This window comes from Euprymna scolopes, chromosome 9 (assembly GCF_053919585.1).
Source record: "Euprymna scolopes isolate OS-2025 chromosome 9, ASM5391958v1, whole genome shotgun sequence".
NCBI classification, from domain to species: Eukaryota; Metazoa; Mollusca; class Cephalopoda; order Sepiida; family Sepiolidae; genus Euprymna; species Euprymna scolopes.
The window spans coordinates 22241664-22371663 of NC_136490.1; the positions used below are offsets into that span (position 1 = coordinate 22241664).

General features: G+C 33.6%; 1 long non-coding RNA gene across 1 annotated transcript; it reads right to left on the reverse strand.

Moving 5' to 3' along the window:
* Positions 1 to 20907: 20907 nt before the first annotated feature.
* On the reverse strand, positions 20908 to 79082 carry LOC145284984 (uncharacterized). Its single transcript, XR_013868919.1, has 3 exons — positions 78945 to 79082; positions 25193 to 25238; positions 20908 to 21133 (listed from the first exon to the last, which is right to left on the reverse strand). It is a non-coding gene; the product is annotated as an uncharacterized LOC145284984 (long non-coding RNA).
* Positions 79083 to 130000: the final 50918 nt, after the last annotated feature.

Below are 130000 nucleotides of genomic sequence, written 5' to 3' on the forward strand. Positions count from 1 at the left end.
GTCTGTGTTTTTTTTTTTTTTTTTTTTTTTTTTTTACAAAGTGATCACCACTTATCAAGGGCCGGAAGCCATTCAGGGATAAGGGTTATTGTAAGTACATCACGTTAGTGAGGAGATTTTATGAAGTGTTTAATTAGGGGGGCGGCTCATTAGGAATTTGTTAACATTGGACTTGAAGACATCCAAGTTGTAGTCCGGAGGGAAGCAGGCAGACGGAACAGAGTTCCACAGGCGTGCAGTTCTAAGAAAGAAGCTTTGCTCATGAAATCCGCGTTTTGATTTAGGCACAGATATAGAGTGGGGGAAATTTTTCACAGTGGATTCAGCTAGACGGGTGTTTTTCGTGAAAGATTGGCGAGGGGGGACCAGAGATTGGAGTTCAGACGAGCATCTGCCATGGAAATAACGATAAAACAAGGATAGGCTCGCAACGTCTCTTCTGTGGGAGAGAGGTTGCAGGGTAGAGAAAAGGGCATCCCCCACTAAACCACGAAGTCTATTTTGTACTCTGTCAAGGCATGATAGGCTGTTTTTGGCAGCTCCTGCCCAGATATGACAACAGTATTCCATCCTTGGCCATACTTGGCTTTTATATAGATAGAGAATTGCATCAGTAGTGAGATATCTTCTGGGGCGGTAGAAGGATCCCACCATCTTTCCTGCGACCTTGGCAACAGACTTGATGTACGTGTTCCATTTCAGATCAGGAGTAAAGGTCAAACCCAGAAGCTTGTCAAAACACGGGGCCTCACCCAGACGAGAGCCATCCATCACAATTGATGCCAGCTGGGGATCAGAGCGTTGATGATGTAAGGATAGGAGTGTGTATGTGTGCTTGTGTGTGTATGTGTGCTTGTGTGTGTGTGTGTGTGTTTGTGGGTGTGTGTACTTGGGTGTGTGTGCACCTGTCTTAACATAAAATTATCTATCCATACAACTGTATTTTCTTTTTTCGCTTTTTCATTACTTTTGCCAAACTCGGTGGATGTCCGTCCATTAATCCATGTCTCTTACTCCACACAAATTTTTCGCACTTGATTTCATATCAATTAAACTTATTTTCACGTCAAGGCCATCAACTCCCCATATTTCCTCCTATAACACAGAACACGCTAGGTAACATACAAATATTCGTGCATGAGGTCGCCAAGCTAATAAAGAACCTAGATTCCAGTAAAGCAACTGGCCCTGATGGCATCCTAATTATAGTGTTAAAAAAGCTTCAACCAGAACTTGCTCCCATACTTACGGAACTATTTAAGCGCTGCCTTAAGGAGAAGTGCTTTCCGACTCCCTGGAAGACCTCATCAGTTTGCCCTGTATTTAAGAATTCAAGTGATAAGTCATCTCCCTCTCAGTACAGACCTATAAGTCTCCTGTGTGTTATGAGTAAGTTGCTGGAATCCATATTAAATAGAGAAATAGTCAACCACCTCAGCAGGAATAACCTTCTTAGTGACACACAATATGGTTTCCGCTCTGCAAGATCTATCGCAGATATGCTGACGGTTATATCCCACAGGATTAGTGAATCTCTTGACAAAGGCTTCCTTTCTAGGGCAATTGCTCTTGACATATCAAAGGCCTTCGACAATGTATGGCATAAGGGTCTACTTCACAAGATTTCCAGCTACGGTATAACTGGAAATGTTTTCTTAATCATTAAGTCATTTCTCTCCGATAGGCTCATAAGAGTAGTGGTAGATGGACAAAAATTGGAGGCCTGCAATATAAATGCTGGAGTCCCTCAGGGGTCAATCCTGGGCCCAACTCTCTTCCTGATCTACATCAATGACCTCCCTAAACACTGATGACACAACCATCTACGGCAACACATCAAAGGCTGTAAATGACAAAGTTCTCTCTGATTCTCTCTCCTCTGATCTCGAGCGCGTGGTTCAGTGGGGGAAGATGTGGCTGGTTTCCTTTAATGCATCCAAAACCAAACTCCTATCCTTGCATCATCAACGCTCTGATCCCCAGCTGGCATCAATTGTAATGGATGGCTCTCGTCTGGGTGAGGCTCAGTGTTTTGACAAGCTTCTGGGTTTGACCTTTACTCCTGATCTGAAATGGAACACGTACATTAAGTCTTTTGCCAAGGTCGCTGGAAAGATGGTGGGATCCTTCTACCGCCCCAGAATATATCTCACTACTGATGCAATTCTCTATCTATATAAAAGCTAAGTACGTCCAAGGATGGAATACTGTTGCCATATCTGGGCAGGAGCTGCTAAAAACAGCCTATCCTGCCTTGACAGAGTACAAAATAGACTTCGTGGTTTAGTGGGGGATGCCCTTTTCTCTACCCTGCAACCTCTCTCCCACAGAAGAGACGTTGCGAGCCTGTCCTTGTTTTGTCGTTATTTCCATGGCAGATGCTCGTATGAACTCCAATCTCTGGTCCCCCCTCGCCAATCTTTCACGAAAAACACCCGTCTAGCTGAATCCACTGTGAAAAATTTCCCCCACTCTATATCTTTGCCTAAATCAAAATGCGGATTCCATGAACAAAGCTTCTTTCTTAGAACTGCACGCCTGTGGAACTCTGTTCCGTCTGCCTGCTTCCCTCCGGACTACAACTTGGATGTCTTCAAGTCCAATGTTAACAAATTTCTAATGAACCGACCCCTTGGGTAAACACTTCAGCAAATCTCCACACTAACGTAATGTACTTGCAATAACCCTTATCCCTGAGTGGCTTCCGGGCCTTGATAAGTGGTGATCACTGTGTAAAAAAAAAAAAATGTCAATATCTTTCAGTGACGCTTTGAAATATTATTTGCATACAAACCCTAATGAATTATTACCTCAATTGTTCTCTAATTGATGCCAATAAATTTTCCCCATCGAATTTCTTTCGTTGTAGGGATTTGTTCACACAAGACAAAAAAAAAACAGGAAAAGAAAACACGTACAGTTATTATATTTTCAATTCTCATAGTTTTTTTTTATTGTTTGTTCATCTAAGTAACACACTAACAATAATCAATTTGTCGTTTCTTTTCGGTGATGCACATTTAATCAGAATTTTCCAAAGTCTTGTGTATATATTTTTAAGTGCGTGTCTTTTCATTTTGTCTTTCAGGATTTCCCATTAACACGTCTCATCTGTCAGTCCGTTATTTCTTTTTCAATTTATCTATTTCGATTACTCTTGCCCGCCTAAAGATTTATGTCAACAGATATTCGGCTAAAATATTTGACTAGAATCTGGTATACCTTTGACTCATAACACATACTTCCCTGGCCCTCGCCCTTCGGGGCCTGGACAACAAGTTTCAAGCAAAGACCAGCAAGACCTTGGTCAATGTAGGGGCAACCTTTCATACCAATTGTCACTATTAAGCTCCCCTACTCCCCGGGGAGTTGGTCCCCATTTCCCCTTCAATTCTCACTTTAAAAATCGGCCTTGTGCCTAATTTGCTCAGTGGGGGAGAAAATAAATACCTCATAACACATACTTCCCTGGCCCTGGTCCTGGTCCTTCGGGGCCTGGGCAACAAGTGTCAAGCAAAGACCATATGTGGGGGCAACCCCACATAGAAGACCTTGGTCAATGTAGGGGCAACCCTTCATACCAATTGTCACTATTCAGCTCCCCTACTCCCCGGGGAGTTGGTCCCCATTTCCCCTTCACTCCTCACTTTAAAAATCGGTCTTGTGCCTAATTTGCTCGGTGGGGGGGGGCAAATAAATAGCCCACCCCTTTGACTCATAACACTTGGCAATTGAAACAAACTTTGCTTGAGGGTTATGACTAGGGTTATGACTACAGATATTCGTAGTATTGTTTTGACTCTCGAGTATATATCCGACACAGTTAGACACATTTAATCAACCGAGAACTAAATCACTTTATATAAAAGCACATAAGATATCGACGGAAACATACCTGCGAGTCAAAACAATGAAAAGAATATGCTGTTGTCCTAGCCCTAGTTATGACGATGAAATTCGTGTGTGGGGGGACACATTATTTATAAACAAGTTTGCCGTACAAGATGGTATGTGTGTGAATTTTCCAAAATTTTCGAGGATATATCACTTCATCAGCGGGGAAAGAGAAGCATGTACAGTTAACCGGACAAGGCTTTCATTTTGCATACGTAGGTTGCTGGTCAAGCTGTCTTACCGATTTGTTAATTCAATTACTGAAATATTGATTGTAACAAGTCTTGGGTATTGTTCTAACTTATTACATATTTTTGAATTAATTATTGTTGCTGCGTGTTTCACTTTTAGTAATTATTTGTCTTCATAAAATCCTAATAAACTATTAGGCCCATCATTTGTTTTTTTTTATAAACAATGTGGTATGACTGTTCTATTATGGAATCTAGTTTGGTGATCATATTCCCCAAATTCAGACAGGATGACCAAAGTTAGCAATACGAGAATATTAAATGACAATAGTCAAAAGAATAATAAAATACAAATATTCGAACACAAATATAGTAGGGATGATAAGAACAATGACGCTACTAACATTATTATTACACAAATAGATGATTGAACGATAAAAGTGCCGCCCTAAAGAAAACAACACTACAGCTTTTATTTGTAAACTTTTATTGAAAAATCAATTCAGGTAACTTGGTTATATAGTACAGCTGACATCTATTCGATAGAGCCGCCTTCAGTATCAATCACCGCCTTGATACGGGTCTGGAATTGGATGTATTCAACCGTTGATTGCGACAGCTTCAAATCCATGACGATCCTTTCGATGCTGAGGTCATCTTCCCGCTTCTTTCGTGTCAAACAAACGATGTCTTTTGAATGCATTTTACCACATTAAACTTAATTGTTTTGCCAGTAGAAAAGAACAGATAATTAATTCTAATGATGACAGCTACATATACATGAACATATCTCGTAATAAAATAGGATTTTTTGTCATGTCCGAAAAATAGTGTCGAGTTAGGGTTAATTTAATTACAAAAAATTAAAATTATCAAAGCCAAACTAAAAAAAAAATGATTACACTAGTAGTGGATTTTCACTCCTCAACTACGTACTTACAATCTCAAATGTTTTGGGGATTAGTAACCACCTTGAAGTACTTTTTAAAAAGTTTCCGAAAAATATTGTCGGACCCCTGTAGTATTATTAAAGGCATCCACATAAAAAATTATAAGGCGATATATTTTATGTATTGGTTTTGAGTATTTATTTCAATAGTGTTCATTATATGAGTAGAGCTACGTAGCAAGTTATGAACATATATACGGTAATTAAGCTACACAAAATTTCCCACCTCGTTAGGCTACTTTATAGAATTGATGCTAGCGCGCATTTTTACGTGAGATTAAGGTTGCTTTCACCGGGGATTTTAATAAGACAAAGATTAACTAATACCTGCTTCAGTTTTCACTGTTCATATTTGGAGATGGCGACTCATCTTTCTATGTCTATTAAACACACTGTGTGGGTGTATGTGTATGTGATTTCGTTTCTGATGTTCTCCGAAAGGGCTGGGCCGATTTTTTGACATATCGTATTGTTAATATAATATACATTTTAGTAGTGTTCTTAGATAGATGTTGTATCGAAAAAAATCTGATTAAAGAGGGAGCACTCCAATATTGATTAAAGTTACATTTGCGAAGTTTTTCACGCAACAACCAGAAATATCTGACGCATAAAACCAACAGTAGGTTCTTTGATAGAACAAGGGCCCGCTTGAAATTCATATTTCTGTTTAGAGCACAATTAAACCATGATACTTGATTTTTTGTATATTAAACTTTAATTCAATCTATTATATGAAAATAAATTAATAAAATCAACAGTAGGTTCTAAGCAGTTCAATGTAAAATACGATAAAGCATTGGCCTCGTCACTGCGGAAAGTCATCTTAAGCTTCCCCGGTGCACTAAGGTGTATATGTACGACTGGAGAATGACCTCCCTCCTCCCACTGATCAAGAAATCAATCCATATAATAAAAAAATTGGCAATTTCATGGATTTCGATGACAATAAAAGTCAGTGTGAGGCATTCGTTTATCCGCCTTCAATCTCGGGTCACCCGTCTTGTGTGTGTATACACACACATATATATATATATATATATATATATATATATATATATATATATATATATATATATATTACCATCATAATTACTTTTAATACCTACAGACACTAGTGTTTCATCCTTTCGGGAATCATATGTGCAGGGTGTCGGTGTCACAATCAGGAAATCCGAACCCGGCCACGAATCTTTTAACAAGCAACAAACCGCTCGGCCAACGTTTACAGCGAAAAATATAGTTTAAATTATTATTTATAAAAAGCGTAAATGTGATTCAAAACGGCCGAGAGTAATCTTATGATGTTTATATAATGATCTACGCACGTGAGCTTGTTACTGATTTTGTTCATTTCAACGAATTGCTCGATAATTAGAACTAAGCTCTTAAAGGGACTTTAATAATTAGTATACTTATATATATATATATATATATATATATATATATATATATATATATATATATATATATACTAGCAAAAGTACCCGTCGTTGACTGGGTTCAAAAGCAGCCTACATAAAATGGACTCTGATTTATGAAAGTATGATAGGTTATGAAAAGGAAGGGTTGTAAAGAGATAGCTTCGAATTTGGGGGTATCAAAACCAAAGCAAAATATGATGAAAGTAAAAATAAAATAAATAACCCCCCATAATTTATTATACCATACCTGTTCACACTGAAACACTTATCACAATATTCTGTGGATCTATATTAAAAAACCTTGTTAAACTTTGTGACATATTTCCATCCTATGGAGGTTAAGCGCGAACGAACACCCCATAATTTTATTATACCATATTTCTTCAAACTGAAATATAATTATCAAAGTATACTCACGCAGGTAGATATGAAAAGTCTTTATTAAAGTTTGTGCCTATTTCAATTCTATGGAGGCCAGGCGCGAACGCAGACGCCACAATTTTAATATACCATCCCCATTTAAGTTAAAACACACTTATCAAAGTATTCTTATGGACATCTATATCAAAAACATTAGTAAACGTTCTGTTTTTACTTTTAAAATTTTTTATTTCCATACTTTGTGGACCAGGCGCGAACGCAGACACCACAATTTTAATGAACCACCGTTCTGCCGGATCAAACATACCCATTCCCGTGTCTCGATACATCTTCTATCATTATATGTAATCAGTTTTTAAAAAATAGTCAACCATATAGAAGCCTATTCGTGACCACACACACACACACACACACACACACACACACACACACACACACACACACACACACATTCAGCTTTATATTATAGATATGTATATATATATATATTGTTTCAATATTTAATATCTATATCTAAATACAAATACTTATGTGTATTTAGCATCATCAGTCATTGCATTAGATACCTAAACTCCAATACATATTTTTTTTTATTACATTTTCACCCCAAACAAGGCACATTGCCACTTTGGTGTAGGGGGCTACTATCAGGGGAAACAACTACTGGGTACTATGTAGGGATTTGGGCAGCAAGATGTTGGTTCACGTTGCACTTGAACTTCTGCATATCAGTACAGTTGGGGAAGCAGTGACCTGGAATGGAATTCCAAAGTCTAGCGATTCTGGGGAAGAAACTACCGGAGTAGAAAGATCTTTTACATCTAGGGATCTCTACAGTGTGGGGGTGGGGTTTTGAAGCTTGTCGGGTCTGCCGAGGGTGTTCACGTTGTGGGGACACAGGTGCTTGCAGTTCATCAGAGCATTCACCATTAAAATACTTGTAGAACAGGCAGAGGGATGAAACGTTTCGTCGATGGGACAGAGGCTGAAGCTTAGATGCCAGTTTAGGGCCTATCAGATTTGCGACTCTCTTTATATATATATATATATATATATATATATATATATATATATATGTGTGTGTGTGTGTGTGTGTGTGTGTGTGTGTGTGTGTGTGTGTGTGTATCTATTCACATATATTTGCATATATTTAATTTTCTAATTTCTTTTTATATATAAGAGAATTATAAAACTGAATTCTTTTTATTGTGATTGTCCGGACATTTTTCCCATGGCGAGACTCGATTACCAACATGATTTATGCGTTTGTTTATAGAATAAAAAATGCGATTGATGAATAAAAAGCATAAATAAGGCCATCATTAAACAATAAGATAAACAAGTAAATAAAGAAATATAAAAAAAAACAGATAAACGTATTATTATTGGCCTGGATCGGTGGGGATTCTCTTCTCTTTTTTACTATCTCGCATTCCCTCGTATTCATTTCTCTTTCTCTTATTCTCTTCTTTTTTTTCTATCGCTCATCTCCCTCTCTCTTTTTTTTTCTTTTTTTCTTTCTTTCTGGATCCGCAAATTTGTGACGCTGGCGCGAAGGTTGGCCTGAATTTAAGACAGAAAACAAAATTAGGTCAGGCGAGTCCGCCAATAAGCCTTTGCCTCAGTTACAGCTATTAAACTAATATGATTCACTTACTCATGCATATATATATATATATATATATATATATATATATATATATATATATATATAGAGAGAGAGAGAGAGAGAGAGAGAGAGAGAGAGAAAGAGAGAGAGATATTAAACTTTGCTATTTTAATGATATCCTTGTTAAGCGGAGACAGCTTTCGTATTGTATGGACAAACATTATTTATCTATCTGCGTATTTAGACGTAAAAAAAAAAAGAAGTCGTAGATGTCATTCAAAGCTACGTCTAAGAATATAAACCTCGTTAGACAGAACTATTTTGCTAACGTTTTACTAACAATTACAGCCTTGCTTTTTTCAAGTCTAAGGTCAATTGGCATCTCCTGTCTTTGCAATAATTGACTTTTGTTTTTGTTAGCTCCTTCATGCCTTTTCTCGAGCGATTTCCATAAAAGTCCTTTCATTAGCGAAGGCCTTAATAATGCCGACGTATTCAACTCACCCATCATACAATTGTCTTCATCTTTTACTTTGTGGCCTCGATATTTACAACTCGGCGTCCAAAAAATGAAATTATTAAACTAGTTTACTGGACTTCACTTATTTACTGAAAAACAAAACAAAAAAAAACAAAAAAACTCCAGTCTGTTTAAAGATTGAGGTGGCTCACAGAAAAAGCTATTTAGAAGTCAGTCATAAATTCTTCTGGTTGGTCCAAAATATAATTATTTCTTTTTATTAATTCAGGCTGATGCATGGTGTTTAGTCATTTCATTTTGGACGCCGAGGTGTAAACATCCACGATCAAATCTTCTATTGTGTCTGCTAATAACATCTCAGCAGGAGACCAGACTACAGTTGTCGACCATACGACTGGAGAATGACCTCCCTCCTCCCACTGACAGGGTAATCTCCTCCTGAGGGTTTCATATCTGGTTTAAAAGTATTCATTTACTATTGGAAACATTCAATCGACAGAGGGATATGGCGATGAAAAATGGCTATGATCAGATGGGGCTACAAAATTGATCCAACCATTTGCGTATGTGAGAGGAGCAGCATATGATGTAACACTGCATTTTCTACCCTCTGCTGCCCAACTAGTGCAGCTTGAAGATCTATAATACAGCAATAGTTCAAAGGACAGCATAAAAAAGGTGGGCAAACCATATTTTTCAAAAACATGCAAAATAAGATCATATGAATATATTAAGTAGTGACAGGACGATTCCAATATTTTTCCCGATTCCAATACAATTACCGATTCTGATTCCGATTCTTTGTGAATCTCTAACTATTTAACTAAAAAGTTATTATTTTGTCTCGATTACTGTAAAAACACATCTTAAATGTGCATCTATTTTCTCAAGCGTAAAAACATTCTTGTTAGGATGTGCTCTAGAGATTTTAGTCTTACTGGAAGTTTAAATCAATAAATATTTATTATTTTATTATTACTACAAGCAATGAAAGACGTTTTATAAATATAAAATAAAATAAACTAGACAATTAAATCAATCGGTTTTGGCATCGGTTTCCCGATTCCGATACTGATTCCGATACCGATTCCGATACCCCAAAATACTCCGATTTTTCCGATTATCGATTCCGATTAATCGTCCCAACACTAATATTACGTTTTGAAATCTCCCCAATCACTCAAGATACTACTACACATATGTACTGCGTTCACTGTGAATAAATGGGACAAAAATATGCTTCTAACGATTAGACCTATCATTAAACTCTAGTAAAGTCTTTCAATAAAAACATTTTGATTATTATTGTCATAAATGTTTGCATACAATATATAGGTTTCTTTGTGTGCACAAGACAATCTGACTTAGTAGTTTGATTTTGTTCGATTAAGAAAGATACCGGGCTACATCTGTGGACCAGACGGCTAAAGAGTGCCCCACCCCACACTAACCTATAAACATAAGAACTCCTCCCATCTGAGACCATATTGTTGGGTTCATAAGCACCCTGGTTCCATTGAGAAACATTCAACATGAATGGAGAATTCAAAAGTTGTTATAACCAGATAGGTGCTACAAAACGGAACCAAGCACCTGTTGCCCAACTGATGAAGATGGAAAAACTTACAGAATACATCAATCATGACTACGTAAAAAAGAGGGAGAATTTTGTATGACTACATGCTTATAAGATACGCAAACAAGACAGATGCATTTTACTCAACGTATATACGATAAATGAAATAAAGAGGTTTCAAAGCCAACGTTATTTATTTTTATATTCCAGTTAAAAAAAAAGAATAGCCAGTTCGAAATGCGCACATTAGTGGAATTTATATATATATATATATATATATATATATATATATATATATATATATATATATATATATTTAGAATCCGAAAGTAAATGGTTGTTAGTTGATAAAACGGTAAATGGAACACTGTAAGGAACATAATTCCACAGACACCTGCATAGTTATACACCCATAAGCAAATCAGGAATCTACAAAGTTATACATCCCCAAACAAGAGAGGCCAGACTTATTAGAGTATCAATTAAATATAACTTTGGACTTTAAGAAATAGAAACACAGAAAAAGTGTTTTATAAAGAAATAAACAATATGATAATATAAAAAAGCAAATCATAATTCACATTTGGAATCTAGAAAACTAAAAAGATTGCTTAACAATTATGGAAAACTCTACGCATCAAATTGGAACGTATTTCTGCAACTACGCGTCGAATGTTTCCTTCCAAATGGTCTATTGTCTCTGGTTTATCAGTGTAGACATGTTACTTTATATATCCCCACCCAAGACCCATTTGTGATTAAAGTGCAAGAACGAGGTGGCCAGTTGACAGGTCCATTTCAAGAAATTATTCGTTTATCAAATGTTTCTCCCAGTAAATTGATCGTATCATTTGCAATCTGCAAACGCTGCTCGGACGTCAGAATCCTCATGATGAATTGCCAAGCGAAGCTGAATTCAAAATAACCGATAGTTGCCAAATCTGCAATTAAAGACTCAGGACTTACCAATTTAAATTTCGTAGCCTATAAAAAAACACCCTAAAAGTTCATAAATAGTATAAACAACTTGCATGTAGTCAAATAATTTAATAGAAAGTTTGGATAACTCATATTTTCCCCAAATCTCTGGCCTTGGTGGAAGAGAGACTAAAACTTTGTGCTATGGTTTCAAATGATCTGAAATAACAGCCAGGGGAGACTTGATTCCAAATATTTCTCCCCTCGTTTGGAAATAGGGTAAGATTAATCTTTATACATTTATTTATGTATGAAAACCAAATAAGAAATAGTTGGAATCAAGTCTCCGTTTGCAGTTATTTCAGAATCATTTGAAACCATAACAAGAGGTTTTAGTCTCTCCTCTATCAAGGTCAGAGGTTTCGATGAAACAGAAGATATTTTGTAATTCATAGGCAAAACTATGGAAAAATTACTATAATTGACACATTTTTTGGTTGTAAAATGTGACAAAAATAGGCTGGATGATTGGTGATTCGCATAAGGTGCGATTTAAAGGGTAAATGCAACATAGTCCACCACACAATCCAGGTCATTAGCTTTCCAACGAGTCTTCATTTGTTAAATTCTGATCAATAGTTGCTGAGATTTAGAACTAATAAAATGGCCCAAAAAAGGTAGTATATCAATATACGATGATTGCTGCATCTTTCATATTGAGTTTTCCCCCATCTCGTCATCCATGCCATCTTAGATGACTCGGCAGTCCCGCCGTATATTTGCACATCTTGTAGCAGAAGTGACATATAAATTGAGCAATTTCCTCTGGAGGTTGAAGTGTATTTCTGTGAACAATCATACGTCTTCTCAAACCAGCAATAGACTTACACACTTTGCTGCATATTAATCAGATTGCTTGGTTCGGACTAATATGCTTGGTTCGGACTAATAGGTACAAAGTTGACCTTAAGAGTTTGTGTGACTTAAGGTGGTTGATGTAGCCAGCGTTTGACAGAAGCACTCATTTACAAGTGTCGCATTTCCAGCTTTGCGTGTCATGGTACGACCGTCAAGTAAATATTTGCGAACCTCTCGAATGTTTTCTTTTCTCTAGAGCATCACAACTTTCATGTAAAATCTTTCACCACTTCGGCCTTGGCAAAGCAAGTTCTTTATCAGGGTCAATGTTGATTTGCAGGACTTTCAAATTGTTCTTTTTACAGTCCCTGGACCTCTTCCTAGGCTTATGTTGTTGGCGCCTGCCATTTTCCAGCTCCCTATAAAAATTTGTTTCGGCAGCCTACGATCTTTCATTCAAACCACGTGACCCATTCAACGCTTCTGATATCTGATTATAAGGCTCTCAACATTAGAGCAACATGCTCTCACATGGACCTCAGTATCGAATACTTGTGTGTTACACTTGATGTTTAAGATACGTTTGAAGCATTTTAAGTGAAATCGTTCAGCCATTTATATGTGCCTTTGATGCAATGTCTATGTATCCAATGAATACAAGAGTGTGGCTAGCACACAGATATTGTAAACACAGATCCTTGTCTGGTCTGTGATGCCACGGTCAGATCATATGATATTCTCTATGTTTGCAAAAGCTACAGCAGCTTTCTGAATTCGTCTATAGATTTCAGTGCCAAGAGTGCCATTCATTGACAGAGAACTACGAAGGTAAACAAACGAATTGATTACTCCTAGCCTAGCACCACAGATCATAATGTCTAGCTCCATTCATGACTGGCCCGGTGTAGGAGTGAACATCACCTTTGTTTGAGAGAGACTGATCTTCAGACCAAATGAATGCAGGAATTATATGCTGCATATCAGCCTCAGGGTACGACAAAAAAAGCATCGTCTGCATACAATAGCTCCTTAACTAAGACATGATGCAGCTCGGTTCTGGCATTGAACCTTCTAAAATTAAAAACGCGACCTGTGATTTGAAACCTTAACATGAAACGCATGAACAAGTACAGCAGCAAAAATATAGAGGACGGAGTAGGGGCAGGAATATTACCTTGTTTAACACCATTGTTAACTGGGATTTCATCAGACAATTTTCCGTTAAAGGAGACTCATGTCCCTGTGCAGTTCCTTTAATGTTCTAACAAAGGTTGGAGGACACCCTACTTTCTCTAAGATTAACCAGAGAGCATCGCCGTCGACGGTGTCAAATGATTTGGTTAGGTCCACAAACACTTGATACAGCGGCATCTGCATCTCAATGCATTTCTTCTGGACTTGCAGGGCCAAAAAATCATACCGATAGTCCCTCTCTCAGACTTAAAGCCACTTTGTTACTCTGAAATAGCATTAGGACAAACATCCTCTAGTAACTTGTAAAAAGAATTCGAACAGCGTGATCCCACGGTAGTTATCGCAAACATTCCTCTGCCTCTTTTCTTTTAAACAGAGTTACCAAAACAAATATTCACACCTCCAATTCTAAGAAGTTCCAGTGGAAAACCATCCAAACAAGGTGCCTTTTTGACTTGTGCGATAGTCAACTTCACCTTATCCAAACTAGACAAATGATCCTTTATGAATACAACATCGCATTGTGGTAGGCTATCAATTGCATCAGCATTCACAGCTGAGGGATTGTGAAACGCATCAGCAAAGTGCTCCTGCATTCTTTTCAAAATATTTTCTGGATCCTTAATGACAATGGACCCATCTTTCAACATCAGGAGAGATATTGAAGAGATAGGCGGATCAAATACTTGACGCAAGAGCCCATGGAATTCCTTCGAATTTTTTGTATCAAACGCCTTTTGGATCTGCTCTGTTATATTCATCCATATTGGTTTTTCATTTTTCTTAGCTCACGTTGCAATGTGGCTTTTGTTTTTGCAAATTAGTTGTATGATCAGAATGATTTTCACGAAGTTAGGATTCATAAATTTCCTATTTATTCATCAGCAATAGATTAATTTCAAGATTGTTGTTGTCGAACCAGTCTCTGTTCTCTTTTCAAGCCAAGAGCTTCAACACCAGCAGAATAATAAAATCTTCAAATTCACGCATGTGTCATCAAATGTATGATTATCAAGCTTTTCCACCATACTCTCTTAATCTTCAGGCAACTTTAACTTGGAGATATCAAGCACTTTAACGTCACTATGACGAACTTTCTTACGGATTCGTAGATTAAACTTTCCTCTCACCAACTTGTGATCGATGTAACATTCAGCACTGACCAACAGTATATGCATCTCGATGATCGCGTTCTCTTGTTATGATAATAACATGTCAATAAGGTGACCATGCTTTGAGCGATGATGTGCCCAAGTAGCTTTGTTTTTTTACGGTTAAAATAAGTATTATAGATAGTAAGATTACATTCCAAACACATCTTTAGTAGCTTAAGGCCATTAGAATGGAACCGATAAGATAGCACCCTTGATCTCAGAGGAAAGGACACCTCTATATCTATCTATCTATCTATCTATCTATCTATCTATCTATCTATCTTTTTATACTTCTCTTTCTGTCTCTCTCTGTCTGTCTGTCTGTCTGTCTCTCTCTCTCTCTCTATATATATATATATATATATATATGTACATTGATATATATTAATATATTTATATTCGTAGCCAAATCGAATAATGAAATTCCCATATCTTAGGTTCTATGGGACGAAACTACATGGAAATCTCTAGACTTTTTGAAGATTATAATACTATTCCATGGTTAAAATATTTTGACAATTGGTATGAAAATAATCTATCTTTCAAACAAATAAATATGCCATGATTTGCCTACATTTTATATATAGTGTCATAGCAAGCCAGCTTTAGGTTTGCTGCTTTGAGATTACTTTTGTTTCGTCTGTTTTTCCTTGGTTGTCTCCCCTGTGCCCATGCTAGACCACTAATATATATATATATATATATATATATATATATATGCACATATAAACAAAGGTTCAAAACTGCTCATATGCCGCTAAAAATAACAAGACAACGCACCTTATATACATGATACACACACACCCACACACCCACACACACAGATATATATATATATATATATATATATATATATATATATATATATATATATATATATATATATATATATATATATATATATAACCAGTTTTCAACCGTTGCTTATTTTTAATTTTCGCTTCCAAAGCGGCGAAGAAGAGAAAAGATACCACCCTTTTATTTGAGAGTACGTATTTTTTTAAAATTAATTTTACGAATTTTTATTTGATAATATTTAAATATTTCATTTAAATATTTTAAAATATTCTTACGTGCAAAATATATATCCAACGATACTTGTTTTCTGGGTATAACTGTCATCAACGTGGATTACTCATCAACAAAGATCGAACCCATTACTACACTATCAGTAGTCTACTCTTTTGCCAATGAGCCACAACGCCTTCCACAGACGGTTTATTTATCGCTTTAAATGTAATATCTGTTGTTGTTATTTTTAGCGTTATGCAAGTAGTTTTGAACGATTGCTTGTTTTTGTATATTAATTTTCACTTAAGAAGTGAAGAGGAGAGAGATTACTCCCCCTTTATTTTTGCGTCGTTTCCTTTTTTTTTTTGTCGGGACGTACTTTTTATGCATTTTATTTATTAAATATTTAAGTATTTTATTTTTACGTACATAAAATGTATCCATGGGCACATGTATATATATATATATATATATATATATATATATATATATATATATATATATATGTGTGTGTGTGTGTGTGTGTGTGTGTGTGTGGTGTAATTAGTCGATTATGCATATATACATATGGATGCGCGTGCGCGTGTGTTCATAATTTTTTTAAATAGTAAAAATTATGTTCATACTTACATTATACACATACCTAGCTTGGAAATTGCCAGTGTAGAAATAACTGCGAACCGATAGAGTAGAACTCAATCACAAAGCTACCTTTGACTAGTAGTTTACATCATGGCAACAAGCAATTAACACAAAAATTGAAAGAAAATTAAATGCCATGTTGGCGAGCATAAATAGTAAACAGTAAGAGCGTATTCAACGACCACAAATCGGAATGCTGCACCCGTGTAATAGTCATTTTTTCTTAATACTCAAAATTATTTTAATTTCTTAAAGGTGGTTATAACTTAAAGATGTTTACACAAACACGCACCTATTATATATATATATATATATATATATATATATATATATATATATACTAGCAAAAGTACCCGTCGTTGACTGGGTTCGAAAACAGCCTATAGAAAATGGACTGTGATTGATGAAAGTATGATAGGTTATGAAAAGGAGGGGTTTGTAAAGAGATAGGTTTTGATACTCAAAAATTTTACCCTAAGCAAAATATGATGAAAGTAAGGAGAATTTTCGCTAAAATATATTTTTTATATCAATTCTGTTTCCCTTCGTAGCCAAGAGTGACCAACAAAACGATGTTTCCTTACAAAGAGAAATTGTTATATATATAATAATATAGATATAAAAGAAATAAATAAAATCATAGTCAATAAAAGTTACTTTTATGGTAGAAAAGTCCATTGGTTTGTATTTTTAAGTAGTTTGTAAAAAAAAAAAAGTTTAATTCACAAACCGGTTTAAAAAAATTAAAATGGCAGCGACTTTTAAATGGAGAGTCCCGTTTTCAATTTGAAGGAGGGGCACCTGAGCATTCTGTGTTAACAATTTAAGAGAGTTCCGTCAACGCAAGGAATATTTATAAACAAATGTTAATGTTTGCCGTTATTTTGTGCTTGAGGAATATTGAGGAATGTGTAGTTTATATAAAACTTCATTTAAGTAGTTATCGCCTCAAATTTCGTTTTAATTTCGGTTCGATGAAATTATTTCAAGTAAAGAGCATTAAAAACTATTTCAAAACAAAAAAAGAACATGAACTGAACTTTTATTGACTATGGTAACATTTATTTCTTGTATATTTATTTTTTCGGGTAGTCGTTGGTTGACTTTTCTGCTAAACACTCCTACTAAATAATATCGACGAAATATCGAAAAACAAAGAAACAAAAACAGTTTTGAAAAATAATAAAGCTTTAGTAAAATAATCCGAAACAGCAAAATGGGACATTAAAAAAGTAAACACGTAATTACTTTAGTTTTTTTTTAAGCAAAGAATCGCTTTAAATATGAATAAGAAGAAAATGGCGCCCTTTTCAAGCAGAACAGCTTCGTTTCAGCTCTACAGTATTGAACGGTGTAGTATTGCGTCGTCGGAATCAGGGTTGTGCTATTGTAATCTAAAGAACAAGCAGTAAGAGTTGTAATCAACTGAATTCCTTCTAGTACACTGGCAAAAAAGCTTAAACAGATATATGAATAAAAATAAGGTTATGTAAATGTTTTTAAAAAGACACGCAATCACGTGATCAGGATTTTTCCTTTTTTTGACACGATAACAAGTAACGCTCTTATTTTTTATTATTTATCTATTTTCGAAAGAGTGCTACGTGCAAGTGGAGAAAGTAAAAAAAAAACAGAGTTATGCAAAATTTGTATCGACTTTTTTTGGCTTTCACTTTAATAAGAACGTGAATTTATGAGGTGAATTTATTCGACAGAATATGATTCCACTAAAAAATAAATAAATAAAAGCTAACGTGAATTAAGATTAAAGTTAAGGTGTTAATGTGGACCCTCACCTCTTTTAAAAAACCTTGTTAAACTTTGCGACATATTTACATTCTTTGGAGGTCAGGCGCGAACGAACATCCAATAATTTTATCATACAATATTTCTTCAAACTGAAACATAATTATCAAAGTATACTTGCGCAAATAGATATGAAAAGTCTTTGTTAAAGTTTGTGCCATATTTCCATGGAGTACAGGCGCGAACGCAGACGCCACAATTTTATTATACCATCCCTATTTAAGTTGAAACATAATTTTCAAAGTATTCTTATGAACATCTATATCAAAAATCTTTCTAAACGTTTTTTTTTTCATTTTTTATTTTAATACTTTGGGGACCAGGCGGGAACGCAGACCCTACAATTTTAATGAACCACCGTTCTGCCAGATCAAACATACCCATTCCTTACCATCGATACACTCATCATTATATGCAGTCAGTTTGTTAAAATAGTCAACCCTATAGGAGCCTATTTGTGACCAGACACACACACACACACACACACACACCCACACACACACAGATGTTCAGCTTTATATTATAATATATATATATATATATATATATAAGAAATACTGATTTATTTATATAACTGTAATATAATTCTTGTGTGTATATATATATATATATATATATATATATATATATATATATATATATATATATATATAGCCTGCGTTCAATATAAACAGATCCTTGCTGAGCTGTCTCTTTAAATAGTCATTTGCTTTCAAATTTCCATCGCCGTATTAGCTCAGGTGATCTCCGGGCTTTGATAAATGGTGATACCCTGAAAATATAGTTTAGAAATTTTATGAATTTCCCCTTTACCTGATGACTTTTAGATGGACAGCATAAACAAAAAGAGTTCAAACTTAACTTAAAAGACCACTCTTTTCTGGAGTGCGAAAGCTGAAATCATACAAAACTGTTCGCTTCCTGACGATTCCTGAAAAAGAATCAAACATATATAACATGTGGATAATAATAATAATAATAATAATAATAATAATAATAATAATAATAATAATAATAAATCCCTGTGTACTGTCCTTACCAAGTGGGAAGGGCAATACACTGGGAATTATGGAAACAGCTGCATATCGAACGCACTGACATGTGGTACAAACATAAGCCGGCAACAGTACTTGGAAACTAGAATCAAAACATCCTATAGGACATGGACATACAAACGTATAACCTTAACCAAGCAAGAAGACCGGATGTCGTAATAATTAACAAGAAAGAAATATCCTGTCAAATAGTAGACTTTGCTGTTCCAGCCAGCGCAGGTTGAATATCAAAAAAAAAAAAAAAAGGAGAACCGGAGCAAATAAACAGAGCTAACCATAGAGCTGAAAGGGATATGGAAGATGAAGAAAAGCAAAATAATACCTATAATATTAAGAGCACTAGGAACAATCTCGAAAAACTTTGTAAAAATAATGAGAGAAATTGGAATCAAAGGAATGACTGGAAAAATACAGCGAACAATAATAATGAAAACAGCTGAAATATTAAGGGAAATCCTTGAATGCGGAAACTAACACACATGAGCAACAATCGTGGGTCAGACAAACTGCTGCAGCGGCAAAACACGAAACGACGCGAAGGCCAGAGGAATATTTGGCCGAAACGTCGTAAACAACAACTAAGTAAAAATGAGGATAATAGTTCGCAATAAATGAAATTAATAAATAATACTCATCTCAATAATGAATTGCAATTAAATAATATATATACCATTCAGTACGGACTCGACCATGGACGATCAGATAATAGATAAGCATCAATTTATAAGACCAAAAAAATTCAACCTAGATCGCCCTTCGGGGCCCGTGGCTAAGTGAAAAGAGATGTTGAATCGTCACGATTCCAGTTGAGAATTGTCTGAAGCTTGCGGTTTCAATCCTAACCAAAGCCGGCCAGAGGCTTACTTGGCCTAAAACGTGGTGAGAACTACGGAAGGCAGTAATTGATGAAAAGCACTGAGATATTATTTATTTTATTCTAAAAAAGAATAAAACTGAACATCATGAATAAACACGTTTTCGTTTTGAAAAGCCTCAGAAGTAATCGATGTCAGTTAAGTTGATATCGTCGAATCTTCTCGCTTTATTCAATCTTAAACCCCACTAATATTCGTATTTATTATGTAGTTTAATTACGTGCATTTTTCTAATTTACTATAAATGAAAACCAGTCATATTTTAACTATGTTGACATTCATTTTGTTCCATTGTTATTTAAACTTGCATTCAGTTTCATATCAATTTGTTTAATTTATTTTACTTTATTATATTCAAATTAGTGTCAACAAATAGCAAAGGCAGTCATAAACAATCTAGCAAATAAATTATAAGAACAAATAAACAACAAAAAAATAATGAATTCAATTTTTAATGCGAATTACGATAAGGCATACGCATTTGCATGGTGGCATCAAATGGCTGAAGATACTGGCTTCCTGGACAATATGCAACAAACATTAATGTTATTGTTTTTCCCTTTCTCTTTTAAAAACTCAAACAAATTCTGCAAAATAAAAAAAAATAACAACAATTTTTCTCTACAAAACAGCGAAACCAAACCACAGCAAACGCCATGATTAAATAATTTGAAAATATAAAGAAAATTGTAAACATAACACATTTTTTTCCAAAATTACTAGGTTTGGCATTAAATAATCTGAAGAGTTAATATCGCGTAGAACAACTCAATGATTATGGGCAAATATTTGAATACACAAAGATCTTGCACTGTAGAACTTTTTTTTCAAAAAAATGAATACTTAAATAAATAAAAATACGAAAAGAAATGATATGCTGTAAAATAACAACGAGCCAAAACATTTGAAAGTTACCGGAAGTAAATTTCTCTTAAAAGATATGTGAAATCATTAAAAAAAAAAAGTTATTTCATTGCTCGCTTGTGGACGAAGGAAATAAATTAGCATAATTCATTGCATATAACTCCTCTTTCTCTCCTTACGGACCACACAAAAAAGTTACGAACACGTTTAGGGTGAATTTCGTCGATTGCCACACCTCCAAACCATTATTCCTGCAAAAAAAAAAATGAATAATGGCTGTCATAAATCAGTTCCAAACAATGAAAAGTATATATTTATGGGAAAAAAGTCTGATTTTTCTTCTGAAATAATCACATTACATACGGTAAAAGTATTGCTTCGTTCACGAAAAGACGGACATATAGAGAATAATACTTCTCATATATTAGAACAGAAATAGACTAGTCTTCCCCATTTTATTAAATGGGAAACAGAAATAAACAACAGATAATACATAATTTTCGTTGGAACCAGACCGGAATACCCCCAAAAATCAAGTTTTAAAACGTGTTTGTTGGTCAACATCGACACATTGACAAGTGAGCGCTGACCTCCGCTATATAAGTGCAAAGAGAACTAGGATCTTGAGGAGGGTTATGCCACTCAAATATCAGTGAAGACCAAGGGCCGTTGTCAGCGAGAAATCAATGGCAAACAGCTGTTTCGATAATGCAAATTTATTTGCAAATGTTATCAAAAGAGGTGGAGAGTACTAGAAATCTAGGGAGACTTGTTATCACTCAGCTTCCAGGGAACATCACAGGCTGTTTACAAGGAGATCTTTGATGACCTGTGTGAAAGCTCCTTATGAGACAATAATAATAATAATAATAATAATAATAATAATGATAATGATAATAATAATAATGATAATAATAATAATAATAATGATAATGATAATAATAATAATAAGAAGAAGAATATTAGTAATAATGATAATAATAATAGTAATAAAGGTAATGATATCATAGTAATAATAATAGCAATAATAATACCTGTAATAGTACCAATAATAATTTATAGTGATGAATGCCATTTTCGGTTCCTTACAACCTTTATCCACAGAAGAGACGTCTCCGAGCGTCAATCTATGGTCCAGTCCCCGTAAAACTTCCACAAAAGCAACCGGCTACTTACATCTACTATAAACAATTTCTGCCTAGATCTAACAACAAATTCCATGAATTAAAAATTTAAAATTTTCGGACTGTAAAGTTCTGTTCATATATTTATCTCTCTCTCTCTATATATATATATATATATATAATATATTTTAGTCATCGACATACAGACCTGTTTCGTTGTTTCACAACTCATCAGTGCCGCTAGACTAACACCTCTCCCAAGCCGAGGATCGAACCTAGAACCGTCGTGATGACAGTCGGCAGTCCTACCCCTTGACTACGGAATCGGTGGCCGAAATTAACCTGTCCGAACGATTATTTAAATAAACATTCGTCCGCTACTCGTAGAGGGCTCAAACGTTTGTTTGTAAACAAATCGTGAGCTTCGCATTATTTCAGCTAAATTAAGTAGCGAGTAAGATAATTTACGAGAGTGCTCTACCAAAGAGGGGAGCTTTATAAAAATATATATATATATATTGTAAATCAACCAAGGGCTACTTTAAGTATAGACTTCTGTTGTGTAATGAACTAAAATTGACTTAATATGTAATGGGGTTGTTTAGTACTATCTAAAGATGATGCTATGAATCTGAGACACGATTAGGTGTCATTTTATCCCGTTATCTGCTTTGCCACTACAAAGCTAATCCTCTTAGCTGGAAGACACTTGGCCTTTAGTTAGTCCTATCCTGACTTGACAGAGTTCAAAACAGACTTCGTAATCTAGTAAGCGATGCCTACTAGATATTTAGGTATTTGTTTTCTCTTCTCTGCGACCTCTTTCACGCAGGAAAGACGTTGCCAACCTGTCTTTGCTCTATCGCTATTTTCTTGGCAAGTGTTCGGTTGAACTCCAATATATGGCCCCCTCCTCGCCAATCTTTCAATCACAAAATAACTTGTTTAGCCCAAATCCCCATCAATAAATTTCTCCCTCTCGATCGGTACCTGAACTCAAACATGGGTTTTATCAACAAAGCTGTTTTCCAGGAATAGCCTGCCTGTGGAACTCTGTTCCGCGGATCTGCTTTCTTGCTGACTACAGTATCGTCGTTTTCACGTTCAACGTAAACAAGGTCTTATTGAACCGTCCTTGTAAATAATCTAATTATACCAAGTTTCGACCAGAAACGATTACTACGCTACCGTCCTAAGGCCTACAATATACTCAAGTGGCCTGCGTGCCTTGATATGTGGTAAGCCCTTTGTAAAAAAAAAAGCTCTTTTACCTAGCTGGCCGGTTTTTTTCATTGAAACAAATCGCAATATATCAATTACACACTTCCAGATAGATTTCCTGTTTGGTCTATATATTCCTGACCAACTCGACAAAGAGCAAAATTACCAATCCTTCCTTGTTGAGGTCCCTAGCTGCCGGAACGCCTTCTATTTTAGAGTTTAGTTTCTTCCATCAGAGTGCTAGATTTTGGAATCCCCTTTCTGTTTCCTGTTTACCTTACTTTACTGACATACAGATGTTCAAACGTAATGTGAACTGACATTTTAATTCCTCACTGTATCCTGTAAAAACGATCTGAAATAGTTTCAAATGCCTTGTTTGGAGTGAATATATATATATGGAACGCTGTCAGTGTTAAGACAGATAAACATATTTTCTGCGTACTAGGTGACGGTGGTTAAGTGTTTCGTGACATGGCGTGACGAGCTGGGTGTTTTAGGTCCTAATCCAGTTCTACAAAAATCACTTCCACTTAGGATGTTGGCAACCTTTACACGATCCCTGTCATAGGTATCCACTGTCTTTCTAGAAAGAATGTTGACTATAAAATATCGGGGACACCAATGCTAACAATAAAATCTTTGGATTCAGATGATGATGATGATGATGATGATGATGACGATGATCTGCTGGGTCTACGTAATAACCAGTTCTTGATATAATACTAACTGAATTTTATAAAGCTTAATACATTTCCGGTACTTGTACAGTTTAATCAAGGCATTACAAAATTAAAGTATCAGAAAAAGATTATATTGTACGTATCCGTTTTGGACTGAAGATCTCCGAAAAAAATTTACTTAATTTGATCGAGTAGTTTTTTTTTTTTTTTTTTTTACAGCAGAAAAAAAACACGTTTTTATGGGAGCGCGTTGAAGTCAGCTATCTTTGAATTTTTGAATAAGCCTCGAGGAGATAACTCAATTTAAAGCGCTGACACTATTTTCCTATCTTTAATACTAGCTTATCTTCCTAAATATTGACCCTTTCGCTCGGTATCATAACAGATTGTTTTTTTCGCTGTAAAAAAATACTTGATGAAATTAAGTGAAATTTTTTTTCGGAGAACTTCGTTCCATAATGGATACGCACAATATAACCTTTTTTTTTTTTCGATATTTTCATTTTTTAATGTCTTGATTAAAATGTACAAATACCAAGTTTCATTTTCATTATCATTAACCCGAACAGGACAAACAGATCAACTATGAAATACTGGCCTCTAATTGACATTAGTTCGTTGGAAAAGAATTAAAATAGAAACTTTCGTGGTGCGAATTGCTCTCAGCACGGCAAAAATAATGTTTTACCGAATTTTATGATGACTAATACGTAATCCTAGTCCTACGAATCATCGCTTTATTAGGAAATCTAAGAAAACGTTAACTCCAAAACGTGTCAACGATGCGTCTTTAAATTTTTTTCCCGCCATTCGTACCTACGACATAAAACGATCAGAAAAACAGAATTAGACAACAAGAAGAAAAAACTTGGACAGGTATTTACGAAGTTATATGAAATGGGCGGGAATCTCGTCCCATTTCTTAAATAAATACAGAAATTTGTTTGAACAATGCAAAAATATACGGATTGTTTTTTAGCCCTTTTATTCCAGATCGCTTCACGTTTTTATGTTCTTAACTGGTTTGGGGAGGGTATTCTATTCATAGGCATTCGAATGGCGAAAACTATTGGCCATAAATTAACCTTTAAAAGTAAAAAGAAACCCTCGATTGATGTATGCTTTTTGAAGTGTATCGTTCAATGATCGTTTTGGTTCAAAATCGTTTCTTTGATCGACATAGACAAGTCAGTCGTGTTGAATACACAGGAATATAAAGATGAACATAGCTGACAGGGACAAAAACGTATTAAAAGTGTAATTTTAAATACGTTTTACTTACCATTAGTGTTTATAACCTTGGGCCCTTTGAAAATGTTCCGACATGACTGAGGGTAAAATAAAAAAATAAAAACATTTTATAGGCTTTAATTGCTTTAGAAACATAAAAGGACATGATATAAGTATAAACATTACAAGCGTTTATTAACATTACGTTGGTCTAGTGTGAAGCTTCACTTCAAAGGAAGAAGTTTATGAGATTCGTCCTAGTGTCTAGAAGGTTCGGCTCGTCTGTTAGTCGCGCGTTGGCTTGAAATAACATTTTTATCACTAAGTGTCCGCCAACCAAAGAAACACCAATACAATTGTTGTTTTTTATAAGTTGTACTAATAGCAAGCTTATTTATTTATTTCATTTTTCTATTAACAGATATTTTTCCACAAAAACTTGCTATCTTTTATAACATGTTGCCACGTGACTGCGTCTTTGCAAATTACAACCTGGTGGTCTTTAAGATCAGTAACAAGAGGTTATCAAGACTCGAAGGCTAGCCAAGGATAAGGGCTTATAAGTATCAGGTTCTCGTTAGTGGTGATAATTTTGTAGGCATTTAACAACTTTATACAAGGCGGTCACCACATTATCAAGGCTCAACAGCCACTCGACGATAAGGGTTAACGGCTAATCATCAGGACAACCGTGTAGTAATCATTAGCAGTGGGAATTTTGTATAAACGATTGGAGTTGAAGACAGCCATATTGTAGTCAGTTGGAAAGCAGGCCAGTGGAACAGAGCTCCCCGGTCGGGCAGTTCTAGGAACGAAGCTTAGTTCATGAAATACACGTTTAGATTTAGGCACACATAGAGAGTGGGGGAAATAATTGGTAGTAGTTGCAAAAAGACGAGTGTTTTTGTGAAAGTTTGACAGGAAAATACCATTGATTGTACCCAGGTGAGCAATTGCAATGAAAATAACTATAGGAAAGCAATGAAAGACGAGCAATGTCTCTTCTGTGGAGAAGATGCAGCAGAGAAGAGATTGGAATTGAAAACTCCTTTCTCTATTGGCTCCTTGAAACCTTTAACTTTTGTACTAACCTATTTAGAGACTAAATAGTTTGAGAGCTGGCGGTAACGTCTCTTTCAGAATCAATACTTGTCGAACTCTCCTTTTTAAGTAATTCTGGTTATTATCTTTATCTATTTTTTCATCGTTTTCAAGCCTCTCATAATATTGTTCATAATCTAACTAACAATTTTTTTAAACCTTGGCCTCTAATGACTTTTGACCTTGATAATGGTCCATTCATTAGATGTAATTCGTACATGATTGCTGGGAATGTACGCTGTCCACGCTATAAATCTCCAGTTCTTTCAACGGTTTTCTTTTTCTTTTTCATTTCGATACTGTTTTGTGACCAAGAGCGGAGGTCCGCTTGAAATATGAAAAATAACAATAAAAATATTAAATACAAAAAGTAACATCGTTTTTCAAGCTTCTAAAAACCCTCATAACCTTTAAATCACTATATATATATATATATATATATATATATATATATATATATATATATATATATATATATATATATATATATATAATTATGTTATCAATGAGTAAATGTTCAACCAAGCTAAGAAAAGCTCAACACTTTTAAGGGGAGAAAACAATGAATTAAAATGAAAAAATGAGGAATAAAAGTTATATACAACTTTATTATATCATCAGGACAATAAAAAAAAGTTAAGGGGAAAATTAAGAAAATCTTTTTAGGCCATGGCATTTCGACGCTTCTTTTTTAATTCTGGTCCTTTTCCTCCTCATCAGATTCATACAAAATGCAAATATAGAAAGAAAGAAAAACTGGCTGAATGACATTTTTATGAAATAAGAATGAAGGAACAAAATAGAATGGCGAATGATAATCAAAAGTAGGTACAACATATATGGATAAACTGGGTGTTAGTTGGTTGTTTTTGTTTTACGGCATATCAACCTTTTCAGGTTATTTAATGCCAAATCCAGTGATTTTGAAGAACAATTTTTAATAGAGTATATTTGTTGTTTTTTTTAAGTCGGTTTCTATTCAACCCATAGTTGGGACCCTAACAGGTACTACCACTCTTGGTCAGAGTGAACCTGGGAGCAATGGCAATTAAAGGGTGGCTCCACACTCTCCAAAGCCCGCAAGCTGGGGCCTCACCATCGGATATAGTTTAAGGTCATATCCAGGACCAGAATAAAGTGGCGGAGTAATATATATGTAGGTAATGGTGGAAAAGAATGTTTCTATTTTTTTCAATCCATTTTTATCTATTTATATATGTATTTCCGGATCCACTGTTAGCTATTTCTCCTTCGTTTCCTTTTTTTCTTAATTTTCTCTTTAATCTTATTTTTCCTTTCTTCTATTGTTGGCTTTTTTATTTTTCATATTTGCCTATAATCTTTTTTTTACCATTATATATTACCTTCCCATTTACCCTTACCTGTTGCATCTATGTTTAATTTAAATTTACCATATTATGCTATTGTTTTATTCTCATGTCATATCTAAATGTCATTAAGCCAGATGTTTCTAAATTTGAATTTTGTATAATTCTAGCCCTTCTCTTCTTCTGATGAGAAGCATTTACCTTCTAAATGCCATGGTCTAGAGAAGTCCTTTCTTAAAAAATATATCCTCTTAACTTTTCCTTATTGTTCTGATTATATAATAAAGTTGTATATAACTTTTATTTCTCATCTTTCATTTTGATATATATATATATAATTACCGTTTCTGTCCATTTGTATGCAAAACGGTCTCTACTAAACTCCTCTGTCAATTTCTCGTCTACAGACTTAAAATTTGATATTTAGGGAAGGTATACATGTACAACAAATTCAATTTGGTGTTTAGCTGGTAAAAATAGCTGCTAATGGAGTGACATTGAAAAGATAAACACTTGCCCGGTCGTAAAATGCGCTTAAATATGATATTTTAATTTATGCAGATTTCGTATTTAATATCATAGCTCCAATATTTCATTGCTTATTATATTGGTTTATATAAAATATATTGTAGTGATTTTTAAAAGTTAAATAAAAACATAATTTGATTGCGACCAGATAAAATCGGAATCAAACATATAGCGCTCTCACTTCAGTCGTTACTGTTTAAGCTATTTAATATTTGACGTATGATCACTGGGGCAATAGAATATTCTTTTCCTTCTTTTGACTCTCGGGGATATATCCGCCACGGACACACTTAATCAACCGAGAATCACATCCGTCTATATAAGAACATATGAGATATTAACCGATATATAATCAAGGGTCAAAACAATGAAAAGAATATGCTGTTGTCACAGCCATAATGATTGTTATTTCTCTGCTAATTTCGGTGTAACATGACAAGTAGCTTAAGGATTTATCGGATAATATGTTAGGCAGGAACACACATACATTTACTGTTTATTTTAAATCATCATCACCATCATCATCATCTATATATTATTACGCTTGCAGCTTCGACCGTTATTATGCTGACCATCCCTTAGATTGAAAATGGAATGCTCCAATATTCAATGATCAAATAAAAAAGAAAACTGATGTCGCTAATAAGTCAAACTCTGGCCAAATTCTGATTGGGAGAGAAAAACGCATGCCACATTCTCATTGGATAAAAACAATCTCGCTAACCAACCAAAAAATTAAAACAATGTAGCGGTTTTAGCCTTCAGCTCAAACGTTCCTTTTCATAAAAAATAATCACCACACACTCGTCAAATTTACAGATAAAATATGGGGTTACAATTTTTATGCGTGTGCTAACGTTTATTTACATAAACTTTATTTTAAGCTTTACATTTTTATGTAAAATTAAACGAATAAATTCCTTTATACACCCTCGGGATACAAATGGACTATTCTCGCTGATTAAGAATTATCTTTTTTGTTTATGTATTTTATTTTATATATTAAAACAAAACAAAGAAAAACAAATTGCTTTTTAAGCTAATAGGTTTTGGGGGCGCTTTTAGATAATTTGTTATTCGCGTGATGGAGATAACTCTATTTTACGTTTGTTATACGAGAATTGGGGACACTAAAACAAATACAAAGCATTTAACATTACAAAAACATTTGTAACAGGAAAGAAACTTATAAATAAGAAGGTCCGTAAACTGATTAAAAAAAAATGTTTTGGTACTTGTTCAGATACTCGATTTTTTTTTCAAATATGTCGTTTTAAGCAGAAACAATATTACGTAGTTAATTGTCATGTCGAAAATAGTAATATATCCAAAACTACGAAAATAGAGTAGAAAGTTATTTATAGTTAAAAGTATTTTTTATGGAAACTAGGTTAAATTGCATTTTCTTAGACGGTATAACGTAGATAGTGAAGAGTTCACACACAGAGGCTATAACTCTAAACGAATATTTTACATTACTTGTTCATGGCGTGCAATATTTGTTGTCTATAGCAATGGACTTTTTTTTTACTAAAAAAACAATAGCAGTTGTTTTACCCCATGGATTTTCGTAATTTTTGGATATATTACTAATTTCGACATGGCAATTAAGTATGTAATATTGTCAAGATAAAATTGACAGATTGAGATGTTTTTAAAAATATGTTAATATTACTCATTAAATTGTGTCGAAAATAGTAATATAGCAAAATGTTACGAAATTTCCCCAAGTAGAAAAAAAAAACAGCTATTGTCTTTTTAGTTAAAAAAAAAAAATTCTCACCATAGGCTGAAATGTTGACCATCATTCACAGTTGGTCAACATTTTCCTTTTGGCTAGGAACAAGGTGTAGTATTTTTTCTGATATTTCACCCCCCTTTCTGACTTCAATCAGTGAAGGAGAAATCCTTTTAGACTAAGACAATTTTAATTTTTGTTCCTATCCAGATTACCCCTTTGTGGTAAGCTAGATTTTCTCCACATTAAAAACGGACCTGTGTCTATCTCTACCCTCTGCCCTCGTGGGGAGGCACGTAAATAGGAACATTTTAGCCTCTGGGTTATGTTCTTTGTGTTTGAAATCTTACCGTCTATGTACAAAAAAACTACGAAAAATACAGCTTTCCCCAATTTTTCGTAAATACTACTTTTAACAAAAAATTACCTTCTACCTGATGAATTGTCGTAATATTTGTATATATTACTATTTTTGACATGACAAGTAAGTACGTAATATTGTTTTTGGTTACAAAAACATATTATGAAAAACGATCTCTTGATTCTCTTTTTTAAATATGTTTTTATAGACACATTTTTACAGAAATAATGAATATTAAATTAAAAAAAACGTAAATGGATTGAGTAAGTTTATATGTGTGAACACTAAATGGTGCTTATTCATGAAAAGATCTTTATACAAACACGAGTGTTTCCTTTGCAATTTTGGGAACAGACCAGCAACTGCTAAAACAGTTTACGATTAAAACAGCTGCAAAAAATGGCAGGCGACACTAAGCATGTAAATGGTTATGTTTGGATTAGGTTAAGGTTGGAATAAAATAAAATAAATAAATAAAATAGCCCTCTAAAAATTATAAAGTTGAAAAACTTTACTCGAATAAACAAATAAATCTGGAAACTTGGGAAGACTTATTTTCAGACAAATTATGGTGAAGACCAAAGGTAATTGTCAGCGAGAAGTCAATAGCAAATGGCTACTGCGATAATGCAAATTCATTTGCAAATGTAATTTAACGTAATTAGGTGAAATAAACATATTTATTTGAAAAAAAAAACAACAGTTTACATGTATTCTTAGTTTTTTATTTAAAGACATTATTGATATATATATATATATATATATATATATATATATATATATATATATATATATATATTGAGAGATAGAGGGAGAGAAAGACAAGTGGGAAGAAAAAGGCCCTCGAAAGAAGAACTGGGAAAGGAAATTGCCAGAGAGAAAGTGAATTGAAAAAAAATAACTCTACTATTTAGTTAATAATGTCCCAGTCAACGCCGGATAACCCTATTGGTCTCCTGTAAATAAAGATAAACTTTTAAGTTTTTATTATTATTATTAATATTATTATTATTATTAACAACACCACCACCAACAACAACAACAACAATAATAATAATAATAATAATAATAATAATAACAATAATAATAATAATAATAATAATAATAATAATAATAATACAAACATCCTACGCCAGGTGCTTTCTATCTAATTGACCATATGAATATTCTCACTAGCTTTGATGTAAAACCCCGCTCTTCAGTGAAAAACTAACCGGTGTAAAGTATTATAAATAAACGAACACAGCAACAACAACATCAATTATAATAATAATAAGAAGATGAAGAACAACAATAATATCAACACAACAACAACAACAAACACACTATCAGGTCGACTAAACCAATACAGGTAGAGGGATAACATCTTGTGTCATATTGTACTCTCCTTTCCTCTTGTCTACTTGCATAACAAAAGGCATGAGAGTGCAGTCTTCCCTACTATTCAATTAGTAGTCGGAGAAAAAGTATATTGATTCGTTGACGCGATTTTTTATTTTTGTGTCAATCCTGAGTTCCATTTTTGTGAAACTGGATTTACTCGACATAAGAAATTGATCTTGTGTTTAACATTGCCCTAGTGGGGAGTCCTATGAATAGAAACATTGCGTTTTCATGAATTCCCATGAGTTCATCAAATTTGATACTAAACATGCAAAAAAATTGCGCAGTCTCATTAAATCGAATTTTACCCTTTTTTTTGCGTCACGTATAAAATAAAATAGAGTACATTTTTAAACGGATTAATTGCTTAGCAAACGTAAAACAAATTAAACAGATTATAAAAATGTCTATAAAAGTTCTATTATCCTGGCGAACGCCTTATTAAAAAATAATAGAAAATATGTTGTCTATATCATATTTCTCTTTGTATGTCTGTCCACTTTTTATCGGACACTACTCGACCAATTCTTGACCTTTTGGCCAAGATTAATGTGTAGTATCTGTTCTTCAGATGCGGCACTTCCATTTCTCCTTCACGACTGAGACTCTTTTTTTATTTTTGTACCTTTTCTTCACGTTAAAAAACGACCCTGCTGTCTAACTCTGTCCCGTGGGGAGGCATTGTAAATAGGTACCCGGCCGATCTGGCTGCAATTTTATATGTAGATTTTTATGATAAGGTATAGCGGAGTAATTATTATGGTATCCGTTTCATGCACACTTATTGATTAGTATCGATTAATAGAGATTAGTCACAACAACACTGTTTAATCTCGAATTGTCTCAAAAATTATTGGGCCGATCTGACTGAATTTTGTGTTGACCTTTTCTTACGATACCGTGCAGCGAACTAAAGATTAGGGTATCCGTTCCATGCAGAGTTATAAATTAATAGAGATTAACACAGATTGGTATTTAATGCAAAAACGATAAGAAATTTAACCATATTCATCCATCAACTTGACATAAATCACTCATTGAAAAACAACGGGATATAATTCTTGCCCGTTTTGAACGGGCCAAATATCAAGTATGTTATATTAACAAAGATAATATCTCTACATAGAAACGAGTTATAATAATGATTTTAAAAATAATATCTTCTTCAATTTTGATATCTCCACTAAATCACATATGAAACATTAAAATCACATCTAATGCTTTTTACGAAGGTTATGATCAAGAAATAGTGCGTTACTATGACTAGAATCCTTATTTCAGTTTTGGTAAAATAAAATATTATAAAAATATCTAAAACTAAAGGCTTAAGCTTAAGATGTCTTAAGAAGAAATATAAACTATCCTACTTAATTAATGTTTAATGAATATGAAAGAATATAATGCAAATGTGATATATTTGAATTTTAAACATAAACCTTTAGTCAGATTGAGTCTTTGAAAACCTTTTATAAACTATCCGAAATAAACTGAAATTCAGTGCATATTTATTAAGTAATAGCTAATACGATTCTAAAATTTCACAAATTTCGAAGATTTGACTAATTTCACAAAAGGGCATCAGCATCATTAAGAATCTCTCCACATTGACGAAAAAACGACCTAGTCAACTAGGGAGCAACCGCGTTCTATTGCATTGCACAGAATCATAGTTCTTGGTAAGAAACTATGTTCATGGAATTTCAAAGTAGTTTTAGGTACGGAGAGGTATAAAAGACACGTATTTTCAGTGATAGTGATTAGACGTATTTTTATAGTGAATATAAGTACAATCAGAGATTTGAGCTCAGTCGAGCACCTAGCATGTAAAAAACGATGTAGTAAAAAAAGACTATCGAAGTTTTTTCTCTGAGACAAAGACTACAAAGAAATAGGAGTGGAGTTCCCTCACTAGATTTCGAAGTCGATTCTGCTGAAGCAGGAGAGAGTGCTCCTAGAGACACCTCACCATATTATGCAGCAGTACTCTTAGACCGTATTTTGGCTCTTGTAAAAGTAAGAAATTGCATCAGAATTAAGATAGTCTCTGGTGGGATGGAGTGATTTAACGTTTTTGTCAGACTTTAGCAAAAGATCTTATGTAAGTCTTCCAATTCGAATCTGGGTGAACGTCACTCACAAAAGCTTATCAAAATAGAGATCCTCCGCAAAGGATGCTCCACCCATTTAAACTGGGGCAAAATGAAGGTTCGAACGTTTGTAAGTAGTAGGGAGTAGAGAGAAGATTAATTTTAAATGCATTAAAAGAAATCAGTCACGTGTTTTGCCCATTAAAAAATGCTTTAGGTCAAAAGAAAAAGAACCATCGATTTTTTGTTTTATTTTACTTCAATCGAAGTTCTCAGAAATCAAGGGACCCACAACCTGGGGTTAACAATTGAACTCTATATAAGATACATAGATATTCCAATGTTCCATTTAAGTTCTTTATTTCTCAAACACTGAGTTAGTAAAGAAATTAAGAACATAATTTTCCTCTTCCCAATTAACCATTTTCATATGTTGTTGTATATCTTTCATTTTGGTTTCTTGGTCTTACTGGATTCCAGGACAAGAATTTATCTAGTCTGGTGGAGTATCCATATTTGTGCTCTTACTTGAGGTAACATCACTTGGAGAAGGTGCACCATTCCTTGTAAAAGCTAATGTGAGTTAGCCATAGTGGGGAAATCTTATTTGGGCAGCGAATACTCTGTGATTTGGGATATTTAGTAAGGGTTTATTCTAGGGAAAAGCATCCTCATGCCAGTTTTATCTGGCAAACCACTGTACAGAGAGAATTTAGACACCCAAGCATAGTGTCTAGTAGGCATTCAAGTTCTCTCCTGTCTATGCGTTTCTAAGTGTTCCCCTAGACGATCGTCTAATCTCCACAAATGTCAACAAATAGCCCAGAAGCACTGAAAAGCTACATGGCTTACTCTTATCATGCTGTATGTGTAAAAAAGGTGTTTACTACTACTACTATTACTACTACTACTACTACGAAGACGACGACGACGACGACGACGACGACGATGACGATGACGATGTGCAGTTCGTACAAGTATCGGTTGGTATCACAGACATTGTCTCTTGAAATTTCAGTGAGGATAACTAAAAGCGGAGAATTATAGTATCGTCCAGATATAAAATTGAATGCTATGGTAAATACTGGAATTGTGAAGATAATTAATGTCAAGTTAGCCAACGGCCATAAACGCGAACAGAAAAAGAAACCGCTGATGAGAGGACATCAAATAATTAATAGATCGCATCATACACTCCAAGAAATTCCAGAAAAAAACCCCAACAGTCAGCAGTGATTCTCCCCAGAATGTGCTCCTGCCATTGCGCCCAGAAACCACTATTTCCACAGTTTCAGCAATAGATATTTTCAGAAATAGATGTACTGAGATTAAACCAGCCTTTAGATCTGCCAGCAATCACTGTAAAATAGTAATAAAGAATTAGAGTTCTATGATCAGTCCGTCAAGGCAAAAATAGGTGAACAGAGGTTTGCCTCTCGGGAGCTTTGGCGAATCTTAACCATCATCAATGGACCTGAAGTAACCTCATCAGCATCAGACACGCAAAACTATTTGCCAAGAACGTTGCAATAAATTACATGCAATCAGGGTCGCCCCCTCCCCATATTTACTTCTGTATCTGAAAACACACTATGCGACATACAAATCCCCATGCGTGATGCTGCCAAGCTTATCAAAAGTCTCGATCCCAGTAAAGCAACTGGCCCGTTGGCATTCCAATTATAGTGCTCAAAAAGCTTCAACCAGAATTAGCCCCGATGCATGCAAAGTACTTAACGTTGTCTTAAGGAGAAATGGTTCCCACACTCTTTTTTTACAGAGGTATCACCACTTATCAAGGCCAAGGGGCCACTCAAGGATAAGGGTTAAAGAGTGTACAGTAGACATTGGACAATATAGTAATAATTAGTAATGAAAATTTGGTAAATTTGAAAACTTATATGGAACGGCTCATCAAGAATTTATTTACGTTAGACTTGAAAACAACCATATTGTAGTCAGCCGGAAAGCAGGAAAACGGAAGACAATTCCACAGGCGTGCAGTTCTAAGAAAGAAGCTTTGTTCATGTAATTTACGTTTAGGTTTAGGCACAGATAAAGAGTGGGGGGAATTATTGATAGTGTGTACAGCTAGACGAGTGTTTCTTGTGAAAGTTTGGCGAGGGGGGACCATAGATTGAAGCTCAGTTGAACACCTTCCATGAAAATAACGATACATCAGAGACAAACTCGCAACATCTCTTCTGTGAGATAGAGGTTGCAAGGAAGAGAAAAGGACATCTCCTACGAGGCTACGAAGTCTATTTTGAACTCTATCAAGGCAGGACAAGTCCTTTCTAGCAGCTCCTGCCCAGATGTGGCAACAATATTCCATCCTTGGACGTACCTGGCTCTTATATAGATAGAGAATAGCATCAGCAGTAAGATATTTACCGGATCGATGGAAAGATCCCACCATTTTTCCAGCGGCCTTGGCAACAGATTTGATGTACGTGTTCCATTTAAGATCAGGAGTAAAGATCAAGCCCAGAAGCTTGTCAAAACTTTAGGCCTCCTGAAGACGAGAGCCATTTATTTCAATTGATGCCAGATGTGGATCAGAATGTGGATGATGTAAAGAGATAAGCTTGGTTTTAGATGCATTAAAAGTAACCAGCCACTCCTTTCTCCATTGTACTACGTGCTCAAGATCAGAGGAGAGAGAATTGGAGAGAACTTGGTCGTTTACTGTCTTAGATGTGCTACCATAAATGGTAGTGTCGTCAGCATAAATGTCTACAAATTATGTAAGGATGTGATTTGGAAGATCATTAATGTAGATCAGGAAAAGAGTTGGGCCCAGGATGGACCCCTGAGGGACACCGGCATTAATACTGTGAGCTTCTGATTTTTGCCCCTCAACTACTACTCTTATGAACCTATCAGAAAGAAATGATTTAATAATTGAGAAGACATTTCGAGCTATACCATAGCTAAAGATCTTGTGAAGTAAACCTTTATGCCATACCCTATCAACTCTGGAAAACCTCCTCACTTTCCTGTTTCTAAAAAAGCTAGCGATCGATCATCTCCCGTCAGTACAGACCAACTAGTCTCTTGTATGTCTTCAGTAAGTTACTGGATCTGTGGGAAACAGAGAAGCGATCAACCACCTCAACAGAAACAACCTCCTCAGTGACATGCAATATGGTTTCCGCTCTGCTAGATCTACAGCTGGTGTGCTAACTGTAATATCTCATGGGATTAGTGAATCTCTCGACGCGGGCTTTGTGTCAAGGGCAGTTGCTCCTGACATATCAAAGACTTTCGATAACGCGTGACGTAAAGGCTTGCCACACAAGATTTTCAGTTATAGAATCGCCGAAAATGTCTTCTCAATTATTAAATCATTCTCTCTCTGATGATTTTATAAGACTAGTGGTTGCTGGGCAGAAATCAGAAGCTAACATTATTGATGCCGGCGTCCCTCAGGTTCCATCCGAAGCCCTACTCTTCTTGATCTTCATCAAAAGTCTCACAAATAACATTCGTAGACATTTATATGCAGGCTGCACTTACATTTATGACAACACTTCAAAGATCGAAAATGGCCAAGATCTCTCTGAGTTTTTATCTTCTGACGTTGAGCACGTGATACAATGAGGTAAAAGGTGGCTGGTTAATTTTAATGCATCGAAATCCAATCTTCTCTCTTTCCAGCATCAACGCTCTGGCTCACATCTACCCCTATTGAAATGGACGGCCCTCGCCTTGAATACACTCCATATATAGACAAGTTTCTTGGTCTAACGTCCACTCCCGATCTAGAATTAAGTGCATACATCAAATCTGTTGCCAACGTCGCTGGGAAAATGATTGGATCATTCTACCGCTCCAGTAGGTATCTCACTACTGATGCAGTTCTCTTCCCGTATAAGAGCCAAGTAAGTTCTAGGATGAAATACTGTTGTCACATCTGGGCTGGGCATATCCTGCTTTGATAGAATTCCAAAAAGACCTCGTAATCTAGTAGGCGATGCTCTTTTCTCTTCTCTGCAACGTCTTTCTCACGGAAGAGACGTCAGGAGCCTGTCTCTGCTCTATTACTATTTTTATGTAATTTGTTCGGTTGAGCTCCATTCTATTGTCACCCCCTCGCCACTCTTTAAAAAATAACATTTATCTAGCCAAAATCATTATCAATAAATTTCCCCCTTCTATAGCGATATTTAAACCTAAACGTGGATTCCATAAACAAAACTTCTTTCATAGAATTGTGGTACTCTGTTCTGCTGGTCTGTTTTCCAGCTGACTACAATATCGTCGTCTTCCTGTCTAATGTAAACAAGTTCTTATTGAACTGACATCGTAAATAATGTAATTATACCAAATTCAATCACAAACGATTATTACCCGACTCTCCCAATGACAACAATACACATTAACTTTTATCGTCAAGTGGCCTTTGAGCCTTGATATGTGATAACCCTTTGTAAAACAAGTACGTTGCAATAGTGATGAAAAGGCGTAGAAATTGCCGAAAGTTAGGGAAGATTTTTAGTCGGTCGGACTGCAACTTGTTCTGCACCAGTGAGATGTCATCACTGGAAATGACACCTGTGAGAACTTCTAAAGTGTCAATCCAAGAGATCTGAGAGAGTGCGTCATCTGAATTTCTCATGAGTTTACTTAATCGAACATTAAACAAACAAGAATATTATTTTTCCGGAGATTTGACATTTTCTCATGAAGATAGAAGGAAAGATAAACTTGTCACCTTCGCTGAATCACCCCCAGTTCTTGGAATTGTAGAAGTAGATCACTTTGAATTAAATTTTACGCAGTATATTATCCGCTAGGCCACGGGTACATGAGGACAACTCTAGTATTCTTTGTATCGCTCTTACTAAGAATTTAATTCTTAATATGATAATGAACCCGTGGTGCAACGTATTATTGGACACATCTTTCGACTTGTCCATTGATTTGTGGTAAAACGGCAATATCTCTTCTGTTCTTAAGTGTGCCAATCGTCTATGAAATACAATCCCGCAGAACTTATTCCCAGCCGACTATAAACATCGTATTTTTCAAGTCTAACTTAAACACGTTCTTGATACGCTGTCTTCTAAAGTAAATAAATTTATCCAATTCCCTCCATCACCGATCATCACGGTACCAATTAACCATTATCCTTGAGTGGCTTTCGCGTCTTGATACGCGGTGACTACATGGTAAAAAACAAACATGATTAAATGCAAACTAAATTTGGAACGTTTTTTTTTTACAAAGGCATCACCACTTATCAAGGGCAAGGGGCCACTCGAGGATAAGGGTTAAAGAGTGTACAGTAGACAATTGAACAATAAAATAATCGTTAGTAATGGAAATTCGGTAAATTTGTTAACTAAACGTTAACGTGTTTCATTTTTAGAATCAATAATATACTGTCTTATCTACTTATGCTTCTATTTTCATTTTAATAAACAAATTCTCCAGTAAAGCTGTCACGTTCTCTAAAAAAAGGATATTTTAAAAATGGTAGAATTCAGTCACCAAAATATTTCGATGCCCCTCAATGTGCACAGTTTGGGCGAAAATAGTGATTAAATAAAGGAATGATCTAAAAGTTTTGACCTTCTGGAGTTAAGTCACTATTTAAAATATATTTAAAATAAGACTATATGGTGATGACAGTTACCGTGTGCGTTTCTGAATTTTTAAGATGAAGATAGTTAATTCGATTCATTTGGATTCTTCAAAATACTGCTTGAACAATACGTGCAAGTTATACAAAATATTCGTCGATGAAATTTCAAAGTCCCATGATGTGGGGAATGAAGTACTTGGAAAAATTCTGGAGATTGAAGGTTCAATCCTTAGTACGAGTGACAATACAGTTTTGAATTATTTGGAATTTCTACCTTGTTATGGCTTCAAGCACCAGAGTTCGCTACTCTTCGTGGACTAAATTAAGGGTTCCGTTCGAAATTCCTTGCAAATCCCAGAGTTCGATAAAAAGATTCCCGAGTTCGAAAAGATAAACTTGAAGACAGTCAGAGGTTATATCGATCCAGACCTTGTAAAACTAATACACATTCAATGCAAACAATACGGATATACATGTTGTATGTGTATAAGCAACCCCGATATACATACATTTTTCTTTTCATATATATGCATATATATATGCATGTACACACACACACATACACATATACATATATATATACATACATATATATATATATATATATATATATATATATATATATAATGAATTTGACAACCAATGTGTCTGGGTCATCATGTTTCTCAAGAGGGTACAATTACTTGAAACGAGACAAAGGTATGACCCACCTCTATCTGCCGCCACAACGTGAGTTCAAATCATAAATTCTCTACAAAAAAAAAAAAACATACAAAAAATAAACGGACACGTCTTACGAACACGGACGACTAATTGAAGCGTAACGATTTGAAATTCATTCGAATAAAAAATATCGTGAAAAGCATCGGACTAAGGGTAGAAAGGTCGAAGTTTTTAACTTGGTGAAAGGAAGTTCTTTGTTGGCGAATTAAGAACAGACGAAGTTAGAGTTACCGCAGTCAACTGGAATTTTATTTTGTTCAGTATGCACACTAACAGTCAGAAATATTTATCTGACTCATCTGACAGGCGGAGAATGTTCTAAATGTTACTAGATTTCTTATTTTTCATAATGTCCATCTAGGGTACAACTTATCCTAAAAAAATTGAGAACATGGAATTCAAGCAACAATATTTCTGGAAGATTTGACATGGAATTATCCACATAATGCAAAGGACAGGTGCACTTCTCCCAATAATAATAAATGCATCTCACTTGGCTCCCACTTCCATTTAGAGACCGACACGCTTATTTTTCGATTACCCGATAAACAGTCGGCAATCTATAATAAACAAAGTCGGTGTGAAGTTTATTAACCAATAATTTTCTTTTTGTAAATATTACAAACGTTTTCCTACCCCCAACGATGACTTTTTCTTAACTTTTTCACAAATACTTTTTTTAAGTAAAATATTTTTAAAACTAATTGGGAATTATATAAGTAAGATACACCCACAGTATTTGTAAACACTATATACTCACAGTATATGTAAAGATCAATAGTTTGCCCCCTCCTTCAACGAATCAGGTAACAAACGGACTTTTATAATTTATGTGATTAGCAGATTATTTGCCGACCTCAGCACATTTTTCTTATTCTAAATATGTTGTCTTGAATGACACAAGTTAAAGAGCGCAATATTTGTAATTATTATCTAAAATATAAATCTCTTCTGTCTATTTAAATGTATGTGTGTTTGTATGTCTTCCTTAAACTTTCGGCGGAAGCAACGGATTTTCACGAGATCGATATCGTTTTGGAGCACGATCCTTCGGACGACAAATATCGAAATATTGGCTAAAACATTAATTCCTTCACCCTCAACTGGGCACTTTTCTACATGGAGGGGGCGCTTTTTTTCGTCGATATTTCGAAAGTCATCCCTCTTTTTCGATTGACTAGCCTTAATTTCAACCTACGTCACTTCCGGTTTGGCGATGAGCGCATCAGCAAAAACATCACGTTTTTTTCACGTTCTTTTCCTCCTTCGCGGTACGAGTTCGAGCCTGCCTGCATACAAGCAGTTTTTTTAACATACACCTCCAAACATCCGGGCAACACAAAGATATCAGGGAAACCAATGCCGCAATTAAAATCTTCGGATTTATACGATATGATGATGATTGTACAATATAATTCAGTAATTCTGCAAAATACGAAACGTGTTGAAAGAATAACTTTATAATTTATAAGCCCATTTTAATACGAAAAAAGGAAGCCATTTTGTAGCTATTCTGTTCTTTCACCTAACAGTATAATAAATAAATCATACAGTAAAAATTGATTTCTCAATACAACTGTTACATCTGTTTCTCAATATAGCTGTTATATATATATGTATATGTGTATCTATGCAATTGGATATCTATTTCGCAATAAAACTGTTATATCTGTTTCTCAATACAACTGTAATATCTATATTTCAATATAACTGTTATATCTGTTTCCCAATTTAAATGTTGTATCTGTTTCTCTATACAACGTTTATATCTGTTTCTTAAATGTGTTGAACTAATAACGTTATTATTTTAAAAGCCATTCTTAACATGGTTAGGGTAGGGTGGTTTGTACCTATTCTGTACTTTAACCTTACAATTGAATAAAAAACATATCATAAAACTTTAATTAAACGCGGAAATACGATTTAAAAAATAGCGCGGATCTCTCTCTGCATTAGAACCGTTTTTTTTTTTAAGAAAACCTTTTTTAACAAAATTGTAAGTACACTTTTTTTTTTTTACAGAAGTTGTTTTTACATAAGAAAATATGAATGCTTTTTCTTTATTAAAGATTTGGGTACTCATGCACTTATTGATCCGTGCTGAAATAACGTTATTATTTAAAAAGCCATTCTGAACATGGGGAGGGGAGGGTGTTTTGTACCTAATCTGTACTTTAGCCTTACAATTGAATAGAAACATATATCATAAACTTTAATTAAACGTGGAAATACGATTTAAAAAATAGCGCGTATCACTCTCTGCATTAGCACCAAATATTATTTAAGCACGTTACCAATCCGTAAATTTTCTTCGAAAAAACCTATACTTTCACCTAACAAGTTATAGTTTTAATAATAAAAGTGTTCATATTTTCTTATATCGAAACAACTGTTTAAAAAAAGCAAGAACAAAAGCAAAAAAACAAAAACAAAAAACAAAAAAAAACAAAAAAAAAACAAAAAAAGCAAAAAACAAAAAAAAAAACAACTTCGACTTAAATTTTTATGCTTCAACTCAAACGCAAGCGAGCGACTTTTTTTGCCTGATATAATTAAGAAAAACATTTTTAAATTACAAAATTTGGAAGATAAAAAATGAATTAAAAATTTTCAAATAGGGAATGTTTTTTTTACTTATCGCGTAAACAGAAAATGAAATCTTTTTTTTTTATTATATTTTCACCCCAAACAAGGCACATTGCCACTTTGGTGTAGGGGGCTACTATCAGGGTAAACATCTACTGGGGTACTAGGTAGGGGTTTGGGCAGCAAGATGTTGGTTCACGTTGCACTTGAACTTATGCATGTCAGTACAGTTGGGGAAGCAGTGATCTGGAATGGAATGGGGGCACAAGTGCTTGCAGTTCATCAGAGCATTCACCATTAAAATACTTGTAGAACAGGCAGAGGGATGCAACGTTTCGTCGATGGGACAGAGGCTGAAGCTTAGATGCCAGTTTAGGGCCTATCAGATTTGCGACTCTCTTTTGAACCCTGTCAAGGAGCGAGAGACTAGTAGCCGATGCACCAGCCCAAATATGACAGCAATACTCCATACATGGGCGAATGGTGGCCTTATAGAGGTACAGAATACTTTCGGGTGTTAGTAGTTTTCTAGCACGGTAGAGAGAGCCCACTTTCCTCGCAGCGGCCCTGGCAATGCCCTCGATGTAATTGTTCCAACTCATGTTTCCTGTGAACGTTAGGCCAAGGAGCTTGAAAGAGTACTCTCAGATAAAGATAAAGAGTCGTTGGCCATTGCTATTGGTAGTAGAGAAGGTTTCTTGTAATTATTGAATGAAACCAGTTTAGTCTTGGCGGCATTGAACGTGACCATCCATTTTTGTCTCCATTCCACTACTGATTGGAGGTCATCGTCTAGTGTTTCTGCCATTACTTTAATTCGCCTCATCAAATCGTTGTGTATGAAATGAATTGAAACGGAAGTTCAGTTCTACCAACAAAAACAGGTCCGAAAAATATTTTTATTTTATTTAATATTTTTATAATTGGCGATGTTTATATATTTTGATAACATAGAAACATCCCTCGACTTTAAAGATGGATTTTCTGAAAATTTCAAATAAATTGGTAATGTAGAAATATGGTTTTATCGAATTTGAATGAATCAAGAATTACACATATATATATATATATATATATATATATATATATATATATATATATATATATATATATATATAGAGAGAGAGAGAGAGAGAGAGAGAGAGAGAGAGAGAAAGATTAGTGAAGATAGATCGTCGATTTATAAGTCCTAAAGTGAATTCCTATTCTACGTATCATTGTTTTTCTGATTGACTCGTATAAAAATTAAGGAAGTTCAAATAATACACGAAAAAAATACGTAGAATTGAAGTATTAATTTTAATTTACTAATAGAAAACAATTCATTTCTATACTGAATAATTCGTGCGCAACCACAGCCTACAATAGAAGCAGCAGGAGGTTTTCATTCGGCACCAAACCCAATAGACTATTCGCCATTGCTGTAATCATTTTTCTATGTTGAATGAGGTATAGCTTTGGTTCTTGATAGTTCTAGGCCTACCATCACATACTCTGTCTTCTCCCTTTAAAATGGAGATAAATTAAAGCTAATAGCTCGGGCCGTCCCTACAGAAGAATGCCGATGGGCCTGTTCATGCATTTTCTTTTGCAAGTCAGAGTGATTTTCCTCTAGGGCAAGGGTTTTTCTAATTCACTTTTTCCGACCCTTGTCGCATCGTCTCGCCAAGGGTGTGAGATGAATATAAGCTAGTTACACTTTATCGTGAAAATTCATAGAGACGATGGAAAAGTAGAGTGGAAAAGGAAAAAAAGGGAGGAGAAGAGGAAAGTGAAGGGGATAAAATAAAAGAAATGAAAAGAGGAAAAGTAGAAGAATTAGTAGAAAATATTGGAAAGAATACACAAGAAACAGACAAAGAAATAGAAGAAAAGAAGAAATAGAAAAAAGAGAAAATGGGATAAAACGAACAAGAAAAAAAGAAAGAATGACACACGAAGAAGAGAAAATAAGAAAAGAAAACTATAAAAATTAAAAAAGAAAGTAAAAATAAAGAATCACAATAACAATAAAGAAGATAAAATGTATAATAGAAAAAAAAAAACGAAAACGAAAAAGAAAAAAACTTAAATAATGAATGACAAAGTGATGTTTGTAGTTATGCAAAAATCACTATCTTACATTTATATTATAATGATTTTGATGGTTAAAAAATGACATAAAAGTACGATGAATATGATTAGATTGCAGATTCATTCAAGTGTAATAAAGACGTGTCGTCGACTTGAATGTCGTCCTTTTTATTATCAACTATTCATTTTTACTATCTATTCATTTTTATTATGTATTCAATCGTCTTCGCCGTTTTTATTCGTGGGAAAAGATTTCATAAAAATAGCGCCTTCTACGTTTTATTTATTTCATTTTCTTAAATAGGAAAATGAATGACAACAAAAAGAACAAAAACTGTAGCATTTTACAAAATGTTTGCGTAATTTCGAAAAAGGTTTGATAAAATTTTTTTTTTTCATTTTTATATAGATATCTCACAGATGGGCACGGGTAAAGTAAATGGTTATATACACAGCTGTTCGCTTTGTATTAGTATGGGGGGAAGTACTGGTAGGTTATCTCGCTTGTCAGTTCCCAACAGAATTCGTGTGGCGGCGTGCATCACGTTTAGGTGTAAGTAGGCCCAGCTGCAGCGTGATTCGATCCTGGACCTCAAGATGACGGATGGCGGCAATATCGTGAGTAAAAAGTGTGAATATAAACGCACATACACACGCGCGCGCGTCCACGCACATACACACACATACACACACATATATATATACTTATAAAGCTGTGTTTTTCCTTGCCCTGATGTTGATATTAAAAGCTTATTTTTCCTTTATAAAATTATTAAAACGAACTTCGTAATATACCCAGTTAGGGATATGCAAGCGACTTTTTTTTACACAGTGATCACCACTTATCAAGGCCCGGAAACCACTCAGGGATTAGGGTTATTGCAAGTACATTACGTTAGTGTGGAGATTTGATGAAGTGTTTACTTAAGGCGCGGTTCATTAGAATTTGTTAACGTTGGACTTGAAGACATCCAAGTTGTAGTCCGGTGAGAAGCAGACAAACGGAACATGAAGGTTACGTAATTTCCAGATCTATTTAAAAAAAAAGCGTTCATTAATGAATTATTCAATTTTAAGATTGCTATCAGATGATTGGTTTAATTTAACTATTACACACAGTTCTACTTATGCATAGTTTCTACATTGTGCATTGTGCAGGTGGAAAAGTCTTATATCCCCTTACGAGCGAATATAGATGCCAACTTGTTTCATGAAAAGCGTATAGTAGCAGAAGTGAGAAAAATGTGGCAATAAGAATTGGGGCAATAACACAGCCCTGCTCCACACCACTAAGGATGGGAAAAGATTCCTAAAGTTATCCATTGAATTTGACGGAGACTTTCATGTCTTCATAGAAAGAGGTTATCATCTTAGGAGTTTGGGGGGACATCCTATCTTTTTTTCGTAGTAACGCGAAGAGGCCACTCCTCCTAACCAGGTCAAATGCGTTTGTGAGAACAATAAACGCGAGTTACAGTGTTTTCCTCTGCTTTCGGTACTTCTACTGTAGTTGTCGTAAGGAGAATACCAGTTGATCTTTCTGCTCTAAGACCACATTGCAGCTCTGGGTAAACTCTTTCTGCAAATGACTGGAGTCTGTTCAATACTACACGAGCGAAGACTTTCTCGACAACACTGAGCAGAGAGATGCCATGGCAATTATTACAATCACCGCGATCACCTTTATTTTTGTAAAGCGTTGTAATGTTGGCGTTGCGCATGTCTTTCAGAACCGAACCCTCTTCTGAGCACTGGAGCAAAAGTTAATAAATAAGATTAAGGAGAGCTGTATTTTACCGGCCTTGATGATTTCAGATGGAATGCCATCACCACCTGGGCCACTAGCAAGGGTGTCAATGGCTTCAGTGAGTTCCTCAGGGGAGGGGAAATTATTGGTTGGCGGGGGTGGGATGCCTTCAATTGCTGCGTAAGTGACCATATTCTCGCGTGAGTATATCTGCTGATAATATTCAGTCAATCTCTCCATTTGCTCTGCGTAGTTTGTGATGATGTTGTCTGATTCTGACCTCAGTGATGTAGTCTTAACTATACTTGGGCCGAAGGCCACCTTCAGTCCCGCATACATCCCATGAACGTTTCAGCAAAAAGTTGGATGCTGCTATAATCGTTCAGCCAATATTCCTTGGCAGTCTTCTGTGCTTCACTTTAGGCTTTCCTGAGTGCAGCGAGTGTCTTCTCGGAAGGGTCTCTTTTATACTCAAGCAGCGCAACGCGTTTACCTAAAATAACTAGCTCTTCAAACCAGTTTGGATTCTTCTCCTATTTACCAAAGGTGTCCATAGGAGAGTTGTAGATGGCCTCACGAATGTGTCCCCATTTCCCTTCCACCGTATTTGTTGGACAACATTTTAAGACTTCCTGGAGTGAGTCGTCCTTTTTCCTTGGCGTTGTGGATTCTCTTAGGTTTGATTCAGACTTTAGCTGCAACTAGCGTGTGGTCAGTATTGCAGTCTGAACCGTGATAGCTGTGAGTATTCCGGACGCAATCTAGCGAGTTTCTTCTGGTGATGACGAGATTCAGTTTGTGCTAATGGTGGGACCGGGGGTGCTGCCAGGACGTTCTCTGATATGGCTTTGTTTAGAAGAATGTGCAAAAGTCATTGAATGTACACAGCTCGAGGAGTCTCTGTCCATTTTCGTTCATCTCGTTGATGCTAAAATGACCAATACAACGAGGCCAGGAGTCATAGTCGGCTCCGATTAAAATCAATGAAAAGGCATAGTTTATATGAAGCAGGAATTATTTTTATGGTGCTCTCTGGCTCCTCGTAGAACTCGTTCTTTACCTCAGCAGTAGAGTTGAGAATGGGAGCGTCGAGACTTAGGATATTCACTGGGCCTGATTTGCTGGAGAGACGTATAGGGTGGATTCTTGGCAAGCTGTTTTTCATTGCCAGAGAAATGTGTCTGCCGGTATTGTCTCCTAAAGAGCTGCAATATCAATATTGAGCTTCTTTACCTCGCGGTTAATGATGGCTGTCTTTCTTGCATCATCAATTTGCTGGAGACTATTTGAGACTCCAGGGCACGTAGTCCTAATATTCCAAGTTGTCAGTTTCAGCGCAAGCGGCTTTTCAGATTTTGCGTTTTGACACACTTAATACGCTTAGAATATTAAGCCAGCTTTGCCCGAGAATCTCTTGTTTCTTTTTTGTCCTCCGTCCTTTTTAAATTATAAAACTGTTTTCTTTTCTTTTTTGTTTGAGGGGGTATAATTTGAAACTTTAATTGGTAAGCTTTTAGATTAGGTGAACTTGAATATTGAGGTTGGATAAAAACTCATAATAAGTTGAGTTTTCGACGAAATGAAATGTTTTTTCACGCCTTCAGCCATATAATCGATTTAAACACGTAACAGTATACACTGTAAATATTATATTTTGAATTTTCGGTAAACTATCCTGTAGTGCAGAAATTTATGAATATTTATATTTTAGTCCTGAAAACAAAGGTATTTTTGTACAATGTATAGAATTTGTTTTTTTTTGCGATGAAACTTTCTATAACTTTGTGTGTTAATATTTTCATTGTTAAAGTAAAAATAAATTATTTTAAACTGAAAGCGAAATCCACTTAGCTCTAAAAATGATCTGACTGAAATTCCAATTGCTGATGTTTCTAAAGTCAAGTTTAAAACATTCAATGTTGATCAGCACAGTTTCGGAATAAAGGTCGTATCTTTTTTATTTTCTTTGTCGATTATAACACACACACACATCACTTACTCTCTCCCTCGCGCGCGCTCTCTCTCTCTCTTTTCCATCTTTCTCTCTATATATAGACATTACATTCAAATTACTGCATCTCAGTGCAGGCGGGAGAGCAGGTAGCAGAAAAGATATTCCAATTTCTAACTGTCCGAGGGAAGAAATTATTAGAGTAGAAATCTTTCTGGCATTTATGGACCTCAATTGTTAAGGGGTGTGATTTTGTTGCTAAGCGGGTTTGTAAAGGATATTGTCGTTGAGGGGACAAAAGGGCAACGACTTCACCAGAGCACATTCTATCAAGTATTTGTAAAACAGGCACAGAGATGCAATATTGCGGCGATGGGACAGGGGTTGGAGCTTAGTTTACAAAGTAGGGCCTATTAGATTGAAGACTCTTTTTGGACCCTATCTCAGAGGGAGAGACTAGTGGTAGACACACCAGCTCAGATGTGGCAACAATACTCGATTCATGATGGTGGCCTAATAGAGGTACAGGATACTCTCAAGTGTGAATAGTCTTCTAGCACGATGAAGGGAAACCACATTCTTTACTACAGCTTTCACAATCTCCCCAATGTAATTGTTCCTGTCCATATTGCTCGCGAATGTTAAGACGAGGAGTTTATAGCAGGAATTCTCCAATAGGCTGTTATTTGTCATGGATATCGGTGATTGGAGATCTGTCTTGTAATTGATAAAGGAGAGCAGCTTAGTCTTACTAGCGTTAAAATTACATTCCATTCCATTACGGTCTGGAGGTCATTTTCTAACGATTCTGCCATTGTCTTATATTTGTGTACATCTGTTCTCCCCCTCGTGCATGTTATAGTTGGGAAAAATTTTCCTTCATAAATGCAATACCACTCGATAGAGAGCGACATAAATATTTTTCAAAATTTAATCATGAACGGACACGGTTTTCGTTGTTTAAGTTCTTTCACCGTTGTTGTACATAACAAAATTCGAACCCACTACCCCGAAGTCTGGCCGTAAAATTCATAATCTTAATTAGTTTGCGCTTGTACTCGAAAGTGTCGCGTTTTTATAGATTTATTTGTTTGATTTACTTGTTATCATTTTAATACCATTGAACGAAAGCAGTTGTTTTAACGAATAAGTATTTTTACCTTAATACTAGCTATGAATAAGTATGTATATGTCGAGGACGGCATTGAAACTATATCCAAATGAACCCTGATTGCACTAATTTGCCCATACAATGAAATTTTTCCACCGAGCGTTACTCCTTCCAACACAACATTATTCGATATAGTCTCCATGAGCTATCATGCCTCCTTTCACAAAATAACCCAGATAAATCCCTTTAAACGCATACAAGGTAAAATAGTAGCAATTAATTAAAAAAAAATGTTTTTAACAAATCAGTCTCACTATAGTATTATTTATAAGGTAAATGAATATAATGCATTATTTTAGTAATAACTAATAGAAACGTTTAAAATAACCAAAACGAAATTGTTTAAAAATATCAAATGCATAAATTTTCAAACGATACATACCGCTTGGTAATCATATGAAAAAAATCAATATTTTTTCTAATGAATAGAGTTCGTCTAGTTTTCTTTTTAGCGTAAAAAATTGTGGAAGGAATGTAAATACATTAACACTTTAATTCTATATCAGTAGTAAATCAGTCGATGTAAGGTTAAAACATAAGGCATCGCTGATTATAATTGGAATTGGTCTGGCGTTCATATATATACATTTGCCATTGATTCATATACTACCTTAAATAACACTAAATATTCGTGATACAGCGAAACATCTGTCTATTAATGGTTACACACACGACTACACACACACACACACACACACACACACACACACACACCCATATATATATATATGTGTATATACATATATTCATTTGTTTTCTTTCCATGCATGATGGAGCTTCATCTCAACAATAAAAGGCTGTATACAATTTTTACGTGAAAGAAATTTATAACACGATTGACCCAAATTCTATTTAAAATTAAAAGAAAATTAACAAAGAATATATATATATATATATATATACATATATATATATATATATATATATATATATATATATATATATATATATATATATATTGGTAGTGTATTAGATGATTCAGCAGACGTTTAACTTCAAGTTTCGTGGCTGGTTCTAAAGTGTGTATTTATTTTTAAATTTGCAATATTTGCTTGCAAACGTACGTGCTCCAGACGCCATTTTCTTAAACCTGTAGATTGGACCAATTATTTCTTTGCTTATTAATGCAGGACACTCAATATATCGATTTTCTTACATTCATAAATTGGACCAATTATTCATCGGCGTATAAATGTACGGTATTCCAAATGATATTTTTATTACATCGATAAATTGGTCTAAATATTCCTCTGTCATATACTCCGACTTATTGATTCTTACTTTTACATTTGCCCAAATATTCTGTCGCTAATAAATGTACGGTAATCGCAACATCCCTTTTCGTATACGAATGCGTTGGTCTCAAATGTCCCTAATTAGAAATGGAACACATACATCAAATCCGTTGCCAAGATCACCAGAAAAATGGTTGAGTTATTTTACTACTCCAGTAGATATCTCACTGCCTATGCTACGCTTTACCTGTATAAAAGCCAAGTACGCTCTAAAACGTGTTCTACTGATGCCAGATCTGGGCATGAACTGCTCGGAGCACCCTATTAATAATCCGCTTCGAAAGATTTCCTGCCACCTCTTTTCTCACAGAAGAAACGTTGCGAGTCCGTCTCTGCTGAGTCGTTATTTTCATGGCAAGTGCTCGTCCGAGCTCCAATCTATAGCCTTTTTTTAACAGAACCAATCATTTAACTTCAACCATTATCAACAATTTCCCACACTCTCTATCTCTGTATAAATATAAACGCAGATTCCATGAACAAAGGTTCTTTCTGAGAACTGCTAGCCATAGGAACTCTGTCTTGATGGCGTGTTTTTCAGCTAACAACTATATGGTCGTCTTCAAGTCTAATTGTTGAGCCGTCACTATAAATAGTAAAATTCTACCCAATTTCCACAATTGACGATCACTATGTTACAGCCGTATACTCATTAACAATTATCTTTGAGTAGCCTTCGAGCTTTGACAAGGGATGACTACATTGTAATAGAATACCTTTCCTATCAACGTACAGTAATTGAAACGATCGTTCTTCTTACAATTGTACATTGAAAATATTTATTTTTTGATATATGATACTCCTAATATCTCTTTTTGTTACACCGGTACATTGACCTGCATAACCATTTCTTTATAAATGTACGATCCTCGGTATCTCCTGTTTCTGGCATTTGTACATTCGTCAAAATATTCCTTTACTACACGTTTACACAAGCGATAACATGTAGACACTGGGAACCCAACACGTTGTAGCAGAGTACGTCGCAAGAAACAAAAGAAAAGTAATAACTCGACTCATTTTTTCGGTGTAACAACGATATTTCCGGGTACTTTCCAGAATAAAACGTGATTGTCCTCCTTCTTTCTGACCCCTGTCTTCTCGAACGTCATCTATGCACATATTCTTTATATAGTCTTTTTCTTTTTCTTTGATACGACGTCACTTTGCCAATGGTTCGGCATTTGCATACAGCTGCGATATCATGTTACATAAGTGCATGGTACTCCGAATTTCTTTTTCTTTATATATGTGAATTTGTTGAATTAATAATTTGCTTATAAATGTACGATTGTCCAAAATCCCCATTCCTTAGATCTGTCCATCCATCCATCCATCCATCCAACGCGGCTGCAACCGAGATTGAATTCATTACACGAGTTTGTAGTGTAATTCCAGTCTTATCGGTAGCTGAATACTTCATACTTCGCCAGGGCTATTAAGGGTACTTTTTATCGTGACGCTATCACTAGATGGGGTGCCTACCACGGCTTAAGAGAGTCCCATATACCGTGGAGAGAAGGATAGGCAGCGTCAGTTTCTCAACCTGGTATTTTTTTTTTACCTCGCGGTACATACAGCGCTTCACTTGCCCAAATGGTCACCCATATGGTACTGGCCATGCTCAACGTTGCTTAACTTCGGTGATTTGGTGAGAACCGATGTGTCAACGTGATTGTGCCGTAGTAATTTTTCCACCGAGCGTTATTCCTTCCAGCACAACATTCGGTATAGTCTATTTCACAAAAAATAACCCAGACAAATCCCTTTAAACTCGTACAAGGTAAAATCAGTTGCAATTAAATTAAAAAAAAAAGTTTAACAAATCTGTCTTACTGTAATCTTATTTCTATTTGAATATAAACGCATCATCATAGTAATATTTAATATAGGAGTTTAAAATAACCAAAATATCTGAACATTCGTGCAAAAATCCCCCTGTTAATATATGCAACTGTTTATTTCCCTACGTTTGTACACTGGTCCAAATATTTGTTTGCTTCTGAATTTACAATAATTCAAATGTCTCTATCCTTAATATTAGTTAACAAATTCACTTTCTTATAAATCTACGATACTCGAGCTGTTAAAAGTCTTACATTGCGTGTAATACCGATCTTCGTACGTATATTACGCAAAATGTTTCTGTCTTTACAAGTGTGTTGTGTTAAAAATTTCTCTTTTCTCAAACCAGTAATTTGTTGACAATTTGCTTTTTTCTCACCAATTTCACATGTCTGTCGTCCGTAAGGAGTTTCAATCGCAAAATTCTCACATCTGTTCCTAATTCACAATTTCATTTTTCTCACTATTCCATTGTTTCTTAAATACGCTTTTTATCACACCTGTATGTTGTTTTACTTTTCTGGTTTCTCAGTGTTATACGTTGGACTCAGTTCCCGTTTCTCTACATCTCTACGTCGTTCTCGGTCATGGATATGACCTTAAACTATATCCAGTGGTGAGGCCCAAACTTGCGGGCTTTGGGGAGTGTGGAGCCACCCTTTAATTACCGTTGCTCCCAGGTTCACTCTGACCCGGAGTGGTAGTACCAGTTAGGGTTCCAACTATGGGTTAAATAGAAATCGACTTGAAAACAACAAACATTCTATTAAAATTTTTCTTCAAAATCTTTGGATTTGGCATTAAATAACTGAAAAGGGTTGATATGCCGTAAAACAAAAACAACCAACCAACTACGTCGTTCTCAATGCTATATTTTTCGTATCTGTACTTTGTTCCTGATTTACCATTTTCTAAGTACTGTGCGTTATTCGTATTTTTTTCTTTTACCAATACAATTTTCTCACAGTAAAGATTAAATAACTGTTTATAAGATTTTAGACGAGGAGTGAGAACGTGTATTATTTGCCGTCTTCTGAATACTGTTTTCATTTCAAAAGTTTTCGTTCGATGTAACCCCGACTTTCTTCAGATGTATCCTGGTGAAGTCGGAAATCTTCAAGAAATTTTTAACAGTATATTTATTTAATACACAGGGGTAGTATACCAGATATGCCCACAAGGACGCTTGGCGTAACGGATAAAGTACTGAGTATATTTAGTTCTAGTTTACACTCTCATACAATTTATGAAATACTTTAAAGTTCTAACCGGTCATTTGTCATTTGTATTAAAGACCATTATAACCATTCTGACGATGCCTTGTACCAGACTTCAAATGCTATTGTTCTTAGACCTGTACATTCGCAATTCTTTTGCTAAGACATTCATTCTTTTAAGAGGTGTCCTTCCTCGTTCAGGCACTGACGGCTATGACTCTCCATCTATTTTGCTCCCTCGAAGCTTTCATGAATTCATTGTTGCTCATCATTTTTTATGTTGCCCACGTGTTAAGACTGTCACCGTATGTTTCTCACTGTCATTCTTTGCTTCAACTCACGATCTCTTCCGTTATTCTTCGCTGGTTGTCAGAGAGGAGTTTGATAACGATCAGGTGCCACCTGTCTGTCATTGTAATACTGACAGGGCCAGGCGTTCTAGTTCAGAACTTTATTTACACTGTTTCTTCTAATAAAGAGTTTGATGTATTTCCATGGCTTCCTTTGCAATTGTACAGACAGTAGGTTGCAGTTTCTTTCTGTCCTAGCAGTGTCCATACTTGCCTATTGTCCTGACTATTATACACAGAGTTATCTTCTGCTCAGCACAACGAATACGAAACTACGAACGGTATTATTTGTTTGCTGCAGTGTTACATCAGTCACCTGCTTTCCATGACTTCATCTTATCGTGTGACGAAGTAGGTTCTCAACCATGACCAAAGGTCTCCAACAGACTAACAGAGAAAAGAAGGCATCTTAATTTTCCTTTGACAAGAGTGCTGTTCTGCTCTTCTGGCTAATAAATATACGAAACGCTAAATGTTCTTTTTTTTTTACATCCGTAGATTCGTTTGAATACCGATTTCCTTATAGATGTACGATACTCTAATTTTCCCTTTCTAACAACTGCACATAAGTTCAGCTAGTATATATAGGATATTGTAAATCAGAGGTTAGCAAACCCCAGCCCTTTGGGCCAAATACGGCCACGGGCAAATTTAGTTTAGCCCGCCAACTTACTTTTTTTTTTTTTTACATAGGTGGCACCACTTATCAAGGCCGATAGGCCACTGAAGGATAAGGGTTAAAGAGTGTACAGTAGTCAAAAGGACAATATAGTAATCGATAGTAATGGAAGTTCGGTAAATTTGTTAACTTAAGTGGAACGGCTCATCAGAAACTTGTTCACGTTGGACTTGAAGACAACCATATTATAGACAGCTGGAAAGCAGGAAAACGGAAGACAATTCCACAGGCGTGCAGTTCTGAGAAAGACGTTTTAGCAAAAGTCTTTGTATTTTTTTTTTTATATTTCTTTAGTAAAATGTTAAAAACGTGTTTTCTTAAAGCATACAGAAAATTGAGACACATATTAAATAACATTGTTTTCCTTCAGTGCAATGTATCCTCCTCATATGTTCAGTATCGCCTTTTAGCCCTTACGATCCAAATGGTTACCGATCCAACTTACTCTAAACGTTTCCTTTTATTGCAATTGTACATCTGTCAAATATTCTTCTGCGCATAAATGTACTACATTCAAATATTTTCACACATGTGTGAATTAGTCAAAATATTTCTTTATGAATGTACAATATTTTTACATTTTCTTCTGTTACTTACGTAAGTTGATTTTACTATTCGTTTGCTCATCTATATATTAATAGTGTGCGTTATTTATTTTGTGTGTCACGCTTACATCCGAGTGACTGTCGTTTAATTGTTATGGACTTCCATTTTTTGTAATAAATACTTGTATCAAGAATTCTTTATAAGTTGTGGTTTCTATTTCGATTATAACTGATGAACTCAAGTCACTTATTTTTTTATAAATAATTTTACAAAGAATTCTGCATAAGTTTTGGTTTCGGTTTTGATTATAGCTAATGAACTCAAGTTATTTATTTTCTTTAGAAATAATTTTACCAAGAATTCTGCGACACTTCACTAAGTTTTGGTTTCTGTTTTGATTATAGCTGATGCACCCAAATCATATGGATATATAGTTTTAATTTTGAAATTGCAACTTTATAATATATAAAAGTCGATCAAAACATTAACAAGATTTAAAATATCATATTTAAGCGTAATTTACAATCGGGCTACGCCGGGCGTCCTTGGTAGCTTAGATAAACACTTTTGAAGTTTTAACAAAAAAGCTACAATATTATCAGAGCGTCTCCATTTACACTGAACATCTACAGAATGCCAACATCAATACATTACATATGAATGAGTCCCTTGTGGAATTTCCACAGGTCCTGCTAGTAAATCAATAATACTCCAAACGTCTATTTTTTACACCTTTGCTTTGATCCAAATATTCTTTTGTTTATTAATCTACAGTATTATAAATGTCCATTTTCTTATATCTATACATTGTTTCACATAGTTCTCTGTTCATACATATACAATACTACAAACGCGGCATACCTTTATTCGAAAGATGGGTACCACTAAAAGGTGTATTCATAATCTACAGAGTTTTCAAGGAAACGGGCTTCAAATTGGCAACTCTATTTTCTTTAATTGCAGATTTGGTAACTATCCGATATTTTGAGTTAACTTTGATAACTCGGCAAATGGCTTCTTTCGAGTTTTGCCACATCATATCAACGCTACCAGCAACCATACCTTGCTTTTATCAAAAACAATTTCAGACGTTCATTGCAAGTTAATACGCAAGGAAATAACTTGTCATCATAAAGAGACTGCAGAACGAAGCAGCATTCTACACAGTGCGCGATGCGATCCGTGTACTGAGAGCCATATTTGATGAAAAATCGTTTTACGAAATGGAGCTAACGATTGGCAACCAGTTTTGCGCGATTTAACTTCATTTGATTATTTTCTTTTTGTTTAGGAAAAGTCCATATCAAGGCTGATAAACCAGACACAATAGACCACTTGAATGCCTATATTTGATGCGTTGTTTCCGAAATACAGTCTAATATAATACGTAGAGTTTGTGAAAATTTGACCTTTAGATTACGCCATACTCGCTCGAATTGCCAGGTAATATGGTCGAAATTGTATTAAATTATAAATGCCAAGAATTAATCTTTGGAATAAACTGTATATTCATATCGTATAAATATGTTTCTGTGATTTAATTTAATTTAAATATGGCCGCCTCTAAAATCACACATCATAAATCGGTTGAATAGAACCTGGGATGCTAAATCATTTGCCTCGTTTTACATTATTCTCTTCTGTAAACTCTTGCTCAATAGACATCAAATTTTTTCCCTGGTTGTCAGTTTGATTATTTAAAGATCAGTTTTAATTTCAAAACATTGGATTATAAAATTTATGTTGAAAATACTTATAGGTTTGCTCTCGTAGATATACTCGGCAAATGGCTTCTTTCGAGTTTTGCCACATCATATCAACGCTACCAGCAACCATACCTTGTTTTTATCAAAAACAATTTCAGACGTTCATTGCAAGTTAATACGCAAGGAAATAACTTGTCATTTAATAAATAACACGTTTATAAAAATATTACAAAAACTATGGTTTTCCATCCTTGTGGCAGGAAACGTTTATTTGAAAGAAAAAAAGCCGACGCCGCAACTTTTGCTTAATGTGATTTCCAGTCCTCGTATTAAATGAACTATGTTTCTAACTAAGGTAGAAGAATTGTTCTTTTCTGGATTAACTGTTGTTTTAAATAGATGCGATGTAGAAATTTTCAATCATTTCACATATTCAGCATTATTTAATTTTCAATCTATCCATTTCACGAACATTTATCGTACGTTTTTTTTTTATCTGGATAATTGCTGACACATTAGTAAAGAAAAGAATGAAGTGTTTATTAAATCAGCTGTGGTCGTTCTTGAGAATTGGTGGCGAATACTGACACCAGGATTAAATTTTTAATTAAGAATTATGCTATACACTTTTTTTTATTACTTGTTTCTTTTAATAATTATATATATTATAATTCGTTTAAACAGTTTGTATGTTTCTTATTTTTCTCGGAAAATACTGAGTAAACCTGGCTGTGATTTTGTATGGATCTATGTTACCATAAGGTGCACCGAACTAAGTACTATGATATCCGTCCAATGCATAGTTAGGTATGAATAAAGATTAAGTTTGATTAGTATTAAGTTCCACTTTTTTTCGGAAACCACACGGCGATCTGACTGAGATTTTGTATGGATCTCTGTTGCCATAAGGTGCATCGAACTAAATATTTTGGTATCTATCCGATATGAAATCAGCTTATGCGGTTTCCAAGTGTCCTCGTATACAATGAACGACGTTTCTGACAAAGGTGGAAGAATTATTGTTTTCTGGGTTGATTGTTGTTTTGATTCGATGTGGACATTTTAAATCATTTCACATATTCAGCATCATTTAATTTTCAATCTATCCATTTCATGAACCTTTATAGTACAGGTTTGTTTACATTGAAACATGCTGACACATTAGTAAAGAAAAGGATGGGGATTACATGTGGAATCCCTTGGTGCTATCTCCAGGTGCTTAAAGAAGCTGGTGGCGAATGCTGGCGTTATTATTGGATTCTTAATGAAACCTTATGCTCTTTCTTATCACAATCATTTCTTGTAAGAATTATATTTTACTAAAAGTTACGCGCACTTAATGATGTCGAGTACTTTTTATTCACTGCATATTTTAATATTTTAGATTTTTTACAAAAATTAATATAATTAATATTATACTAGCGGGACCTGTGGAAATTCCACAGAGAACTCATTCATATGTAATATATTGATGTAGACGTTCAGCGTATATAGAGACGCTTTGATATTATTGTAGCGCTTTTGTTACAACTGGAAAAGTTTTTATGCAAGCTAGCAGGGACGCCCGGGTCGTAAAGTACGCTTAAATATGATATTTCAATTTTTGCAGATTATATATTATTATAGAGTTAATGTTATATCGATTTTATATATTATTATAGAGTTAATGTTATATCGATTTTATATATTATTATAGAGTTAATGCTATATCGATTTTATATATTACAAAGTTGCGATTTCTAAAACCTATATATATTCATATGACTTGGTTGCATCAGCTGTAATTGAAAGCAAAACAAAAACTTGAATGTACTTGAATGTCTGACGAATCCAAGAGTGGATGAAACGCGGAATATTCAGTGTAGCTTAATCGCCATATATATTTTATTACTTACTAACTAGCTCTACCTACGTATTGAGCACTTTTGAAGTAAATACTTAGTTTACGCATAATTTTATACTTTCGTATATTAATTATATGTGAGTAAATGAAGTAGTTATATATATATATATATATATATATATATATATATATATATATATATAACTTTAGTGCTATCAGCTATTATCGAAACTGGAACAAAATATTATGAAGAATTATTGATAAAATTATTTTTAAAAAGTATAGATAACTGGAGTGTCATCAGCTATAATCGAAACCGAAACCAAAACTTTTGAAGAATTCTTTCTAAAATTACTTATTACAAGAGATGGAAGTCATTGACAATGAAACGACGCGGATTTAAGCGTGAAACAGAAAATAACACACACGCTATCGTATTGATATATAGATATTTGCTTTCTCGTTACTGACGTATTAATGATCCAGTAGAAGATATGCTAGGTCTATTAATGCGACCGAAGGCTACTTCTGAATTAAATACTTGATACTTCCGCCTTTCGTTCACTCTGCCTGGGCTGACGGCTACTGGCAAACTGGTATACAAATTCTATTCAATAAAGTGTTCAGTCTTTGAAAATTGTAAGGCAGATCCACTATAGGTACGAAAACATCATGATAATAAATGTCATTATGCATGTAGTTAGTTATTAAGAGGTTTTTATGAGGTAAAAGTGCTCGATGCCCTTTTCTCGTCCTTGCAACTTCTTTTTCTACAGAAGAGAAGTTGCGAACCTGTTTCTGTTCTATCGTTATTTTAATGGCAAATGCTCGACTGAACTCTAATTCACGGTTCTCCCCTTGCCAAACTTTCACAAAAAGCACTCAACTAGCTATAATCACTATATACGATTTCCCCTATTCTCTATCTCTCGCCTAAACCTTAACGCAAATTCTATCAACATTTTTTTTCTCAGAGCTGTCTGCCTGTAGAATACTGATCTGCTAGCCTGCTTCCAAATTAAATACAATATGGCATGCTTCAAATCTAATGTAAACAGGTTCTTGTTGAGCTGTTTCTATAAAAAAATCAAATTCTACTCAATTTACATCATTAACGATTACTACACTACCACTTTATATTCAGTAATCCTTATCCTTGAGTGACCTGCGGGTCTTGATAAGTAGTGACAAAAAATAGGTCATGGCTGCCAGAACGGGAGCATGCTAGCCTTATGGATTCAATAAAGCCAAAATGATTCTTTTAAAAATATTGATATTTAATACATTTTACACTGCTTCAGTTGTGACGTTTATATGATGTTGCATACTTCTTATTAGAAGAGGACGTATATCTTTGTTGTTTGTTCGTGTTAGAGTGTGCATGTTGGTGCAGATATATCGCGTATATATAAAGAGACAGGGTACATGTTAATACAGGAGAGCCGACAATATATATAAAATGAGAGTAGATTTGATATATAGATAGATAGACCGAGATATAGAGCGATTGACATTTATACTGTTGACAGTTCTGTGAATGGGAGTGTTTCTATAACATTGGCACATACATTTCTTCACCTATTTTTGAGATGATGATTTTCACAAAGTCCTTATAATATAAATTCACAATACCTTTGTCTGTTGAATAACATAACACGAAGACACAGATACAAAATTATGATGATGTTCGTTTATTCCATTCTTACCGGTCAATGGCTTTGCATCAAGGAATTCAAGTCTTTACATGATTTCTTTCTTCTCTCCTTCGCTAGCAAGGTTTCATGTCAGCTCTGTCTCTGACCCCTCTCTTCTCCCCTGACTGACTGACTTCTGACTCGCTTTGCGAAACTCCAACTATATTGAAAACTCATGACGCCATTGCATGAGCAACACGTGCATATCAGACACGTGGCCTGACACGCCTCACGTTTTCACAAAGCCGACTCTCTAACTTAATTTTTGAGTAACCCATTTGACAAACATTTTCCATTGTCCGTTTTTAAATTCCTTATTTTAATTTCATTTCTTTAACAGACACAAAATTACATCATTACATTCCTTTTTCAATAAACAGATATCTAACTATTTCATGTGAATTAAACATTCCATTTTCAATAACATTCTGTATGAATTATTTTAACTTATGATCGCAATTCTCAATTCCAAACCTAGCTTCGCAAGTTCAAATCCTCGGCTATCTCATCTCATATTTACTCACTTACAAGAACAGGCGGTTGTTCTTTAACAATGATATCAAATACGTGTCGAGCTAAATACGTCCCTTTCATGTAATTTGACTGAGATATTTCATACGGTTTATTTTCTATTCGAAGGTATTATTTATCTCTCCCGCAGCGATTTGTGGGATTTGAAGAGACGGCGCCCTAGTGGTATAGCACTCTAGTCTGCAAAACTACCTATACAATTACGTCAGTATTCCTCGGTAGGCGATTAGCAATAAACCCCTTCTCAAATGAAGAAAGGAAAACTGAACAGGACCAAAGCCATACTTTTGCTAATAGGTAACACGTCTTATCAATAATGGCATAGATTAGCTTTGGTGCCGAGGGAAATATCATGGTTGATGGCAGCGTACGTATTTTACGGTGCTTGTGCAGTATATTGGATTTCAACCAAATGCATTTCAACTAAAATCACTATTACGCACTTACATGTCATGTAGAAATTAGAATTAATAAAAAAAATAGAAAAATGATCCAGTAGAAGATATGGTAGCTCTAGTTTTCACACACACACACACACACACACACACACACACACACACACACACACACACACGCGCGCGCGCGCACACACAAAATCACAGACAATAGGATCGGGCATTTTCTTTTTTTTTGGGAGGGGGTAGAAATTTCAAGGGAAGCAAAGAAGATAAGTCAGTTTGTCTTATCTTAGGCCAACAAAATTAACAGAGATTAGACGATTCCTGTAATGATCCGGTTCCTGCTGATTTTGTGGTGGGAGTAAAGTTCTGTGCATTCTAGGAGTTCTCTCTCTGAGGCGCCTGAAGCGAGGAATGCCGACGGGGCTGCCAAGACACGTATTGCAGCTCAGAGTTCCCCTCCACTGGGGAGCTCACTTCTCAATCCCACTTTCTGACTCTGGCCCCTAAATTCTTGCGGCGGGAGAAAACTAAATATCAACTTTTTCACATTCAAACACACGATAAACTCGATAATTCAATGAATTCTATTTTTACTTGTAATTAGTTTTCTAATCAATCAATTTTCGTAATGTTTGGAGTTTATAGTAATTTTGACAAGCAAGTAAGTACGTAATAGTTTTTTTTTTCCTAAGGTGCATTTTTTTAATTTGTTTAAAATTATGTTGTAACAAGCACTTATTTGAAATTATGTCACTAGGAGAAGCCATCGCACGAGGCATTGTTTAATATATGGGGTTACGTTTTATACACTTAAAGCTGACACAAAAGAAAACTTTTCATACATGTGTATTGTATTGAGTATTTCTCGAATCAGGATACGAAATATAGTATTGCTTTAAATATGTTCACTTGCTTGAGATAAAGCTAGCGTAGTTGTATAGAATTCTTAAGTTTGACTGAAAAGTATTACGCACTTTAATGCTCCGCTGTGCTGTTTATTTTAATTCGCTGGAAATTAGGATATCGCATAGGGAATTGTTTCATATGTGGATATCGGCGTTTATAATAAGTTATAAAATATATATGGCGAAAGCATCCTAGAGTGGATGAAACGTGGAATATTCAGTGTAGCTTAATCGCCATATATATTTTATAACTTACTAACTAGCTCTACCTACGTATTGAGCACTGTTGAAGTAAATACTTAAAGTTACGCATAACTTTATACTTCCGTATATTATTTTATGTGAGTAAATGAAGTAGTTATATATATATATATATATATATATATATATATATATATATATATGACTACTTCAGTTAATGATATAAATAATATACGAATATATATTTTTATGCGTAAATTTTCAGTATTTACTTCAACATTGTTCAATATATACGTAGAGCTAGGAAGCAAATTATGAAAACATTTGGTAATTAATCTACAAAGAATATTCTGTGTTTCATTCTCGTGATAATTCGTCAGGCTTATGCCTGACGAATTCTCATGAAAATAAAACGTGGAATATTCTGTCTAACTTAATTGCTATATATGATTTTATTTTAGTCGCTCCCCACGTTGAAATTCGTTTCCCTATAACAATAAAATAAATAATAAAAAAAAACTCGATTTGGCCTTTGAAAAGTGAGGGCGAAACCTGGTCGGCCGACTCTGTCCCACTATTTTTTTTTCTTAACCTTCATTAAATGTATTCCCTCCGTCCTTCTTTTTATCATGGATACAAAAAAATCGGTCTTCCCTTTTTCATAGCTATATATATATATATATATATATATATATATATATATATATATATATATATATATATATATATATATAAGCTGAATGTGTGTGTGTGTGTGTGTGTGTGTGTGTCTGGTCACGAATAGGCTCCTATATGGTTGACTATTTAAAAGAACTGATTACATATAATGATAGAAAATGTATCAAGACACAGGAATGGTTCTTTGATCTGGCAGAACGGTGGTTCATTAAATTTGTGGGGTCTGCGTTCAAATAGTTTAACAAGGTGTTTTAATATAGATCCACAGAATATTGTGATAAGTGTTTCAGTGTGAACAGGTATGGTATAATAAATTATGGGGTTTATCTGTTTTATTTTTACTTTCATCATATTTTGCTTTGGTTTTGCTACTCCCAAATTCAACCAAAATTTACAACTCTTCCTTTCCATAACCTATCATACTTTCATAAATCAGAGTCCATTTTCTGTAGGCTGTTTTTGAACCCAGTCAACAACGGGTACTTTTGCTAGTAGAATATAAAGCTGGACGTCTGTGTGTGTGTCTGGTCACGAATAGGCTCCTATATGGTTGACTATTATAGAAAACTGATCACATATAATGATAGAAGATGTATCAAGACACAGGAATGGGTATGTTTGATCTGGCATAATGAATATTCATTAAAATTGTGGGGTCTGCGTACGCGCCTGGTCCACAAAGTATGGAAATAAAAAAATGTAAAAATTTAAAAAAATGCGTTTACTAGGGTCTTTGATATAGATGCACATAATAATACTTTGATAAGTATGTTTTAACTTGATTATGGATGGTATAATAAAATTGTGGGGTCTGCGTTCGCGACTGGCCCCTGAAGAATGGAAATAGATAGAAACTTTAAAAAAGACTTTTCATATCTATCTGCGTAAGTATACTTTGATAATTTGTTTCAGTTTGAAGAAATATGGTATAATAAAATTATGGGGTGTTCGTTCGCGCCCGACCTCCATAGAATGGAAATATGTCACAAAGGTTAACAAGGTTTTTTAATATAGATCCACAGAATATTGTGATAAGTGTTTCAGTGTAAACAGGTATGGTATAATAAATTATGGGTTTATCTATTTTATCTTTACTTTCATCATATTTTGCTTTGGTTTTGATAACCCGAAATTCGAAGCTATCTCTTTACAACCCTTCCTTTTCATAATCTATCATACTTTCATAAATCAGAGTCCATTTTTTGTAGGCTGTTTTTTAACCCAGTCAACGACGGGTACTTTTGCTAGTATATATATATATATACATATATATATATATATTATTTATACATATATATATATATATAATCTGAGGTTATTGTAACCAATGAAGTTTAACTCGATTAATACAAGAGTGCTCAATATTGAAGTAGAGCAGAAGCTGTATTACTGGTAACTAGCCAACTGAAACATACTCAAAACTGTATATCGACAGATAACTGCTTATGTGAAAACAAATAAAGATCGTATATATATGTGTGTGTGTGTATGTATATATATATATGTATATATATATATATATTGCGTAAGGAAATGTACACACACAGACACACAGATACACAGATCAGACACTTTCACTTTAATAGATACATACATACACACACACACACACACACATATATATGTATATATATATAAGAACAAATATTTAATAAAATATGTTAAAATTACTTTGAAAAAGAGTTAAAAACATATTTAATCTGAAAAGGAAACACTTAATAAGTGGATAGTCCTTAATTCGCAGAGTTTCGAAAAATACTTTCCTTCTCATCAGAGGGTAGAAATTAGCAAAATGCGGGATCGGATTTTACATACAAAAGTATTTGATGAAACTGCAAGTAAGTCAAAGATTTTACTTGATAACAAAAAGTGAAGCAGAGCGAATATGGTGAAGAAAAAGGTGACGGGTGTCTATGTAACTGATTCTCTTTAACGCTGTGATATATACAGTGTGTCGTCAAGTGATTAAATATTCTTCTATTATTGGTTTTATATAACATCTTCATTGTATAAGTACTCGCTTCTTCACAAATACACTTCCATCCATCCATGCTTCCGTTTAGTCTTGAACGACAAAGGATACTCCTTAGGGGCAGTAGCGCGTGTAATTGTGAGGCAAGGGTTGCGCAATCTACATCCACACTTCTTCTGAATTGGCACTGTTTGAGTCCAGTGGCAACGAGAAGACCAAGACGACTGGAAACAATGCTGAGATAAGCGGAGAGAACATACAGCACCTGAAAATCCTAAATGGTTACCCATTTAGTACTGACCAGGTTCAACGTTGCTTAACTTCGGTGATCCAGCGGGAACCGGTGTGTCAACGTTATTATGACGTAATACACTTAGTCAACAAACGTGATACAGAAACTTTTACTAACAGCTTTTTTACAATATAACGTTAACAATACGTTTTCTTGTCTAAGACCAAAAGAACTACATACCTTCTTATTTGTCAAAACCGTGAAAGAACGTCATAGCAACGAGTTATATTTAACATCGGTATTATTCATCCTGTGGATTTCGTTGTTGGAGGTTGGCACGTTGAGTCTCTTTCTACATTTTCAGTCATTCTTCTTTCTGCTTCCAACACGGTCGTACACATGTCTGTTCGCTAAGGCGTTTCTCGCCAGTTTATTAGTTTGGTCTCTGCCTACTACTTCAGCAAAGCAGACCATATCACGTGTCGTCAAATTAAGCTAAAACCTTGCTTACTTAACTTAACCAAATTCCAATCTACTTTAATATTTCTAAATCGACTTTGTTTATTTTATTTTTTAGTTAATACCTGGATAAACATTCAAGATGTAAATACATATTCTACAAAATCTAAATGTTATATTTTTCTAATAATAATTATCGACCAGCTTACAGTGTGTTGTCCGGTCAATATCAAACAGGGGTAGTGATGACGGATTTCCTGACAAAGCGTACCAAACTAACGAGACATATGGAAATTCTACAGGAGACTCATCATATGCAATACATTGATGTTGGCATTCTGTAGATGTTCAGTATAACTGGGGACGCTTTATTAAAACTGCAAAAGTATTTTGTTAGCTAGTCCGATCGTAAAGTACGCTTAAATATGATATTTGAATTCTTGCAGATTTCGTATATATAGAGTTAATGTTCTATCGATTTTTATATATTATAAAGTTACGATTTCAAAAATGAAAAAAATATATGCATATAACTTAGGTGCATTAGCTTGAATCGAATATATATATATATATATATATATATATATATATATATATATATATACTGAGTTCCGTCAGTATATAAATATACATACATACACACACATATATATATATATATATATATATATATACTGAGTTCCTTCAGTATATAAATATACATATATATATATACATATATATATATATATATATATATATATATATATATATATATATATATATATATATATATGTATATATATATTGAGTTCCTTCAGCCATAATAGAAACCGAAACCGAAACTTATGGAGAATTCTTGATAAAATTATTTACAAAAATAATAGATGACTTAAATGCCATCAGCCATAATCGAAACCGAATCCAGAACTTATGAAGAATTCTTGGTAAAATTATCTATGCCAAGAAATGGAAGTATATAACAATTAAACAACCCGGATATAAGCGTGACACAGAAAATAACACATGCTATCGTATTAATATATAGATAATACGAATCAAGAGGGGAGGCAACATCAGCAAGAGTATACTCTTCATGCAACTCGCATGTCACCAGATAAGAAACACGAGCAAGTGGTTAAAAAATCTCTCGTTAGTCTTTTACTCCCCTAACCTTGAACTATCTGACTTTCATCCTTTCACAACCCTGAATTTGTTTTTAAATAAAAGAGATTTACAGATGATGCAGTGTTGGTTTCCTAAGTCACATGGTGGTTGGAGGATTAACATTGTGTTGTACAAAAATCGGTTCCCACGACAACGAGATGAATACGTAACTTTGCGTGAATCTTTTGCACAGAAAAACTAATAACTGTGCCACGAGAAGTACGCAAAGGCAAAATGTCTCGCTTAATACATGCGTGACGGACAGACCCAATGATGTTATAAAGAGTGACGAACGAACGACGAACTCTTTTTTTTTTATAGAAATCCTTGGATTTATCTAGCATACGTCTATTCAATCTGTGCGTTTAGCGATAGAATCTAAGGGATGACAGACGGAACTATCGACCCCTCCTTTATAGAGTAACAATGACGTATCAAAAAAAGCAATGTAAGCCATCTCTTGCTTACATTACATGCGTTTGCCACAGTTAAGACACGTTTTTATTCTGAAACGATACCAATATAAAAGAACTAACGTTGAACTGACGTGTCTTTTTAAAATTTCTTTTCTCTCGTATCCAGTCGATATTGTGGTGGTTTGTTTGCCCACTGGTCCGTGTGAATAGTCACGTTTGCTAGCGAAATAGACCGATGGAGAGAAAGCTGTGATGTCAAGATGCAAGTCTAGACTCATCGTCAAGTGTTCGATACGCTCAGCTTGTTAAACGGTATAAAGTGTGCTTGTAATCGGCCCTCTTATACAATGGTTGACAAGGACACACACAAAAAAAAAATGGCTGATTCTTGGTGAGTGTGAACTTACGGTTGGACGCATGCGTAGTGGAGGATGACGCTTTGAGAGTTCAAAAATGGCGGCCCGTTCATGTCGAAAACGAGAACTTCTATCAAATATTTGTTACATAGCTACTTTTTCCGTAAGAAGAAGAAAGCTAAACATAAACAAAGTTTTGACAAAACATGTAGGACTTATTAGATTAGCCTTTTTGGCACGTTTAGATTTTTCGCTTGTTTCATTTTTCTTCAATCGAACTTTTCAGATTTCAAGGGAACCCTTCCTGGGGCTAACTTTTACTCTCTGTATAAGATGCGTAGATATTAGAATATTCCGTTACTATCTCTTTTATCTCTCAAACGTTGAGTGAGTAAAGACGTTAGGAATATTAAATTTCCTCTTGCTTACTGACCAAGTAATTATGATATAGTACATATTTTTTAAAAATCTTTGACTTTACTGGATTCTAACACAAGAATTCATCTAGTCTGGTGGAGTATCCGGTTTGTGTTGTTACTATAGGCAACGTCACTTAGGGTAGATGCACCAATCCCCGCATAAGCCAATATATTAATACAGAGTCGTGATATCAAAAATAAAAACATAAAAGTATTTAGGTGCCATTAGATTGAATCGAAACCGAAACTATAGCATCCAAAGCTGGTGACGTTTCCACTGTACCAAGGTGACAGGAATATTAACTGGTTAAAAATTAAAAATAAATTAAGATGAATGTACAAAATGTATAACGATTTTTAAAAAAATTTGATCATTTTTTTTATCTATTAACAACTATTTTTACCGGCCAATTCTCGAATAAACCAATGTAGGGTACCCTAACCGATACCATTTTATTTGGGTTTCGAATACTATGTTAATTTGAATATTTGGTAACGGTGTACTTGTAGGGTGAAGTATCATCATGCCAGGTTGTTCAGACAAACATTTGTACAGAGACATTATGCACTAAGCAATTTTAGTATACTAACGGCGGGGGGGGGGGGGTCCGGGCGTAAAATACGCTTAAATATGATATTTTAATTTGTCCAGATTTCGTATGTATTATTATAGAGTCGTGATTTCAAAAGTTTAAAAAAATGTATGTGGGTGCCATCAGCTAGAATCGGAATCGAAATGTAGCATTCGAAGCTGGTGATGATATCACTGTATGAACATGACTTGCATATAAATTAATTAAAAAATAAAAATAAAAAAATAAACTAAGATGAATGTACAAAATGCATTACGATTTTTATAATTTTGACACATTTTTGACCCCTTAAAACAGTTTCAACCAGCTTAAGACTCATAAAAGAAATGTTCGTAAAAAAATCCAATCATTTGAGGCTCCTAGCGCCGTTCTATGACTTTTAATTTTGGTGGAGAGTTTGAAAATATGGAGACAGACGGACTGACAGAGAGATAGAGAGACAGACAGAGAGACATATAGCGTTTAATGTATTAGATTTTTAAAAAGTTTGATGCCCTTACAGATTAACTGTTTGCAAGTTTGTCTTGCTGCATCTCCTCTGCAGATTCAGTGCCGGTCATGACCTCGCACTCAATAACGTATGAAAAACAAATCCTCAATTCTCCTTGTTTGCATCAATTTTCGCGCCAATCGCCCCCACAAATGTACAAGACGCTGACTCGACGGCATGACGCTATTTCTTTTTATCTATCTATTTTTAAGCTATCAGATCGATTCAAGTGTTTTTGCCGATTTATATTCTTAATCCAAAGTGAAAACTTTGTTTTTGAACATTTTTTCTTTTACAAATGAATTACCACTTATCAAGGCCAAGAGTTCACTCGAGGAGAAGGATTAAAGAGTGTACAGTGGTCAAAAGGACAATATAATAGCAAGCGTTAGAAATGTAAATTTAATAAAATTGGATTATTTAACGACTCATCAAGAACTTGTTTACGTTGGACTTGAAGACGACTATATTATAGTCAGCTGGAAAGCAGGCAAACGGAAGAGAGTTCCACAGTTGTGCAGTTCTAAGAAAGAAGATTTGTTCATGGAATCTACGTTTAGGTTTAGGCACAGATAAAGAGTTGGGGAAAATATTGATAGTTTTCAACTAGACGTGTGTTTCTCACGACTGTTTGGTGAGGGTGGGACCATAAATTGGTGCTCAGACGAACACTTGCCACAAAAATAACGATAATGCAGAGATAGGCTCACAACATCTCTTCTGTTAGAAAGCGATTGCAGGAAAGAGAAAAGGACATCCCCCACTAAGCTACGAAGTCTATTTTGAACACTGTCAAGACAGGATAAGATCTTTCTATCAGCTTATGCCCAGATGTGGCAACAGTACTCCATCTTGGGGTGTACCTGGCTCTTATATAGGTAGAGAATTACATCAGCAGGTAGATATCTACTGGATCGATACAACGATCACATAATTTTTCCAGCGACCTTCATAAGCATAACGACCTTACTTCCATCTGTCAACAAGCTTATAAATGTCTCGCTTGTACAATTATTTGTGTTTTGATGTAAAATATGAACCTGATTTATGTTCAATCTCCTCTCGTGACGTTGACCTAAAGACCAACTAAATGTTTGTAACCTTAGAAATTAGTAATAAGTAGGGCTATGACAAAATAATAGTCTTTTCATTATTTTGACTCTCTAGTATATATCAGTTCATATTTTATATTTTTAGAAAAAGTGATGTGGTTCTCGATTGGTCCCACTATATGTGATATATACTCGAGAGTCCAAACAATGATAAGAATGTTCTCTTGTCATATCCCTACTGATAATCCGATTAAGATAGGTGAGGATAATATGACGGATGTCGCAAGGTTTAGCAACCAAATTCTCTAACAAGAATTTAAATCAGTAATGCGGTGGGGGACAAGAATAATCATGATAGAAGATGGCTTCCTTTTTTGTGTTAACTAAAGAAGGTCGTTTTCAGATAAAAATAGGTAAGACTATTACGTGAAAATATTAATAATGCTTTAGTAATATGAATGAATACGTTACAAATTAATCATGTGATGTTTAATTAATAACAATATGCATAAATTAATTACAATGCTTTTATATGTCCCCTCAACGAACCGACAAAAAAAAACTTTTGCACCGACCTAACAATTATATAGTATACAACTTCCCCTTTTCTTGCTGTGAGGGATTGCAGGATCTTTTTTTTTTTTTTACATAGGCATCACCACATTATCAAGGCCCAGAGGCCACTCAATGATAAGGGTTAAAGAGTGTACAGTAGAAATTGGACAATATAGTAATCATTAGTAATGAAAATTTGGTAAATTTGATAACTTATATGGAACGGCTCATCAAGAACTTATTTACTTTAGACTTTAACACAACCATATTGTAGTCAGCCGGAAAGCAGGAAAACGGAAGACAATTCCACAGGCGTGCAGTTCTAAGAAAGAAGCTTTGTTCATGGAATCTACGATTAGGTTTAGGCACAGATAAAGAGTGGGAGGAATTATTGATAGTGTTTACAGCTAGACGAGTGTTTCTTGTGAAAGTTTGGCGAGGGGGGACCATAGATTGAAGCTCAGTCGAACACTTTCCATGAAAATAACGATACATCAGAGACGAACTCGCAACATCTCTTCTGTGAGATAGAGGTTGCAAGGAGGAGAAAAGGACATCTCCTACAAGGCTACGAAGTCTATTTTGAACTCTTTCAAGGCAGGACAAGTCCTTTCTAGCAGCTCCTTCTCAGATGTGGCAACAGTATTCCATCCTTGGACGTACCTGGCTCTTATATAGATAGAGAATAGCATCAGCAATGAGATATTTACCGGATCGATAGAAAGATCCGACCATTTTTCAAGCGGCCTTGGCAACAGATTTGATGTACGTGTTCCATTTAAGATCAGGAGTAATGGTCAAGCCCAGAAGCTTGTCAAAACTTGAGGCCTCCTGAAGACGAGAGCCATTCATTACAATTGATGCCAAATGTGGATTAGAATGTTGATGATGTAAAGAGAGAAGCTTGGTTTTAGATGCATTACCGGTTGTTTTATATTTTAACATGTTACAGTCAGAACGTCAGGTGTTTTTGGTCTGGATACTTTGTGATCAACACGAGAGAATAGATGAATTATAGCTAATTTCATGAACGGACATAAGAGACCGTTCCAACACATTTCCCTAATTATTAGCCGAGACAAAGCCATTTCATTTGTGACGTTAACTCGCAACATCTAAGTCTTCGTAAAGAAAACCAACATTTTTTGTACGTTTATATTGTGTTTCCAAATATTAAATGCTTGTTCATATGCATTGGTGTGTGAGGGAAACTTGCAGGAACGACTCTACATGAACGTTTCACCTTACTTCCCTATTTATCAGTCGAGACACCTCCATATCTAATGACGTCATCCAGCAAATGTCTGTATATTGGTAAATAAAACAAGAAAAATCATTTATTTGTATTTTTTTATATACATTGTGATTAAATATATTAATGTTTCTTCATAGCACCGTTTTAATATTGTTATTCTTGTTTCTTTTCGTAATAACATCTCATGGCCACGTAGCGAGATTTTAATGTGTAAAAGTGTTGGAACGAGTAATCTGATATTAATTTATTTTTTTTATTTCGGACTATTATTCTCATCTTTATTAGTTGTTGTTTTCATCTTTATTGGTTGTTGTTTTTTTTCACGACGTTTCGGCCAACTATTCCCCTGGCCTTCGTCAGGTGGTAACCGCGACGGATAGGAACTTGGAATCTCCTAACTGTATTCCCAGCAATCACTGCCATCCGTAGTTGTTGTCGTCTTACCACGTTTTGGCCAAGTAAACCGCTGGCACGTTTTGGGTAGGATTGAAACCGCTATCCTCAGACAATGTCCATCGAAAGCCGTAGAGATTCAACGTCTCTATCAACTGCGCCACGAAGGCCAGAGGAATAGTTGGCGGAAACGTTGTGAAAAACAACAACTAATAAAGATGAAAACAACAACTAATAAAGATGAGAATAATAGTCCGAAATAAAAATAAATTAATATATATTATGCTCATCTCAAAAATGAATTCCAATTAAGGAATAATATATATACGAGTAATCTGAATTAGGAATTCGGAACTTCTGTAGAATTATAATCGGTATGAGAATCTGTTCCGATTTTTCCGATTCTCGATTCCGATTAAAGTTGGTGCTAAAACAGATTCTTTTAATTTTTTTTTTTTTGCAAACGTAATTTTCGATCTTTCGTATTAATGATAAAATTATAAATATCTATTTATTTTAAATTATCAGTAACACTTATTTTTCTAGATCAACCACGTATTTTTACGTCTGCCAAAACATCTGCACATATTAACAGTGATTCTACGATAACCCGATAAGAACAACAACTTCCTCAGTAAATATTTAGAAAATGAGAAAGAATCGGAATCGGTAACTGTATCGGAAATGAGAATTTAAAACAGACTCGGTAATTGTATCGGAATCAGGAAAAATATTGAAATCGGCCCATCACTGATAAAACTAAGAGGAAAATGGAAAATTCCACAGAAGGTTAAATGTGGCGGAAAAGCTAGAAAGTTCCTTCTTACTATAAAACAGGCCTCGGAATGAAACCCAACGGTTTTCAAGCCTTCCACTAGATTTTAATGATGGATCGACAGTATGCAGTTTCAAATTAATGTGAAACGTGAATTAGTCAAATCCCAGAGCATTTAATAGGTTATTGTTCTTTTTAATTGTTTCTTCTACTGCAGTTGAACAGAGAAAGAATAAAATTTCAACATCTTCATCACCTCTGTTGAGACAACTACAGCGAATAAAGGCGTGAGACAAACTGCCATTTCTGTGTGAAGATCGAGGAAATCATCCACGTAAGGCTACAGCAGAATATTTTCAATTTAAGACGGACGAAGGTGATGAGAAAGCCAGCGCCACAGGCTGGGCAGATTAGTCTTTCTAGCTTTTAATTGTTGTGTTTCCTCGCGTATATTAAAAGAAACAAGGCATTTTTTTTCAGGCATAATACGCACCTGAAACGAGTTATGATATTTTCTCCTCAGGTGTCCTTAAAATCAGCTGCATTTACCTAAACACACTTCACTTCTAAGACATCGACAGTCCACTGAGATCGCACTATTTCATTTCTGTCACCGACACTGTGGTGTGTATGGGTATGACATAATCTACGGGCCAGGCTGAAGTGCATAGTTCGCCAGGTACAATTGTTAATCACAATAAATTGGCAGTGACACTTGATCCCGAAAGTCTCAAATATCAAGTTGATTAGTTAGCATACCCAACCGTCGTGCATCAAATTTATGATTTTTTATTCAATTTTCTAACTGCTAGAGCCAATCTACACGTTCTATAATGCCGAAATCTATTCCTGAATTTATAATTATCACATTAGATCCATATTTCATTAAGTAACTCTCTTCCAGATATACATCAATGATCTCCCAAAACACATATTCAAATAATTCGTTGGCAGCTATGTTGATGACACGACCATCTGTGGCAACACATCTAGGGGCATAAATGACAAAGTTCTCTCTGATTCTCTCTCCTCTGATCTTGAGCGCACGGTACAATGGGGGAACATGTGGCTGGTTACTTTTAATGAAATTTAAAACGAAGCTCCTATCTTTACATCATCAACGCTCGTATCCCTATCTGGCATCAATTGAAATGGATGGCTCTCGTCTAGGGGAGGCTCATTGTTTTGATAAGCTTCTGGCCTTTACTCCTGACCTGAAATGGAACACGTACATAAAGTCTGTTGCCAAGGTCACTGGAAAAATGGTAGGATCCTACTAGCGCTCCAGAGGATATCTCACTGCTGATGCAATTCTCTATCTATATAAAAGCCAAGTACGTCCAATGATGGAGTATTGCTGCCACATCTGGGCAGGAGCTGCTAATAACAGCCTATCCTGCCTTGACAGAGTACAAAATAGACTTCGTGGTTTAGTGGGGGATGCCTTTTCTCTTCCCAGCAACCTGTCTCCTACAGGAGAGACGTTGCGAGCCTGCCTTGTTTTATCGTTACTTCCATGGAAAATGCTCGTCTGAGCTCCAATCTCTGGCCCCCTTCACTAATCTTTCACGATAAATACCCGTCTAGCTGAAACCACTGTACAAAATTTCCCCCACTCTTTAACTGTGCGAAAACTAAAACGTAGATCCCATGAACAAAGCCTTTTTCTTTGAAGTGCACGCCAGTGGAACTCTCTTCCGTCTGCGTGTTTCCAACCTGACTACATCTTAGATGTCTTCAAGTCCAACATAAACAAATTCCTAATGAACCGCCCCCTTAAGTAATCCACTTTATCAGATCTCCAATACTAACGATTACTACGATACTATCCCATTGATTACTGTACACGCAATAACCTTTATCCACGAGTGGCTTCCGGGCCTTAATAAGTCGTGAGCCCATGTAAAAAAAGTAAATAAGTTTGAATTTATATATATATATATCGTTAATAATAATTCTAAAACAAGAAAGTGTATTTATTTTATAACCATAGTATTTTATTTATATGTTACCATATTACTCTTTTCGTGTTTCGTTAAATAGCGCAAATTCATCAAACAACTCATCAGAGATAGATATGCATTCTTTAGCAATAAAAACAGTTGGATGTATTTTTTCTTTGGAATAAAAAGTGTGTGTCGAGAGAATTCATTATCTCTCTCTATATATATATTAATTCGTATTCCTGTTTGTTTGTTTGTTTGTTCACAATTTGATTTATATATACAAAAGGTTCTTTACTTTACTCATTCATTTATTTCTATATATAGTAGTATATATAGTATGATTCTTGCAGATTAGATACAATAAAAAGATCATCTCACTTGCATATTACATTAAGAAAAATCGATTTTATTAAATAGCTGTATCTTAGTTAATGTTTCTAGCGAGAGAATTGTTATAAGTGTTCTATTTAAAATCATTATTTAATAAATTTGAAACAATAATTATATTGATAACATATTTTATTAAATTTATTTGGAATCATTATTCCAACATCGATTTTTTAAAAAATCTTTGTTTTAGAGTTATTTGCACCTTCGGAACATAAACAGAAAAAAAGACTATCACTAAATAAAATAATTTAAAATAATAATTAAAATAATAGAGACGTCATTATCCAATAAGCTAATGCATTACGTTGTAAAAGAGATACGGCTGTTTTCGGTCAACCAGACGACGGGTGTTTTGTTGGATATCGGAGAATTCACACACTCTTACAGTTGGGCAGTTTTTTTTCTGGTAGAAACCGAATGATGTGACTGGACAAGGAAATTTTTCTGCTGATAACTAGGCTATATAGTAGCGTACGAATAACTTGGCTCAGTAATATTTTCAAATGGGAATCTATCGAGCCATTTAGTTAAAGCCCATATTTGTCATATGCACAGATCAGTTTAAATGAAGGAAAAAATAACGTGGACTTTTATTTTACTTTGCAAATAAAACTGTTATGATGAAATATCTATTAAGATAAGTGAAAGTAAAAACTTAAGGCAACCAAAATATTTCTAGCTTAAAAATAATTCTGAGTAGATAAAAAATGTTTGGCTTTTATTGCTTTTTAAATATTAAAAAAAAACAGTTACGAAAAACTGAAGAAAAGATTTCATGCATTTGTGTTCATTATTCTATAAACAGCTCTCCAGAAATTTTTACGATATGACCAACTTCAAAAAATAAAGATCTACTTATTTTGGCCTAATACGTTTAAATAGCCTTTATAAATAATTTGAAAGAACTTTTGAAAAGAAGGGAAATTAACATTTTAGAGTGAGGATCATTTTTCCATATTAATTTACCGTAAAATGAGCACTCACATTTTGGCCACCAAGCGTTCAACGAGACATGTCAGCTCTAGAATTTTTTCAAGTTTGGCGATCGAGGGGGTGGGCCAAAACATTACAAATACAAATTTTTTTGCTTTTTTTTGGGTGGGGTGAATTACATTTAAAATATAAAATAACGATAAATTTAATTAATTTCTTTGAGACCACTCTGTACTTTCACCTAACAATTTCATAAACAAAACGAACCCCCAAATATTTCAAATTACATTGGGGGGCATTAAAAAGACGAAAAAATTCATTTAATTGTTTTGGGAATTAATTTTTGGTAGATCATCATATTTTTTAGGGGTTCTGCCTACTTGGCTACTTTTTTTGTCTTGCGGTCGAACGGGCATTCGCTGTTATTTTTATTGAAAAAAAAGTTGTAATGATTTATTTTTTATTTTTTGGGGGGAGGCAGATTTCTTTCCAGTGCTCAATATCCGGAGAATAGTTTCCTTTCTTTGTATCCCTTCTGCCGAAATATCTGGTAGAGAGGGTATCACATACTTCTTTTTTTTGGGGTGGGGGGCGATTACATTTACATGTTTTTATTCGTTCTTTTATTTTTGCAATTGCTGTGTGGGTATCCACGTTGCCTATGATGAAAATGATTAGTATAGCAGGTGTGTTCCAAACGGATTAACGAGATTACATGTGATGTATTTTAGGCCGATAATTTTAATTTTCTGTATAATTTTTTTATATGCTCAATTTTGTATACATCATATAGTAAAGTTTTCTATTTGATGTCTCATCCAATTATCGTCTCAGAAACAATCGTGCACAGATTGATTATTTACACTGAATTCTTGGAGCCTAAGTAATTGTTTTTCCATAAATCATATTTACTCTTACTTCAATATACATATATATATATATATATTTGGTGAGGTGATTGAGAATTTATAATTCAAAATGAAAATTAAAAACTAAAAAGTAAAAATCTGTTTAATAAGAAGGGGCACAACAAAGCCAATAAATTGTACGATCGTATCGGAAACGATGTTTTTTATTGTGACAGACATTGACTCAAGGACAATAATTTTAGCATATAGTTTTTTATGAAAACAAAGTCTTCTCTTCAGCAAAATATTGGGTAGGTTTTTTTTAATAAAAGACACCATAAATAAACCGAGCATTTTAAATCTTAAATTGGTTCATCCTTTGAAAGCCGTAATAATCCTCAGAGCCAGTTTTGGTTTCGGTTTCGATTATGGCTAAAAGAACTACGTATATATATATATATATATATATATATATATATATATATATGTATACATATATTTTTCATGAGTTTTTATTCATATTCGATTCAAGCTAATGCACTGAAGTCGTATATATATATATATATATATATATATATATATATATATATTTTTTTTTAAATCGCAACTTTATAATATATAAAAATCGATAGAACTTTAACTCTATAATAATATATATGAAATCTGCAATAATTAAAATATATTTAAGCGTACTTTATGACTGGGCTTTGCCGGGCGTCCGTGCTAGCCTAGAAAATACTTTTGCAGTGTAAACAAAAAAAGCTATAATAATATCAGAGCGTCTCCATTCACACTGAACATCTACGGAATGCCTACATCAATATATTACATATGAATGAGTGCCCTGTGGAATTTCCTCGGGTCCCCGTAGTAATAATTAATTATAGGCGTAATTCTTAATTATTAATTAATAATAATATAATATATACGTATATATATATTGTTCCTTAATTGGAATTCATTTTTGAGATGAGAATTATATATATTAATTTATTTATTTGATTTATATTGATTTATTTGATTTATTTTATTGATTGCTGAGAATACAGTTAGGAAGTTCGAAGTTCCTATCCGTCGCTGTTACCACCTGACGAAGGGCAGAGGAATAGTTGGCCGAAACGTCGTGAAAAACAACAACCAATAAAGATGAAAATAATAGTCCGAAATAAAAAAAAAAAAAATAAATTAATATATATAATGCTCATCTCAAAAATGAATTCCAATTAAGGAATAATATATATACCCATCGGTGCGGACCCGACTATGGAAGATGAGATAATAAATAAACGTGGATTAATAAGTTCAAAGAATCCAACCTTGATCGCCCTTCGAGGCCCGTGGCGCAGTTGATAGAGACCTTTAATCTCTACGGTTCCAGATGGACATTGTCTGAAGATAGCGGTTTCATATTATTTGAAAACATAGCAGCAAGTTTTAGTCTCCCCTCCATCAAGGCCAGGTGTTTTGGGGAAATATCATATATATATATATATATATATATATATATATATATGTGTGTGTGTGTGTGTTTGTTTGTTTGTGTGTGTGTGTGTGTGATTTCATATGAAAGCTGTTGTCTTGTTACTCAATCAAATTTGTGCAAATAATTCATAACTACAATAAAGTGCACGTACTTTATATATATATATATATATATATATATATATATATGAATATATATATATGTGTGTGTGTGTGTGTATGTAAATATATGTATATGTATATATATATATGAAAATATATATATATATATATATGAATATATATATATATAAATATATATATATATATTATATCTAAATATATACGAGTTGGCAGCAGACACAGCTGTTGCATAATAGATTGTTTACTATCGCGTCTGTTTTTTTTAATCGTAATAAATTATGACTTTGGGTAAAATGTACCCTACTTCCATGCCGTATATTTGTCATTGCTTATGCGTTAAAAGAAATAGCTTTCAACCTTTACAACATAATTTATTTAATTTTTAAATGCTCACACGGACAAATAGAGTATTAGTATATAATATGCCGAATAGGATACCTTACCACTTTTGCATGTAAAATAAAAGAGCTTGTGTTTTGATATATCTTCTTGTTCATTCTAACCTAAATTGGTATTGATGTTTAAATTATTTGTTCAGTTTCCATTTGGACATTGTTTCTCTGTTGTTCTTAGGTTATTGTCTTTGCTAAGAAATCGACAATAAACTATAACATGACATACCTCATATCTGTGAATTTATATGAATATGTACATACACACGTAATATATATATATATATATATATATATATATAGAGAGAGAGAGAGAGAGAGAGAGACATAGATAGATGGGTGGGTGACCTCTTCGAGAAACAATGGATGCCACATGTAAGAGTGCCTGCACGTGTAACTATTAAGAAATTCGCATACATGCCTCTCCTGATTCGGTACTGCCTGATTCCAGTGGCAAAGAAATATCCAGAACGTCTGCGAACAATGCCGATGTAAACGAAACGTACATACATCTGCTTGTATTCGCAATGGTCACCCATTTTTGTACTGACTAAACTCAATGATGATTAGCTTCGATGGACTAACGGGTGGTTGTGTAAGTGTGATATATATATATATATATATATATATATATATATATATATATTAGTATATATATATATATATATATATATATATATATATATATATATATATATATAAAACAGAATGGAGGTTGAAGGACCTCAATACTCAACGTTTCGCCAGATTTATGTGGGCCTTTTCAAGAGGGATAGTCACTGACTTGGAAAATCCCGCATAAATCGGGCAAAACGTTGAGTATTCAGGTCCTTCCACCTCCATTCTATTTCATATTGTTGGATTTAATCCAGCTCAACAATCATATATATATATATATATATATATATATATATATATATATATATATATATATATATATATATATATATATATATATGTGTGTGTGTGTGTGTGTGTGTGTGTGTGTGTGTGTGTGTGTGAAACAGTGAAACAGTACTGCATGTAGATTACTATAGTAAGTGAGTTGACATATCAAAGGCCTTTGACAAAGTATGGCATAAGGGTCTACTTCACAAGATTTCCAGCTACGGTATAACTGGAAATGTTTTCTCAATCATTAAATCATTTCTCTCCGATAGGCTCATAAGAGTAGTGGTAGATGGACAAAAATCGGAGGCCTGCAATATAAATGCTGGAGTCCCTCAGGGGTCAATCCTGGGCCCAACTCTCTTCCTGATCTACATCAATGACCTCCCTAAAATCATACTTAAATCATTCGTTGACATCTATGCTGATGACACGACCATCTACGGCAACACATCAAAGGCTGTAAATGACAAAGTTCTCTCGGATTCTCTCTCCTGTGATCTCGAGCGCGTGGTTCAGTGGGGGAAGATGTTGCTAGTTACCTTTAATGCATCCAAAACCAAACTCTTATCCTTACATCATCAACGCTCTGATCTCCAGCTGGCATCAATTGTGATGGATGGCTCTCGTCTGGGTGAGGCCCCGTGTTTTGACAAGCTTCTGGGTTTGACCTTTACTCCTGATCTGAAATGGAACACGTACATCAAGTCTGTTGCCAAGGTCGCAGGAAAGATGGTGGGATCCTTCTACCGCTCCAGAAGATATCTCACTACTGATGCAATTCTCTATCTATATAAAAGCCAAGTACGGCCAAGGATGGAATACTGTTGCCATATCTGGGCAGGAGCTGCCAAAAACAGCCTATCATGCCTTGACAGAGTACAAAATAGACTTCGTGGTTTAGTGGGGGATGCCCTTTTCTCTACCCTACAACCCCTCTCCCACAGAAGAGACGTTGCGAGCCTATCCTTGTTTTATCGTTATTTTCATGGTAGGTGCTCGTCTGAACTCCAATCCCTGGTCCTCCCTCGCCAATCTTTCACGAAAAACACCCGTCTAGCTGAATCCACTGTGAAAAATTTCCCCCACTGTATATCTGTGCCTAAATCAAAACGCGGATTTCATGAGCAAAGCTTCTTTCTTAGAACTGCACGCCTGTGGAACTCTGTTCCGTCTGCCTGCTTCCCTCCGGACTACAACTTGGATGTCTTCAAGTCTAATGTTAACAAATTCCTAATGAACCGCCCCCCCTAATTAAACACTTCATAAAATCTCCTCACTAACGTGATGTACTTGCAATACCCCTTATCCCTGAGTGGCTTCCGGGCCTTGATAAGTGGTGATCACTGTGGAAAAAAAAGTGATCTACATATTACTAATAGCGTATGAAGCGATGCTCTTTCTGTAAACAAATTAAGCTTAGGTATTTAGACAATGTCAAAACATTGTTAATTCACTGATGAGCTGTGAGACATATATATATATATATATATATATATATATATATATATATATATATATATATATATGGCTAATACCAAATGGGTGACCATTTGAGAATTCTAATTGCTGTATGTGCTCTACGCTTATATCAGCATTGTTTCCAGTCGTCCTTATCCGGTATTTAACAATGCCGACTGTTGTGCAGTTGGAGATTGCGTAATTCTTGTCACAAAAATTCCGCGCGCAGGCACCTTGACAGTGGGTATCACTAGTCTGTCAAGACTGAAGGAAGCTACTATATATATATGTATATAATATATATATTATATATATGTATATAATATATATATATATATATATATATATATATATATATACATATATATATATAGTGTGTGTGTGTTTGTGTGTGGAGCAAACTATTCTGGCGGGCGGGAGGAGATTGAAAGTCACTGAAACTTTTAAATATCTTGGGAATATGCTGAGAGGAGATGGAACATTAGATACTTAAATAGCCCACAGGATAGTCCAAGCGAAGTTGGTAAGTTTGAAAAAACGTATGATTGAATAGAAGAATCAGTGTGAAAACAATGTATATGAGGCATGTATCCTGACTTGTATACTGTATGCATCAAAAACTTGGACTACATACCAAAGGCATATTAGAACTCTGTAAAGGTTTCATCAAAAGTGCATCCGTAAAATACTGAACATCAGTTGAAGGTTCTACACTCCTGATACTGTTGTCCTTGAACAATCCAACTGAAATTAAGATAGTTCGAAATCAAGTGCGTTGATCTGGACATTTACTGTTGGTGAAAGATGATAGGATATCGAAACAACTGTTTTATGGCGTGTTTTCCATAGGAAAGACACCGTAGCATAAACTTACGAAAGCAATTAAAGCTGCATTGAGCGTTAACCTAAAGTCGTTAGAGATTGTTACAAACGACTGGGAAGGTCAAACACTGGATTGAAATAAATGGAGAAGTGTAATCACAGAATAATTCAGGAAAGTTTAGAAGAAGTGTTTTAAGCATGCGGCATTGAAGCGATCCCTTAGAAAGAAAAATGAATCTGCAATTCCTGCCGAATTGCAACAAGAGCCGAAATGCCCAAACTGTGACAGATTTCCTCTTTCTAAACCGGTGTAGTAAACCATGTTAGATCACGCAATGTCAGGCATGACCAATAACTGTTTGAGGCTGTGCTGCTTCCTAGACCACGCGTATGGCTGTAATATCTCTAGTATAGTCTGTAATTCAGCAAACGTTTTGACAAGACTCTCAAAGGTGTATAAGAAAATCCAACCACAAACAACACCAAATACTTCTTAGTTCTCCTGTCACCTCTGTGAACGATTTTGCAATAGTTTCGCTGGTTTGAAGAACCATCTACGTACACATAAACTCTCTACATGAATCTGAAGAAATGGCAAGCTTCTGTCAAGAAGTAGCAATTAAAAGTGGTGGCGGGTGTCTATTTAAATAGACATTCCGACGAGTTATTTACGGGCGTTGATTCCATGGTTGAGTGGGAGAACTGCCGACTGCAAACACGACGGTTCTAGGTTCAATACTTGGTTTGGGAAAGATGCTAGTCTAGCGGCACTGGTGAGTTGTGATACAACGAAACAGGACTGTATGTCGATGACTACAAATATATATATATATATATACACATATATATATATTGTGTGTGTGCATATATATATGTCCATATGTATATTTATATGTACGTGTATATATATACACACACACACACACACACATGTATATATATATATATATATATATATATATATATATATATATATATATATATATATATTATCATAATGAATAATGACTCTCTGAAAGTTGATTCTCCAGGATGCGCATATGTTATCTTCTAAAAAATGGTTAGTGCCTGATCGGAGACGTTCTTAAATTCTGTCTGGTCTATTTGCCGTGTCTCCTCACTCTTTCTCTTAGCAAGTGACAATGGGCGAATACTTGACAGTTACATGTTCAGGTTACGCTGTCAGTATTTTTTTTTTAATTTTATCTTTTGTTAAGAGACGGACATTTATCACGAGTTGATAGCCATTCGGTCATATAAGATAGGCATTTCCGATGACGTATTAAATAGCCGAGAATAAAAAGTAAGAGAAAAAAAATTAAAGAATTAACTTTAAAGTTCTAAACTTAGATCTCTAGATCATGAAACAAAGGAAATGCGCCCCTCTTCAGGATTAAATCATACGCATAGTCAAACACACTCACACAAACGACAGAAATATATCTTAGTAAGGATACCCCGCATCGCCCGGATTCGTAATTAATGTAAATTATGTAGATTACAATGAAATATATATTACAGTATATCCTAAGCATTCTGCTAAATTCGTATTATTTGGATTGTTTCGGACTATTATTTTTAACTTGGGTATTATTGCCAAAACTTTTTGCTCGATGTAACCTCTAGCCCTCCTCATTTATATCTTGTTCAACTCTGGAATCAGCACGGAATTTTGAACTGAACTACTTATTGAAGCAATTGTCAAGGCTGCTGCGAGGAAGGTGGGCTCTCTATACCGTGTTAAAAGGCTACTCGCACCTGAGAGTATCCTATATCTCTACAAGGCCACGGTTCGCCCATGTATGGAGTATTGTTGCCACTTCTGGGCTGGTGCATCTGCCACTAGTCTCCTACTCATAGATAGAGTAAAACCCCCGTCAACCTAATAGGTCCTGAGCTATCAACTAAACTCCAACCTCTGTCCCATCGCCGAAGCGTGATACCCCTGTGCCTGGTTTAGAAGTATCTCAATCGCAAGTGCTCTGACTAACTCGAAACACTAAAACCCCGTCGACGCCAATACCCTAAAAAAACTGATAAGCAACAAAATCCCACCCCACACTGTAGAGATTCCTACATGCCGCAAAACCTTCTACTCGAATAGCTTTGTTCCCTCGGGTTGCTGCGCTTTTGAATTCTCTCCTGTGCCCATGCTTTTCTGACTGTACTGACCCGCAGAAATTCAAATGTAAAGTGAACAGACATCTTTGCTACCCAACCAATTAAGTAGCTCTGTGTCTTGTTTGTGATGAACCAAAAATAATCCACGAGATAGCATGCTCTTGTTCCGCCATCGTCAAAAATATAAAGGGCACAAATCTGTTTAAATGTATGTATGTTTGTATATCTGCCTAAAACTTTCCACAGAGACGACAGATTTTCGCGAAATCGGTGTCGTTTTTAAGCCCACCATTCGAACGACAAATATCGAAAAATTATCTTAAAATATTCATTCTTTCACCCTCTAATGGGCACTTTTCTACAGGTAAGGGCAGCAAAAAATCGTTACTTCATGACAAGTTAACCAAACACGTATGCGCAAATAACGTTATTTCTAGAATACAATAATATAATTTAATATAAAAACGACCTGATTTTGTTTAAAGAGGGTTATTCATACCATTTTCTTTCGTTCGCTTATTCTTTATTTTACATCACAGTTGTTTCTTTTTGTTTTTGTTTTTACAATTAAAAAAAAAGTTGTTATATTTAAACAGGTTACCCCCCATACACACACACACCACTTCACACCGGGGCAACGCCAGGTACCCTCGCTAGCTTTATTCTAAGTCTTGCTCGAGGATTGAAATTTCTACCTGCAGAAGACAGCATCATAATCCGCTTAATGTTGTTATTTTAAGTTAATGTAAAGACAAAGTCAGAGTACAAGTGATTATGCCTTGGCTTGGATTCGAACTCACAATCTCTGACTCTAAGCAGACCACCTGCCCTGAAAATATTATCTGCACGTCACTGGTTCTAATTTTCACTACCGTTTTACTTACGTTTTTCTCTGTGACGCGATAAATCCTCGTGATTTACTTGAGGATGCGTCTTTTTTCTATGCATCTTTTTTTCCTTTACGAGAAAATCGCTGCTATGTGTCCTACCTTACCACGTAATCTTTCTCTATCTCTACGCCTGCTGACTGTCCAAAGAATTTTTTCTTGGGATGCCCAATCGGTTTTAGTTGCCTTTCGACCGCATGCGCACACTAGCACGAGCTAACATTCTAAGCTTAGTATAACTTCCACCAGCAAATGCGTCGTTCGGCATGTTATTATCCCGCTTTTGCGTCAACGCATATTTATCCGCAAGAGTGAATATGTCACACGTTTACCCACTTGTTTCTCGTTTAGATAACTTTGAGATCGTCATGGTTAAACCGTTGGAACTCCTCCATCAGGATTAGCTGTCTCAGTCCATGAATGTCTGCTCTCACAAATCACGTGTCAAAGTATTGTCTTGTCGACGAATGGATTTTACGTAGATCTGCTTATCTCCCTTACGCCCTTAGACATGAGACCATTGTTTTTATTACATTTTCACCCCAAACAAGGCACATTGCCACCTTGATGTAGGGGGCTACTATCAGAGATATAAACTACAGGGGTACTATGTAGGGAGTTGGGCAGCATGATTGTTTACATTACACTTGAACTTCCGCATGTCAGTAAAGTTGGGGAAGTAAGTAGGAACCCGGAAAGAAGTTCCAAATCTAGCAGTTCTGGGGCAGAAACTACTAGAGTAAAAAGCTCTCTTACATCTAGAGATCTCTACTGTGAAGGGGTGGGATTTATCTGCTTGTCGGGCGGGGGTATTTACGTCGAGGGGGTACAAGTGCTTGCAGTTCTTCAGAGAATTCGCCATTGAAATACTTGCAGAACTGGTAGAGGGATGCAATATTTCGTCGATGGAACAGAGGCTGAAGCTTAGATGACAGTTCAGGACCTATCAGGTTGGCGACTCTCTTTTGAACCCTGTCTTGGATGCAACAGCCCAGCACAGTTACTGGCTGCTGTTTCCGACTGATAGTACAGCAGCTCTAACTCGTTGGTAGCGCTTAGAGCGGCTGCTCCATTAACAATATAATATCATAATTTTTGTAGTGCCATGTCGCGCATGGAAAGGGACCCTGCACTCATCTGCGATGGGCTTTCTTGGGGCCACAATCAAAACTTCTTTACATTTCGGACTTCACAATGTTATAGCCGCGCGATCCACCGCCGAAAGATTTCCTACACTTTATATTTTAATATTTTTTGCAGCAATAATTTCCAAGGTTCGAACGAGTAAAAGTCTTAGAAATATTAGTCAACGTGAATATTCTCACTTCTCCTCACATAGCTTTCTCCTCTCTTGGGCCTCATGAAGTTTGCTTTCTTGTTCTATCCTCGTTTTCCCTGGTTCTACGCTAACCGTATATGCTGTGTACCCTAGTAGTTTCGGTTTCTTTCAGAGTGACGCATTAAGTACTATTGAATTAAATACATAAATTGTATTATAAGACTTTATAATTTATATATGTACATGAAAGTATATGTATATATATAATATTTATTTAATAAATATTAATAATTTGTAATATCTACAGACACTAGTGGTTCATGCTTACAAAATTATAAGTGAAGGAAGTGATAACTACTGGTGTTAGCTATTTTAATTTCTAGAAACTTTTTATGTTTACATTTCAGAGCACACATTAATTTATCTTGCTATTTCAATGTTTGGAAACATTTTGTTTTCATCATGGATATTAAAAAATAACACAAGCTGGTGTATCCTGTGGATATTTTTAAATAAATGGGATTTAAATCTAAGATTTTAAATGTTTCCTTAGTTTTATAATTTATTTGAGTGTATTATTTTATATTATTGTTAAACAAGCTACGAGTGATTCAAACTGTTCAGCAGGGACTGTAGATATATCATAAACCAGCAGGATAACTATATTTTACAAGATAATAACATTAGAAACATGTTTTATTGCGGGTGTATGAACACTATGTGAGACTAACCATGTTTGGAACACCCGGGTGACTAACGCAGCGTTAAAGATATAAAGAATTTGAAGCGTTAAAACTGTTATCAACAGGACAAGATTTTACATTGCATAATCTTAAAGTAGACAGACGGGAAAGACACTAAAAACAATCGACAATAAGCAATCAAACGATATGATTGGTTGTGATTAATAATTGTAAGTTAACAGTTCAAAAAATAAATGTATGAAACTACTAAATTCACGTTGATATCTTGAATGACGTAATTAATTATTCAATCGTTTTCTTATGGTTTTATCGATCAGCAACAATTACGCATCTGTTTTAAACTCTTTTCCATTTAGCACGATGGCCACCTTTCACATCTAAGGATTTTAGATCGATAAACTAACCACTAACCCCACCATCCCGCACTCTGGATGTGGAGAAAAACACGTTTTAACTGAGCGACTAAAACTTATAAAAAACTGTCGGTTTATCAAAAGCGTTTTGTTATTATTTGTTTTGTAAGCATATTTCATTTACACCAGTCACTGAAGCATTACTCTCGCACATTTTCGCGCCTTCTCATAAACCTCCGCTTAAAAATAATTGTCAATCATCCACTCCTTTTCAGTGTTTTGTTTCGCCGTGATTTGAATCAAATTGAAACACTATATACATGTGTGTATGTATATATTTATACACTCATGTATATGCACATATACACCAACACACACACACACACACATGTATATATATATATAATTTTCATTACTATAATTATTTTTATACATGAAAACACTAGTGTTTCATTTTTTCGGGAATCATCAATGCGAGTTTCACGATAACAGCCGGTTGGGAGATTCAAACCTGACCACTAAGCCATCTCTGCCTCTATAGGAACAAGCCACACGGCCAACGTTAACCGCGAGAAGTGCAGTTGAAATCAACATTTATATAAAATGTCTAGACGTGCTAGAGTAATCTTATGAACATCATGTTCTGCGTATGTGAGTTTAATTGACCGACTTTCTTTTTAATTTAGAGTGTCCTATATATCATAGAACACTGTCACACATGTTACATCACTGTGTAGAAGTTTGATTAAAAATAACAAAATAAATAAATCTATCTATCTATATATCTATAAAAGTGAGCGTGTCTCTGTGTGTGTCTGTTTGTGTACATTTTCCCACGCAATAACTCTGTCAATTTTAAATTTACAGACTCGAAATTTGATATACAGGGTACTGATATTTGGGGAAAACATTTGTAATCAGTTTTCGGACAGAAATTTGGCTGTTAAGGGGTCAAAGTTCAACGATTTTACCTTTGAGAACTCTACCAAACTCCTCAGCCAATTTTGGGTCTAAACACTTGAAATTTTTGACATAGGTTCCTTGGGCATGGATCTAACTTAATAACTTGATTTGAGCCCCAAACAATAAATGTTAAGGGGTCATAATAGAGGTCAAAGTTAAAAAAATTGATCGCTTTTTTTTTTCTTTTTTTTCGCTCAACATACACCTCGAAACACCCGAGAAACGCCTGGCTGAAATGCTAGTATATATATATATATATATATATATATATATATATATATATATATATATATATATATAGACACACAGACAGACAGACACTTTAACTTATATATATATATATATAAGTGGAAGTGTATGTCTGTGTGTCTGTGTGTCTATGTGTCTGTCTGTGTGCATTTTCTTCGCATGTAAGAGGCTCGGGTTTCAAATCCCGAGTGCAGATATATCTGACTGATAAGACCAAATAAGGGCGGAAATCAAGTCTTGAACTTCCGGTTCGTTGGCTTTCATCGCTCTTGTGAGCTGCGACCTTGTTTGGCTGTGGATATAATGATATATATGTATATATATATACATATATATATATATATATACATATATATGTAATAGATACCTAATGAAAAAGTGGTAATGTGGTCATAAATTATGCAAAATAATAAAGATTAAAACGAATTATTTGTAAACAGCTCAATCTCCTAACTGAGATATATTTTAGCATGTATTTTGTCTTATTAAAATATAGAAAAAAACTTTATAGAAACAGACATTGACTCACATTCAATATAATATATAATTTTCCATTTATCTATAGAAAAGAGGTACGCGAAAAATAAGTTATTAAAGTATCCAGTTTTGAGGCTAGAACCTTATATTAAAGTCGTTATATCAGTTTTCAATGGAAAGCTAAGTTTTAATAAATGCAATTCATTCAACTGTTCGCACTTCGGCCTTTTCTTATTGACAGCGTACAATTGTGTAAGTTCACAAGTCGAACGTTTGTTATTTTAACGCTTACCCCATTTCACCCCAATAGATACTTTCCACGTAGATTGTTTGCAGTAGGACACCAGCGCATTCGTCAACTATTTTCATTGGCGGATCTCTTTTGTCAGCGACACCAGCGCCCCCTACAACTATTTTCATTGCCTTATCATTTTTTGTAAGAGACACCTGAGTCCATTGTGATGCGGCATACACAAATACGCTGATACGTAGCGTAAACTGACTTGAAGTAAGAGGAGAGAGAGGGAATCAAAAAACGAGAGAGAGAGAGAGAGAGAGAGAGAGAGAGAGAGAGAGAGAGAGAGAGAGAGAGAGGATGATGTTATTTTTGCTTTGTCTCTTTCGATCTCAATTTGGCTCTGTTTCTTCCTCTCTTGCTTTTATTTAAAATTCTAATACCAGTTCATGTATTCGGACTACTGCTCTCATCTTGAGTGTTATCCTCACAGCGTTTCAACCGATGTAACCTCCGACTTTCTTCAGGTGCATCTTATCGAACTCGGGAACTTTTCTTTTGAACTCGGGAATCTGCACGGAATTTCGAACGGAACCTTTCATATAACAGACGGAGGTAGCATGCTGTCGTTCCGTCAACCATGATAGAGTTAAGAGTCTTACGAAATTCAACATTGTATTTTTGCGTATTGCCTACATTGAGGAGAACTGAATTTAACCTAGTGCCTAATCTCTTACGTCATGAGCCGCGGTTAAATACTTAAGACGTCTACATGGTCATGGCTGACTGAACTAGAGCATGTTATCTCATGCATTAAAAACGCTCCGTTCAAAATTACGTGCAGATTCCTGAGTACGACAAAAAGATTCCTACGATCTGCAAGATATGTCTCCTTTCGATAGGACTAGCCTATGTGCCAGGCATTGCTCGGGTGTTGGTATGTGTGTGTTAAGCAAAAGAAGAGAAAAAGATGGTAGTAGGCAAGCAGACTCGAACCCGTGACGCGAAGGCGGAAAAAAAGTGAAAGAAAATCTGACGTCTTACCGCTACTCCATGACGGGGCCGGAAGTCTAAAGCGTTCGAATTCAAACGCAGTCAATCAAAAACAAAAATGAATTGCAGAAATGGCGTTAATTTTGTAACCTCTCACGAAAGCAAAGTTGTTTAATGTGGTGGGAAAATCAGCTCCCCAAAAAGGGGGGATTCTGGCAGTATCCAAATAATTAGTAATTGTCCCAGTATGAAGGGTTTCCCCTACATTGACCAAGGACCAATTACAGAACAAATACTACCCGGCCCGAAGGCCAGGCTGTTGCGTTCCAATAGTCTCGCTTTATTTATATGAAAAAAAAAAACACTGGAGACGACGGCACGGTGGGAATTTTGTTTAACTCGATCAAGAAAAAGATAGAGACGATGTCCGTTTGCAAATACGAGATATTACGATCTGGGAAGTATACGAAAACTTCTCGCAGAATCTAATGACACAAGAAGCTTGATGCAAAAAGCCTTTCATGGACATACACAAACGCTTGCGCCCATTTTGTCTTCTAAATATTAGAGTGTACATCGGCCGAAACCTTCTGAAAATGGCATATAATGTGAGAATAGTAGTCTGAATAGCCCAACTAATTTGAATAATCAATCCTAGTCTAAAAAAATCAGAAACACAAGTTTCATTAGGCTTGTTGAGCGAATACTTCGTAATATCCATACCATAAAATAATAAATTAAAAAAAGAATATTCTCCATCTCTCCTGAACACTATTCCAGTCTATCATTTATTAAAATCAGATGTTATTATTTATAGACCATCGAGGGAAGCCCGGCGTTGCCCGGTCGTAAAATACGCTTAAATATATTTTAGTTATGCAAATTTCGCATTTATTATTACAGAGACACTTTTCTATTGAATATCATATTGTACTTAATATATAGTACTGATTTCAAACGTTAAAACATATAACTTGGTTGAGATCAGCTCAAATCCAAACGAAAACATTTAGCGCTCCAGCCGCGTTTGAGTTATTGGCAAATAGATAATAAAGATTTAAAATTAAACACCTTCAAGCTATAAATGAATTTGAAAATGTACGAAATTATTAGAAACATTTCGACAAGTTGAAATGAACATTTTTACATTTCAACTTGGCGACATAGTTCTGTACGCGTTATTCATCCATCCAAACAAAGATTTTACTCGTTATAAACCATCCTTGGTGTATGATTAATATTTCCTGTGACCAGTAGTTCAAGATTTTATCGATTAAATATTTTTATAGATACATACATGCAGTTATTGTTTCAGTTATATCGATAACCTAAACTATCTATAATTGTTCTTCATTTTTACTGAACGATAACCCAATCTACTAACATTAAATCAGTTCCGACGATTGTGGTATAGCTTAAAGTATAAAATAATAAATGCCGCCTTGGTGACTGTCGTGAGTCTGTTAGATAGAACAAATAGAAAACGATTTTTTCAAGTATTTCTCATCTGTGGGGCATGTTAATATGACTACTTCCCTAACAACTACAACACGGTCGTTTTGAAATTCAATGTCATTAAAATCTTGCCATACGTCGTCCTCATAAGTAACCAGACTTACTCATCACAGCTTAATTCAATTCCTCAATTTTCTCATAACGACGTCCTCTAAGGTTGTCTCTGAGCTTAAGGAATAACGAAAAGTCACAGAGTGCAAGACATAGACTATATGGAAAGTGAGGAACTGTCTTGATGCCCACGACAACGTCTTTCTTTCAGAGCTTCTCGGAACACCCTTGGTACAAACTTCTCGCAAATTTTTCAGATCTTCACTTCCTTGCGAATAATTGTGTGAACAGTTCCCACACTGACATCAAACTGTGCACTTATTGTCTCTATAGATATACGGTCCTTATTCATGAAATTCTTTATTTGACCAATCAACTTTGGTGTTCTGACTTCCTTACTCCCCACCCCTTATCATCCCTCATCGACTCACTGTCTTCCTTTAATCTTTTATGCCACTCGAAAGCGTGCAAGATCATCCAGAAAGCAGTTCATTTGAACCTGAAGTCATAAAAATTGATCAGTCATCGCATAAGATGTATAGCAATAACATACTGAACTTTTAAGAGTCTACACCACTTTTAAATGCCTGTACAAAATAAGTCTGGAAGCTTATTTACGGCACCTCACACACACACACACACACACACACACACACACACACACACACACACACACACACACACATATATATATACGCGCACAATGACAGACTATTTCCCTGTATAACATGTCTTTATTGCGACTATAAACAAGTTTGTGCAGCAAGCCAGGATAAAAATTAGAGCTGACAATCGGCCCTCCTAACTCTTGCGCTATCGTCTGACACTTGCGAATTCTCAATATAAACAATGTAAACACTGTGAATGGCCAGAAAGTTGGAATAGGTTTTAATGTTTAATATATAGTAACGTTTCTCCAAATTGATGAAAATCCTTTTATTCTCTAATTTTAGTCGTCTATACGACAATGGACAAAATTCGAAAGTATTACATCTGGGTTCATATCCCTTGTCTATTAGTCAAGAACTAGCTCGTTTTGAGGCTTTAGATTTAAATTCGCATCTGGATTTTTCGCAGTCTTGATATATTTCTTTATGTGTTTTTGAAAAAACGTAACTGAAATGTGAGTTATAATGTGGGAATTACCTTGTGACTATGCAGATCTATGGACGCTTTAATTTTTTTGGTGGGGTTTGTTAATTTACTCACAATTGGAATATAGTCAATACGGTGTTATGAATTGTATTATCTCTGGCCATAGTTTTCTTCCGCCATTTTTGTTACCTTCATCACAGATCGACGAACGATCGGCACCTTTTGTCGTTCAAACCTTGTTGCGTACAGACGTCATTTGGTAAACTCAGAGTATCTATAATTATGTGTTAATAGGTTGATTTCATTTAATTCTATATCTTGATTTTAACCTTTGTTTGAGGACATAAAAGTGATTCTGTTTGTACGCATTAATTTAATTCGCATTAATAACTATGAATGAAATTGAGTTTAATATTTGAAATTCAAAATGAAATAACGTTGTGTCCATATAATGTATGCCTGTAAATTACAAACTGCGCAAAACAAAAATTCAAATTTCAGGATTATTTTTCTGATTAATGTCTAAGAGCTTTTTTTTTGTAAAAATTATCAATGGGTTACATTGACAAATAAATCTAATTTATATATATATATATATATATATATATATATATATATATATATACGTGATTCCTTCAATAAGTTTCCAGACTTTTTGTATAAGCATTTTAAATTGTCGTACTCTTGTGACTGACCAATTTTTATAATTTCAAATGAACAGCTACACCAGGAATTGGAATACTTAAAGCCTGATTGTCACAGCTGGTGAATTGAAAAAATGCAATCTGGATATAGGGATATTTAAGAAATAGGATATTTTGTTTAAAATTTGAAAGAAATGCACCAGAAACGTATGGAATGCTTCAAACTGTTTCTGGACCATCTTGCATGAATCAAACATCAGATTTTAAGTAGCATAAGAGATTCAAGGAAGTCTGTGAGGGATGATGAGACGTGTGGAAGGAGTAATGACATTAGAATACCAGGGTTGATTGGCCAAACAAAGAGTTTCATGGATAAGGGCCGTCATGTATCTATAGAGACAATAAGTGCACAGTTTGACGTCAGTATGGGATATACCGAGTGTTATATTTTACTTCAATCAAAGTTCTAAGAAAGCAGGGGGCCTCTTTATTGGGGCTAACACTTGATCTCTGTATGAAATAAATAGATAATCGAATATTCCATGAAAGTTCCCATTTAATTCTCAAACACTGAATTAGTAAAGAAGTTGAGAACATTATTTTCTTCTCCCTAATTGACCCTTTAAGTATGTAAAAGTATACCTTTATTGTGGTCTTTTTATCTTACTGAATTCCAAAACAATAAATCACTATGTCTGGTAAAGTATCCAGCTTAGTATTATTACTTAAGGTACCATCACTTGAAAGAGGTGCACCATTCTTTGTAAAAGCGATGGTTGCTAGCCGTACCGTGGGGATCTAATTTGGTCTGCGAATACTATGCGATGTTGTATATTTAGTCAATTTACTTATAGCAAAAACTATCCTTATGCCAGGCTGTTCTAACAAATTCCTGTACATAGAGACCTTAAACACTCGAGGCTACTGTCAAGTAGGCATTCAAGTTCTCTACTGGAGGCATTCAATATATATATATATATTATATATATATATATATTATATATATATATATATATATATATATATATATATATATATATATTGTTTTAACAACAACCAAGACTTCAAAGAATGGGTTGATAGCAACAAATAGTGTATTTCATCGTTAGTTGCAATTGTTTCAAGACTATTCGGACAAATTCAAACATTATGTCGTTGGAAAATTTTCAGAAGAACAGCCTTTCTTCAGACTTATTGAATAAAAAACACCTTAAGAGTAAAACATTATGGAAGCCATTTCCCTTATAAGGAAAATAAAACAAACGAAAATATTTTACCTATATTGCATCCTTGCAAAGTATTTTTAAAGATGTATATATTTACCTATTTCCATATCTACATTAAAAAATAAAAAAAATCAAACAAATATCATACAATGTTACCACTAAGTACCTATGCCCATTTAATATGTTTTATTAATACTATTCATTGATTTCTTAAATTAAATTTCTTTATTTCTTTATTTAATCTAAATTATTATTTTAATCCGGTCTAATAAACTAATTTATATTGTTGCGATTCTATGTAAGTTTCGTATCTGGAATTTGCTTTGTTTATTTACAAAAATATCGGCTAACCTATTTATGTGATTTAAGAAAAAGTTTTTGCTTAAAACTTATTCAATAAGGAAAGAAAGTTTAACATTACTTTATACTTAGTTCATTCTCATTCTTCATTTAAAATTAAGGATTTCAATCTATGTTTTATTTTCTTTCGTTCTTTTATATTAAGATTTACGATTATCGGATATTTTAGATGTAGAAAGGGAGACAACTTTGTATGTTCGAAATTTTAAAGGTTTAGTTGATTTATAAGTTACCAAAATCCTAATATGTATTCATAACGATGAACGGGAAGTAACTCAAACCGTTCGATGTTTCTAGGTTTGGTAAATTCCTAATATGCATTTATGATTTATTTATTAATTAAACAAATCCAATTAAAACTAAGCTAACCTAATTAAAAGTTTGTAGTGCATATCTTAACCATGATACTAATTTTATTACCAAATATTTAACATACGTTTGCCATCCAACCATAATTATCTGAGGTTATGCGTGGCTTTAATACAAAATAACAATTCGGGAATTAAGTTCTTAAATATTTATCTAATAATAATAATACATATCCGATTAATAAGTATTCTAATAATAAATGTAATCTTAAGCTCCATCAATCTCGCTTATTTTCTTTTCCTTATAAGGGAAGTAGTTTCCATAATGTTTCATTGTTAAAGTGTTTTTATTAAGTAAGACTGCTTTATTAAGAAAGGCTGCTCTTGTGAAAATTTTCAAACGACATAATGTATGAATTTGTCCGAATAGTATTGAAACAATAGTAACTAACGATGAAATACACTATTTGTTGCTATCAATTCATTCTTTGAAGTCTTGGTTTTTGTTAAAACAATATATGCATGCTCGTTATGAAATATGATAATTTTGTAGCTTACAGTTTAAGTCATCTCTTTTTGGCTTAAAATTTATTGGTGTATGAACGATGACTGAATTATATAGACCAGTCAAATTCGAAATACTACAAATAAGACTATATATCGCAAACGCCGGACAAATAGTCAGTTAAAACCAGAAGTTCTTGTCAGTAAACACAATCAAACTTAAAGTAACTTTTATCAAGTCGCCCGATAAGGACTTCTGTTTTTACCCGACCATTTGCCCTAAATATTAGCATGTCCAGTGTCGCGACGATATATATATATATATATATATATATATATATATATATATATATATATATATACTCCTACCATTATTAGTTTTTTTAGTGTGCATTGATATTCATATCAAAAACCCTTTTTTCTATTTATTTAAAAATAAATACAAGTTTGTTAAATATGGTTCGTGCAATTGCATTTATCTGCAAAAGATCTAGTTAATTTGCATATTCTTTTAAACATTAATTTTAATTAATTCCCTATTAGTTTCTGTTTCGGTTTTCTCATAGGATGGTCATCTTTAGTTAACTATTACGTGTAATTACATTCACGTAAATATTCTACATGATTTATGCTTGCGTAATATTTGCGTAAAAAGGTTATAGTAAACACAAATATATTTCTATTCTATCATATTAATGTATGCGTATATATATTTGTTTTAAAAATGTTGCTAAAACTCCTCTTTCAGTTTTTGGACTACAGACATGAAACTTAATATATAGTGTACGCGAACCCGTGCGAAACTTTATATTTGGGTTTTAGTCGGGAAAATCGGTGCAAAAATGTGAAAATTGAATAAATGGAATTTGCCAGGTGAAGGTCGAACGACGACATAACAAATATGCATGCGTAATGTAATAGCTATTAGTTTATGTTTTAATTGTATGCCTCGCAGCAAACATATCTTCATAGCTCATGCATTAACATCAAAGGAAAAAGTAAATTGTAAGCTAAAAGTTTTGGTTTCGATTTTCGGTAGTGGCGCACGAGTCATTTCTTTTTTAACTTCTTAAATCAGTACTATATATTTGGTCCATTACACACACACACACGCACACACACACACGCACACACACATACACATCCACACACACACACACACACACATATATATATATATATATATATATAACGAATGACAAAATCTATATTCCAAAGTACATGATGTTGACCATCTTATAATTTATTCCTTTAATTCACGTGCAATAGATTAGAATTATTGATGTTATTTGGGTAAATATGGATATATTTATTCATAAATATAAAATTTAATAATTACTAAATAGGACATTTCTGGCAGAATATAACTAAATTAATAGAATTTGTTGGTGCGAATAGATGGGCTTTAGTGACTTTATTTCCAAATTCAAAATGGCGTAATGTAAACATATTACAAAGTATTTAAAGTTTCTCTTGCAATTTTCGGATTTTTGATCATGTAAAAACGCACTCCATCTCCTTTCGATGAATTGATTTTTGCTATTTCTTCTGATAGGTTAAAGGAAAAATAGATTCAGTGATTGCTATAATAATTAAGTGATTGACTTTGAGCTACGTAACAGATACTGTCAAGAATTGTACATGTTAACTGAATTAAAGGAATAAGTTGTAAGATGGTCAACATCATGAATTTTGAAATATAGACTTTTGTCATTCATTCATTACATTGCTCTGTAATTATATTGAGTTTCTTAAATAAGGATTGGTATATATTATAAGGGAATAAAGTATATTTCCACAGAAATATATATATATATATATATATATATATATATATATATATATATATATATATATATATATGCGCGTGTATGTCTGTGTGAGAATCGTCAAATTTCTGGGTAAAGGGAGAAGACTCATTTTTTTCATTCGGATAAAGTAGTGAAGTAAGTTTTATTTGGGTTAAGGATGGCCCGTTAAAAATTGCTTGACTACTTGTTGAACCAGTCAAGCGTTTCGCAGGTTGACTGACGATCATTTCCCCTCCCCCGCCATTTCACTCTTTTGTTCGTAGCTTCGTCTTCGTCTGACCACAGGGAAGACCTAGTGGGCGTCTGCAGTCGGACGGTAGCAGTGGTTTTACAATAGCAGTCGTCACTATTACAAACTCTAGATACTCCCCGCTACCACTTCGCATGGTTTCCAGGCCTTTTAGCAACAACAATGACTTGTAGCTTTTTATTAAAACTCTAGTATACTCAAGTTCCTTCAACTCTACACGCCTTCTTTCTCACACACACATATGCGTGCTCGCACACAGAAATACATACATAGACACACGCACACACACACACACACACACACACACACACACACACACATATATATATACACAAACACCGGTAAACAAACACATACGCACGTATATATATGATATATATATATATATATATATATACACGTCATGGTAAACAACTGATGATCCCTTGAAAAATAAAAAAAAATTTATAGGAAACAATAAGAGTGGAAAATGAAGTCACAAAAACTATATACTATTGAATATATAATAGTTCATTTATTTAATAAAGGTATATAAACATTTAGTTGGGGGATAGAGGGGAATCTTTGTACCAACGTATTTCGAAGCCTAATGCTTCTCATCAGAAGAGTAGAAGGTGCTAGGTAACACATATTATCCCGATAAGTCTCTTCTTATAGAACTTAATTTACTCTATTCTCCTAACTCTCTAAGCTATATATATATATATATATATATATATATATATATATATATATATATAAAGCTGAACGTCTGTGTGTTTGTGTGTGTGTCTAGTCACGATTAGGCTCCTATATGGTTGACTATTTTAAAAAACTGATTACATATAGTGATAGAAGGTGCATCGGGGATCAGGAATGGGTATGTTTGATCTGGCAGAAACGGTGGTTCATAAAAATTGTGGGGTCTGCGTTCGTGCCTGGCCCCCAAAGTACGAAAATAAAAAATGAAAAAAAAAAAACGTTTACAAGGGGGTTTGATATAAATGTACATAATAATACTTTGATAAGTATGTTTGAACTTAAATAGGGATGGTATAATAAAATTGTGGGGTCAGCGTTCGCGCCTGTACTCCATGGAAATATGGCACAAACTTGAACAAAGACTTTTCATATCTATTTGCGCAAGTATACTTTGATAATTATTTTTCAGTTTAAAGAAATATGGTATAATAAAATTATGGGATGTCCGTTCGCGCCTGACCTCCATAGAATGTAAATATGTCACAACGTTTAACAAGGTTTTTTAAAAGGGGTGAGGGTTAACAATAACACCTTAACTTTAATCTTAATTCACGTTAGCTTTTATTTATTTATTTTCTGAGTTGAATCATATTGTGTCGTTAAATTCACCTCATAAATTCACATTCTTATTAAAGGGAAAGCAAAAAAAAAAAAAAAAAAAAAAAAATGGAACTTTAGACAATTCTCGACACAAATTTTGCATAACTCTGTTTTTTTTTCCTTCTCCACTTGCACGTGCCAAGCTTTCGAAAATAGATAAGTAGATAATTAGATACATAATAAAAAAAAATAAGAACGTTATTTGTTATCGTGTCAAAAGAAGGATAAAATCCTGCTCACGTGATTATGTGTCTTTTTAAAAACATCTGCATAACATTTTTATTTTTATTTATATATCTGTTTAAGCTTTTTTGTCAGTGTACTAGAAGAAATTCAGTTGATTACAACCCTTTCTGCGTGTTCTTTACAATAGTACAACCCTGAATCCGACGGCGCAATACTACACCGTTCAATACTGTAAAACTGAAACGAAGTTGTTCTGCTTGAAAAGGGCGCCATTTTATTCTTATTCATATTTATATTGATTCTTTGCTTTAAAAAAACTAAAGTAATTACCTGTTTACTTTTTTAATATCCCATTTTGCTGTTTCGAATTATTTTACTAAAGTAAGTAAAGCTTCATTATTTTTCAAAACTGTTTTTGTTTATTTGTTTTTCGATATTTCGTCGACATTATTTACTACGAGTGTTTAGCAAAAAAGCTAATAATCGACTACCCGAAAAACATAAATATACAAGAAATAAATGTTACCATAGTCAATAAAAGTTCAGTTCATGTTTTTTTTTGTTTTGAAATAGTTTTTTAATGCTCTTTACTTGAAATAATTTCAGCGAACCGAAATTAAAACGAAATTTGAGGCGATAACTACTTAAATTAATTTTTATATAAACTACACATGCCATAATCGAATATTCCCCAAGCACAAAATAATGGAAAACATTAAAATATGTTTATAAATATTCCTTACGTTGACGGAACTCTCTTAAATTGTTAATACAGAATACTCAGCTACCCCTCTTTCAAATTGAAAACGAGGCTCTCCATTTCAAAGTCGCTGCCATTTTGATTTTTTTAAAAACCGGTTCATAAATCAAAAACAAAAGTTTTTTTACAAACTACTTAAAAATACAAACCAATGAACTTTTCTACCATAAAAGTAACTTTTATTGACTATGATAACATTTATTTCTTGTATATTTATATTATTATATATATATAACATTTTCTCTTTGTAAGGAAACATCATTTTGTTGGTCACTCTTGGCTACGAATGGAAACAAAGTTGATACAAAAACATATGTTTTCGCGAAATTATCTTTACTTTCATCATATTTTGCGTAAGCTAAAATTTTTGAGTATCAAAACCTATCTCTTTACAATCCCCTCCTTTTCATAACCTATCATATCTTCATCAATCACAGTTCATTTTCTGTAGGCTGTTTTTGAACCCAGTCAACGACGGGTACTTCTGCTAGTATATATATATATATATATATATATATATATATATATATATATATATATATATATATATATATATAACGATTTAAATTAAGTTAGGTAGCTCTACTTTAGGGTCTCCAAAATTTTCGAACGGGACACTATATTGCTGATTTGAATGAAAAAAAAAAAAAAAAAAAAGGATATGACCTGGACGTGTTTTATACTGATTTGCTTTATAGTGAAACTGGTTCTCCAAACCTAATTTTCTAAATTATTTTCGGGGCCAATGAAAACTCACCGCACTATTTCCAGACATTTATGTTTTAAAACATTTTTCCTGAACAGTTTTCTTTTCAATAAATGCTCCCCGGGTATTATCTGGCCCGCGGGCCGTAGTTTGGGATCCCTACTCTACTTTATGGACGTGATAAGTTTTTGTGCTAACTTTATTTACATCTTACTTAGCAATTTTAAATTTAGTAATTCAGTTACATTCATAAATGATGTACCTATATATATATATATATATATATATATATATATATATATATATATATGTATATATATATCTATATATATATATATATATATATATCCAAAAAGGCACTGAAGAATTTTGAACTTATATAGTTTCTTTACTTGTGATGATATCTTGCTGAAATGTTAACAATCTGTCTAAAATATCGACAAATTAAAAACGATTACAACACTCAAACAATCTTTATTTATAAAAAATGTCTTTTAAATGTTGCTCATTTTCAGCTTTGCATATTTGTGCTCTTTCCAAAAAGTTTTTCATAACAGATTGCAGAATCTCTGGATTGCGATTTAACTTCCTTATTTGGTTCTTGGTGTTTTCCTCAATTCGTGCGAGAGTAGAGGGGTGTTTACATAGCATCTTTCGTTAAGATATCCCCACAAGAAAAAATCGGGGCTAGTCAAGTCTCGGGGTGGTGGCCATATATATATATATATATATATATATATATATATATATATATATATATATATAATTCATCAAGAGACGGAATATTCCGCCGTATTACAAACTTAAAGTGTGGCTAGACTAACGCTTCTAGTTAAGAAGGGATTGAATTTTCCATTATCGAGTCAGCTCTAACCATCAGGCTAACGGAAGCAGCATTCATATATGACATCGCAACTGTCTACTTATGTATTCACTTGACTACCTCTTCGCCGTGCCGAGCTCGACCGATGTAAACTTCGATTCAGACATTTACACTGAAGAATGACGTCATGTCTGAAGTCCTATCAAACAAAACCTAGATACTAGTGTTGCTCTATTTCCTCTCTGTGTGTGTCCTTTTCTATATCTATCTATCTATCTATCTATCTATCTATCTATCTGTCTATCTATCTGTCTATCTATATATCTATCTATCTATCTGTCTGTCTATCAATCTATCTATCCATCTATATATTTATCATACTCATGTGCGAGCGAAAGCAGCAACGTCGAAAGAATGTTAAGAAATCAAAACGTTAAACCTCTAGTTCTGGGAAACAGAAAATCTTGTGTTTAGTTAACAATACGCAATGAATCACCTAACACCTGTTTCAGCGTTAAGTTATCAAAAAATGAAAATTTTCATTAAATTAACAAGCGTTAGGTGTTTAATAAGATGTCTTAGATTATACACCGTTTCCTTCAATGTATTTTATACTTATTAAAATAAATATTTGAAAGACTCGACATTCTTAAATGTTACTAATCAATGATTCTAAGAGTGTTTAACATAAGAAAAATCGGCCTGCGTGCTTCAGTGAAAATGGTTATAGAAAGTATGTAACACGCGGGCTCTGTGTTTGTGATCCCTAGATCAGGAGGTCATGTTCAATATAATAATAGAGCGGATGTTGCTATTGATGGTACACTGTGACACAAGGCTCGCATTCCACGAATAATTTGCTCGTTTTGGGGCACAATGAGTGACATCTTTTTTTTCTTCTTTTTAACTGTATTCATTTGATATCGTATGAATGCAATGGTAAGGAGTTTTTTTTTAGTCATGTTCACCCCCCAAGCAAGGCATATTACTACTTTGCTGGGATTGGCTGGCCAAGATCGTTAAACAAAAAAAAAAAAACAAAAAAAAAAAAAAAAAAAACAAACAGATGTAATTGATCTGTGAGCTGCGTTTTTCGGGTGGGGGGGATAACGCACATCTAAAGTCGACGTACAGTCAATCACAATCTTATGTAGTTTACAGTCTTGTCTGTAACTAAATATACGGCATCATTTTTTTTAATTACGTCATAACCTGAAAGACGTGTTTTGTTAATATAAAATATTTATAATTAGTTTATTCGTCACGTGTGGGTGTCGTCATAAAGTCCCATTTTCATCACACATTTTATTATTAAAATCACATGGAAGGACGATGCATTCCTATAAATAACACAAATAATTCAAGGTATCCGCTGTTGATGCTGTTGTTTTCGTTATTAAGTAAATTGAACTCCTGACTAGAACTCAGAAAGGTTGCATATGACGATTGCCTTGTCTGCGTGAAGACGTCTTCGTTAGACACATCGATTTTGTAACTTGTAGCATTATAGATTTTTGCCCTTGACATCGGGAGCATCAAGCCCCAGCGAGTGCATGCGAAGTTAGGGAAGTTTCCATTTATTTGTGTTTTAACTTTGCTTGGGTCAGACAGTAGCAGAGACGACCAGCGTTCAGGATCCTTTGCCATACGTTTTTATATATATATATATATATATATATATATATATATATATATATATATATATATATATATATATATATATATATATATATATATATATATATATATAGTAAGTTATAAAATATATATGGCGATTAAGCTATACTGAATATTCCGCGTTTCATCCACTCTAGGACTCTTCAGGCTAATATTCAGTGTACCTTAATCGCCATATATATTTTATAACTTACTGACTAGCTCTACCTACGTATTGAGCACTTTTGAAGTAAATACAAAAAGTTTACGCATAATTTTATACTTTCGTATATTAATTTTATGTGAGTAAATGAAGTAGTAATATATATATATATATATATATATATATATATATATATATATATATATATATATATATATATATATATGATTGTTGAACTGGATTAAATCCGAGGATATGAAATAAAATAGAGGTGGAAGGACCTGAATACTCAACGTTTCGCCCGATTTATGCGGGCTTCTTCATTTCTCTTGAAGAAGCCCGCATAAATCGGGCGCCACGTTGAGTATTCAGGTCCTTCCACCTCCATATTATTTAATATATATATATATATATATACACATATATATATATATGTATATATATATATATATATATATGTGTGTGTGTGCGTGTGCGTGTGTGTGTGAGTGTGTGTGTGTGTACATATACAAACACATCGATTAGAAACGTATTTTTATGTAGCTTTTAATTTATAAAATTGATTTTATTTCTTTTTAAACTCGATTATACGTTTTGATTTGCTGTTGTAATCAGCGCCATTTTAACTGTTATACTATCAAGCCTTCTCCGTTTGTAGGTGCTTTAAATTATCGTTTTATTCTAGTTTTAGACAGTAATCAGACGTTTTCGTTGGCTTAAATTTTGTTAGTCTATTTTTTGCCTCCTTTACTTTAGCCGCTTTTAATAAGAGACTGTGAACATTTTTCTTGAGTTCTCTCTATCTCTCTCAATATATATATATATATATATATATATATATATATATATATATATATAATATTTTTATATATATAATATATGTACATATATATATATATTTATATATATGTGTATGTGTGTATATATATACAATGTTTGTAATATATTTTAATATAATATGTAATATATAATATGTAATATATATAATGTATAATAATATATAATATATAATAATATATAATAATATATAATAATATATGATATATAATGATATATGATAGTATATTATATAAATAATATATAGTATATAATATATAATATGATGTATAATACAATTATTAATTAATATATAATTATTAATTAATATATAATATAAATTATAATACACATAATATATAATATATATAATATATAATATATAATAATATATAATATATAATATGTAATATATATTGTAATATATTATATTGTAACATATTGTATATATATATGCTTTGACGATAATTACGGTTTTCAAAAGGCGAACAATTAAAAGGTAAATATTTATTTATATATATATATATACGTGTATGTATATATATATTTATATATATATATATGCATTTATATGTGTGTGTGTGCATATATATATATATATATATATATATATAGATATATATATGTGTGTATAATTTTTAACTTCTATTAAAACATATTATTATTACCTTATATTTAAACCAAATTCAGATTTATAATTTTATTCTATTTTTATTCTCAACCCATATTACTTTTCTTATCAAGTAAATATTTTCTTTTTATTTCAATTTTTTCCAGATACATCTGCCTTAATTAAAAATTGCTAGGTTTATTTATGGTGTCTTTTACATATAAAAACCCCACCCAGTACTTTTGCTGATGATGAGACTTTGTTTAAAAAAAACTATATGTCAAAATTATTGTCCGTGGCTTAATGTCTATCACAATAAAAATATTGTTTTCGAAACGATCGTACAAATTATTGACTTTGTTGTTGTTCCTTCTGATGAAACAGATTTTTAATTTTTAATTCTAATTTGAATTTTAAATTATCAATCACATTACTATATATATATATATATATATATATATATATATATATATATATATACATATATATACGTACAGTGTTTGTTTGTAAGTTTTTTCTGAATATTATTAATGCATTTCAACCCTAATGTTTATAAAATAGTGCTCAATAGCAAGTACATTTTTATCATAACGTACTATTTGTTTATATCTCTTTGGTTACACATATGCATAACTGTTTCAGCTTCGATCCCTTACGAATCCATCAAAATTCACACTATATATATTTAAAAGTTAAAAATTGTGACAAAAAATGAATATGATACCAAGTAAAGCATGGCCGCTACAATTCGTAATCAGTCTCTCAAGCCTTAGAACTGTATAAACTTATTTCGCGAGGAATTTTTCTTTACATTTCAGTTATTACTTACCAAGTCTAGAACAACTCGAGGATAAGCTTTGATGAGATAAATTGACAGTTGAATGATGACGAAACAATGAGATGATTTAAACTGCCCATGTACCGCCAAGTCGAAGCAACAGCCGAATCAGATAATAGGTAGAACTCAAATCAAATATCTTCATATATATATATATATATATATATATATATATATATATATATATATATATATATATATATATATATTAATCTGGTGTAGCCTTTAAGCGAGTGGATTGGAATCAAATTGTCTGATAATACTGTGGTGTCTGCGTTCGCCGTAAGTATTATAAAGTGAAGAATATATTTAAAATACACTATCTAAAAACGAACACGGTCGTACAATACGCTCAAATATTATATTTTACTTTATATATATTTCGTATTTGTAATAGAGCCAATTGCCTATTGTCTATTATATTGTACACAAGTATATATATATATATATTGTACAAAAAGTATATATATATATATATATATATATATACAGAAAAAATATATATACAATATATATTGTACACAAGTATATATATATATATATATATATATATATATATATATATATATATGACGCGTGTCATCAGCAAAAATCGACTCCAACATATTTAACCGTTCAGTCTTCCAGTGACATTCATTACTATTAGAACTAAAGCCACAAGCACAACCACATTAATAATTTACAAATTAAGGTACTTAAACGTATAAATGTATATCTGCGCATGCGTAGATGATACAACTTATGTCAGCCAAGTTCCAATTCTTAATACTTAATTCTTAATACTTTTAAAAGTTTTTTTTTTTTTTTTTTTTTTGGCTAAAAACAAAATCCAATTTGTTCCACGGGTCCACGGATCAAGGTTTGGTGTATATCAAGTAAAATCTAGTTTAGGTATATATATATATATATATATATATATATATATATATATATATATATATATATATATATATATATTTATTTATTTATCTGGTATATATATATACATTTGATATATATATATAGTTTTTATATATATATGTATATGTATATATACACACACACACACACACACACACACACACACACACACACATATATATATATATATATATATATATATATATATATATAAAGAGAGCTAGATAGAAAAATAAGCAAAATAATAAGAATTTAGTTAAAGGAAAAATAACTAAAACTTTTACTTATAATTGTTTTTCTCCCGGGCAACACCGCGAGGTTTAAGAAAGCGTGAAGTGATGAAATTTTCATATGTTTACGTACCAACAATATGCAATCGATGCACAATAGAGCTTGTTTATCCTTTACTGACTCCAGGGGTCGCTATTTACAAAATTTGGGAGTTGAGGATCATATTTGATGAGATGGGTTGGGCCGACCCATTCTGTTTTTGTCGGATGCGATGGTGCGCATCCCACCATGTTGTCTGACTGAGTGACCCTCAGTAGTAGGTGGAGACGATCAGCTTGGATGAAGATCTAACAATAATAACAACAAAAAAAGGACAATCAGTACTCAGAATCTCAAAAAATATATATCTGTGTGTGTGTGTGTGTGTGTGTGTGTGTGTGTGTGTGTCCTCGGAAGCGTTCCCGTTTTTTGAGAAGCTGTGTACTGATTGTACTTTTTCGTTGTTATTTTCGTTAGATCTTCATCCAAGCTGATCGTCTCCATCTACTATATATATATATATATAGTAAGTTATGAAATATATATGGCGATTAAGCTACACTGAATATTCCGCGTTTCATCCACTCTAGGATTCTTCAGGCTTATGCGCGAATTTTGTGGTTGTCTGCCGTTTTTATATACGCACCTTCTATTGATATTTTAATCGCCATATTTATTTTATAACTTACTAACTAGCTCTACCTACGTATTGAGCACTTTTGAAGTAAATACTTAAAGTTTACGCATAAATTCATACTTTCGTATATTAATTTTATGTGAGTAAATGAAGTAGTTATATATATATATGTATACATACATATATATATATATATATATATATATATATATATATATATATATATACATATATATATATATAGGCAAATAGTTTAAAGTTATATGCCGAGAAGAGGACAAAGACTGAATAAAAATAGGTTATGGTTAATGAACTAGATCTGTAAATATAGATATGAGTATGATTTAAGATTATATAAGTTGATATAACCATATATTATATAATTAATTGGAATGCTTATGAAGATGAGTATTATTTATTCATTGCGGACTATTATCCTCATTTTTTTTAGTTGTTGTTTCACGACGATTCGGCCAGCTATTCCGCTAGCCTTCGTCAGGTGGTAACCGCAACGCAATAGGAACTCCGAATTTCCTAACTGCATTGTCAGCAATTGCTGTCTTCCATAGTTGTTTTTCGTCTCCTCACGTTCTGATCAACTAAGCCTCAAGCCGGATTAGGGTAGGATTAAAACCGCTATCAATGCTAACCTGGAACCGTAGAGATTCAACGTCTCTATTCACTGCGCCACGCGTTCTGAAGTGTGATCAAGGTTGGATATTTTGGTCTTTTAAATCCACGTGTATTTATTATCTGATTTTCCATTTTTGGGTCCGTACAGAATAGTACAAATTTTTTTCATTATTGGAACGTTTGTTTTGTTTTGACGTGATCATGATATCTCTTACTATATTTTGTTTGAATCGATTATGACATCTCTTACTATATTTTGTTTTAATTGATTATGACATCTCTTACTATATTTTGTTTGAATTGATTATAACATCTCTTACTATATTTTGTTTTAATTGATTATGACATCTCCTACTATATTTTGTTTTAATTGATTATAATCTCTTATTATATTTTGTTTTAATTGATTATGACATCTCTTACTATATTTTGTTTGAATTAATTATGACATCTCTTACTATATTTTGTTTTAATTGATTATGATACCTCTTACTATATTTTGTTTTAATCGATTATGACATCTCTTACTATATTTTGTTTTAATTGATTATGATACCTCTTACTATATTTTGTTTCAATCGATTATGACATCTCCTACTATATTTTGTTTTAATTGATTATAATCTCTGATTATATTTTGTTTTAATTGATTATGACATCTCTTACTATATTTTGTTTGAATTAATTATGACATTTCTTACTATATTCTGTTTGAATTGATTATAACATCTCTTACTATATTCTGTTTGAATTGATTATGACATCTCTTACTATATTTTGTTTGAATTTATTATGACATCTCTTACTATATTTTGTTTGAATTGATTATGACATCTCTTACTATATTTTGTTTGAATTGATTATGACATCTCTTACTATATTTTGTTTGAATTTATTATGACATCTCTTACTATATTTTGTTTGAATTGATTATGACATCTCTTACTATATTTTGTTTGAATTGATTATAACATCTCTTACAATATTTTGTTTGAATTGATTATGACATCTCTTACTATATTTTGTTTGAATTGATTATGACATCTCTTACTATATTTTGTTTGAATTGATTATGACATCTCTTACTATATTTTGTTTGAATCGATTATGACATCTCTTACTATATTTTGTTTGAATTGATTATGAAATCTCTTACTATATTTTGTTTGAATTTATTATGACATCTCTTACTATATTTTGTTTAAATTGATTATAACATCTCTTACTATATTTTGTTTAAATCGATTATGACATCTCCTACTATATTTTGTTTTAATTGATTATAATCTCTTATTATATTTTGTTTTAATTGATTATGACATCTCTTACTATATTTTGTTTGAATTAATTCTGACATCTCTTACTATATTTTGTTTTAATTAATTATGATACCTCTTACTATATTTTGTTTTAATCGATTATGACATCTCTTACTATATTTTGTTTTAATTGATTATGATACCTCTTACTATATTTTGTTTAAATCGATTATGACATCTCCTACTATATTTTGTTTTAATTGATTATAATCTCTGATTATATTTTGTTTTAATTGCTTATGACATCTCTTACTATATTTTGTTTGAATTAATTATGACATTTCTTACTATATTCTGTTTGAATTGATTATAACATCTCTTACTATATTCTGTTTGAATTGATTATGACATCTCTTACTATATTTTGTTTGAATTTATTATGACATCTCTTACTATATTTTGTTTGAATTGATTATGACATCTCTTACTATATTTTGTTTGAATTGATTATGACATCTCTTACTATATTTTGTTTGAATTTATTATGACATCTCTTACTATATTTTGTTTGAATTGATTATGACATCTCTTACTATATTTTGTTTGAATTGATTATAACATCTCTTACTATATTTTGTTTGAATTGATTATGACATCTCTTACTATATTTTGTTTGAATTGATTATGACATCTCTTACTATATTTTGTTTGAATTGATTATGACATCTCTTACTATATTTTGTTTGAATCGATTATGACATCTCTTACTATATTTTGTTTGAATTGATTATGAAATCTCTTACTATATTTTGTTTGAATTGATTATGACATCTCTTACTATATTTTGTTTTAATTGATTATGACATCTCCTACTATATTTTGTTTAAATTGATTATGACATCTCTTACTATATTTTGTTTGAATTGATTATGACATCTCTTACTATATTTTTTTTGAAGTTATTATGACATCTCTTACTATATTTTGTTTTAATTGATTATGACACATCCTACTATATTTTGTTTGAATTGATTATGACATCTCTTACTATATTCTGTTTGAATTGATTATGACATCTCCTACTATATTTTGTTTTAATTGATTATGACATCTCTACTATATACTGTTTGAATTGATTATGACATCTCCTACTATATTTTGTTTAAATTGATTATGACATCTCTTACTATATTTTGTTTGAATTTATTATGTCATCTCTTACTATATTTTGTTTGAATTGATTATGACATCTCTTACTATATTTTGTTTAAATTGATTATGCCATCTCCTACTATATTTTGTTTAAATTGATTATAACATCTCTTACTATATTTTGTTTGAATTTATTATGACATCTCTTACTATATTTTGTTTTAATTGATTATGACATCTCTTACTATATTTTGTTTAAATTGATTATTACATCTCTTACTATATTCTGTTTGAATTGATTATGACATCTCCTACTATATTTTGGTTGAATTGATTATGACATCTCTTACAATATTTTGTTTTAATTGATTATGACATCTCCTACTATATATTTTTTTAATTGATTATGACATCTCTTACTATATTTTGTTTGTAATTGATTATGACATCTCTTACTATATTTTATTTAAATTGATTATAACATCTCTTACTATATTTTGTTTGAATTGATTATAACATCTCTTACTATATTTTGTTTTAATTGATTATGACATCTCTTACTATATTTTGTTTGAATTGATTATGACATCTCTTACTATATATTTTTAATTGATTATGACACCTCTTACTATATTTTGTTTGAACTGATTATAACATCTCCTACTATATTTTGTTTGAATTGATTATGACATCTCCTACTATATTTTGTTTGAATTGATTATGACATCTCTTACTATATTTTGTTTGAATTGATTATGACATCTCCTACTATATTTTGTTTGAATTGATTCTGACATCTCTTACTATATTCTGTTTGAATTGATTATGACATCTCCTACTATATTTTGGTTGAATTGATTATGACATCTCTTACAATATTTTGTTTGAATTGATTATGACATCTCCTACTATATATTTTTTTAATTGATTATGACATCTCTTACTATATTTTGTTTGTAATTGATTATGACATCTCTTACTATATTTTATTTAAATTGATTATGAGATCTCTTACTATATTTTGTTTGAATTGATTATAACATCTCTTACTATATTTTGTTTGAATTGATTATAACATCTCTTACTATATTTTGTTTTAATTGATTATGACATCTCTTACTATATTTTGTTTGAATTGATTATGACATCTCTTACTATATATTTTTTAATTGATTATGACACCTCTTACTATATTTTGTTTTAAATGATTATAACATCTCCTACTATATTTTGTTTGAATTGATTATGACATCTCTTACTATATTTTGTTTGAATTGATTATGACATCTCTTACTATATTTTGTTTGAATTGATTATGACATCTCCTACTATATTTTGTTTGAATTGATTCTGACATCTCTTACTATATTTTGTTTGTAATTGATTATTACATCTCTTACTATATTTTGTTTGAATTGATTATGACATCTCTTACTATATTTTTTTTGAATTGATTATGACATCTCTTACTATATTTTGTTTGAATTGATTATGACATCTCCTACTATATTTTGTTTTAATTGATTATGACATCTCTTACTATATTTTGTTTGTAATTGATTATGACATCTCTTACTATATTGTGTTTGAATTGATTATAAAATCTCCTACTATATTTTGTTTTAATTGATTATGACATCTCCTACTACATTTTGTTTGAATTGATTATGATATCTCTTACTATATTTTGTTTGAATTTATTATGACATCTCCTACTATATTTTTTTAATTGATTATGACATCTCTTACTATATTTTGTTTGTAATTGATTATTGCATCTCTTACTATATTTTGTTTGAATTGATTATGACATCTCCTACTATATTTTGTTTGAATTGATTATGACATCTCTTACTATATTTTGTTTGTAATTGATTATGACATCTCTTACTATATTTTGTTTGAATTGATTATGACATCTCTTACTATATTTTGTTTGTAATTGATTATGACATCTCTTACTATATTTTGTTTGAATTGATTATGACATCTCCTACTATATTTTGTTTGAATTGATTCTGACATCTCTTACTATATTTTGTTTTTAATTGATTATTACATTTCTTACTATATTTTGTTTGTAATTGATTATGACATCTCTTACTATATTGTGTTTGAATTGATTATAAAATCTCCTACTATATTTTGTTTTAATTGATTATGATATCTCTTACTATATTTTGTTTGAATTTATTATGACATCTCCTACTATATTTTTTTAATTGATTATGACATCTTTTACTATATTTTGTTTGTAATTGATTATTGCATCTCTTACTATATTTTGTTTGAATTGATTATGACATCTCTTACTATATTTCTTTTGAATTGATTATGACATCTCTTACTATATTTTGTTTGAATTTATTATGACATCTCTTACTATATTTTGTTTGAATCGATTATGACATCTCATACTATATTTTGTTTGAATCGATTATGACATCTCTTAATATAATGTGTTTGAATTGATTATGACATCTCTTACTATATTTTGTTTGAATTGATTATGACATCTCTTACTATATTTTGTTTGAATAGATTATGACATCTCTTACTATATTTTGTTTGAATTGATTATGACATCTCCTACTATATTTTGTTGAATTGATTATGACGTCTCTCACTATATTTTGTTTGAATTGATTATGACATCTCTTACTACATTTTGTTTGAATCGATTATGACATCTCCTACTATATTTTGTTTGAATTGATTATGACATCTCTTACTATATTTTGTTTGAATTTATTATGACATCTCCTACTATATTTTGTTTGAATCGATTATGACATCTCATACTATATTTTGTTTGAATCGATTTTTTTTTTTGTTTTTTTTTGTTTTACAAAGGCATCACCACATTATCAAGGCCCAGAGGCCTCTCAAGGATAAGGGTTAAAGAGTGTACAATAGAAGTTGGTCAATATAGTAATCATTAGTAATGAAAATTTGGTAAATTTAATAACTTATATGGAACGGCTCATCAAGAACTTATTTACCTTAGACTTGAACACAACCATATTGTAGTCAGCCGGAAAGCAGGAAAACGGAAGACAATTCCACAGGCGTGCAGTTCTAAGAAAGAAGCTTTGTTCATGGAATCTATGTTTAGGTTTAGGCACAGATAAAGAGTGGGGGAAATTATTGATAGTGTTTACAGCTAAACGAGTGTTTCTTGTGAAAGTTTGGCGAGGGGGGACCATAGATTGAAGCTCAGTCGAACACTTTCCATGAAAATAACGATACATCAGAGACAAACTCGCAACATCTCTTCTGTGAGATAGAGGTTGTAAGGAGGAGAAAAGGACATCTCCTACGAGGCTACGAAGTCTATTTTGAACTATATCAAGGCAGGACAAGTCCTTTCTAGCAGCTCTTGCCCAGATGTGGCAACAGTATTCCATCCTTGGACGTACCTGGCTCTTATATAGATAGAGAATAGCATCAGCAGTGAGATATCTACTGGATCGATAGAAAGATCCCACCATTTTTCCAGCGGCCTTGGCAACAGATTTGATATGCGTGTTCCATTTAAGATCAGGAGTAATGGTCAAGCCCAGAAGCTTGTCAAAACTTGAGGCCTCCTGAAGACGAGAGCCATTCATTTCAATTGATGACAAATGTGGATTAAAATGTTGATGATGTAAAGAGAGAAGCTTGGTTTTAGATGCATTAAAAGTAACCAGCCACTCCTTTCCCCATTGTACTACATGCTCAAGATCAGAGGAGAGAGAGTTGGAGAGTACTTGCTCGTTTACTGTCTTAGATGTGGTACCATAAATGGTAGTGTCGTCAGCATAAATGTCTACAAATGATGTAAGGATATGATTTGGAAGATCATTAATGTAGATCAGGAAAAGAGTTGGGCCCAGGATGAATCCCTGAGGGACACCGGCATTAATACTGTGAGCTTCTGATTTTTGCCCCTCAACTACTACTCTTATGAACCTATCAGAAAGAAATGATTTAATAATTGAGAAGACTTTTCCAGCTATACCATAGCTAGCGATCTTATGAAGTAAACCTTTATGCCATACCCTATCAAAGGCTTTAGATATGTCAAGAGCAATTGCCCTAGAAAGATTGCCACCGTCGAGAGATTTGCTAATCCTATGCGATATAACTGTAAGGACATCTGCTGTAGGTCTAGCAGAACGGAAACCATATTGAGTGTCACTAAGAATGTTATTTTTGTTGAGATGGTTGATTACTTCTGTATTTAACACAGATTCTAGCAACTTACTCATGACGCACAGGAGACTTATTGGCCTGTACTGAGAGGGGGATGAGCGATCACCTGAATTCTTAAATACAGGGCATACTGATGAGATTTTCCAGGGAGATGGGAAACTATTCTCCTTAAGACAACGTTTAAACAGTTTTGTAAGTATGGGCGCTAGTTCAGGTTGAAGTTTTTTGAGTACTATAATTGGAATACCATCAGGGCCAGTTGCTTTACTGGAATCAAGGTTTTTGATTAGCTTGGCAACATCACGTACAGATATACGTATATCACATAGATTATGATATCTCCTACTATATTTTGTTTGAATTGATTATGACGTCTCTTACTATATTTTGTTTGAATTGATTATGACATCTCTTACTATATTTTGTTTGAATTTATTATGACATCTCTTACTATATTTTGTTTGAATCGATTATCACATCTCTTAGTATATTCTGTTTGAATTGATTATGACATCTCCTACTTTATTTTGGTTGAATTGATTATGACATCTCTTACTATATTTTGTTTGAATTGATTATGACATCTCCTACTATACATTTTTTTTAATTGATTATGACATCTCCTACTATATTTTGTTTGTAATTGATTATGACATCTCTTACTATATTTTGTTCGAATTGATTATGATATATCTTACTATACTATATTTGAATTGATTATAACATCTTCTACTATATTTTGTTTGAATTGATTATGACATCTCTTACTATATTTTGTTTGAATTGATTATGACATCTCTTACTATATTTTGTTTGTAATTGATTATGACATCTCTTACTATATTTTGTTTGAATTTATTATGACATCTCTTACTATATTTTGTTGGAATTGATTATGACATCTCTTACTATATTTTGTTTGAATTGATTATGACATCTCCTACTATATTTTGTTTTAATGTATTATGACATCTCTTACTATATTTTGTTTGAATTAAATCTGACATCTCTTACTATATTTTGTTTTCATTGATTATGACATCTCCTACCATATTTTGTTTGAATTAATTATGACATCTCCTACTATATTTTGTTTTAATTGATTATGACATCTCTTACTATATTTTGGCTGAATTGATTATGACATCTCTTACTATATTTTGTTTGAATTGATTATGACATCTCCTACTATATTTTGTTTTAATTGATTATGACATCTCTTACTATATTTTGTTTGAATCGATTATCAAATCTCTTACTATATTTTGTTTTAATTGATTATGACATCTCCTACTATATTTTGTTTTAATTGATTGACATCTCTTACTATATTTTGTTTGAATCGATTATGACATCTCTTACTATATTTTGTTTGAAGTGATTATAACATCTCTTACTATATTTTGTTTGAATTGATTATGACATCTCTTACTATATTTTGTTTGAATCAATTATGATATCTCTTACTATATTTTGTTTGTATGTATTATGACATCTCCTACTATATTTGTTTGAATTGATTATGACATCTCCTACTATATTTTGTTTGAATTAATTATGACATCTCTTTCTATATTTTGTTGGAATTGATTATGACATCTCTTACTATATTTTGTCTGAATTGATTATGACATCTCTTACTATATTTTGTTTGAATCGATTATGACATCTCTTACCATATTTTGTTTGAATTAATTATGACATCGTTTACTATATTTTGTTTTAATTGATTATGACATCTTCTACTATATTTTGTTTGAATTAATTATGACATCTCCTACTATGTTTTGTGTGAATTGATTATGACATCTCTTACTATATTTTTTTTGAATTGATTATGACATCTCTTACTATATTTTGTTTGAATTGATTATGACACTTCCTACTATATTTTGTTTTAATTGATTATGACATCTCTTACTATATTTTGTTTGAATCGATTATGACATCTCTTACTATATTTTGTTTGAATTGATTATGACATCTCTTACTATATTTCGTTTGAATTGATTATGACATCTCTTACTATATTTTGTTTGAATCAATTATGATATCTCTTACTATATTTTGTTTGAATTGATTATGACATCTCTTACTATATTTTGTTTGAATTTATTATGACATCTCCTACTATATTTTGTTTGAATTTATTATGACATCTCTTACTAAATTTTGTTTGAATTGATTATGACATCTCTTACTATATTTTTGTTTTAATTTATTATGACATCTCTTACTATATTTTGTTTGAATCGATTATGACATCTCTTACTATATTTTGTTTGAATTAATTATGACATCTCTTACTATATTGTGTTTGTAATTGATTATGACATCTCCTACTATATTTTGTTTCTTTTTACTTCATCTTTTTCTTCTAGGATGTGGGACATCCAACCAGGTGTCTGACATTTACCTCTATTAAAGTAAGCCCAATCAAAATATCTTTTTTATGATTCTAGTCGTCCATTTCTGTGCAATCGTTTATATTTCACTTGCACTCGGTTCACTGCGTATACTTTCTAAGTACTTTTTTAACAGTTCACTTCTTGTAGGTAATAAAAAATAATGATCGAGATCGAAACCAAAACGTAAAAACAGTGAGTCAAGTGCGATAACAATTATGCCAACCTGCCGGTATCTTTAAAAAGTATATTCAAACTAACTTATTCTTATTATAAAGAAGCTGTCATGTGAACGATTCACGCATGCACAGTCGTGAAACAGTAAGCAAACTGATAAAAATCTGCTAGTCCCAAAGTACCAATTTTGAAATCACTATCCCTTCGAATCTTTTTTTCGGATGAAAATCGATTAAAAAGTTTATCGCGTGTCTTAATACTGTATATACAAAATTTCATGTCTGTAGATAAAAAATTCGTTGAGTGTATAGGTTGGGAGGTGTCATTACACGCGTTCTCACTTTTATAGAGATATAGATATATTTGGCATGTGTACAAAGGAACTTTAAGTCGACTTACGCCGGCCAAGTTCCAATTTTGTTCAATTTTGACTCCTTACTCCATGCAATCATTTGACTTGCCCCCTCCACTTTGCAGCCTCGCGTCTCGGAGAACATACGGGTTGAAAAATGGAAACCGACAGACAGACATAGTCAGTTTTATATATAAGACTAGCTTGGGTGGCCGGCGTTGCCCGGATGTGGAAGTGTGTGTTGAGTAAAAAAAAAAAAAAAACAGGCTCGAACCCGTGACGCAAAGGCGGGAAAAAAGTGGAGGTGTGTGTAAGGGTGTTAGAGCAAAAAAAAAAAAAAAAAAACAACCCAAAAACCAAAAGAGACGTGACCACGCCCTGTAGAATAGTGTCCAGTTGAAGGTGAAGGCATTACTACTTTTAGCCAAATTTTCGATATTAGTCGTCCGAAAGGTCGATCTTCAAATTGATACAAATCTCGTTAAAATCCGTCGCCTCTGTCGAAAATGTTTGCGAGACATACAAACATACATACATTTAAACAGATTTTTGCTCTTTATATTATAGAAGATTATTTGAAAATTCAAACTCCTGTTCTCATCTTGGAAGTAGATTTCATAACATTTTGGCTGATATAACTTTCGACCTTATTCGGGGCGTTAAGTCGAACTCGGGAACCTGTGCGAAATTTAGAACTAAGTTGTTTTTTTCATCAACGTGGAAGAGGAGTAGATTGCTCTTGTTCCGTCAGTCATGACTGGGTAGAAGTCTTATGTAATTTGTAATTATATTATGAGTATAATCCGTATTGGATGTTGGACTTTTAATCACTAGAAGATCGTCACTCAGAACTGATTAGCATTAGCACTATGCTCCGTTGCGCCATGGTTACTTGCATGTATATGTAGCCGCTTATTCATCTAGTTTTTTTTTCATGTATACTCGTCTATTTATCTGTCAACGATAACCATGCTTTAAAAAATAATTGGTGAATGGAAATAACTTTTGCGTTCTTTGTTGCTCTTTTTTCTCCATACGCCCTTCACCAATCTTTTAATAAACTTCACACACAGCCCCAGTCTTGAGCAGCACCAAATAATTACAAGTCCCGTTGCGTAGACTTCCTTCTTAGATGCCGTGTAAGCAACACGCCATGCTTGTTATAGTTGCATGCTTGGTAAGCCAACTGGATATATATCGTTCAGCAGAAATCATCATCGCATCAACCGCATTCTTTAACTCCCCCCTCTCTCTCAATCTCTGTCTCTACCTCTCTTCCTTTCTTTCTTTCTACCTATAGTCTTTATTTCCTTACATCTGAAGAGTGAGTGTAACTCGAATGCAGGGGGCGAGACATTCAAATATCACTCACTATAAATAAGAACCTATGCTAAATGTGGCGGAATAAACATAATAACAATAGTATTTGATCTCACTCTACACCCAAGAAAATGGCGTCACCTGTATCGGTTGTAACATAGAAAAAAAAAGACAGAGGGATAGCACCATGCAGTCTCCACCAGAAGGACACAAACAGCACAGGGAGCCTAGCAAGAATTATAATCACTTGAATTCCAGAGGAAGCCAACGGCCACTGTCAGCGAGAAATCAATGATAAACAGCTGTTGCGAGTACGTAATATTATTTAAGCAGTTTAAAAGGCAGGCGACAGTGCTATAAATGTAACGGAAATTTTCTGTCACTCAGATGTCAGGGAACACTAATTTGTTTTTCAATGATAAATCACTGATTATGATCACTAGTACATCTGGACATAAAGAAACACCGCACAGAATCATGAAAACTGAAACTGCAGACACGTAAGCGTTTTTTTTTTGTCGTGTATAAATTAGTGCCACACCAAATAAGTCAGGGTCAAGGAAGATGGAAAGACCGAGGAAAGAAAGCACCAGCCAGACCTCCGCTGGATAAGTGCAAAAAAAGAACTGGGGTCTTGGAGAGATTATTGCCATTTAAATTCCAGTTCAGACCAATAGTCGCTGCTTACGAGAAGTCAATCGTAAGCGGCTGTTGCGATAACGCAAATTTATCTGCAAAGGTTAGCGAAAAAAGGGAGATTTGTTGTCACTCAGACTCCAGAGAACACCACAAGGTGTTCTCAAAGCGAAATCTTTAATGATGCTCTGTGTGACTACTCCTAGTGAGTAACTACTACTACTACTACTACTACTACTACTACTAATAATAATAATAATAATAATAATAATTTCATTAAACTCTAATACCACACAAAAAGCTGTGAAAAGCCAAGGAATATTTCAGGGTCGAAGAAAGAAAGCACTAAACACACGTCCACTGGATGAATGCAGAAAGTACTCTGATTTTGTTGAAGCTTATTGCTACCCGAATTCCAGTGAAGAACAATGGTCGCCTAAAAGCAGATATTAATAGTTAGCCGTTGCTACGATAACTCAAAGTCATTTGCAAAAGTTTTCGAACAAGATCCAGCATTCTGGAAATGAGTTTAACATAGATTCTAGGGAATACCACCGGTTATTATCGAGGAGTAATCTTTGATGATAGGCTGTGTGAGCACTTCTAGTGACTGTACTAGATAACGAAAACCACAGAATCCTTTGAGATATTGAGCTACAAACATCAACTTATCCAAGCAATTAACAAGAAAAAAATGTTAAATTGTAGGCATTGCCGTCCCAACACACCACAAGGTGAAGGCCGAGAGACATAAAAATGAAACAATATACGGAACTTGCCAGAATACTGAGAAAAATATAGAACTTGAAAAAAAATCAATAAAATACCAAACATTGTAGAAGCATAATGAACAGTCTCAAATAATTTGAAAAAAGACTTGGAGAAATTGGAACAAAAGAAAAGATTAAGATTATAGCAACGGATGTAAATGCGGAGAAACCGCTGAAATCTTAAGAAAAGCCCTCGAGTGCGGAAACTAATCCGCATGGGTAACACATTCTTACTGGCCATACAAAATGCAACAAAAGTAAAAAAAAAAAAAAAAATCTAAGAAGGAAAAAAAAAAGACCTAAATTGACTATTTCCTTCCCTACACCAAAAGAATAAAAATATATTGTATTGCAGGCACCGATTCACACCACACTAAATAGTCGGGATGGATCAAGGAGGATGGAAAGATCCAGCAGAGAAAACATTAAACAGAGCTCCAATGGATGGGCAACAAGGGAACTGACACTTTTGCGAAACTTATTACGACCCAAATTCCAGTAACGGTCAATGGTCATTGTCAACGAGAAGCCAATGACAAACGACTTTTACGATAACAAATTCATTTGCAAAGGTAATGGAAAGATGTGATTAGTACTCCAAATCAGGTGGGACTTGTTGTCACTAAAACTCCAGGGAACACAACCGGCTTTTGTCAGTGAGTAATATCTGACGATGGCCTGTATGAGAACTTGTAGTAAATGGAATAATAATAATAATAATAATAATAATAATAATAATAATAATAATAATAATAATAATAATAATAATGATAACCACGTGGAAAATTGTAATAACAAAACGTAAATGAATAGGTCTACGTTTTTGTTTTTACTAATCGCTGACTAATTTCCGAGAAAGAGAATGAACGTTTGAAAGCAATAAGATGACTTGTTATATATCGATGAAAAGCACTTATAGGGCAAAACAAACAAATACTATAACTATAGCATGAATCAACTGCAAGAAAGATTATAATTTTATTCTCATTTTTTTCTTCAATTTTCTTATCAATTTGTACACGCTGGAAATGGGGCATACTGCCGGATGCCAAACATTCTTCCGCTAACTCAGATATTCCAACCGAGATAGTTTTTTTTTGCACTTGGCTCACTGGGTATATTCACCAGGTAGTTTTTGAAATTCTTTTTCATGAATCCAGTTGCTCCTATTATTATACCTGGAATGACAAAAATCTTCCTAAGATTCCAGTTTCTTTTCGTATCATAAATAAGAATTTGGTATTTCGTTATCTTTTCCCTCTCAGTTCTGTTTAATCCAGCATAATTAGCGACACTAACTTCTACTATGGTTGCTTCTTTCACCTCCTTGTCCCATATCATTATGCCAGATTTTATGGTTCCGTTTTCTAGGAAGTAACTGTAGGGATTGCATAGTCATAGTGGATAGTGTATGACTTAATTCCAACTTTTTTTTTCTGGTATATGCTCCCAGGAATTGCTGGTGCATTTGATATTCAGTATTTTACCGATCTTCGTGGAGATCCAATACTCGTATTTACACACTCCATTGTTTCGCGTCGTATATTAGCTGTGCCCCAACAAAACCTGAAAGTTAGATGTCAGGTAGCTCACACCCTCTACATTGCCGAGACAACACTTTTCCAGAAAAGCATTGGTCATCAAGCCTTGATTTTAGGTAGCCGTTAAAATCATCTGCTGGTGATAATGGAGCGATCCTTTTTTTAGACAATCTGTATAATCCTGGATGAATTCATCCATAAAATACTTAGAACGCTGTTTATTTGGTCATTTATCCAGTTTTTTGCAATGGAAGGTCTTGGTGTATTTTTGTTAGCTCTTTTTGGTGTATTTTTGTTAGCTCTTTTTGGTGTATTTTTGTTAGCTCTTTTTGGTGTATTTTTGTTAGCTCTTTTTGGTGTATTTTTGTTAGCTCTTTTTGGTTATTTCTGTAGCAAACTTGTTTTCTGATTCTATCTCATCAGTACAACAGTCTTGTCAAAAATGTTTGTCTAGTTTCGTAATGGAGGCTGTTCAGCTGGCTCTTGTTTCGTGATATTGGTGCACCATTTTGAGGTTTAGATTTTGAGAGCTTATCAGATGTTAGCAAGTGCCCATGATAGATGCAAGATTTTCAGTCTCCAGGTGGGGATACTTTAATGCTTAATAAAATACAAAATATTTAATAAAATTTTATTAATTTGGTGTAAAAAGCGCGTAAAAAAACAAACAAAAATTTCAAAAGTTTTCCACAACCTCCCAAATAGTATCTTTCCGCTGTATTAACTGAAAAGATCGTATTCGGACGACTATGGCAAATATATTGAAATTTTTTTTCCTACGCGCTGATGAATCCCAAGTTATGCAAATTATAATTTAATGAACAGTTACATTATTATACGCAAAAACTGGGCGCTGTGAAACAATTGTACGTAAAGTTGTGACCAATAAATAAAAATGTTTCTGAAAATGAGTAAATATTATATGTCCACCCCTATTAACGTTGTATCCTTAAATATATTATATATCATATTTGGGAAAAGCTAGGCACGGTGTGTACCGCGTCGAGTCGTAGGAATTTTCAGGTTAGTATCTGGGGGTGCATTAATTCACTGCGAGAGATGCACCCTCAGTTTCGTTAAGACATGCATCCAGAAAGAAAAAGTCTGATGTAAAAACCTGCAGTCTACTGTATGGTTTGCCTTGTGACAGTCATTTGCACCGAAAAAGATTAGCAGTGATACCAAAAATGTGGTTGGTTCTACACAAAGCCGTTACCACTATGAACAAAACATCTGTTTGGATTTCCGAACAATTGAGTTGTTGTGACGGAACCTTATCCGTCGAAATCGACCGGTGAGTCCATTTATATATATGTGTATGTTCCTTGCTAATGGAGTGAGAGATGGTTTTCTGGCCGGGTTCGAATCTCCTGACAAGCTGTAATTGTGACTCTATACACTGACGATTCTCGAAAGGATGAAACACTAGTGTCTGAAAATATTTAAAAATTATCATAGAAATGATTATGTCGGCCCATTTAAAACTCGGTTCTTATTATTGATCACTTTAAAGTTGAAATAAAAGTCGATCACTTAAGCTTGCATTCGCAGACTATGATGTTAAAACCAGTAGATCACTATGGATCGTTTCGACATTTAATAATAAATGTTTAAATTTCAACTGTACTTCTCGCACTTAACGTTGGCCTGTGGGTTTGTTCCTTGCAAATCAAGTCAGCCGGTTTCAAATCTCCCGACCCGCTGTAATCGTAACTTCCTGCACCGATGATTCCCGAAAAGATGAAATACTAGTACCTGTAGGTACTTAAAAATTATTTTAGTAATAATCTACATTATTTCTCGCGGTTAATGGTAACTGATTGGACACGGTCTTTACTAATCGAGCCAAAGATGGATCTTTTTGCCGAGTTCGAATCTGTCGACTGGTGTTAACCGTGACATCCTGCACTGAAGATTTCCGAAAGTATGAAACACAAGCGTCTGTAGGTATTTAATTATTATAGTAAAAAAAATAATTATATATATATATATATATATATATATATATATATATATATATATATATATATATATATATATATATATATATTGTCTCGCTGTCGGTCCATTACATTTTTCTCTCGGAAACTACTAGTCGATCTGACAGAAATTCTGTATGTGCCTGTGTTATGATAAGATGTGGCGTAGTATGATAGTTGCCATCTGATTAAAAATTAATGATTAACATAATTTAGAATTTAATGCAAAGTAAGCACATATTGAACATATGAAACTATCAAAATGAACGGCTATAAGTTTATCACTTTTTTTACGAGTAAAACGTCTAGTATCCATACATATACACATAATTATATATATATATATATATATATATATATATATATATATATATTTATATATAAAGAGAGATAGATAGAGAGAGAAATATAAACATGTTATATAAGGCTACATTTAAAAGATTTAAAAGGCATCCTGTTAGTATCCCTTTTCTTTCTCTCTTCTCTTTTTCTCTCTCCTTTCTCCCTCTCTCTCTCTCTCTCCCTCTCTCTTTCTATTTCGCTCTCGACATCTTTTATACGACAGAAAAGTTAAAACAGTAAATACGCCCAACCAAAACAAAGTGAAGAAATAAAATATACACATAAAATAAAACAAGTAAATAAAAATAAATAAAATGTTGAATCCCTCCTCTGCGCTCTCCACCCCACCCTCTCACCCCGATAAAAAAAAAATCAAAGTCATGAAATAGTGTGGATGTTTTTATTTATTTATTTTTTCGGAGGTGGTGGTGAAAGGAAGAGGAGGTTGTTCAGATGAGAAGGCGAACAGAGAGAAGCCGAAGTCTCGCATGATTGGCTCTCGGCTCTGATGCTCGGGCCAATCAGCATCGTCGTTCGACTATGACTAATGACTCAGTGGGTATGGCGCTCTCAGACGGCACAGAAGGCCTTCAAAGATGGTTACCAGCGCTACGTTTAGAAGGCATATCTTAGGCTGATTTGCCCAGTGGCTATTAGTCGCAATTCTCCTTTTATTTGTATTTTTACACCCTTTTATTTATGTTCTTTTTTTATCTCCGCCATTCTTTTCATATTTTTGTATAGCTTCTTTTTGTTGTTTTTGTGTTGGCTTTTTTTTTTTCTTTGCTTCTCATTGTTAGTTTTGTTTGGGGAATCTCGCTCTGATCTTTCGTCTGCATCGAGTGCGAGCAAAATATTCATGGTGAATTTCGGCTTCCAATTTTAGTTTTAGTTTATTTTATTCTTTATTCTTGTTGTTGTTATTGTTGTTGTTGTTGTTGTTGTTTTATATGTGCATAAAAAAAGACGATGCGGCGTTGGCTGTTTTCGAATTGCTGCAGAAGGCTACGAGAGCGGAAGTTCTGTTGGGATTCAAACAAAATAGAAATACATGCAGAGACGTATAACTAGATATCTATCTACATCTATCTATCTATTTATTTATAGATCGATCTATATATCGATCGGTGTATCGATTTATCGATCTATCTATTGTGTTTTTTTTTTATAGTTTTCCTTTAGTAAGACTATTTCTCGGACTTTGGAGGAGATAGAAATTAACCACATGGTACTTGCCAAAGAGTTGAATCATATCGTATGACTACCACAATTCTATTGTTACCATGTTGCCCAATATTTTACTAGTCAGAATTCTTTCTAGAAAGACATCTGTCATTTACAGGAGAGGCCACGAGAGAATTGGCACCGTCATAAATGAAAGGAATTTTCTGAAACAAACTGGCGTCGAACTTGTGACACTCAGGTTATCAGTACGTGTCATTAACTACTAGACCCTGGGGCTCTGTGACCAAGGCTGAGGAGCTCTGAAAACCGTTTATTAAAGAGGTACACATACTTTATATGAAAAAATTAAAAGGTTGCTGACATTTAATTAATGATCTTTATTTTTTTCACTGGAAAGAGATATGATACATAACTACAGGTTTTAAGATTTTCAGGATTGTTCATGAAAAAATAAATAAAAAATAAATTACCAAAAAAAATGCAACAATTTTTTTTTAATTAACCAAGAACAAAAATATTGTATTAAACACGAACATATTGTAAAAACACGAACAAGAACAACTAATTAACAAGCATGAGTTTTTCTACTGTGTGAAACAAGTAAATTTAACGAGGAAAAGCAGTCATATAGTGGAAGGATGGGTTCTCAGGTGATGAAAAAAAATTGAAGATGGAAGATACCATCAAGATGTTAACATTAATATTAAGTAAGGTTCTTTTAAATAAAATTTCAGGGAGAACCACCGGAAATTATCAGCGGTCGATAATTGGTAACTAATGCTGAAATAGATTCGGCTGGAGGCTAGAAAAAGGCACGATTTTTACTCGCTAACTTTAGTGTGACGGGACAGATATGTTATATCTATTTATAATAAAAATACGAGTAAATGCAAATTGATGTCTATCATACGTTGAAAGCGTTATGATAATTTCTATCTATCTATCTATCTATCTATCTATCAATCTATCTATTATAAGTCACTTTGTGTGTGTGAGTTTCTTCCTCATAGCTCCCAAAAATGGCCGAGCCTATTTTTGCAAATTTCACACAACGCTAATTTATAAATCTGGCAGTGTTCTTAGATATGTTTTGTACAGAACTTCATCGGATACGTATCGAAAATCCTAAAAATTCGATCCTAAATATAGTCTTTATTCTTATAAATAAAAATAAAATAATTTTTACAGGAGATTATTCTACGTTACACCGGCCAAGGGAGATAATAAAATCTCATCAAATCATTTCTTAAAAAAAAATAACAAATTAATTTTTGTCATCTGGAAATATGGCTGAGTGATAGTACACTCGAATACTTGTGGCCAATCCATAAAGACTTTGAATGATTTAAAGTCCTGGTGTACCGCGGCATTTTACTTTAATGCTTTCTTATTAATGAGTTCAGTTTACAATAAAAGAAGAAGTACCATTTAAAATCGCCGCAAATTATTTCTTCATTTGCATATTTTAAAATTAAACATTAATCAGAACTGACATTTCAAGGACATTCATCATCAAGCCCAAAAATCAGCTGACGTGATCTTGTAAACAAACACAGACAGAATTTGATGGACGACTTTATCATTATTATTTGTGTTGCTTTCTTTATTTTGCGAATAAGTCCACTGAGCAAATTATTTTTCGTAATATATAATATTCAATAGAGGAGTGATTCTATAATAATATATATGCAATCTGGATAAATTAAAATCTCATGCTTAAACGTATTGTACGACCGGGCAACGCCGGGCATGAAGCTTATTATTATTATAATGCAAAAGACACGTGTGATTAGTGTATTAGTGATCATGTACGAAAAATATAGGCACAACGAATATACAGCAAAGTACCACATCTGCATCTACCGCTTATCTATTCGTGTAATACTTAGGTACAACAAATTTATACTCGACAAATAAAGTCACGGAAACTTTTTCCTGCTGTTTTGATTTTATTTTTAGCTAAAAGCCTTTGTAAAAAATCTTTGTAAAAAAAATAAACAATTAAAAAAAAAATTTGGTGTGGTCGATTAAAAAATAGTAAAACATAAAAAAGAAAATATCCCCTGAAGTTAAAAGAATAAAAGTATATTTGTTTCCATTTTTGCAAATTGAAAATGTGTTTACTTTATAATAAAAATTTTACCTCCCATTCAGTGGGGATTATCAAAAATTGCAATGTTATTTTTTTAATTAAGTTGAGCTGTTAAATTTATAATAGAAAGAGCAGTTGTCTCTTTATATGCCCAGCCAAAAATCAAATACGTAAAAAAAACATTGATAGTTCCGTGATTAGCGTAGTCACGGTTTAATAATATCTAAAATTCATAAAATTATTCATTATTTATGGCGTAGATGCCGTCGAAAATGAAGAGTATTTGTTTTTAATCAAGGATTTATATCCCTTATGCTGACTCATTCATCAAACAATCTATAAATAAATGAATTGACATCTTAATTTATTTTAGGTATTGTAATTAGTTGCAAAATATTAAGTTTAAATGCATCAGCCGTAAAAAAATGGATATTAGTGAGGAGTATCTGAGACATTGCATACTCCATGAATTAAAAACAATGAAATGCAACTGCAGATACTACACTGAATTTTGTAACAACGGTGGTTTGCAAAATTTCTTCTAGAGACTTTGATCTGTCAGATTGGCGACGTTCAGGAAGGCCAATATCATAGCATGAAGAATCAATTAAAGATGTTGTGGAAGTCAATCCAAAGCAGCGAGGAAGCTCAACAATTGAATACACCCCACACCACAATAATTTCATACCGTTATGAGTTAAAAAATTAAAAATCCACGATGTGACCGGCACTTAACGAAAGTAACAATTGACTGTTTGTATATCTTTACTTTGTAGGATTCTTCGAGAGTCATTTTTGCAATGGATTGTGACTGGAGATGAAAACTGGGGTTTTACAAGAACAACCAACGCAGAAGACAATGGTTAGGTCAAAATGAATGCCCACAGTTTGTTCCAAAACAAAGACTACATCCATAGAAAACCATGCTCTCTCTTTGGACAGGAGAGGACTGATTCATTATGAGTTACGAATCGTAACCAAACAATTACAGCAGTAAAATCTTGTTCGCAGCTGATTAATCTAAGAAATGATCTATCTAAAAACGGTCAGCATTCTTTAATAGAAAGGGTGTAGTACTTCAACATGATTACGCCAATCTCACACAGCAAAAGTCACTCAAGAAAATGTCATGTTTCAATTGGGAAGTTTTGCCTCATCCGCCTTTTTCACCTGATATCCGACTACCATTTTTGTCGGTCCTAAAAAAATCACTTAAAGAATACAATTTATGACAATAACGACCAACTAAAATTGACCTGAACCTGTTTTTCCTCGGAAATTAACGAAAATTTTGAAAAAGACGTCAAGCAACTAGGTGACCATTAGACAAAATCACAGAAAATGAAGGGAATTATTATAAAGATTAAAAATGCCATAATATGAATATTTAAGATTGAATAAATGTGTTCGACAAAAAAATAAATGTTACTTTCTTT